The sequence below is a fragment of the Corvus kubaryi genome, unplaced genomic scaffold, assembly GCF_017639235.1.
Source record: "Corvus kubaryi isolate FWS band 111438036 unplaced genomic scaffold, C.kubaryi_AGA036_p1.0 split3-73, whole genome shotgun sequence".
Classification (NCBI taxonomy): Eukaryota; Metazoa; Chordata; class Aves; order Passeriformes; family Corvidae; genus Corvus; species Corvus kubaryi.
The window spans coordinates 19457650-19568653 of record NW_024582091.1 but is presented as its reverse complement, the minus strand read 5'-3'; the positions used below and the strand labels follow the sequence as shown (position 1 = coordinate 19568653).

At 38.7% G+C, this 111004-nt stretch overlaps 2 protein-coding genes and 1 long non-coding RNA gene across 4 annotated transcripts; 1 reads left to right on the top strand and 2 right to left on the bottom strand.

Moving 5' to 3' along the window:
• Positions 1–40613: 40613 nt before the first annotated feature.
• Positions 40614–67965, bottom strand: FHL5 (four and a half LIM domains 5). Of its 2 annotated transcripts, XM_042016224.1 has the most exons (7): positions 64607–67965; positions 52683–52749; positions 52426–52607; positions 50090–50264; positions 47697–47866; positions 44363–44549; positions 40614–43152 (listed from the first exon to the last, which is right to left on the bottom strand). In XM_042016224.1, the coding sequence occupies exons 3-7, from the start codon at positions 52582–52584 to the stop codon at positions 43001–43003; spliced, it is 843 nt and encodes a 280-aa protein (XP_041872158.1). In that variant the 5' UTR covers positions 52585–52607; positions 52683–52749; positions 64607–67965; the 3' UTR covers positions 40614–43000. The 2 variants fall into 2 exon arrangements, with proteins under 2 accessions (XP_041872158.1, XP_041872157.1); XM_042016223.1 differs by lacking the exon at positions 52683–52749.
• Positions 67966–69857: 1892 nt separating this feature from the next.
• Positions 69858–89286, bottom strand: UFL1 (UFM1 specific ligase 1). Its single transcript, XM_042016222.1, has 19 exons — positions 89169–89286; positions 88335–88480; positions 87430–87458; positions 86579–86676; positions 85640–85754; positions 85266–85396; positions 84560–84618; positions 81121–81267; positions 79869–80044; positions 79349–79528; positions 78871–78991; positions 76555–76677; positions 74718–74838; positions 73702–73865; positions 72470–72600; positions 72249–72329; positions 71400–71485; positions 70797–70977; positions 69858–70097 (listed from the first exon to the last, which is right to left on the bottom strand). The coding sequence occupies exons 1-19, from the start codon at positions 89243–89245 to the stop codon at positions 69885–69887; spliced, it is 2379 nt and encodes a 792-aa protein (XP_041872156.1). The 5' UTR covers positions 89246–89286; the 3' UTR covers positions 69858–69884.
• A 3070-nt stretch (positions 89287–92356) lies between these two features.
• On the top strand, positions 92357–99464 carry LOC121658845. The gene is made up of 3 exons (XR_006014067.1): positions 92357–94210; positions 95605–95758; positions 99060–99464. It is a non-coding gene; the product is annotated as an uncharacterized LOC121658845 (long non-coding RNA).
• The last annotated feature ends 11540 nt before the right edge of the window (positions 99465–111004 follow it).

Sequence of the window (111004 nt, the reverse complement as noted above, 5' to 3'; positions counted from 1 at the left end):
GGGTTTGGAATAAATAAGTTGCAGGAAGTCTGATAAATTAATTACAGTAAGTATAGCTTTCAGTCTTACGGAAGTAAAGATTTTGCCATGTTGCCACAGGTCAATTGTATATCCTGAATGATACTTACATTTTATAAGAACCTTGATAAAATTACTGGTTTTTAAAAATTTGATACTAGCACTACGTTAAAATTGGTGTTAGATTGACATAGAGCAGTTATTGTTTGTACTGGCTTCAGTACATTTTGTTACATCCCAAACTATAAGGAACAAAGATAAATATGAACAAAGAACAAAGAGAAATATGTAGTTAATGTGGGGGAAGGTGCATAAATATACATAATCTGTAAACTGGCAAATCAGAATTCCTTAGTTCTGCAGCTGCTGGAGTAATTATTCTCAAGAATAATTTGATGTGGACAATTTCAGGTTAAGTTTCTGCAGTAGGTCCTACTTTTCTGAACTTAGGCAGTCACCAGTATAAAAGGTATGACACTCTCCAGAGCAAAATCCTTTTTTGGGTGAGTGTACTTAGAGCATGGTGCTAACAAAACCGTGGTTGTGGGCTCAATCCCTGTATGAGCCATTTGCTTAAGAGTTAGACTTGATGATCCTTGGGGATCCCTTTCAAATCAGACTATTCTGTGATCTGTGATCATGTGTGTATGTGTACTTACGCATTGTTGTCATCAATGTCATCACTGTCATTTATGTTTACACACTTACCCACACTAAGCTCCAAAAAATGAATCCTATAATTTGGGATTGGTCTTCAAAGATAGATAGAACCACAGTGGAAAAGAGAAGGCTCTACTTCTACACATTTCTTACTGCATTTTGAATATGTAAAAATAATGAGATTACTATAGTCCTTTGTACTGGCCTTCTTCCCTGTTGGAGTGGAAAATGACAAAGCTTGGTGATGGAAAATGTATGTCTTGCCCAAGGAACATGGTACCGTTTTCAAATGACCTGGTTTGCAAACTCAAGTTATTTTGGGGTGGAAGATAAAGAGTCTTAATCATCATATCATATCAATCACTATCACATTATGTGGTACAGGCACTACGCTTTGAGCCACTAGAGCCAATCTTCTGATTGAGGGCTGCCCTAGACAGAGGAACTAAAAGCAAGCATGCTGAAAATATAAACCTGAGTAAATATTTCTGACATGGAAGTATAATGGCTCTTGTAGAGCAACAAACCCTGGTATTTGTAATGTATTTATATATATTGCTTTTCTTATCCAGACTTCATAAAAATTTCTTAGCAAACAATTCTCAAGGAATCAAAATTTGACTTTTTTTCCCAATAAATTTATCCAGACAGTGGTATTTTAACTTAACTTATTTCCAGTCAGGGATATTTAATTGTAGTCTTCCATATGAGCTGTGCCTCAAACAGTAAAATACCCTGCCGAGCTCAGAGCTCAATAGAAAACTTTGGTTTACTTGACTCAAAACAAGTGTGTGCATGTGCATAGTAAAATCTGTATTTTTGTTGCTATTCTGACCCTGTCATTCAATACTAGTAATGCAGCTATTCATGGCAGATGCAGAGGAAGTCCAAATATGGCTTAGGCACTAATGTGCTTAAATTTCCGGAAAAATAAACTTTTTTCTAGATATGCTTGTCAGAATGTGCTGTTGCCCAGAGATCCCTGCTGTTCCCTGATATTGCCCTGCATCTGAAGAATTAGTTTAAATATGTTTGCCAGAAATTGGGATTATTCTCTTTCAAGGGAATATTAAAAATAACAAATGCATGACTTTTTACGTCTCTGATCTGTCCTTGCCACCAGGACTAGTATAGCACAAGGACTGTGGCAGTCTCTCGGTGCCAGTTCACTCCTGTCCCAAGAAAAGAGTTGCACGTGAAATGAAACCTCTTCCAGCTGAAGAAATAATTGAAGACATACATTCTGTGAAATATTCTAGTGTGAAACTAAAACAGAGGATGCTTCATTTTGAGAATAAGGGCCTATTACTTCCAGTTTCTATATATTGTATGCTGAGATATTTTATTTAAAAAAGGCACTCTAGCTCCAGTAGGGGTTAGGAGCTGGGAAACATCCACCATTGTTAAACCTGCAGGGGGTATATATCCAGTTCTACCTCTTTGAAGCATTCCTTTGACAAGGCAGTGAATTGAACTTGGACTTTTTTTTTTATTTCAGTCAATATAGGTGGGTGGGTTTTAAAGGAGACAGGCTGGATGTTTCTTAAAGTTCTTGGTGCCAGTGTCTTGGATCAGCAGGATTTTGTGCTGGTTTTTTATGTCTTACAGTGAAATGCACATTGCTTTAACAGGTTTGTATTTGAAAGGTGATAATGGGACTCATTATGGTTTCCTGAACATCACTTTGTGTCTCCTTTCTATAATAGCAATGTGAGAAATAAAAGAAACAGTAAAATGTTACTTTTTTACTGCATTTACCTACTCGGTCCATGTCTTTTAATGGCATTTGCTTTGAATTCTTTCAAGAATAAGCTGTGACTATTTATTAGCTTTGAAAGGCAATGTAAGTCCAGCAGAGTGAGGCAAATTCATGGATCTTCTTTTGTATTTTTTTTTTTTTAATTTCTGGGTTCTGGGAAATATCAGTTATTGTATTAAGGATTAATTTTACCTAACTTTCAGCACTTAAAAATTAGGCATCTAGTCTAAACTACTCCCATGTGCTCTCTAGGTATCTCCAGGTGGTGAATCAGCCTTTCTATCCAAGAAACTTATTTTAGGGGGATGAGTCATTATTCAGAAATGCCCACCTGCTTCCAGTGCCTCTTGGGGAGGGTAAGCTTAAGATGTGGGGTTAACTTTTGCATCTCTAAAGTGTGGAAGGATGCAGTTGAGAGTTTGCTTCTCTTTTCATCTGTGACTTATTTATTACCATGGTTGTGTTTGTTTCAAAAAGAGAGAAGCACAGAATTACACCGTGATTATCCCATGGTACTTATTTAGTAGTTTTACTGAATCAAGTCCTATGTGAGCAGGCAAATGGGGTACCTGATATGGCATTCCCTCTGTCTTTTGAATATGTACAAGGGTCCCCTCTAGTCAGAGGTATAGAGAGGCAGTAGATCGCTTTAGTTCAAATTTTGACTGGCCAGTGTTGTCTCATCTTGGTTTTCTCTTGCTTCTGTGTCAGCAGCAGAAATAATGAGCACCTTGTTTTTCTCCTGTAAGATGTTACTTAAAGCTTGCAAATGACCCTTCAAGTTTTTAGGTGAGAGTTCTCAGACTCTCCAGTGTGATGCTTATGACAAGCCCTGCAGGCACTCACCCTCACCCTTTTTTCAGGTCTCATCACATTTCAGTTTCTTACATAACTCAATACATAAATTTTACCTGTAGCTAACTCACTGTGTCTTTGCATCATCACCTTAAGATTTTGACTTTCACTTGCTAAAAAAATAAGTCAAATATTTTGTTATGGCAAATATTCCAGCATAGTAATAATTACACAGAGATGTTGCTACCATCACATTCTGTATCTAATACCTGTATTGTTAGTGACATTTAGTTGGACTGTTTTATACCACTCCCTGTTACGGTACAGGTATATGATGTTATTTTAAATATTTTTTTAAATTATTAATATAAGATATGGCACAGAGGAAAACTTGTCTAAACATTTCTCTCTTAGCTCCAAGCTGTGTCCAGCAGCATTTTTGTCTTTCATCCACCCTCTCTGATGATACTTTTCATACCTTCAGCAAATCAGTCTTTCAATTCCACCTATAGAGAATTGTCCTCACAATGTGGGACCTAAATATAGCCACAACACAGCTTGTGATGTACTGTGGCACAAGAGTACTGTAATAGTTACTGTAATGTACCCTGGGATTGTGGTGCACAGGCCAGGTTGTTTTAACCTAGTGCTCTCTTAAATAGGAAGAAGAAAGCCTGTCCAATGTCACAGCAGATAGTGTTACTCCCAGTGAGCATGTGGGGTAAGCAAGATGGGCTTCCAAGAACTCTTTCTAATCTTTAACAAGCTGACATCGACACGTTTGCAGACTCATCAGAAGGGTTTTCTGGAAGGTCTGTCCAGGGCAGTGAATAGTTCTTCATCTGTTGTTTAGAGATCAAAATGGGGGTCAGTAACTAGGCAGGAACTTCTTCCTTGCTAGAGATGCTAAAGGGCTAACTGGTTTTAGCCCTTGCAAGAACTGGTACATTTATTTGAAAACTGTGGGAGCTGAAAAAAATCAATTTTTGGAAAGCTACTTGTGTATGAGGAGGCCGTTTCTGATGTGTCAATGTAGCTTTACTGTCTGAGCAAAGGTAAAGGTGAAAATGGACAGAAATATAGGTTATATTATGGTTACACTGCTCTATGGGAGAATCATAATAGAATAGGATAATCGATATTTCTGTGGGCACAATCCTATTAGTGAACATCAGCCATGGGAATGTGTAGGCAAACCCATTTGGCAGATATTGCTGCATGACTCCCACTAAAGCCAACAAAGTCACACAGCTGAATTCATACCCCCACTGCAAGAACGCAGTGAGGAAAGTTTCTAAATTCCAGACATTGCCATTTTAAGCTCACTTGTTACACTGTGTCATGGCATACATTTTCATTGGTCATAGTTTCATCAGGAAATGGTGAATGTGCTTCTAATGCTCAGGCTGAAGAGAGTTTAATAAAATTTTAATGAATTGGATTGGATATGTTCCGTGGTTTCAAAGTAGATTTCTGAAGCTATCAAGTAACAGGTGGTCCTTCCAAACTTAACATCAATTTATTTTTAATATTCATTTCATATATAGCTTCTGTAGCCAAGTAGAAAGTACACCAGTGAACTTGAGTTCCACTTATTTTCTACAAACACAATAATTTTATTTTTTAACATTTAGAAATGCCATTGCCTTTGAGAGAGCTTGAAAGTTGCAGTAATGAAACAAAACTTTAATTAGGATTATAGATTTGAACCCATATGAATAATTTAGATTAGAGGCATCAAAGACCAAGATTAGGGGGACTTTCAGCAACCACTAGTGTTCTCAGAAATTGATTGTAAATTCCAACTACTCTTACGAGAAAAATCCTAAAATGGAATTTTCATAGGGTTTTTCCCAGACCTTGATATGGGCAACAGGATCAACTCATTCTGTTTCCACCCTTTAATATTTTTCTATTAAGAAACATACTTATCACAGGCTTTTGCTGGAGAGTGAGAATGATGACAGATTCTTTAGCCATACTTTAAGGTCTATCAAATTTATTTCACTTGTGGTGTCCACTGAGCAGGAGAGTGCAGAGTCTTCATATGCTTATGAAGCTGAGACACAGGGTTGATTGATTTGAAGATTGTTGTAACCTTAACCCTCTGTAGCTTTGTTCCAGGCAGGGTGAAACTGGATGTTTGAAGAAAAACATGCAAAACTTCCTATAATATCCAACAGATACCTTATTTTCTAATTAGAGAACCTGATATTAGAGAAAGAATGTTGTTTGGAGGTCTTTTTCTACATATTCAATAGACTGTGGCATTATATGATGTTTTTCTAAAATATGATACCTTAAAGCAGATTGCTCAGCAGTTAAACAGTGGTCAGTGTTTACAGTGATCTGCCAAACAATGACTTAAACACTATTGTAGATAAGGAGCATTATTTTTTCCAGAAGTAGTAGGTAGGTCTCTAGGGACATTTTTTTCAGAAGAAATATTAGGTAGGGCTCCAAGGAGATTTTCTGAGAGCTGCCAAACAGGAAACAAATTTTATTCTATATTAAACCTGAATACATTACTGTCAAAGTAGTTATTACTGGTTTACCTCAGTGTACTACTGAGTAGAAATTGGCACTATAGATTCTGTCTGGGTGGGTGCTAAAGATGAACAGATGGATGCTTTTGGCCACATTTTATCTTAAAAAATGAATGGAATGGTAATGACGTATTTGAGTACGACAATTTCTATAACTGGAAGTCTCAGAAGCAAAAAATGTTAAATTGGTGCATATGTCTTCCTAATTTAAAAGCTATTCTGGTTTGCCTCATGATGACTGAACTTTTCTGCTTTACATGCTAGTCTAAATTTACTTGTTATTAATATCCCCACCTAGGTTAGACTTGGAAAGCAATAATTATTCCTCTGCTTGAAACCACAGGCAGTGTTTGGCATTATGCTGGAGTGATTTATCTCCCTTAGATTAAACTGATTATTTTCGGTGAACACTGGATTGTCCGAACCAAATAAGAAGCAGTCATGTTGTCCTGACATATGGTGGGGGGTTTGTGTTGTTTTTGTTTGTTTAGTTGGTTGGTTGATTTTTCATTGTTTGTTTGTTGGGTTTTTTTAAATAGCAAGTGAGAGTTCAGAACTTCCCAATGCAGGAATAAGAAATACAAATGCTGCTTTGATAGGGAAACATTAAGTAAAATTTGCAGGATGGCTGTGCAACTTTAAAGTTGAAGAAACTTTTCTCTGTTAAGATGAAGATGAGGCATAAAATATTTCCCAATGCCTCATTGTCTTATTTAATTTTAAAGTTGTATTTTAATAAAGCAAATTAATGACAAAATAAAACCATGCAAATTTACAGTCTGTTATAGTTTTTCCTTAAAACTGAGTTAATTATCAAGTATGGCTGCTATCAGTTTCTAAAGATGTCTATTAATATAATCTTTTACAGTAATATTAATGGAATAACCTTTAGTAGTTGTTGTCCTGGGTTGCCAGTAAAGGCTGTGTGTCACTATGTGTCAAAGTGTCAGGCAGATGATATAGATGATGCAAATTGTGCAAAAAATGGTGAAGTTACTAAATTAACTAACCTCTGCTTTTGATATTTTTATCTCCCTTGTGTTGCTATTTTCAAAGAGGTTATTAGTTTTGTTGGAATTGGAAATGACAGAGGGTGACACCATCACTGAAATAGAGGTGGTGAAATATATCTCCTTATTTTAGCTATCTGACTGTGTGCGGTTTTTTCTTGAGGTCCATCTGCTAGCACTGGCTCAGAAATCTGATTTAGATGCATCACAATGCCCTTCCACTCCAGAAACTGCATAAATGCAGTACTGAATCACAGTCTTAAATCTAAGTGGGTGGAAAGCGCATTTCATTACACTACAGCTTAAATTCTTCAATTTCCTTTCTCTTGCTTCTGGGAAGCCTGAATGCTTTGCTATTCTAGCAGTGGAATTAGACATAAACCTTAAAAAGCCTTTTTTCCTTGAAGGGAGCACTACAGGTTGCCTGGCTTTTCCTCTGGTCTCCAATTGCTTTAGACACTGCCATTTATCTCCAGCTTGCTTCAGCAGAGTGCAAAGCTTGGCAGAAGTAAATCCCATCTCACTGTTTCATGGACTTTTCATGTCTCCCCAGCATTGGTTTCTCCAGCTACACTTCTTCCTCAGCTTGTCTGCATCACCTCTCCAGCATCACTTGTTACCAGCTCTGCCTACTTTTTACTGGAAAGGGTTCAAGGGTTGCAGAGTTCTCTCATCTTTGACTCACTGTTCAAGGGGCTGGCACCCATCTTCAATGGAAAAAGGCTATGCCTAACTTGGCACATCTGTTCAAACTTCGAGCAGCCTGCCCTTGTTGTCTGGAGCTCAGTGTCTATCCGCTCAGGGCAAGGGAGAGAGTTGTTCAGGGTTTTTGTAGAGGACCAAGAGCCACAGACCAATCTCCTCCAGTGGATGCCTCAGTTATGCAAGCAGGAGCATCAGGATCAGCTTGCTTATGAGCACTAACATCCCTTGGCCAAAAATAAGAGTGCCATCTTTGCAGATTCACTGCCAGACTCACGACCTCTTCCTTCTAGTGGAGTAACACCAATAAAGCCAGGCTATCATCTTGTGATGTGGCAAATGACACATACTACTCTGTCCTTTTTCCCTGGTTTCCTGTTGTAACAATAGGTGCTCTCCATGTTCTCTGTCTGGGTAGAACATGCATTTGGATGCTTACCTGACATTTGATGGAATTTTCTAAATGTCCCAGATTCCTGGATGGCCTGAACATTACACTGAACACCACAGAACGAGCACCTATGGGGTCACTATCCCATGAGTGCCCATTGTCTGTATCACCCAAGGGCAAGGTGAAGGCAAGAATCTTGTCCTTGCCTCCAGAATCAATAGTGACTGTTATCACTGCCAGTGTTATCCTGGGGCAGAGCCAGCCTTTTCACTTCTTTGCTCCCTGACTCCCACATATACCCACAAAAATGTCCTTTCAGGACGTATAGTTTGGGCCACAGCAGAAGTCCATCTTTGCAGGAGGCTGGTGGAAACAAGCACCTAAATACCTGTTGCTGTTATCTTTTATCAGTTTCAGGTCTTTCCGGTCTGGTTAGGAGCGGGAGATTTGGTGGTGTCCAGAAGGGCTACAGTGACTAATAATTGCCTCTATAGTTAAAATTTTACAGGGATCTTTAAAAAAACCCCTCAGCATAAGCCAGCACTGTGAGCTTGCAGCCCAGAAAGTCAACAGAATCCTGGGCTGTACCCAAAGCAGTGTGGCCAGCAGCTCGAGGGAGGTGATTCTCCCCCTCCACTCTGCTCTCATGAGATCCCACCTGGAGTTCTGTGGACAGTTCTGGTGTCCTCAGTACGAGAAGGACATGGAGCAAGGCCAGAGGGAGGCCATGAAGTTGACAAGAGGACTGGAGCACCTTCCCTAAAAAGACTAGCTGAGCAAGTTGGGGCTGTTCAGCCTGGCGAAGCGAAAGTTGCGTGGAGACCTCATGGCAACCTTCCAGTATCTGAAGGGGCCTACTGGGAAGCTGGAGAGGGACTTTTCACTCAAAACTGTAGGGATAGGACAAGGAGTAATGGGTACAAACTGAAAGAGGAGAAATTTAGGTTAGATATTAGGAAGAAATTTTTGAGGGTGGAACAGGTTGCTTGAGGAGGTTGTGGATGTCCCGTACCTGGCAGTGTTCAAGGCCAGGGTAAGACCTTGAGCAACCTGTTCTAGTGGAGGTTGGAACAAGGTGACCTTTAATGTCCCTTCCAATCCTTAACATTCTATGATCTTGTAGCATTGATAAGCAGATTTCCTATCAGACTTCACAAGTGGTTTCACTGGGAGAGTAAGATACAGTTTCCAAACTCAGAATGGAAAATCTAATCCTAGCTCTTGAGATAGGAGCTATTGGTTTCTTACAACTTAAATCTCCTTTGTCACTCTGTCCTGGTGTGCCCTACTTCAGTGTTTCCAAGATGTAACTTCATACATCTTTCCAGACACTTTCTGAGAAAAAAATTGTTCTTGACAGGTTTCTTCTTGGCAGCTGGTATGGTACTGGAAAAGAAATGGCTCTCCCCAAGTAGCAGGGAGCTGAGACCAAGCATGTGTGGAACTCTGAAGCTTGCTGGAGCCAGCTCAAGCTATTTGGATGCTGAAGCCTCCCCTTAGGATAGGGTCTAAATGACAGCCAGAACCGACCTTGACTAACCTAGAGAATGTATGTGCTGTTCGGGCAGGTGGTTACTGGCTGCTACCAGCCCATAAAACACAGCACATCTGACCTCATTCTCTTTTCAGTGGGGTCCTTTTTTTTTCTGGGTTTCTCTCTAGCATATCTCATTGCATTGCAATATTTCCAAGTCTAATTTGAGTGCTTCTTCCTAAAAAACCTCCAGCAGTGAATGTAATCTGACAGGTCATGTAACAGAATTTCTGAAACAAAATGCTGATGCTGACTAAAGCAGCCTAATACTTCCCAGTGCAAGTATTATTAACAAGGTTTACCCCAAACAAATGGTGCTTGCCCAGTTGATTTTTCAGTCCAGGCAAATTAACTGGTTTTGTTAGAAACCAAAGAATCTCAATAACAAAAGAACACTGGCAGCTTAAAGACTGTATCTTCCCCAAACCATTTAGAAACACTGAAATAACACCTTTGTGATTGGAAATAAAAACTAACATTTCTTCTTCATAGAAGAAGTCTGATAGATAGATGACCTGTCTAAAGGATTAGTGACTTAAACTTTGAAAGCAATTGGAAAAACCTTTTAAATATGTGCCTCAGTTCATCTAGCTTCTCAGAGAGCAGAAGACAGTGATTGTGACAAAAGGCCACCAGTGTAGTTATATGCATTCCCCCCGGGTGCTCCTGAAAGTTGGAGACACGTTCCCATGGCCTCCTTCAACTTACCTCCAGCCCTGTCTTTTACATGTTTTTCTGCTCCTTGTCTTCCTGCAAAATGAGAACAGGTGAAATTACAGATGCTGTACAGTAAACCCAAAGATAAAATGAGAATTACCTTCTGTTATAAGTCTGATTCTGGCTGCTTCACCTTCATACAATCACCAAATGCTTGCCCCTTTTCTTGTTGTTCTTTTTTTAAAGTATTTTCCATCTAAAAATGCCAGGTAGAGTGGAGCTGTAGCCAGAGGTACATTTTTTCTGGGAAAGTTTCAACATAATTGGACAATGCCTATTTTGAAGAGAAGGGCCAATAAAAAAAATGTAGGTGTTTCATTTTTTGAAATTCCTTGTGATATATTCTGTAAAAATCTTATCTCAGAACCAGCTTGACCTAGAAATGACAGTATACTGGAGATCCTTACTAGTGTGTATTTTGGCAGTCCAGAGTGTCTCAGCAGGCTATAACAACATTGCCAAAAGTCCTGCAGAGAAAATTAGTCTCTAGCAGAGCCAAGTTGCTTTGGAAAATAAGCCAGGGGTTTAGCTGATTTGCCATTGTGAAGCTTCTTCAATATGAATGATCTGCCTTGCTCCCCTCTCATGCCTTTCTGGCTGTGCACTTGACTCAAAATTATTTCTCATGTCTGGAAACCCATGGCACCATCACCTCCCTTGTATGGTTGAGTGGGTGCCAGGACGTAAGACCATGACAAATTTTGGTAAAACAGAACAAATGTCACTAGAGAAATGTCACAAAATTGGGCAGAGAGTTTTTGTCATTTTGTTACCTTGCTACATCAAAAGTGAAAAGAAGAAATCGAGATCTCATTTGACATTTTCAAACCACAACAGCATCACTGGGCTTGGGGGGGAAGGTTGAGCAAGTCAGTAGTAAATAAATGGATTATGTGGCAAGACAACAGGTGGCTGTATCAGCAAGAATATACCTGACCTTCTGTTGTTCCCCCAAGTTTCTGTTTCACAGAAAGCTCTAGTCATTTTGGGTAAATAGAGCTGTAAGCTATAGATAGACAAAAAGACATAAGAAGGAAATAATTCAGCAGGCAGAGAAAACAAGCCTGTTCTCTTCAGGTTTTTTCCATCTGTTGGTGTCCATTAAGAAACTAAAAACGCAGCTGCTGGGGACTCCTGATCTTCTGGCAATCCAAACTGGTTATCTGATTTGCTTTCTCACTGTTGCAGTGCTGAATCTGTGTTCCACCAGGAGATGGGTTTATTATTTCAAGGCTTTTTTAGCCTTCATGGCCATTGGTTTTATCCTAAGGCTTTAGCTTCCAAAATATGCTGTAATCTAACATAATGTAAATCTAAAGACTATCCAAGTACAGATAGCTTTAAACTTTGATGGGGGAGGAGAATGATATAGTCATATTCAGTTTGTGCTAGTTTTTTGTACCTTTGAGTTGCAGAAATAACAACAGTGTTTAAAGGAGTCAGCAAGGGGCTATATCAAGAAAAATGCCTTTCCTGGCTGTGAACACGCTGTCTATGTACAGTTGTGTGTGATTCATTCAAATTCACCATGTGACGCATTTTTTTTCTTATTACGTTTGTTACAGTTTGCAACTGTTCTTTCTGTCAGAGAAATCCACACATTTACTTTCCTGAGGCCCTCATTTCTGTGGACCTCTAATACTAAATTGAAATAGATCAAGCTGATCTGACTGATGTTTATTTTCTCTGCTCATTTAATGAACTTTCTCTGCTCATTTCTTACTGTGTAGTAGTTAAAGCACAACCCCATCTCACACACCAAACAAAGATACATTTAAAGAGAACCACTTGGAAGAAAAATGTTGCCTTTCTCTCCAAATGACATCTTATCTCCTGGATCCATACTTTTAAAAATAAAAGAGTATAAGCATATAGTGGCCTCATTTTCACTTATAATATGAGCAGACTTTGGCCTCTTCAGGGATCTGCTTGATAGAGTATGGGACAAAGCCCTGGAAGAAGAAGGGCCCAAGAAAGCTGGTCAGTATTCAATGGTCACCTCCTCCAAGCTCAGGATTGATGCATCCCAAAGAGGAGAGCAAGGAGCTTCTAGACAAACCCAAATACTAAAAGGAAGCCCACAGGGGATGGAAGCATGGACAGGCAGCTTGGGAGGAATATAGAGAAATTGTCTGAGCAGGCAGGGATCAGGTCAGGAAAGCTAAAACTGTAATAGAATTAATTCTGGCCAGGGCTGTCAAGGGCAACCAGAAAAGCTTCTATAGGTGTGTCAGTGATAAAAGGTAGACTAGGGGAAACTTGAGCCCTCTCTGTAAGGAAAGAGGAGAACTGGTTACCCAGGACATAGAGAAGGTTGAGGTACTCAACAATATTTTTGCCTCAGTCTTCACCAAAGTGCTCCAGCCACACCACCTAAGTTGCAGAGGGCAAAGCCAGGGACTGTGAGAAGGAAGAACTGCCTGTTGTAGGAGAAGATCAGATCTGAGATCATCTAAGGAACCTGGAGATGCAGAAGTCCATGGGACTGATGAGATGCAGCCAACAGGTCCTGAGGGAACCACCAGATGAAGGGGCTAACACAGTATCCATCATATTTGAGAAGCTGTGGCAGTCCAGTGACTGGCAAAGGGGAAACAAAAGCCCCATTTCTGAAAAGGGGAAAAAAAAAAAAGACCTGGGGAACTACAGGCCAGTCTCACCTCTGTACCTGGCACAATCATGGAGCAGATCCTCCTGGAAGATATGCTAAGGCACATGGAAAATAAGGAGGTCATTTGTTACAGCCAATATGGCTTCATTAAAGACAAATTTGGTGTCCTGCTGTGGCAGGGTTACATCATGTATGAGTGACGTCAGAGCAATTGATGTCATCTCCTTGGAAGTGTGCAAAGCATTTGGCACTGTCCTGCATGACGTCCTTGTCTCTAAACTGGAGAAACATGGATTTGATGGGTGAACCACTTGATGGGATAAGAAATTGCTGGGTAGTAAAAGTGTTGTTTCTTGTCAACAGCTTGATGTCCAAGCGGGCAGTAGTGACAAGTGGTGTTCCTCAGGAGTCAGTATTGGAACCGGCACTGTTCAGCCTTGTTGGTGACATGGATAGTGTCCCTCAGCATGCTGCAGGTGACACCAAACTGTGTGGTACAGTCGGCACACTGGAAAGGGAGGCTGTCCAGAGGGACCTTGACAGGCTTGAGAAGTAGGCCCAGAGGAACCTCATGAAGTTCAACAAGGCCAAGTGCAAGGTCCTGCACCTGGGTTGGGGCAAGCACAAATACAGGCTGGGCAGAGAAGGGATTGAGAACAGCCTTGACTAGAAGGACTTGAGGGTGCTGGTGGATAAGGAGTTGGATATGAGCTAACAATGTGCACTTGTAACCCAGAGAGCCAAATGTATCCTGGACTGCAGCAAAAGCAGCGTGGCCTGCAAGGTGAGGGAGAGGATTTCTCCCCTGTATTTCACTCTGAGACCCTAGCTGGAGTGATGTGACCAGCTCTGCTGCCCCTAATTTAAGAAGGACATGAAAATGCTGGAGCAAGTCCAGAGGGGGGCCACAAAGGTGATCAGAGGTCTGAAGCACCCCTCCTATGAAGACAGGATTAGAGAGTTGGAACTGTTCAGCCTGAAGAAGAGAAGGCTCTGGGGAGACCTTATAGCACATTCCAGTACTTAAGGGGGCTTACAGGAAGGCTGGAGAGAGACTTTTTACAAGGGCATGTAGTGATAGGACAAGGCATAATGGGTTTAAAATGAAAGAGGATGAGTTTAGATTAGTTATGTGAAGAAATTCCTTTCTGTGAGAGTGCTGAGGCACTGGAACATGTTGCCCAGGGAAGCTGTGGACACCTCATGCTTGGAAGTGTTCAAGGCCAGGCTGGATGGGGCTATGAGCAAGCTGAGCTTGTGGAAGGTGTCTCTGTCCATGGCAGAAGGGTTTCTTCCACCTGGAAAGGATTTCATGGGAGTCCACCATGATGGTGATGATAGGGTTGTGTGCTTATGATTAAGAATCAAGGAGGGGACCAAAAGCGCAGATACCATGGTTGGGGTCTGTTAGAGACTACCTAAACAGGATGTAGACATAGACAAAATATTCTATATGCCTCTGGCAGAAGTCTCAAAATTCCTAGCCTTGTTCTTGTGGGGAACTTCAGTTTACCAAATGTCTGTTGGAAATACAGCACAGCAGAGAGGAAGCAGTCTAGGACATTCCTGGAGTGTGTGGAAGATAATCTCCTAACACAACTGGTGAGGGAGTCAACTAGGGAAGGCTCCCTGCTAGCCCTGCTGTTCATGAACAGAGAAGGACTGGTGGGTGATGCTGGGCACAGTGATGACAAAATAATAGTTTTCAATTCTCAGAGAAGTAAGAAGGGGTTCCAGCTGAACTGCAAGCTTGGACTTCTGTGGGCCAGGCACAGCCTCCTTAGGAACCTGGCTGACAGGTTCAGTCTGAAGTCAGAAGTCAGAAGATAGTCCTGAGAGGCAAAGGAGTTCAGGAAGACCGGACATTCTTCAGAAAGGATATCTTAAAAGCACAGGAGCAGGACATTCACATGTGCTGAAAGATGAGCCAGCAGGGGAGACCAGCTTGGCTGAACAGAGCTTTGTCTGGAGCTTAGGGAAAAAACAAGATTTTATGACCTTTGGAAGATGGGCAGCAGCTCAGGAGGTCTAAAAAGATGATGTGAGGTTATGCAGGGAGAAAAGCCAAACTAGAATTTAATCTGGTTACTGCTGTAAAACACAGTAAGAAATGTTTCTAGAAATAAATCAGCAACACATTGAGGGTTAAGGAGACCCTCCATCCTTTATTGGGTGTGGGGGGAAATATAGAGTCAAAGGCTGATGAAGAGACTGAGGTACTTAACATTTTCTTTGCCTCAGTCTTTAACAGCAAGACCAGTTGTTCTCTGGATATCCAGCCCCCACTGAGCTGGGAGACGGCACCTTGAATGCTGTGTTCAGTTTTGGACCCCTCACTACAAGAAAGACATTGAGGTGCTGGAGCGTATCCAGAGAAGGACAACAAAGCTGGTGAAGGGTCTGGAACAAAAGTCTTTTGAGGAGCAGCTGAGGGGAAAAAGGAGGCTCAGGAGAGACCTTATTGTTCAAGTAACAAGCAAAAAGACAGGAGGAAACAGTCTCAAGTTGCTCCAGGCTAGGTGTAGATTGGATATTAGGTAAAATTTCATCACAAAAGGGGGTTTTCAAGCACTGCAACAGGCTGCCCAGAGAAATGGTTAAGTCACCACCCCTGGAGATACTTAAAAGACTGTGGATGTGGCACTTTGGGACATTGTTTAGTGGTGGATATGGCAGTGCTGGGTTAATATTAGGTTCAATAATCTAAGATGTTTCTTCAAACCTAAAAAATTAGGTGATTTTATCAATGGATGGTTAAGAATCAAGGGGTCAGAAATGTTTTTGTTTTCATGTTTGAAACAGGAAAATATTTGAAATTCTCCATCCCTATCTGAATTACAAAGTTCAGCAATATTTGACAATCATCTAAGAAATCCAGGATGAAAATACATGACATATTTCAGTTATGGAGAGTAAAACTGAGAAAAATGATGGATGGCTCTTATGTCAAGATCTGGGATAAAAAGAGGGAACAGGAACAGAGACTAGCTCCTGGCAGTACTGACAGTAGCAATCTCTTGACTCATAATACCTGAACGGGAGCCTTGCGTTGTGTGGTGGGCTTTGTACATGTTCACTCTTCACATATGCAGTCTTCATCAGCTGAACTCCAGTTGTGTGTTGAGATGCTAATCTGGGACTTAGGAAATCACAGGCAGCTGGCTTGAGATAACCATTTGAAGTGGCCAAAGGCTTCTCATGAAGGGCAGGCCTTGCTGAATTTTGCTGTTCCCATGGCCAAAGACTTAATAAATTGTTGCTGTCTGACTGTGCAGTGAAGACTTTTCGTAAAAAGGGAATTGTTTTTCTTAATGATGCCAGATATGCAGGTGATGTGGCCAGGACCCTTGAGAACAGCCTGTGCCTAAACCCAGCATCGAGAAGCCCAAATTAGAAGCTTAATCACACAGCCTGCCAATTTAATCAGTGTAGAGAGAAAGACACCTCCAGAGAATGGTATAAATCTTAGTGCAAGCACATCCTAAAAATAGGTGTGAAGAATCCACACCTGAGCCTGCTGTATGTAAGACTGTCTTTTCTGAACTGGACAAAAGGAAATGTAGTGAGGAATTAAAAAACATGAGAAATTAAAATGACAAAAAGTTACTCCATATTCTGGGAGCAAAGTAATTGCATATTCAGAACATCCCCCCTCCATTTTTATCTCTTAAATAAATCCACAGATGCATAATATTTGGGGAATTTAAATTTAAAAAGTTAATGATAAATGCAGAGTGGTATACTACATTCATATATAATAAATGTAAACAAATAAACAAGTATTCAACCAGAACCAAACAATAACAATTTACTCTACTTTCAATTTAAGAAGTAATGAAGAATGAGAACTGTACTAGAAGTGGGGGAACACCAGAGAATAACTAGGATTTATATACACCAATGATGATAAGTTTCTGTGTGAGCATTTATTTGTGTGTATGCACAATCCTGCCTTTCTTCCTCACAAGATAACAAAGCAATGAGGTAACTTTGAATACCAAACATATCTAGAGGAAGGCAGAATATAACTGTACATGTGGCTGCAGAACCTTGTTATCTTATGGACATATTTCAGATACCTTATCTAGGAGAAGTGATTCTTTGCAGTCATATGCGTTTGAGTTTCAAGAGGAAGTTTGGATGGATTTTTTTTACGTAAAGCCCTTAGAATTTAGCACGTTTTTCTTCTTCTATTACGTATACAAGAATATTTTTATGTGCTAGTAGGGGTGGTAAGGCACTTAAAAGGGAATGACAGCAAGGTGCAATGATCCTCCAGAAATCAGTGGTTTCATGTATACAATTTTTGTGTTCTTGCAACATTTGTGTTTCATTTCCAGTCTTGGATTTCTTTTGTGTTATGCCAGTTAATAAGCTGTTCTCAACCCATTACCTGTGCGCAGCCTTGGAAAGTAATGTTTTAAATTAGGATAGGGAAGGAGGGAAAGTACAAATGGCATCTGGTACCAAAAATCTCCTGCTAATACTGAGAATCTTTTCAACTACAGCGAGCACACTGCTTTGATATTTTTATTCTGAGTGAGGTGTCAAGTCTGTGGCTGACAATAATACAGGAAGTTTCCTAAGACTTATGTGGGCTTCATAGTATTCAGGGAGTTAAGAGAGAGGAAGAAAAAATGCCATGTCATTAATGATGCATCTGACATTTGTTTATGCATTCCTATGTCCAGTTTGCATGCAGCAAAGCTTAATATTCATTAAATAGCTCTTCATCTGTTTAGTTCATTCAATTTTAATGAAATATACATAGATAGATATTTTTATTGTACATAAGGAAATTATATAAACTTCTCTTATATGTTTTATAAATTCTTGAAATTTTAACACCTATAGTAATTGAATAAAGCTGGCATAAACTGCTCTATTTATCCTGAGTGTTTGTGTTTTCCTCCTGAACTTCAGCAGGGTTGCAAAAGCTCTTGAGGTCCCAAGATAAGCAAGGAAACCTTGGGGAGTCAGAAAGAAAGATGCCACCTTGTTTTCTGCCAAAATTAAGATTTTACAGCTTTTTATTGTAATACCAGTCTTCAAAGTGGAAAATGACACTAACCAGGAGCTAATGAATTGCACCTGGACATTATTTCTACATCAGGAAGATGAGGGTGAGGCAGAACAAATACCATTGCCCTGGAAAAGCACTTTCAGGGCTTATAAAATGAGGAAAATCTGAAGCCAGGTGGCATTAGGGTGAGAGCACAGTGGGGGAAACCCAGCTATTGTTTGGAGATGTGGTGAGCCTGGCCAAGCCCCAGTACAGCCTTGCCCATTGGTACACAGCCTGGCACCTTGGTTTTGTTCAACGTCCCTCCTGTTAAAGGTTCAGCCTGCTGTCAAAGGAACTGGCTGTTGTTAGGTCCTCATAAAAAGAACCCAGTCAGTGGATTCCTTGGCCAGGCACCTGTGACCCCCAAGGACACAGGAAGGCTTTCCTCCAACACAAAAATGGCTCAAGAAAAGGAGGGAGCAAAGGTGCGGCCAAGCTTTCATGATCCTGAATGGTGTTTCCCTTCTTTATTGGCAATGTGCTGGGTAGAGTCATTTGTATCCTCTCTCAGTTGTGTCCTTTCAACCAAATTATTCTAATTTAGTCAGTATTTCCTTGTCAGGAATCTATTCCAAAGCTCTTAGGAAACTATTTCCTATCTTCCATCGCTTCTGTCATCCTTTCCTCTACCCTTGCCTGTTATCTTCAAGACGAAGTGACAAAAACTACATGCAGTGTTCGGGAGGAATGTACTAGATTTTCCTTCTTTTCTTCTCAATTATTTCTGCAATAGTTCCCCATTTTCTGTTTTTCAGATGTTGTGTTGTTTGAGGAACATATCTCAAATGATTGATAGATTTCCCTGATTAGCAATAGTAACTTATTAGAATTTGTCATGGTATGTTTGTAATTACAGCTACAGGGAAACCATCCCAGTCTGCATGAACTTCTGTCAACTCCTCTGGCATTCTTGGGTATCCCCCCAGACGTTCTTCTTTACTGTTTAAACCAATCTTCTTTACATGGTTTAAGACATGGATTAAAATAGCTGATGAATATTATCTTTGGACAGATACATTTATTCTGTAGTAAGGTTGTAAGACAGGTTCAATAGAATGCCAATACTCCTTTGGTACTCTGAGGTAATTCTACAGAAAAAGGAAAATGAATTTCCCAGTCCTCTTAAAAACAGTCTGGATTTTCTTAATGCATAGAAACAATATCTATATGTCAGACTCTCATTTTCTAATACAGAAAAAAAGTGACACAGTTATTAGACAGGATTTTGCAATAGGCGTCCACATGGGCTAAGCTGGATACTTAGATTTGTGTGCCAAATACAAGTCCTGCAATTTAACAGCTCAGCACAATGGAGAGTATTTTAAGCTGCCTTGGTAGCTGTCTAGATGTAATTAATTGAACACCTGGTGTCTTTATCTTTTATTTAGAGAGGTTCAGTCTGGATATGAAAAACTCAGTGATCTGTAATTTGCAAGTCATGACCATTGTCAAATGATATGTGCTTTTTTTTTTTTTTTTTTTGAGAAAGGAGTTGTTTTTCTCTTTATAGAACTTACCTGGGGTTTACTTTGGCTTTATCCAGAGCTCCTTTTCATGTGGTGGTATCACCTTTAAAACAAGAACTGAGCATTGGTTTGAACAGGGGCTTGTGTCTTGCCTTAGATTTCATGATGACGTCCAAAATTTTTAAAGTGAAGTGAAGTCCAGGCTATGGAATCAAATGAAGAAATTTTTACAGTGAGCTCATGAGGCTTGCTTGGAAGATTTTCTTGATACAACCCCCTGGGGAATATTGGACTGTCATTATTGCAGGTGCATCGTGAGCAGATACTAACTGCTGTTCTGTTCCCCTCCAGATGGGAAGAGGAGCAGGGCATCCATCTGGCACCTCAGGACAAGTCTTACAGGCACTTATGCGGCAATAGGTGCAGACAGCCATCTGCCACGATGCTTAGGAGGAGTCAGGCACTTAACACCTTGATTTAAAAATACAGACTTGGGCATATCTGAAAAACTCAGTAGGTGCCTAAATCTACATCTTCAAACCTTTAAAACCCAGCCCTTGGTTGGTGTGTTTCACCCATATCTGTGCAGTGGGGTGGTAACACCTCCCCACCTCACAAGAGGGGCTGAAGAGGCCTTTTCAGTCTTTAAACTGGACAGACAGTGGAGCATGACATTGCAATACAAGATCAGTTCTCACTCGTCTGACTACAGCAGGTTTTTGTCAATGCCTGTTCCCTTCCCTGAGATTTGTGAGCAATCACTGACACTTAAACTGAAATTATTAACTTGGTGAAGTTTTTCACATAAAATATAACATTTTCCTTTGTATTTTATGTAAATATATCCACACCTCTTCTGGCAGCTAAGCACCAGAATTTTGTAATTCCCCTTACAAAAATATTTTTTACATAGGAACATGCACTATTCTTCTTCTCACTAGATGGAGGTCCAGTGCCATTTTAACCACAGCTTTCTTGATTCTTACTGTTCTTGGTGAGATTGAAATAATTCCTGCCATGATCTAGACAAAGCTTTACAGTGTATCTGTGTTCTCAATAGAGGACATAGATAAAGGAATGCATATTTACAAATATCTTAAAGCCTAGAATATGTTTTGGTAATAAAACATTTGGAAAAGAGAATGTGAAAAATGCCATAAAGTTGTGAAGATTTAGATGCAGACATTTAGATGCAATGAAGATTTTATAAAATCCAGTTGTACTAAATTAAATCCTTTTGGCAAAAGCAGAACTATTTAATAGATCACATCTGCTCGGCTGCTGCTGCATTAATTGTGACAGTAAATTGCTGTAACTAAACTGTTTTAATTAGGGAAAGTAAGGGCTGCCATTTATTTTGTTTTTCAATTCTTTTACCAATCATTCTGTAGTACCAGTGCATTTAACACTCATCAGTTCTGGTGCTAAAGCTAAAGGAAGTAAGACCTTTCTTGAGTGGTACTTCCCAATTGCACAAATGTCTCCTATTTAACCTCCTCCAATCTTCTTTTCAAGCTTTGCCTTTCACTTCCCAGAAAGTCTGTGTCCCTTTTGTTCTCTTTAAACCTCTTTAATATCATGTTAGACTTCTCTGAGAATCATTTACAAGACAGAAAATATAAAATCAAAATAAAGAATCAAACAAGTCGGGTTGGATTGGTATTGTTACAATATTGTTTTTCAGGCTAATGTGCTGTAAGGTTGGATGGGCCAGTGCTTTAGGTGATGGGAGAGAGAGGTCCAATTTCTTCCTTTCCTTCAGACATTCTTTATGACAAATCAAATCGTTTTGGTTCAAGTATACAGATCTTTCTTAGCCTGTCAGTGACAGCAAAGTCTTACAAAATTCTTCATGTCTACAGCTCTCAGTGTGGGCAGTATCTTCCTGGTGAACACTAGGTGAATTCATGCCCAAACCCTGAAAAAATTCACACATTTGGAGTCCTTCAGTACTTTTCTAATGCTGCTGCCTATTCTGGGCTTAATTTTTAAAGAGATGTTTCAATCTCATCTATGCAGAGAGTCCTGGTCCTTGTGAATTCTGCCATCTATGGTGGGAATTAGATACATAAACATAGGTGCCAAGTGCCAGTGGAGAAGCCCTTGGTTACCAAGTCATCAATGTGGAGCAGACAGATACAGCACAGTAGGTTTGGAGGTGTGTGTCTTCCTGAAGTGGCATCTGGAGACAAGGTGGGGTACCCTAACACATTTAAATGAAGAGTGCACCAGTATGGACACTCTTAGTTGCTCAGCTTTGCAGAACAAAGAGGTCAAGGACCTGATGAAGAATCTCTGTAAGAACCTGGCATCTGAAATTTTACTTCAACAGTGCTAAATAGTTTTTCAGGCATCCCCCTTGGTGGAGGTAACTTTAGTGAGTATCTTATGTGTAAACTAGAAGCCTCTGTACTTCACAGAGATTAAAATAAATAACTTGCAGTTTATGAGGTGCTGAACTACCAAAGAAATGTTGGCTGAGTAAATACTGTCATTAGAACAACCTAGGTAGGCAGCTCCACATTTCTATCCAAGATGTTTCAAACCCACTGAGGGTGGGCTTGTAACAGACCCAGCGCTCACTGCAAGTCAGGGCTCAAGTTGTGAGCAGTGAAAAACTTGTTTACTTTAGAAATTAATCAACATTTCATTTTTCTGCATTAGGGATGGGTAAAAAACCAATAATAATAAAACAGAGCATGGATGCTTCAACTTAGAATACTTTTAGACCTGAATTCCTAAAAAAAAATAAAATAATGACTGTTATATAATTTCCACATTGATCCATTTGCCAGGTCTCTTCCCCCTGTTATTTTCGATGTTGGATAGTTTTAACCAGCTTTGAAAAACTGTAGAGTACTCAAAGTTGTTTCCCTACTAGTCTAATGGAAACAAATATCAGGATTAAGGAGAAATTTATGACTCCTCTGAGGAAGGCACAGCTCAGTCATTGTATTCCTCTTTCACAGCAACCTCCTGGCTAATAAGGCATGCATGTAGCAGGTTGACCTATCCACACGGACCCTGCTCCAGATCAGTCATATTAACTGATATCTGTTTCCCAGAGCATGTGGATGAGCTGGGTGAGAAGCAGGAGAGAGGTAAGAGACAATACAGATTGATGTTTCCAGGCCTCTTCTGTCTCTCTGTTCCTGTCGCATTGTCTTTTGTTATCGCTTCAGCAATTACTATCATGTTTGCTCATAAATTTTCTCTCTCTCTGATTACACTGTATTTACTTATAAACAGTGAATGTTTTCAATGATTTAAAATGTAAATCTACTCTAAAAATGCAGATGATGCAGCAACTACTTGATTATAAAGGCAAGCTCGGAGTTTTTCTAAGTAATACCACAGTTATCCTTAGTGCTATATGAATTAGTTTTACCTGACATATGCCACACATATAAAAGAGAAAAGCTTTTTACAAATAGTCAAGGTATATTAGTTTTAATGACCCATTTCCAGTTGCTAAGGTTTTTTTTAAAATTTTCCTGAACCCATTATGTCCTTTTTCCAGATTTATACTTTAGCCAATGAATATGAATTATAACATTGTTTTCATTAAATAAATTAGTCATATCTTGCCAGCCATTAATTAAAAAGAATCAAAATTTATGCAAATCAAAGCCTTGATTGTGTTTGACTCAACGAATCTCTCAAATATGAGAACTATTAAGCGGGTAACACATTATTAGGATTAATGTTAAAAGGACCACTTCAAATAAAAGTGAAAAAAATTCTGTGCAGTGGAGCAAATGCTGATTACTCCAAATACGAGATTACAAGATTATTAGTTTTAAAGATAATTTTTCAAAATCTCTTTAGAATATGCACCTAATCTGAGCTGTCTAAAAATTATTAGAACTATCTGAAAACTCAGATAAAATGCATGATTAAAAAAGGGAATTATTTCATCAAAGGCCATCTGAGATAAATACACCCACCTCCATGAAACATAATCTATATATAGAGTTAATAACAGCAACCTTAAAAGGTTTTTGTTTTACAGAAGAGGAAGTCATTGCAGAGTACACATGTGGAACTTACATCACCATCTTCTACTGAGATCTAAAGGCCAACAGAAAAAAACAAGGATGTAGCTCATATTGCTGGAAAGCGAATGAATTTTCTTTCTGGCTTTTTTATGGCAAACTTCAGCAGAGTGTTATGAAGCTAGAGGGAATTGCCAGAACAGTGAGTGGAATCCAGTCCTGAAACCCACACATTAATAATGGAGAAAAGGGAGATATTTCTCTTCAGAGAGATAGCACTATTTTATGGCATAATCTTTGTCGCATAAAGGGGTAATCTGGAGTCTGGTGCCTGCTTGCAGGTAGTTTTGGAATCCTGGTATTGGAGTACACTTCAGCACACTCTTTGACAGACTAAATTCTCTTCATTGAACATTGTACATTTAAATGGATAAAAGAATGAAAGAAGAAAAATTTTAACATATAAAAATTGTTATGCAGTCAAGTAAAACTCCATATCCTGTGCTCCTTCAAACACCTACCAGAGAAATACTAAAGCTGTAAAACAAGAAAAATTCAGCATTCAGATCTCCCTCATGTCTCTTAAAGTGTGATGAGGGTTACAGTTAAATACTCTGAAACACTTCATTAAAAGAAAAGAAGCTATATGATTTACATTCAAAGAATATTTTCATTATACATTCTGTCATACTGCTTCCTACTCTTCTTCAGTTCATCTAAGGCCAGAAAGGTTTAATTTTCTCTATTGACACAGAAAGAGAGCTAGCCTGTCAATGAATGTGCAAGGTGAATCTCCAGGGAAGCAAATGCAATCATGCTGAGTAACAGTGATTTACTTTATTTGTAATAAATATGAGGTTTATAATGCCAAAGGACTGCGTTGCAGTTGTGTAAAGACTGAGTATGAATGATAAAAGAAGTAGAAAGTATAGCTGAGTTATATTCTGAGCCTCTGTTTTTCCCCAGTTGCTATAGTAATATTTAGCACCTTTGTTAGTTATTCCAGCATGCTATGTCCCTGTGAGATTTGTCAGTTCAGGAAGACTGAGAATGATGAGTCTGCCTTGGATCTGGAGATAGATCTCATTAGTTCTGAGGATTAGACACAATACCTAACGCTGGCGCAGGTAGTCAGCACACAAACATGGGGAGGAATCCCAGGATGCTTTTAATGAGGCCACGCAGCCTGGATATTGGATTGCTCTTGGCACTCTAAAGACAGGTGGTTGTGAGGCTTGTGGGTGACTGCTGAAGCTGCCACCCTAATAATAGCTGTTCATTTGTAAGCCCAGACAAACCAGCTCAAAGCCTCCTACAACTCAGGGGGAGTTGCCTTGATACTCAGAGGACAACAGAAAACATAAGTACCAAAAGGTTGCACTTTGGTACCAAATCAAGTCTTTGGGCTATTTTTGCTCTCACAAGTGTGACTTACAGAGGAATTAAAAAGGAGAAGCCCTTTGCAACTGTTGGTCCTTTCCTTTTGTCTTTTCATTGTCAACTAAACTGTCAGTGTTTCCATGCCCTTCTGGGAGGGAGGAGAGAAATGGCAAACAGCACTGCCGCAATTCTCCATTTTCCTACCTGGATTGTGGTGTATTTTTTTTCCTTAATAACCAATTTTTTTATTGATTCAATGAGAATATCAGATATTTTACTAAAAATAAGACACATTCAGTTTCTCTGTGCTATAGACAAGTGTCATCCCAACTGGAATCAAACTACTGGGGACTGAAAGCTGAGTAGTAAGAAAAGCCACAGTAGTAACAAAAAGATCTTTTAGTTCTTCCTGTTGTTTTTAACTCTTTAATCTCATGAGTGAGGTCTTACACTTTTGGACTCTATGGCATTGACCATACTTCACAGATTTATATTCTTTTAAGTTCCTTGGCAAATTACAGGATGATCGGTGAGGGCAAAGGCATTTTGAAACCTCTGTTGTCAGAGCTGCTGCAGTTCACTCCTTTCCCCAAAAATTTTAATCCTCTTTTAAAATTACTTGTGTGTGTACACAAACCTGCCTGGAGTCCTAGTAAATTTCTTGAGAAAAGCTGAAGTGTGGGGAAGTAGAACTCTGTAATCAGACACAGTTATTAAGCACTCAGTCACTCGCAACACTGAACTTGAAAAGCAATGTACCTTTACAAACCAACTTCCAAAATGTGATTTCTGGTTGCACAGCCCATTTAAAAGAGAAACCCAGTTTGGCAACTGAATGCTTCACATGTGTTGGATTCAGCTCATTCTGAAGTTTCTTAACACCCTTTTGGAAGCTGGGTTCTACATGGCTTGGAGAGCACTGCAAGATGCAGGAGGAATGACGGATGGTTGGTTATGGAAAGATACAGGAAGCTTAAGAACACCTGGGAGCAATTCAGCTGAGGCTGGAGGAAGACAGAGGAGGAGGGACAGAGAACTTCTGTGGATAATCAGAGCTGTCAAGGCTTTAGGATGAAAGTATTCAGTGTAGTCTGTTGCATTTAGTATAATTGAACTGTATTGCTCTTCAATTTGTCTGAATGTTTTAGGAAGCCCATATATTCTGGAAGGGTGTGCATTTGTTCAGTAGAGCTGAATAAGTTACAGAATATCTTGTTTGACTGAAATAAGATTTTATGTTCTACTTAGACCTCTCCCTAGAAAAAGTGGTGACAACAAAGGGCTCATTTTTTTCCCAAATTGTGTTTGGAAATGGGTTGTAACAGTATTGTCCCCACTCCAGAATTAGAATCCAGTTAAGAAACTTGGAAACACTTACTCATAGGAACAAATGTTCTCATTTAGAAAAGAACAGGAAGAATTATTTTTCTTTTTATTTCAGGTGTATTTGAAATATATTTTTATTATGGCATTTTGTTGCATCTTTTATTAGTAAGTTTATAATAGAATCCTTTATTAAATTAGGAGATATGTCATTGTAGGTTAAAAGGTACAATTCTTTGATTAAGTGGCTTGAAAATTATTTTCATTAATTTTAATTTGAACTGAACATCAATTGCTTCTGCAAGTCTTGCCTGATGTTTGGTTATTCTTGTCTTACATATTTTCTCCTTGATTGTATTAAACTTACTTTACAATTTCCAGACCATAGTCACTGTTTTTCAATCATTATTATTTTCTTATTCTAACAATTATCTGATATTTTGTTTACTTTTTTTATTGTTTCTCTGCATGCTGGAAAAGACCTAATTACATGAGACTTTGAAGGGGAAAAACATAGATCTCAGATATTAAGATAAATATACTACTGCATTGCAACAGGTTTTTTTCTTTATTCTTTCTTCTTCTTGATGAGAATGCCAGATTTCTAGATACCAAATTTTGGGATGGTTGTATTGGGTCTAGAAAAGGCCTTTTCCACTGTATTAGCAATAAACTGACATCTTTCAGCTAGAGCACAGTCGATGGCCTGCTTTAGAGCTTTTCTGCTTTTTTTCAAGATATTTGGGCTATTGGTTTAATGAGAGAGACACTGGACTTAACTCTCCTAGCAAACACAGGATTAACCACAGGACCCATATTTTGGTGATGATGTAGTCAACTTCCCTTTAGTGAGTACTCAGGTTCAACGAGAATCCATTTTTCTCACCCACTTTTCCGGTATATTGTGTTCTCTTGGCTATGTATAGGTACTTCTTAGTGTTAGTTCCACCATCCACCAGGCCTCAGATGTTTATTTCTCTGCAGTTTTACATGGGATATAGCAATGGCTCAAGGCTGTGGTTTAAGCAGTAGGATCCAGCCAGACAATGGGAATTTTCTTTTGCTTTAGTAAATATATGGGTTTGTTTACAGATTACCACATAAGCTGCATCCAAGCAAAACTTAATTAGATGCTCAGCCAGGAAAAAACTATGACAAGAGAGGAATGGAGAACAGCTGTTTTTGTCATCTGCTTCAGTCCGCAGACCTACAAAGGTACGAGAAGTGTGACTGGCTTATTTCCACCAAGAAAGTAAATAAGTGAACAAGCATGCATCTTTCACTCAGGTTATCTTACCTAGTAAAACAAGAAGGAAGACAAGCCTATTTGCTGGTAAGCCAAATTGAAGCTCATGTGCTGGATCTAAATCCCTTGCAATGTTATTTTATCAACAGATTTCTTACCACAGAATTTCTCCTATGTCTAGGACATTTATTCTTAAAATAAAATGTCTTAACACAAATATATTTGCTAAATACGTTTTTTATTGTTTGGGGTGTTGTTGCCATTGTTGTTCTTGTTCATACAGACCTAAAATGCATTGTATTCTGGGGTGCTCATTTCTTGCTACTTCTACTTTACATATTTTTACTACATTTAGATCTTGATGACTATTTAAAAAAGCTGTTTATGTTTCAAACCTCCCTTTCCTCTTCCCCAAAACTTACAGTGGCAGCTGCCACTCTGACTTGCTTTTTCTGTGGGTACACAGGGTCACTGCCACCCCCTGCATGGATATCTGTCATTTGGTTCTTGGTATGTCGTACTGATCAGGTTTGTGATGTGGTGTGAGCCAGAGGATCACCAGCTGAGAGCCAGCTGGGATTTGTCTCAAAGGCAATTTTTCACCTGTCAAATACTACAGCTTTCTGTCCCATTCTAATTTACCATTACCTCACACGTGAGTATTCTTTGTCACCCAAAGGAAGACATTGTATGCTGAGTTTGCTTCAGCCAGTTCCTCCACCACAGTAGAAAGAAAATGGCTAAATTGAGGAGAAGCCATATGAAGAGCAGCTGAGGTCACTTGGTCTGTTCAGCCTGGAGGAGAGGAGACTGAGGGGAGATCTCACTACAGTTTTCAAAATCCTCATATCAGGAAGAGGAGGGGCAGACACTGATCTCTTCTCCAGTGTGACCAGTGACAGGATCCAAGGGAATGGCCTGAAGTTCTGTCAGGGGAGGTTTAAGTTGGTATCAGGAAAAGCTTCTTCACCCAGAGGATGGTTGGGCACTGGAACAGGCTCCCCAGGAAAGTGCTCACAGCACCAAGCCTGACAGAGTTCAAGAAACATTTGGACAATGCTCTCAGGCACATGGTGAGATTCTTGTCCTGCTCAGGGCCAAGAGCTGGACTTTGATAAACCGTGTAAGTCCCATCCAATTCAGGATATTCTGTGATTCTATGATTCTATGAACTATTTTCTCCTTTAAAAATTTTTTTTATTACTCCAGAATTAGCATTAGTGAGTGCTGTTCAGCAGTGAGAAAACAAGTGGTTAAAACTCCATAATTTCTGGTGCAATGATGTGAGTGCAGTATTGACATTCTGGGCTGGTGCAGAAGATCAGCCTCCAAGGCTGGCAGAGCTGCAAAGCAAACATCTCGTATTGACAGACTGGCTACAACTGAGATTACCCCAAGGATGGCAGCTGAGAACATCCAATGTAAACATGGTACAGTGGACAAAAATTATTTATTTTGTAGCTTGCCCCATTCTTCAGTCAATCCTATTGTACTTCCATCCCATTTTGGTTGTCACAAGCAGCCTCTTGACTGAAGTTTAAGCCTTTGGTAATGAATTGATTTCTCCCATGTGTTTGTACAACTGACTCACTCTACAGTGAGGCTTTATATTATTCTGCAACGTGACAAATATGTTAATGTATGCAGAACAGTGATTCTGGTTCTGGCAGACATTTGCTGTGCTCACACAGTCAATAAAGAAAAATGTTTTTCCTGCTATAAAGTACTCTGATATGACTATAATGCTATGGCTCACTGAACTTGCTTTAAATTGACTCTCAGCCTACCGATCAGATTATCAAAACGCAAAGAACTGCTCCCTTTGCTTTCCTGTAGCAGTAATTTAAGAAGGCAAAATACCATTAAGTTCAATGAGGCATGATTAATACTCAAACACACAGAAGTGAGAAGTCCATAAAAATGTGATCTTGCACTTAGTTATTATGTCTCACAGGTATTTAGGTGGTTTGGAGAAAATTATTTGTGAGGCAGAAACTGGACATCTTTCAGTTTTTCTAAAAAAATCTCTAGCTGGTATTCTATTTGGTAGCTGAAGACTGTATTCACATATAGTGGTAATAGAATAGTTGCTGCGATTTTCTATTTATGGCCATATATGTTTATCATGCTAAGCATAATTTATATCCTTGACTTTTGCATATTTAAGACAAAATCAAGTTGACAAAGCCAATGGAAAAAAACCTCAATCAAATTGTGTTTCTATGTTGGTAGAATAGCCCTCGAGGAGACAGAATGTTCCCAGAAGATGCTAAAACAAACATGCAAACAGAACTCTAAAATAGGACCAAGGCAAGAGTTCAAGTGCTTTATTTTCTTTCTGAGACAGGCAGCTTAACTGTTTGCTCCAAAGATACAGATCAAATAAATCCAGAAAGTTAGATGCTGAATCACTGTCTGAAAGGTTATTTTAAAGATCTTGGAACACAAGCTCAAGGTCGCATTCAGCATATGGTTTTCAGTGTGTGGATGAATGGCAAGGATAACCCTTATGCATCAGTAGAATTAACCAGAAAAATTTAACCATGGAAGAAAGGAATGTCCATATTAATGGGCACCAAATGTCATCGCTTCAGCTTCATCAATGGTGTTAAGGAAATTTTTATCATAAAAGGGTGAAAATAGGGTGCTAGATGATGTTGGCTGATTTAGCTTTGCAGCAGTGGCTCTTGAAAACACAGGAACTCTGCACTGTGCATATACGTATATATATGTGCATTAAAGTATTTTGTAGATGAGAGACTGTGGATTATGTTCAGCACAGAAGCAGTTTTCATGGCCTTGTTTAGAGGTCACAGATGTACAAGAAATTTTAACCCTGTGAATTTCAAGGTATGTCTGTACCAAATGGCACCTGACAAGCTTCACCAACATCTATGGGAGCAATATATTTAAAAAAATACGGGAATGTAATGCATCAGCCTGTGAGGTCTAATATCATGTGCCAAAGAGGGTCATCAGACAGCTGCTGCACATTCACACTTGCTGTGTATGACCACATGCACATGTACAATGATTAATCTGGGTCAGAGTCAGGCTGTCTGGCAGCAAACTGAATGCAGCAGGGCTGACCACACAGAAGCCATTTCTCTAAACCTGGGCCTTGTTCTCATCTTGTTGAGGGCCATGTACTGCTCCTGCTTCTCTCAGTGGATTCTCATGAAAGATTCAGCCCCAAACTGACCTAATTAGATGTCAACGGTGGGAGGCTGCTGCCTCTGACATGTATCTGGAATGCGCTACTGAAGGAAAAGACTAATAATGTCTGTAAGCAGAATGTTGTGTGACAGTCATTGGTTTGTCAAAGCTTTCCTTTAGAAACTTGAGTTGAGACACAGCAGAGGACATAAAGGGAAGGTTCTGGAGACCATTGGTTAAAACTACATTTTATTCTATACTTTCTCCCTTAGACTATTAATTCCATTATGTGACATAGTAAGTTTTTTCTTTATGCAGAGGGATGGAATTGAAGGAATTTTTCCATGCTGTTTCAAGTGTCCTAGTTTCTAGTGTCTATTTCAGGAATAAGAATGGGATAGAGACACATTCATTCCAGATTAGCGTGGTCTTTCTTGTACTGGGAAGCCCAAAACTGGGCACAGGGCTGTGGATGCAGCATCACCAGGGCTGAAGCGAGGGCAAACACCGCATGGTTTGACATGCTAGCAGTAGTCTTCCTAATGCAGGCCAAGATGTGCTTGGCCTCCTATTCTGCAAGCGTATATTGATGGCTCATGTTCAGCTTGATATTTACCAGGCCCCCAGATCTTTTTCTACAAACCACAGTTTGGATTCCAGCCTGTACTGGTACGTGGGGTTGTTCTGGTCTACTCTACAGGCCCATTATTTAATTTCATAAGGTTCCTGTTGGCCCACATCCCCAGCTCCTATAGGCTCTCTGAATCTCAATCCAGCCCTCTAGCATGGGAATTACTCCCTACAACTGGATGTGGTCCAGGGTTTCCTGGGCTGCTTTCTCTCCTGTTACTTGGGTCATTAGCAAAGTTAAGCAATACCAGTTCTAGTTAGTGTCTCAAAATGTGTCTACATGGTTAAATGAACTGTATTTTTATGTGTTGCTTTATTGCCACTGTGCTTCTAAAGGTTTTGGTTTTGTTTATCTTGCTTGCTGAGGTTTTTATGAAGGTGAGACTTCTGTTCACCACAGAATAAAGAATGGCAGTTATGTGCCCATTTTCCCCTGCTTCCCAACTGCCCATGACTATAAATACATCAATCATTTTATTTAGCTGCTATTCTGTACTTTTAAAATGTGGTTAATGTTTCTAAAGCACTGTGAACTGCTGTAGTGAAAAACTGCCAAATATCATTAAATAAAGATTTGTGCTTCTGGAATTTAAAAATAGAAGCCTAATGTTTCAGATATGAAAAAAAGGAAAATCAGAGTCAAATAATTTTATGAGTGTAGCTCCAATTATAAATGCCTCAATGTCAGAAAAGCCTCCATCTTCTCTCTTATGATGGTCTTAATAAATCATTTTCTCTCCTATCCTGGGTGTTTAACTGATTGCTCCTGATGATCTTCAAAAACAATCCCAGACCAGCTAGCCAATACTGACAGGCCTGATGTAGAAATTCTCTTGATCTGGAGTAGTTCTCATCACATGGCCACAAATCTGTAGCTTTTGAAGACAGTCTCGAACTGTATTTTTTCCTTTACAAGTAGAACACACAACTAGATCTTGACAGACCGTCAGTGAGGGTTCATCCTTGAAGAGATGTACTCCTAGTCAGTATTAACGAGACTTTACCGCCAGGCAAATCCAGAGCTCCTGACTCAGGATAGATTTATCTTTGATTTTGTCATTAGAGATGGCGAATGTTACTCACCGAGTATTACTGATACCTGTGATGAACTACTGGCTTGATTGACAACTGGTACGGAAGTGAAAAATACTGTAGTTTTTCTCCTTCACAAAATGTCATGCAGTAAACCTGTCATGGCATTGTACTGACTAATTACAGATGGTCTCAGTGTGATGGACTTTCTCTGACAGGCTTTTTGCCAAGGAACATGTAGCAACACTAAGCAACTACGTTTCACAAGAGGTGACTTTCAACCAAATGTAGAAATGGCAAAAGTATGTCACATCAAACTTCTTGTTTCCAAGGAAGTGGAGTGTGTTTTGTAGTGAACTTAATGATGAACTTAGTGAGAGTTTCTTGCAGTTGTCTGGGTTTAAATGGTGGGCTCTATGAAGAGCCCTTTGTAAGAAGTGCCATAGCTGACCTGACTGACACATGAATGACAGATTCCTGTGGTGGGAAAGAAATGTACTGCACTGCAGGTGATATTTAACCAATTCTGATAGACCATCCTTTCAACAGCTTTCTAAAGAAAGTTTTGCATTTGTAAAGGATAATGGCAAATGAGCTGCATTTCTGCTTCTTCATGCTGAAAGTTGAGTTTCCGGTCATTTTACAGAGGGCTGAGTGTAAAAGGCTTTTGCTCTGGTTTTTCATTAAACCTGTCAGAACTGCCACCTCTCTTTCATGACCTGACAGCACAGGCTTTTGAGTTCACTGGAGAATGCACTCTGGAAGGCTTGTTCAGCGCCAGTCTGATGTGCAGAACAGTGGGGGACTGCTGTGTGAGCTTCATCTGACCAGGTCAGGGTGGGTGTGCTTATCTCTGAGCCATCTCGCGTAGCTGGCACATGCTGTGTGACAGACTATATCTGTCACTGCAGTGGTAAATAATTTATCATAAACTCATTTGAACACAGTAGAGGAAGGATTGCAAAGGTGGATTAGAAGTAGCCTTTTTTAGCTGTTCTACTAGCTTTCATGCTTCTCTGTGTGTTGTGTAACAACAGAGAAGCTGTGCAAGCTGCTTGTGTCCTGACAAGTCTTTCTTATTGCAGTGAGGTAAGGCAGGCTTGCTGCTATCTGACTGAGATCTTCCATATGGGAATGAAGAAAACAGCTCTTCTAAATTGTGTGAGTGCAAAACCAACTTTTCTGATGTTTTCCACATCACATAGCACTGAGTTTGTAACTGTGAGTGTGGCCATAAGATAGGGTAGCCAACTGTCTTTAAAATTTTATCCTATTTGTGCTGGACAGGACTAAAAACAATTGAAGAACTTGCCTTTCATAGATTCACTTGAACAAAAAAAACTTCCTTCTTTGTTTATGAAGGCTATGGAACAAGTAAGAAATAAATATGCACACACATTTACCTGTTTCTCCAGTTAACAAGATAAGGAAATCTGTGTGGTAACACAAAATGTTTTCATCAAGTGAAAATAATCTCAGGTAGCATGGATTATAGTAATAGGCTTTTACACAGACTCTACTGTATGTGGCCTAAGTGATGGAAATACTAAGTTGCTGAAAATATATAAATTATTTATAAGGAGTAATGCATTTAAAATTGTCATGGCTCTTTGTTAACTTTTCACTCAGGTGGGGACTGTTGTGATGACAATACAATAGACTTTGTGGTTTTTTTTATTTTTTGGTTTGTTTGGTTTTTTTGCTAGAGATTACTGATTCATGTGGAAAGTCTCTAGATTTGACATCATCTTTCCATGACTAAATTGCTACATAATTTTAAAATAAGAAAGTTCTGCTGTCAATACTGATTGATGCATTATTAGTATTTTCCTATATTTCATTTGCTTCCTTTCACTTTTCTGTTACTATGCTTGTCACTCTTAGAACATGTTCTGCATGTTTAATATTTAATATTTAGAGGAATTGCACACATGCTTTTGGTTCAGTACCTAAAACATTATTCTCATAAATAAACCTGTAGCTAGCTGCAACAATTTATGTATTTATTTTCTGTCTCATTCTGATAGCTATTGCTGCAATTATTTGTTCATTAATACACCCTTCTTTTGCTGCTTACACCACATCCTTGTATTTGGGAAGTTTTAATCCAGCTATTACTAGTTCTATCCCCTTTAGTATCCATCAGGGACTTTATTAAAGACAGTCTCTTCTATCCAATCATTCAACAGAGTAAAAATAATTCTTTTTAACCCATCAATTCCTCCTGGAACAGACCAATTGAGAGTTATTCTTGACAATTTTCATTCTATATAATTTTAAAATTCCCATCCGGCCACATAGAACAAGAAGCAGAAAGTTTGAAAGGTTTCACAGTTGCCTGATAAAATGTATGATTCTCCATCTCCAGAGTGCACATGGGAACTTGGTCTGAAAGGAGCTCTCAGATCCTTTAGTCACAGGTAGATCATGACACTTCCACCCCTCACAAGGGACACACCACCCCTTGTCTCCTCATTGTCCCAGCCTCTGGGAGTCCAGCAGCATCTCTGCAAACCCACTTCTCTGCTGCTGCTCAGGAGAGAGACAGTTCCCATCAGGACCAGTATTTGAAATCATTGATAGTTATGTGTGTTATTGATAGTAGCTACGAATGAGCTAAATTTCTTGCTTCCTGTGTTTACTGTTCTGAGAAAATAAAGTTAATTGCTCAGAGTATTACAGAAAATAATACTGGATAACCATGTCTGTGTGCCACCATGCTGAAACTGCTTCTATGTTCTTTTTGGAGAGGATTTCTCAGCTAAATCCATACCATGATGTCCATAGTGCAGCCTTGAGAGGAGAGAAGCTAAAAATGCCCTCACCCTGTTGTATGAACGTCTGCAGAAGCAACCTTTCCTCTGGAAAACTGCATCCCAACTAATCCATGTCTGATTCTTGAGGCTAGTAGATAGAGTCACAGAGACTTGTCATCTGCTGCAGCTGGAATTGGATACCCCAGATTTCCCAGCTGAGCAACATGATTATGTATGGCAGAGGTCTTCTCACATGTTTGGACCAATGGATGTTTAATTAATCTATGCAATATGAAATTTTCTTCAGCAAGAAATGTGGTGCTTGTCTTGATTCCAGAAAGCACAAATAACCAGTGCTCAAGACAGGACAGTTTCTTGAGGAAGTTCAAATCCTTAATTCAAATTGGACAAAGAAGAGAGTTTTCACATTCCTGGTGACCACGCTCGCTGTGACTCTCAGCACTGCATCCTGTGTGGCTGCATGCTGAAGACTATTTTAATGACAGAACTGGGAGCTCAGCTTAGAGGTTGACTTCATCCTATTGGTCACCAGAGGCCTGCTGTGGCAGTGCTTTAGATGGATCACTTCTCACAGTTGTCTAACTAGATTTCTTCAAGATGGGAACTGAGACATGTACCCAACATAAAATGCTTGCAAGTGACTGTCGCTGAACACATAGTAACTGGCCCACATATTTGCCCTGTGGAAAATGGGCAAATGCAGTTCCTTAATCCAGAAGAGATCTAATTGGGACAACTGGATTTTTTGGCAGGAGACATCTCAGTGAAAGAAATTTTTCTTTTATGTCCTCAATTAGATTCCTGAGCCAAAATCAGGTGAAGCACCTGAACTTTTCAAAGAAAAGGTTCAGGGTTCTTTAGTATAGGGCAAACACTACATTTTTCCTTGTTTTGTTTTGTGAAAGGTAAAGTGATTTTGACTGAAATGTTCTGAGAAAGAAAAGGAAAAATATGAAGAAAGCAGGGACTGACCTAAGAAAGTCTGGCACAGGGCTCAGCACAAAGTGTTTAACTTTGGCAGAGTTTTATGGGCAAATGAAAAGATACCCTGAATCAAAGATCCTGGTAACCAATAACAGACATTGCACCCCAGTCAGTCAGAGGGGGTTTCAGGGAGTTAAGAGTTAAGATTACAATAAGAATTCTGTAGCAATTAAAAAAGAATCAAGCTAACAGGGAATAAGATGGCTATTGTGAGAAATTCTTCATATTAGTAGCCTTTTACAGTCATCTGCATTCATAGCCATAAATTTCTACTCAGATTGCTCTCCTTCCAATGAAAATGTTTGACTAAGAGCTTGATGTGCCTTTTTATATGTAAAGAGCTTGTTCTCAAGAAATAAGTACTCCCTTTTTTTTTCCTTTGGGAAGCAAGAACAACAAAAAATGTTACTCAGCAGAACTGGATAAACTGCATTACTTTACACTGTATTTTTATTTTTCGTGATCTAGGAAAGATGGGCTTGGATGGAAGAGATTTTATTTATTTATTTGATACTTAGTCTAGCAAAAGCTATTCCAAAATGCAAGGTGAAAACAGAGATGTTTCATCCAGGAACAATGTGGATACACCTACCTGAAGTATGTCTTTGCTATAAAAGTACTCTAAGCTGAGTGCTGGGGTTTAAATATGAGCAATTATCTAAGGCTGGTGGGATTTATGTTACCTCCAGCTGGGCCTATCTTCTATTGAATAAGTCACCCAGGAGATTCCTGAGGTTGAGTCATTGTGCCAGACTGAGATCCTTTTGTAGTGGTCTGTTGTCCTCATCACAAGTGGGAATTACGAGAATGCCCTTGAGGACAGTTAGGATGTGAGGTATTGGGTGTGAGCCTAGTAAGTGACATGAGAGAGCGCTGAGATACTGGAGTGAAACATCTCAACCCCCGAACACTTGCTCAGTTGTTTCTTGATTTTGATAGGTAATTTTCTGCCTAAAATTTCCTGCAACATCTGAGGCCATGCTTCTTTGCTTGCTCTATAAGTGATCTTATCTGAGTGTTTTGGTACCTTTGTATCTGTGCCCAGGCTACAGAATGGAGCTGAGTGGTTTTTTGTTGTTCTAATGTGATTTGTTCTCAAAGCCTCACACACACTATGCATGAAAGGAATTAATGGCTCCTGCTTGTCAGGGATGTGGTGGTAGTGCAGCTTCTTGTATTCAATAACTCACAATTCAGTTGGTGCTATGAAAAATCTGCAGTGAATCAGTTGAGTGCCTACAGTCTTGAATATTTTACTGGAGAAGACAGTAAAAAATGTACAGCAGAGGCTCAAGTTAATAAAACCAGATATTAAATTATGTTCAAGACAGAGATAAGGTTTATTAGCTTGGATATCATGTTGTGCTATGGTTCTTCTGACATGGAATAAGTTTTCACTGAGAAAATCTAGGTTCTTATGGGCATTGTGCAGGTCTGTGTGACTGTGCTTGTGTCTGGCCTCATCTTCAAGAAGCCCCAGTAAGGATTTGGGTGAAAAATACAGGATGAAAGCCTACAAAAATGTTTTAACTGGAGTCTATCAGACAAATGTTCTTGGTAACAAACTAAGAGAGGCCTAATGATTCAGGGCAAAGCTGACATCTCTAGATCCTCCACTGCAGCTATGTATGCATGTAACACACCTGTGTTATGTCCCTGAGTGCAACCATGTCTGTCCTCCAAACCACTTAGCTCTTGTATTGAGCTACTTGTACCTGGTACTTCTGATTAAGACATTGGTACTTTTGTATACGATGAACTGAAATTTTGTGGTTACAGTAGTCTATAACCATGCTAGGTGTTTTTTACTTTGGTTTAAATTGCCAAGTTTCCCATGACTCAGTCCATTAAAGCTTTGGCAGTTCCAGGGTGAACAAACATGCATGCATATACACGTTTTCTTTGAGATATTATTAACAAGAATGTAGAGGATTTATTGCAGCTTTCCTGCTTGATTGGTGAACAAGTTTGTTCTGGCTATATACATTTGGATTCCATCCAACGTTTTTTGTTTACAGAAATGGTCTCTCCGCTTCCATTTATGCAGTCATTTAACATTACTTTCATTCACCTATTGCTATCTGTCCTTGTATAAAAATCACTGAGTTTCTACTTGTCTTCCTAAAACAAAATACAGTGCTGTACACCCATTCTGTGGAATCAAGGGAGATTCATAAAACCTTGGAGCAGGTGCTGAAATGGCTGATCAATTCACTGAGGTGTGGACATGTACACATATGCATGTACCCTGTCAGCCCTTCTTGTGACAGGCCTGGCCCAGGAAATGTTCGAAACCGCAAGTTCAGAATGCCTTGCAAAACCTTATCATCCCTTTCATAAAGCTCCTCTGGTAGCATTGAGCCATGGTCAGCATGAAGAAAGCCTCATACCTGTCCACTGGTTGAGTACAAGAACCACCTGAACTTGCACGTGCTGGAAAAACTATGGTGTGACATCCACTTCACTGACATGGCCAGGCTGTGCCCTAGCTCTTCCCCAGTCTAGGCTCCCAGATTCTCTCTCTGGAGAACTAGGGCACAAGGACAGAGAATGAAAAATGTCTGGGTTTCATAGACATAAAACATGATTCTGGAGTGCATACCTTTTCTTGTGAAATGCAGAAGTGGTTCTGGGTTCCAACATTACTACTGCTCTGTGTTGCCGCTACAACATCTACCAAAAACTTGCCTGGATTTTAAAAGTAATTTTCAAGGAAAAGCCTGATACCTTGCTCTCAGAATATGACTTTGCCTCAGAGTAAAAAATGTGACATTCAGAAATATGGATAGAGAAGGGTCACTAGATAACGATACCTCAGGGCTTGTCTTTGTATTTTAAGCATGTTTGTCTCTGGGAGTTCTCTGACAATTAGGCAATGGCTGAGGAACTTAAATCTTAGTCTGAAATACTGAGGGAAGTAATAGGGCATCTATTCACTCTTAGTTAGTCCCAAAGGTCAGCCTCCCTCCTGGTCCCCTGGGATAACTATGAGTACAACAGAGATGTGACCAGGGCATTAGAGACATCACTTGACCTCAGGGCAATTTAGCTTGATTGTAACAAAAGCAATGTGATTATCTTAGACCTGGGCTGTTACATACAAAGGGAAGAACTAGATATATTTTAAAATTAAACAGTACAATGTTAAAGAAAAACACATGACATTAAAAAATTTACTTAAAAATAATTCTCTCAAATTTTCTATCCTCTGAAGTTTATTAAAGAAAAATTGAATTGTGCTGGAGTCCGTATCCTGGTCATTCTGCAGCAAATCCAATGTTAGCAACACAGACTGAAGCTGATCATCAGGTTAATATTTTCCCATTGTTTTTCTTTACCAGTCAATCATGTTCTATATGACAATTAATGCACAGATCAGGCATCACTTTAAAAGTGCTCACATGGCTGTTTCCCTCTGTTCTGGGAAGAGGCTCTCCTGGAGCAGCACTGCTCAGCAGCAGCTGTCGCCTTCTGATCTCCGGTTTCCAGTGCTGAGGAGTTTAGTTGCCTTTGTTCTTAGACCAAATGTAGTCTCTTTGCTTACAGTAGCCATGTATCCCCTTCATGATCTACAGTCCTCCCCAGAGACACACTCCTCCTGCCACCCTTCTCTGCACCTATTCAAGTTGGTTTCATCTACAAAAAGAATAGAGGATCCAAACTGTGTAGAGTTCCCTTCGGTTTGTGATTTGGTAGCAAGGGGCTCCAGGAGGGCCTTCTGTGAGAAGCTGCCAGAAGCTTCCCCTGTGTCTGACAGAGCCAATGCCAGCTGGCTCCAGGACGGACCCACTGCTGGCCAGAGCTGAGCCTACCAGCAATGGTGGTAGAGCCTCTGTGATAACAGATTTGAGAAGGGTGGGTAGGGGAGGAAGGAGAATGGCTGTGGAAACAGCAGCCAAAGAGGAGTGAGAACATGTGAGAGAAACAGCTCTGCAGACACCAAGGTTAATGAAGATGGAAGGGGAGGAGGTGTTCCAGGGCCAGAGCAGATTCCCCTTGCGACACATGGAGGTTCATGGTGGAGCTGATATCTCCTGTCTGCCCCTGTAGAACCTCCTGCCAGAGACATGATGCCCAAGGGAGACTGTGACCCTGTGGAGAGCATGTGCTGGAGCAGGCTCCCGGCAGGACTTGTAAACGTGTGGAGAGAGGAGCCCACACTGGAGCAGGTTTGCTGGCAGCACTTGCAGCCCAGTGGGGGGACCCACTGGAGCAGCTTCTTCCTGAAGGTATGCACTCCATGTAAGGGATCCCAGACAGGAGCAGTTTTTGAAAAATTATAGCCTGTGGGAGGCACTCAAATTGGAGAAGTTCATGGAGGACTGCCTCCTGTGGGAGGGACCTCATGCTGGAGCAGGGGAAGAGTGTGAGGAGTCCTCCTGCTGAGGAGGAAGGAACAACAGAGACAATGTGTGATGAACTGACCACAGCCCCCATTTCCTGTCCTCCTACACCACTGTGGGGGAAGCAGGTAGAGAATTCAGGAGTAAAGTTTAGCCCAAGAAGGAAGAATGGGTGGGGAAAACACGCTTTTAAAATTTTTTTTATTTCTCATTATTCACTCTGATTTGATTGGTAATAAATTATTTTTCCCTAAGTCAAGACTGTTTTCCCTGTCACAGTAATTGCTGAGTGATGTCTCTCTCCCCTTATCTACACCCACAAGCCTTTTGAAGTGTCCCCTGTCCTGCAGAGGGGAGTGATAGAGGTGCTTTTGTGGGCAGCTAGTGTCCAGCCAGGGTCAGCCCACCACAGGAGTGTCGCTGTACTTATGTTCAGGCATTGGTAGCTGGTGACAGAGACTAGGAAATAGCAATTTGATATCTAATACAACTTTTATTCAGACAATTTGTAGAAATCACATATATTTCTTACAATTATTCTGAAATGAAAATGCACAGTTTCAGGTTTGACTCTAGTGTATTTACTGCAGAAGAAATAAATAATTCAGCTGGTATTTCTAAAAATATAATTAGTTGATGAGTCAGAGAAGAATTTCATTTTCATAAATGTTAAGGCTGGAAGACTGGGAATATAATGATCAGTGTGTCTTGACCTGTGACTCTGTCATGTCTTAGGAGGCGGTCTGGTAATTCCTGCGTCAATTTGTAATTAAGCTGGAAGATTCTTCAGAGGAGACTGAATAAAGGGCCCAAACCACATTCTTGCAATGTGTTTGTTTGCTTGCGTGAAATGTTATTTCACACAAACAAGCAAAAGATACACCCCACAGGCAAGCTTGAGTATGGTGATTCATCATTTTAATAAAAAAATTTAAGAGCATTAACATTTACTAATTTCTGATAGCTCAGTGCAAATTTTTAAAACATCGTACATAACTGTGAACCACTATGTCTGTGTGTTTATATATATATATATTTATACATTTATACGTATAAGACAATGAAATATATTTCTATTTATGGGAATCTAAGCTTTATCAAGAACCTGTCTCAGCCATGGGAGATGTGTAAATAGAAAAGAAAGCAGCTGGGATAAAATGAAAAACATAAACTAATCAAACTCTAGACTGCAATAAAAGCTACCATGAAAGAAGAAAATGAAAACCAAAAATTAACACCACATAGAGCAAAAGATCAATATTTTATTGACTGGACAACAGACTTCTATGTACTCATTGGTCAGTCATTATCCGTATTGATTTTACGCCACTGCACTTTTGCCCTGGCTTAGCCATGCACACATATTCTTTTTTTTTTTTTTGCTTTCCTGCCTAAAGTAATGGCTGTCTTCAGTATGAATAAAGGCTACTCAAGACAGCCAAATAACTCTATACACTCAAGGTCAGAGTCTAAAGAATGACTTAAAGACATGCAAGATGAGGACTCAAACTCTGTTGAACAGAGCAGAACCTGCCATTCCTAACATCACTGCTCCATCCACAATGGCCCAGTACATGAACCAGGCCACTGTAAGACACAGTGTGGAAGAAGGAAGAAGATAGATGTTTGTAACTCAGCTCTAGATGACGTTTAATAGTAGACATTTAGGTGCTGGAGGTCAGCAAGCAGATATAAATGCCGGCTACCTAGAAACTAAGAGCTTGTACTGCAAGCAGAAGCTGCCTAGATTGCAATGACAACATTACTAATTCTTGACATACTGTTAAAAAACCCGTGTGGCTAATGGTGAAATGAATCAGGAATTGGTTCTGGTGAGTTTACAGCCTACAGTCCACAAGCAGGAATTTACAAGCAGAGGGATGATCTGTGAATCAAAGACCAAGCAGGTGAGGCCCTTAACAGGGCTTCAATTGCTGGCAAAGCGGTTTTCAATGGAGGAAAGTACAAGGTTAAAGGGACCAGTATGAGTTGGCTCTTGCATCAAATATTAAAAAATATATTTTAGGCCTGTATTTGAAGGTATAGCAAAGACAATGGAAACAGTCTTAAGGCATATTAGTTATGGGAAAATGTACATCAGCACTATTCAATCTTGGGCAATCCTTACGTCTTGCAGTAGCTGAAAATATGGGTTTATTTATGTTCTACAGCAGCTATACCTAAAAAATTAAGTACAGTTAGCCAGTTTTGGGAAAGAACCTGTGCCATAGTATTTTGGATGACTTCTTTGGGTAGCAATCCCAGTAAGGAGAGGAAAGTGACCTTTTTCCCTTTAATTGGCCCTTGGAATGGGGCTCTCTGTCTCCGTGCTCCTCAGTGTGAAAGCACCTCCTACTCACAATTTCTACCTGTTTTTTCAGCATCTTTTTTTTGCCTGAAGTATGGAAGAATATAATATTTACAAGGTGTTCTTGAATGTTATGATCCAATAGAAAAATGCTTCTGCTCAGCTTTCCATGCCAAGGTGAATCAGTGCTAATGCCTCATCATTATTCATATGCCAAACAGACTTTTCACAATCCTCCTTGGTTCAGAGATGATAAAAGATGAATTTTTAAGATTCTAACTGCAGAGTGCAGTGTGTTACAAGGAAAACATTTTGGGGTTAGACTTAAAATACATACAAACCTTTTCTGCATCATTTTATTAACCAGAATGGGGCAGTTGTTTAATTTTTGCTTATAAACAGCTGAGAACTATGACAGAGTTAAACTGCCGAAGGAAAGTTACTTGGATGACTAAAAAACTGTAATATCTTTTATATGGTTTTCTTACAGCAGAGCAGTGAACTACATAGTTACAGAGTGAGAATAAAGCAGCTGCACAGCTTTCCTCGAAACTATGAAGCAGAGCCACATTCGTAGCAAAGGATGTCATCCTGCCGAGTGAGGAATTCCTGGCCCACCAGGGAGACAAAACATTTTGCACAGTTAAAGCATTCCCCATGCCACTGACGTTCCTCAAATGAGATGTATTTGGCACCTCCGAGAGCTGAAAGAGAGTGTGAAAAAAAAAGAAGATCTGAATCCAGTATTTCTGGACATTGTTCAGTAATGCAACAGATGACTTTTTGGTGTGTGATCAGGTCATCATTCATACAGCAAACAAACAAATGAACAAAAATCCATATTTGGATTCGGAAATATTCTTTGTTGGCTGAATTGAAAAATAACTTTAAAATTAATGCAGTGAGAAATATTTCAAGCAAAGACACAAGTCGCTTGCTCGCATATCCCATTGAGATCTGAACACAGTGAGTTTATCAGAATGTCCATTCAGGTTTACTGATCTTCCCAAGAAACTGTCATGAAATTTATTTGCAATATGTTGAAACATATAGTTTCTATACAACACAGAATGAAATTTAATAATTTCCACCTAAGTTTCTTCAAATGGATTCTTTTGGAAATTACTAGATCATGGGATTCCTAGCAGAAGAATCTGAAATAAAATCTTGAGGTTTGGGGGGATTTGGATAGTTTTGGTGTTGTTTTTTTTTTGTTGTTTGTAGTTTGTTTTTTTTTAAATCATGTGCATGTGATTGGGTATTCATCAATTTCTTTGTCCACTGATATATGCAGCATGGACCTGTAAGAATCAGGCAGTACTTTTCAACAGTTGACTCCACACATAATAGGATTAAAATGCAGAACACCAACAAATGCTCTCAGAAAACTTCAACTATCATAGATCAGTGACATACATGTCTAATTAGAAGTCACATATAAGTATACAAGGATGCATTCAATAGAGCTATGTTGCATTTGGCAAGCTTTTTAATTTGACAGGTGTGCCTTACCAGCAGGCAGTTAATCTATGTTCAGTTTGATCACATTTGCATTTAAAAAAACCCTGACGATATCACAGAGGGACTTGTGTTTACTGTCATGGGAAGAACAAAAAAATGCCATTTTTTATATTCTTAAGGAGGAATTTTACTACAGAAAGGTCTAAATCCAACAATGGAGGAACTCCTTCGGGCACATAAAACAACTCCTCATCTGTTAGAAGCATGTATGATCAGTATGTTCTAGCAACATACAGGACAAGTGACACACAGAGAGTCTCTTTGGTAGTTAAGTCCTTAAGTCTTTCATTCTGATTGGAGTATTTGAAAAGCTTTTTTCTAAAGTGAAAATCTTCTCTGAGAGAAGAATGATGATTCATTGCTGTCTGGCCCTCTCTAGAAGATGAGACTCACCTGTAATAGGTTTCTTGCAAGTAGCACACTTCTTAGCATAAAATCTGCTGAAACAGTCTACACAGTATGGATACTCATCTTTGGAAATGAATCTTTGTCCGGACAGCTGGGTTTTACACCCAGCACACACAAAGCACTCTTTGTGCCAAGACTGGTCATGGTAGATCACTCCTCCAGAAGTTATAACCTAATGTATTGACAAACAAGGACAGAGCAAAAGAACAAAGGTGTGAATCACGAAGGATTGTCCAATCCTTCATAAGTACCTCCACTTGCTTTCTCTCTTCCCATGTGCACAAGAGAAGAGAGTGTGGTCACATCAACTTTTTTTCATCTGGATTATCCATTTAACTACCTGGAGTTGGGTCCAACATGCTGTTGGTTTGTTATTCTCAATTTTCTATCACAGTAAAACCTTATAATTTGTAATAAACATGTTATCTTTTAATGAAATTTTTGTATTATATGGTAGATAAATGTTTAGAATCAGGTATGGTCTCAGAAGAGAAATTCTCAGTGATAAGCAGTGAGTGAGAGAACTGATGTTGAGATAAAAGTTAATCTCCAACCAGTATTTTGCTGTCTCTCAACAGCAACAGTATTTTAAATAGGAAAAAAGGCAATAAAGAAACAGAAGTAAAACAGAAAGGAGATCTCCATGGTCAGAAGAAGAAAAAAAAATCCTGTTTATCAGTGTCATCAACTTCTCCTTGCCAGCAATACACTCACAGCTCTGCATTGGTTATTTCTGAAAAGGGAAATTTCCAGTTTTTCTATGGCTCTCTTATGTGTGGTAGAGAGCTGGTTTCACAGAAGTTGTATGAGACTGTACAGAGAAATTTCTACAAAGATGAGCTGTAAGATAGTGTTTCTACTATCAAGTCACATGCATGACAGAATGAATGAACGAATGAATGAATGAACTAATGCTGTCAGAACAGCAGGAGAAAAAGTTGGACAAACTTAAGTAAAAATAGTGGTATCATCAAATTTCCCCAGGGAATACAGTTTCAGGAAAATAAAGAATAGTACCGGGTCATGTCAAGCAATAAAGAGATTTAAATAATTCCTGATCCCTGTAACTTTCCAGTTTTGGACTACTTTGTAGTTATGTTTGCTTTTCCATTAAAATCTCAAAATCGCTGGCACAAAACTCAAGATTCAGTTTGCCAATTTAATCACTTTGAGCTCAATTCTCATGTATGGGAATTGATGCAAGTTTCAGAAATAAAAAGGTTTTAGCTATAATATAGAGGGACTCTGCATTCCTAGAATTTTTAAGAAGCAAATCCTGATTATTTCACGTAGGTGCTGCTAACATCAATGCCTCTGTCATGGTTTAGTGTAGTCTGGGTTTTTAGTAAAGAGGGCTCCATCAGCCACGGAAGTGATTCTCTTGCAAAGAGGTGCTTACAGATTCCTCTATGACCTAACAGAACCTATCACCTGGCTAGTTTGAATATTGGCAACTTTTTAAGCCCCTTAAGAAGCTTGACACACCTCTGTGATCCACATTTAAGAACTAACAGAGCCTGGGAAAGCCCCCTTGCCTTCCGGATTTTGGACAGGTAACTGGGGGGGGCCTGCAGGCAGCCCAGCAGGGCTGGGCCAGGCCTTGCTCAACCCGGCCGGGTCGGCCATGGCTCAGCCCTGTTCCATCCGCAGCCTCCCCGCCTCGCCTGGGGCCGCTGACCTGCTGCCCGGCAAAGTATCTGTGCTGAAATAAGCAAATGACAGCAGCTATAATTTGATGAGGACCCTTGCTCCCAGGGAAGGAGAAGACCTCTGTTCCTAGAGATGAAAGTGATGAGGACTCTTACTCCCAGGGGAGGAGGAGGGCCTCTATTCCTAGAGATGAAGATGCTCCCAGAGACAGGTGAAGAGAACCTTTGCTTCTGAAGAGCGCATCCTTAAAATGGTACCCCATTAGCTCAAGATTGGACCCTCAAAAGCAGTTGTGGGGAAAGCTGTAGGTCGGGGGAAAGGACTCTCACATGATGAGAGCAGAGAACCAACCCGAGCGGCTGTCTCACTGTGACATTGAAGCCATGAGAGAACTTCTTGTGGAGATGTCTCCATAGCATGAGCAAGAGAGACTCCTCTCCCTAAGTGAACTGAAAAAAAGTTATTATGGAAGTGGTAAACTGACTGAACATCTCAAGGGTTGTCTTTTTACCCTGTCAGTGGGAGAAGGGAGAAAGGTGGGGGGAGATAAAATGTTATGAAGGTTTAGTCTGACTTTTTTTCTTCTAGGTCTGTTAATAAAATTCTTTATATTATTTTAAGTTTTGTGCCTGCTTTGCTTTCTCCTAATTCTTATTTCACAAAAGGGAAATAAGTAAGTAATGGATATTTTGAACCAAACCACTACAGCCTCTAATAACCATTGAGCATAATTACTATAATTGCCGTGTGCTCATTTAATACAAATAAAAGGCTAGATGTAGAGATATGGGAATATATAAAAGTACTTTCTAAAGTTTAACTACTGAAGAACAAAATAGGCAACATCTTTTCCTTAAATTAAAACTTTTTGCTAGAGGTAGAGGTTTACAGGTAAACATTAAATAACTACAGAAGATTATAAGTTATTTGATGAAGAGAAAAAGAAAAACTCCTTTCAGAATGATGCAGGTATTAAACAAAAAGTAAAATTCTGCCATAAAAAACAGCTTAAAACATTTCCCTAGAGTACAGTATCACACTAGAATAGTATGATGCTTTGTGCATTTTCATCAACCAGAGGCAATTTTAGAACATGAGAAATCAAGGGACGGAAGAACTGATTTATCTGTACTTGGGGGAAAAAAGAAATCAAACCAAGCTTTCTAGTACGATCATGTATTGAAGCAGTGGGACTCTTGACTAGTGTTATCACAATTGAATGTTAATTAATCTACCAAGTGCCTGATACATTTCAAAAAAAATTAGCCAAGATTGTGGATTATTTGCTCAGTTTAGGCGGCTAATTATGCATATGAATGTATCTGAAAAATTATGGAAAAAGAGCCGTGTCTACCAAGGCAAAATCAGAGATTTTCAGGAAAGAAGGGTTTTACATAACTTTCCATTTAACCTTTGCTAAAAAACACAATCAATAACTAAAGAAGCCCAAAGCACTTGTTTTGGTAAATAAGTGTATTTTGGATATAATCAGTCTTAGATTAATATTAACTAGAGTGGACAGCAGACACTGTTGCAGCTTGCTTTCAGCGCCTAATGTCAAAAGGAAGACTCTGCTCTTACTCTGGCAGACATTTCACATGATCCAGGCCTTTCCCTCATGAGCAATATTGTCTCATTAGGGCAATTTTTGCATTGTATGTTTAATTACCTTTTTGCAAGCATAGCAATGGTGAGCAAATTGCTTCTCAAAACAGGGCACACAGTAATTCTCATTGTCTTTGGTGATTAATGGTTTTGTTCCCAATGGTTGTCGACAATACTGGCAAACGAAACAGGATTCATGCCAGGAACTTCCCTTAAATTCCATTTTACGTGAACCTGAAAAAAACCAAAGTGAACAATCCCCTCAGATATGGTGCTGTAATGTAAGTTTTAAATGCTGGGAATGCTCTTGTTTTGAACCTTCTATCTCAGTATTAGATTACCCAAGAAAACACTTATCTTCAATTTAATAGAGCTTCTAAGGATGCACTTGAAATTTCAAGAACACATTCAGTGCCATATAACCATCTGGCAAAAGATGTGCTGAATTGCCTAAGCTGTGATTTTTAGAGTCTGCTCTTATATGAATCTTTTCGGGTTTCTTCTTTGTGGTTATGCTCCAGTTGCTCAGTTTCTCTCCAGCCAGCCAACTCAGTGATAATGTTCAGGTACACAGCACTTTTATAAATTAGAGATTCATTTGTTGGAGGTTTAGTACATTTATTATTGTTCTGTCTTCTGTCTTCCTTAAACTAAGGCTCCTTCACTTATAAATGCATTATTTATCTTAATCAGCTTAAATTGGCAACTTTCTAAACGTTTTTTCTGTGATACAGCACATTACACTGCCTTTCTCTTATAGCTCATCATTTCTGACCTAGATCAACAATTCTTTTTATCATGTTTAACTAGATGCTTTTGATACAGCACAAGGACAGAAAGTTTCTCAGTTAAATGTTTGTCAGAGGAGTTTCAGAGCTTTTGTCTCTGTGTACAGGTGTTCTATCTTGATGTAGAAGCAAAAGTCTAAGATATGCACATATGTCTGAGAACAATTTTTCCAGTGGATCTCCATCATAACTTCTTACCTGTAGGTAGCATCAGACTGCACAGAGAGGTGCAAGGTGCTTTACCATCCTTTCCACATGAAGAAGAGGGTGGCTGCTACAACCAATTAATCCCACTGTACCTGTTTCCTGAACTGTGGGGCCAGTGGAGAAACTACTGGCTGTATTTAGACATGAAAAGTTTGCAGCTTCTTCCCAGTGATCAGAAGGCTAGCTTCACTGTCTTTCACAACTGGGTCTTGTCAACACAGAGCTAGCAAGCTGATGAGAAGGAAGTTAATGATACAGAGACTGGCTGGCATTCCCATGCCACTGTTGCACTGTTTCTCACACCTTCAGGCACTTGATGCAAGGATTTAGACTCTGTCACAAAACATGCAGCATGGATATACACCAGAAGGTAATAATGCAAACCTGAGTGTATTCTGGTACTTTCTTGATCACATCTGGTAAGGTGTGCCTATTTGACAACTTTTAAGCAGTTTATAATCCTTAAAATGAACACAACTATATTTTTACAATATTTTTTTCCACTAATGCAGATTTTACTTGTAATGAAAAGGAAACAAACTGTAAAAATACAAATCAGTGTTACAGGTTGAATGCAATATGAGTAATCTAGTATCAATAGTAAGACAATAATTTTGCACAGCCTGGACCTTACTGTTTGGCATTAAGATATACTGAAAAATAAATTCCAATGTTACTGCTGAATTTACTGATATTCTCTGTTCCAAAAGTTAGGGACCTACTTTCCTAAGCGAGCAGCTTCCTTTTGCCACAAGTGGTGCTGTGGCTTCTCTCAGATGCCTATGAAGAGGCAGCTTTTGGGTAATCACTCTGCTGTATGAGCTTCACTGATGTGGTGGCAATGGAAAGTCTAGAGCATGTCCTGAACAGCTGAGAAGCAGTTTAGTGGAAAGCGCAGAATTATAAAGGTTGCTAAAGGCAGGAGGTAAGCCTATTGTAAACATGGAAAAGATTGTAAAATGGACTTTTATTCATTTTAGTAAAAATGCTGCTAACGATTTGAAGGCAAATTGTCATGTTTTGTAAATTTAAATAAGAAATATTTCTGAGTGAAAGCAATACTATAAAGAACACAAGCACTGGGTCTGGTCAGTGTGGAAGTCATGCAGATGACTTGTCTAATCTGGCACTCCTGCTCACAATAGCTCAGTTTGTCTACCTATGCTCACAGCGGGATATGCTTCCTAAGAACTGCAACAGAATCAAGGACGTCACATGAACACACTTTACCATGCATTGAACTCTTAATATTTTTATAAGGATTCATAAGACCTGTCAGTGATGACAGATCAGAAGTGTGCCTGCCCTCTCCTTACTGCTGGGAGAGTGCTACACACTAACAAAGAGTAGTCACCTCAAAGATGTTCTGAAAGTCAAGGACCTTGTAGCTTGGTTATTCTAGGAGCTGGTCATAATTAAAAATGTAGTTCCATTTTTCACCAAAGGATCCCTGTTGTCTTACCTGGCATAATGGTCCTCTGGCAGTGAAAACACTTGGATGAATACTCATCAGAGTAGCATTCAGTACACAGCAAGACCTCATCCTTGGCAGCAAATGGTTTCTCCACAAGTGAGCGATTGCACTTGGCACACCTGAAGCACCCCTCATGCCAGTGGCGGCCTTTGTAGGCCAGATCCTTGAAGAAAGAAGGATCATGTTAAGGTTAACATTTCTTTATGGTGTTTTAATCCTTCAGGTCCTTCGAGAACTAAAATGAAAAATGGAGAGCATTGCAGTGGTGGGTCCAACCAGAGGTGTGCTCAGGAAAGGTGTAGGTACTCAATGTCACACTGTTGTGTAGATCTCTTCCAGAGGCCTTTAGGAGGTGCTTCGGCAGATACAGTGGGCCTTCCTTATGTAACATAGAGGTATGTTTTCATTGGAAGAATCATGTCATATATTACAGTTGTCTTTCGAGGGGAAAGAAGGGATCAATGTTTTTAATGTGCGCAGACCACTGTAGAGGAAGCCCTTACTCTATAGAATTTGAAGTGAACCTTATGTATTTTCAATGTTACTACTTCTTCTTCCAGCTGGCATGACATAATGCTAAGTTATTGCAGAAAACAAGCAATTAAAATCTCATTGAGGACAAAATTATTATTAGGAAGATTAAAAAAATAATTGCTTTTGTTTACATCTGATATCAATCCCCCCGAAAACTTGGTAGAAATAATGTTTGTTTAAGACTCAGCGGGCTTAGGGGATGAAAGAACTAACAGTATGTGTATGAGATCCTGGCTAAGAATTCAAAAATGACCAAAGAGCAGATTTAATTTTTCCACAGTTAAAAAAGCAAGGGAAAAATGCACCTCCAAAAAACCGTCCCACCTTAAAAAAATCAACCAGAGCCTTCCAGGTCTCTTTTATAAGAAGCACAAAAGGGCACAAATACAATTGCATTGTTCTCCTTTTTCAAGTCTCCACCTTTTAAAGTGCTAAAAAACAAAGAAAGACCATGCTTCATTTTGAGAGCTGCTGAGCACTTACCATTTTAATTTCCATTGGTTGGCATTCTGAACCTTGCAGGAACCAGGCTGTCAGCCCACAGCAGCCTGAAGCAAAGATTGGGTGAGGAGGAGAGGAAGAAAACCAAGCTCTAGCCCCTGGCAGAGGTGAGACAATCAGCTGTAGATCTCTGTGTGCCGCTTTTCTAGATGTGTCTATCTGGGTCCACTCCTTTCTTATCACCTCTGCTTTTTTCTCCCATTTCTTCCTTCCACTCAGTCCAAAGACATGGCTTTTTGTTTACAATCTTCAACAATGGTAATCCTGTCACTTACTTAATTTTTGATTTTAAAAGTGAAATGAAGTGAACTCAAAGCATTTGTTCTCCTGGTGAATCTGACTGGTGGTACATGTTCAATGTTGCTGTGAGTAAAATGCTAATGAGAGTTTGAGGAGTGTCTTCATCCAAATCAGCGTTTTCCTTGGATGATTCCTGTACTCAGACAATGTGCTTTGAAGTGCTGGGCTGGGGAAGCCTTCCAAGAGGTTTATTTTAATAACTTCCTGTCCTTTTATTTCTAAGGAACATAGGCAAAGGGAGCATGGGGAGAAGGTGAGCACTGCACACTGAGCTTGGCAAAACAAATGCTTTTTGATGGGTTTCAACTGAACTTAAAATTCAAAGTCAAGTGTATGTGCTCTAAATTGAAGTATGGGGTATTAGCAACTCTGTCAGACCACAGAGGAATTTGAATTATTAATTAATATTGTAAAAAATGGAGAGGTGAAAGGAAAGACAAGGTTAGAAAAACTGCCACTAATATGCCATCTCTGAGATGAGCAAGGTAAGCATGGCATTAAGTAGGAATTAAAAAATACTTCATTTCCAAAAGAGAGAATATGCAAATAATAAACATGTTGTCTTCTCAGCTTGACATCTGTGTGTCATTTTTCGATGAACATCTCTCAGAAATTCCAAGGTGTCATCCAACCTGATACACTGAATTACACCAGCCATCCTATCACCCCTCCAACATTGTGCAGCCTCTACAGCCAGTGAGTGACTGGAGGTGAAGGATGGAGCCTAGCTGATGTCCACACACCACAGCCTTGCTGTATGCTTGGGGTATATGCATGTGCAGATTTCCTCATCTTTGGTCCCAGAGCTTTCCTATTCTGGGAAAATAGCACTGTTTCACTCTGCTGTACGTGTGGATGTACAACAGCCGTGCTTAGGTCTCTTCAGCAATACAGGGATACACAGAGGGGTGGATATGGAATCTGCCATTAAAGAAATTGGATTTGTGTATAATTTAACAAAGAACAAAAAGTGCAAGCTGTATCTTTACCTTGGAGTTACACTCAATGGGTTGCTTGCACTCTTCACAGGGGTTGGCATACAGGCTGTCATAACACGGAACACAGTAAGCATTTTCTTCTCTTAGTGCGTATTTCCTGCCACGGAGAGACTGAAGGCAGAAATGACAGTCTGTGTGACTGCTGGTCATCCTGCTGGGGCCCTCCAGGTGATCTGCAAAGATGGAAAAATCAGGTAATTCAGTGCATGACCATTTGCTTGCTCAAATAATAAGTAATGCTGCATTACCTGTGAAAGTTAGACAGGCATTTCCTGGTCATTTGCAGTGCCCTGGATTTCTCAATGCTGGGTTGTTCTACAATAAAAGGGTGGCCTTTAACAACATATACTGAGTACTGTATTACCTACATGATGGGGAGCAAGAGGGCTGCTTCAGCTTATTCTAACACCGTTTCAAGTCAGACACCTGAAAATGAGGACATCTTCACATTCTCTATGCACAACTGCTGGCATTATGAGCATTATGTACTGGATTCTGAGACATGGATCACCCAGTAATAACGTAATGGAGATAGAAGCAATAATTCAAAAATGAAACCAACTGCAGAGTTAAAAGGCCAAAGAGAAGAGGCAGACACTTTATGGCGTGTTCCTGGCTTTCTCTTGATACTCCTGTCTTTCTGCTTTTTCCTTTCTTTTCAAAATACCCCCACATCTACCTGAACAAACAGAAGGAAGACAAGGGACTCCAGGATATATGACTGGTTTTTACATTATCCCAACTGTGGTGCTAGTATTTGGTGGCAATGTAAGGTCACACAAATACCCCTGGATAGCAAAAGAGTAAAGTATAAAGAAAAATAAACAAAATCATAAGTCAAACAAAATCATAACTCAAAGAAAGTTTCCCTTGTTGTTATTGGAAAAGATTGTTTATTCTTACATATTTCTTTATTGCCAGATTCCATGTTGGCAGTACCAAAATAATGTGAGATAGTTTATATTTCCGTGCCAGACAAGTGCAGGAAATACCACAAATCTATTGAGAGCCAGTTGTATGAATTTCCCATCCTTCAGTTTTTCAGGCTAAAGACGCTTGGACAAGCATCCAAACCTCAGCTGCTTATAGATCTGCAATACTGAATGTTTTAAGGATTTTGGAGATGAAGACTCATTTCAGTCTTCTTGTTGCTGATTGGATCATCACCACTTTGCTAAAATTGGGTCTTGATTCTTGGAAATGAAGGAAGCAGAAACCAGAAAGTTCAGTGAAGCAACCCCAAAAACATCTGCTGGACTCATTGGATTGCACTCTTCATTGAACTCAGAGGAGTTGAAAACAACCGGGGAAGGTCTCCTAAAATATTTACATGTCAGTGACTTTGGGCAGCTGAAATTTTTTCACTTTGAATAACAGTGCAAATTAGTTATCTTAACCAATGCAGTGCCTGAGAGTAAGGAAGAGCATACAGACGACAAGATTCGAGGGAGTGCTTACCCATGACGAGTTTTATGTGATACCTTTGGAAAAATAATGTAACAGGGCTTAAGCCTGGACTTCCATTTCCTTAAGATCTAACAGAGATTTGAAGGTGTAACAAATAAACCCACTTATATGAGAAAATTACATCCATCAGCTTGCACATTTACAGAACATGACATATAAATACCAGGCAGAGCTCAGTGCATTTACTGCACAATCACAGTCACGACCAAAGTCAAGGTTAAGTTTTGCGCATTTTGTTCTATATCAGGGAAGAAGTAAAAACTGGTGTCTAAGGACACAATCAAGGAGTGTTTGTGGTTAACTGTGCTCTATATTCAAGGTCACAGGACAGGCTTGAAACTGGCTTTCAGAGGAATTTTCTTTTCTTTTTTTTCAGTGGGAATTAAAGGTGTGAACTGCCTCGGAGGATAACCCTGAGTGAACCACCTTTCTAATCTCCTCCTTGCTGGATCAGTACTCCTGCTTCCTGAAAGAGTTTCATCTCAGCCTAAAAGTGGCAACAGCAAAATCCAAACAGGACATGCATGTAGAGTTTTGTTACTTACAGTGCTTTTTTGTTGCACAAAGCTCACCAACAAATAGCTTCCTATACCAGCAGAAACATCTCTGATTTTTCGTTCTAATGAATGTCAATCAAGTTTTTAGTTTATCAAAAACTCTGCATACCAAGTAATTTTCTTTAAAATGTGGTTCTCTTGATTATTGCTTTTTTCCCCTAGGAAGTCAGTCTGTTCCAGGAAGCCCAGGTTGTGTGCACAAACAAGACTCACTACTGTAATAGTTCAGAACTTCTGAATTTGCAATGTAATTATACTCCTGAAGCCTTATATGGATATGGGAGTGAAGTGCTATTAATCCTGTTCTACAGATGAGAGTTGTTGCTTGAGAACTTTAAAAAAGCGGCCCCAAGAACAGAGTCAAAGCCTGAGGGTGTCTTTGGGCTGCTCCTCTAGTAAAATGCTCAAGTTGCCCAAGGGTTTTCTTCAGAAATTCTTCAGAGCTTGACCATGAATCATCATTAAGGACCATGTTTGGGAATGAAGCAGCAATGGTATGCAAAATAATGAAGATTTTTGCAAATCTTTAGGCAAAGGTCTGGGTAACCTTTGAGAACTACTTTTACAATTAGAAAATGCAACAAAAAAGGTGAATCTGATCTCTCCCATCACCACTTATCCTTGCTCCAATAAATAAGTAGTGGTACGAGCACCACACAGTTAAGTAGAATGTTTTTCTTGTGCTTTGATCCTAATCTCTAGAGAAATATGTTTACTTTAAGTTTGCTGGAAGCGAGACTTTGTGTTTTGAAGGTCAGTTAAGAAATCTCTGGAGATCTGGTGTTATTCACTCTCATGTAATGAAACGCTGACTCGAGCATTCCAGCTGCTAACTTGAGTCCTAGGCACAGGGAAAGACTGCCATTCCTTGGGAAAAGAAGATTTTACTATTTAAATTGGAACATTTTAAATTGGAAGCTAAATACTGTTGATTTTTATGTACCTAGTAGGCAGGGATACGTGGTATCATTTGTAGCGTTAAGAATATTCCAAGGAGGTGCAGAGAGATGTTGCCAAGGATGTGAGAACATTGTAACTGGAGTCCCTGGGGTCAGATTTGAGAATGCAGCAATTTCATGGACTTGTTTTCTCTCTGGAGCTAAAAAGCACAGCCACAAGGTTAATATATCTAAATTATTTATCTTGATGTTTTCTATAAATATATGTTAATCTCCCTCACATAATATAAGAATAAAAAGCCCAGAAACATTCATACTACTCAGAAAGGAATTAATATATACATACGGATGCAGATATGTGCATACAGGTAAAAATATTCTATCTTTCACTTCATGGCAATTCTAATGGACTATTTCCCAATCTAAACATACCTGCCTTTGAACTTCATAATCTTTTTCTTTAAGAACATACAGTTATTGGAACAAGGCTCTTTCTCAGAGAGACATAAAGAAAGAAAAATGGTGGGAAAAAAATTCCTTGGAACAACACTGAAGGATAAGAAAAACAATTTGATCTATTATGAGTAGGACACCCCTGCAAGCTTCCCTAGCCTCTTGTTCATTTTCAAGTAAGTATATGTTTTTACCTTCTAATGTGATTTGGCATATTTGCATGAATTTGCTGACTTCATTTTCCCTATTTCTATTTTTGTCTCATGCATTTACATATATTAAGGGTTCTGTTTGCTTTTTTAAAAATGGCTAGAGAAGCAATAGGAACTAGGGGTATATATTACAGACCAAGTCAAACCAAGTACCTACAGAAAAGAAGACACAGATGTTAACTTTGAGCTGTCTAATCTCTGTGGCACAGTACAGCAACACAGCATCAGGTCCTGGAAGCACCTGAGTGAATGCAGAGCTCTCATTGATGAAATTCTCCTTTCAGCAGCCAGGATGGATGCCAGCTGGGACACAGCTGTAACAATCCGACTATCCTGCTCCATGGTACACAAGTCATACTGTTGAGGTGTCATGGCAAAGCAGGTATTTTAGAGGTTGATCTGGTAATTCATACTGAATTGTACTGTGTTCACACACCCCATGACTACAAGCAAAAAGGACAAGAGTTGTGGCTTAACTAGGGGAGAAAGCATCTCAGGAATTCTGTAATTTTTTCCTTAATTGGTATTACTGTCTGCTTTGTTTACACCATGCAAATTCAAATGGTGTAGTCATCTAAATTCTTCCCTTTTTTTTTTTTTTAAATAATTCTTACCCACATTTTTTACAAGTTTTCACATAGTCTGGTAGAGCCAGAGTTTCCTCCTGTGTCATTATGGAGCTCATTCCTTTCTGACTACTGCCAAATGTATGGAATAAAATGAAGTGATGAAATAATTCAGCTGTGCATTTTTGTAACTTTTAATGTAAAATCCTGTCAGTATTCTTAGTTGTACTTCCCAAACTGAACCATAAGACAGGTTTGAGGATTGCATCTGTTACAAAAGGCTCATATGATGAAGAATACTGAAATTGACTGGTGAGTTAGATGGGTCAGAGTGGCACCCACAGCAAACTGGCAGATGACACCACACCAGCCGGAGAGGATGATACACCACATGGGTGTGCTGTTATCCAGAGGGACCTCACTGGAACTGGAGAAGTGGGGTGAGAGGGGGCTCATGAGGTTCAGCAAGGGGAGTTGCAAGGTGATTCTTTGATGGACCACAGAAAAGTTTATCACTGCTGAAAGACAAAAGAGGGAGGGTAAAAGTCTCCACAAAACCTCAGTATTCTCTTACGGGTGTTAGAACAGGAGTGGGGCCGTTCTCATAACAACAACACAGGTCTCCTGTAGATGCCTTGTTGTGAGACCCCATCAAAGCTGGACATGCACTTAGTCTAAACATGTGAGTAATGCAATTGCTGTCAGCTGAAATATTCACATTCTTGAAGCTGAAGGTGTGCTCTAGAGCTTTGCTATCCATAACTTTGGAGCACAGAATTTGAAAGATACTTTCAAAGATAATATAAAAGTGTGATTTTTAAAAGTATAGAACTGATCACAGTCACAGCAGTGAATGCAAAGTCTTCTCCATTATTCTTTACACCTATTTTGTACAGTCCACTTTCCTGCCTCCACACTCATCTACAATCCATGATTAAGGAATCATGAATGATACTTCAAAAAGCATTTAAATAAACAGAAAATGGAAGTTACAAATGAAGACATGCGCTGAAGTCCTGATCTGACACTTCCACCAGTGAGCTCATCCCTACTGTGCAAATCATAGAGTCATAGAATTCTAAGGATTGGAAGGGACCTTAAAGATCATCTGGTTCCGACTCCAATGCCATGGGCAGGGACATGTCCCACTAGACCAGGTTGCTCAATGCCCCATCCAATCTGGCTGTGAAAACTTCCAGATATGGGGCATCCATAATTTCTCTCTTCAACCTATTCCAGTACCTCACCACCCTCACAGTTAGGAATTTCTTCCTAATGTCTAACATGAATTTCCCATCTTTCAGTTGGTACCCATTACTCCTTGTCCTATCACTACAGTACATAATGAAGAGTCCCTCTTCAGCTTCCCAGTCGGCCCCTTCAGATGCTGGTAGGGAGCAGCATCAGAGGATGCTTTGGAACCATCTCTGCTAGAACAGCATCTGCACAAAATGCCTGCACAGCCGGGCAGAAGTCCCCCAAGGAAACAGCAGCATCTCAGCCATTCACTGACACCACCGGGCAGGGACACACCTCCCTGAAAGTGACACAAGCCTGCCTTTGGGACTGAAAGCTTTCCCGGGAAAAACAGCAGCGATAAGAAATGATACCTGTGAGTGAAGTGCTAACAGGTCATAAAACAAACCATCTTGCCACTAACAGGAAGTAACAGAACTTCAATAGGGAATGCTGATGCTGACTGTAAGGTTTTAATGAAAAAATACGCAATTTCTTGTTTTTGCAGATGCTTCAGCTGTAGAGACGAGATTTCCCTGTCCTTACATTTTATTTCAGGAACAGCAAGGTGGATGAAGAGTACTCTGTTGTGTGAGAATGAGTGCATCACATGAATTACAATCCTTTTTTAAAAAAAACCCAAAAAACTACAAGTGACTGTACAGCACAACTTTTTCTAGATGGGTTATTGTAAAGCCTGTGACCTAATTAGAACTGCTTTAAGAAACAAAATGAGCAAAAATAAAAAGATCATCATCAGCAGCATTGTTAGCAACAAGCTAAAATTGGAAAGAATTTTCATTACCCTATTTAAAAAAAAAACAAACTTGTTCCCCTCAAACCCAAACGTAAACCCCCCAAGTGATAATAAAGCATCTGCTGCAGTGGCTTTTCCTCTTCTCTCCAGCTGTGCTATGCCAACGTGACCTAGTTTTCTGAGGAAAAATATAAACCGAACCACAGCACTCTTTTAATAAAAGTATGACACCTTATCAAAATGAACCAAACCTAAAATTTTCTATCTCAGCCTTGTTAAGAGGTTGTGATGAGTCAGATGGCATCACAGCTTAATAAAAGCAAAGGCTACTGTCAGTAGTACCTGTATGTAAGATCCCTACTTCAATTATCATTGTTCCCAGGTATTTTGATTTGTAGGCCAACTGTTCTGTGGGCCAGTTTTGCTGCTTGCAGTGCTCCATCAGGCTTGACTGCCACCTTCTTATCAAGCTCATGTCTGAAAACAGGGATGATGTGGCTCTGCAGACAGGCCCGGGGCTGCTCATTGCACCAACAGGAATCATTGTTTGTAAAGCCACTGCTGTACAGTCTAAGAAATGCTGCCCACTGCAAATGTAGCGCTGCAAATGTCTTTGCCTTATGTGTGAGATATTTGGAGTAACCACTGCTGTGTCAGTCTCCAATCCTTCCCAAGGGAAAACAGATTTCAAGGTGGGCAATTCCAAGAGGCAGGATCAAGTATGGTTTGGGTTGGAATGGTTTGGGTTGGACGGGACTTTAAAGATCATCTACTTCCAACCCCCCTGCCATGGACAGGGACACCTCCCACTAGACCAGGCTGCTCAGAGCCCCATCCAGCCTGGCCTTAAGCACTTTCAGGGATGGAACATCCACAAGTTCTCTGGGCAACAAGGAGAGAAGAAGTCAGCAGAAACATTGAGCAGAGCTAGAAACAGCTTGATCTCTACCGATGGACTCTGGATTTTTGATTACAATTAACACAGTAGGTATGGGTATGATATTTAGGATTAATGATCCTCTGCAGTTGCACTGTTTTTGGAACACAGAGATACAATTATAACAACAGAAGCATATTAAAATACATATTCATATATTGCATCTGCTAGGTAGACAGACCATGAAGCATCTAATCTGGTGAAGAAAATCTGAAAGAAGTTTCACTCTTAGTATTCTATCATTTTTACAGTAATTAACTGGTTATATGATATAACTGAGACAGGTGGCATTTAGAAAGGTTTCTAGGAGAGCTCACAACAAAAAAGCAACATGAAAATATACTGTGGGTATTCTTCAACAGATTTATTTGACTTCCTTCTACTTCCCTCTAAGTGTTACCTGGCCACCTGCTATGTCTTCTCTTAGAACAGATCACTTAGAACACTGGTATCTGTATTCAAATTCATGTAGCTGAATAATTGCTCTCAATTCAAGGATGTCAAATTAGGTGATTTAATATTTTCTGGATTAGGGTTTAATTCTGGATTTTAGGGTTGGTGTGCTCTTACCTATTGGGGAGTGCTATGCACAATTTGCTTATGAAGTCCCAGCATCTGCACCAAGGCTGCAGTTACAAAACAGTACAATTCGGCCGTGTATGCATATCACCAATGCTATGGAATTATAGCAGGGGTTTTCTTGCTTTTATTTTCTGCCCTGGGTGCTTTAAACAGATTGTGGACAGGAAAACCTTATTAGTTTAACTACATAGGTGCATTAAGGACAGGCTTCTGGCTTTTGGGCTGGAGGAAAAAAACCCCAAACATTCAGATATACACATTCTTTTATATCATGTCCTATATTCACTGTTGATAGTTATCCAGCACATATTGTTCTAGCCCAGCCAAAGGACATATGAACTCACAGTGTGAAAACAGTTTTAGAAGAGATCTCATGAAAGGAATTTTGAAGGCAGTGAACCTTTTTAAGAGAACCCTTTTAGCAGTGGGGCTGGTAGAAAGAGCAGGGAGTGGAGGTCTTTGGCTCTTTGTCCTTTACCAGGGAGGAAAAATAACAGTGTCACTAGGACAAATATAGAAAAAAAATGCTGGTGGTTTTCCTTTTTTTGCTGTTTACTTTAAATATGTGGCTTTGTGCATCATCCATTAAGCAGGCAAAAAATGTTAATTAAAGACCTCTTGAGTCTTGAGCAGTTGAGTAGATAATGTGCTGTCAAACAAGATAGGGGATAACATGGCATTGACTCAGTTTTAACTTGAATCCTCACATCCTGTGGCAGCAACATTGACCAGTCCTTACAGAAATTCAGCCCTGGGTTCCTGCCAGTGACATTTGCCACCTACTTGAAGTCTTCATGACTCTTACATTACCTGTTCTGCCTACTTGGGAGATGAAATCTGTGGAATAATTATGTGACTGGGTATCCTAACATTTCCCTTAAGCCCGAAAGTCTCTGCACCACACATTAAACATTTTCTTTCTATTTAAAATAGTCTAAAAGTGGTCATGATTTAAAATCAGCAGACCATGGTATTCTGTCTTTCTTTATTGTGATGTGAGGTTACTGACCCTTCAGTAACTGCCCTTCTGGGATTTTTGTAATGCTGTGATATGAAAAAGTCTCTTTCTTTTTTTTTTTTTTTTTTTGGCACTATGACTTTGAGAATGAATTTATTTCTATGATTATAAATACACAATATCTGAAAATTGGTTCCAGTGTAGGGTTGACCTTTTCTGATTGATGAAAAATTAAGGCTGAAGTTTATCTGAACACCCAAGACAGTCAATATTTGATTCAGACAAATAAAACTCATCACTGAATCTTAGAATGCTGGATGAAATTTGGTAAGAATGAAGAAATTCCTTTCTAACATTTAAGAACATTTTAGGAGCATGTAATTTAACTCAAGGATATTGTGGAACAATGAGTCCACTGATACCAGTAAAGTCTGGTGACGTGGATTTATTCAAGTGATGATGTGAAGATTGTAGCAACAACCATCTTTGCAAACCTAGAATGGAACTGACTGGTTTTGGTAGAGGATGGTGCTCAGAGACCATAACTCTGACCAGCTGTGGTGAAAAAGGTTGGTCTAAGGAGGGGGAGAGTGGAACACAGCAGCAGAAGCTGCACCAAGGAACAAATACAATCCAAGGCTTTCTTGCTAATTTATGTAAAATTTATTAAAAGTTTTCAGTAAAAAGTCCAAGCAAGTAATTAAACAAATTAAGAATTCTGCTATTGTATTTTAAAAAATCCAACAAACCCAAACTGTTTTGAGCTTTTAATTTGAAATGTTTCTCAATGCTCTTCAATTTTGAAGCATCAAACTAAACATTGACAATTAGAAGACCAGCATGAAATAGTTTTTACTCTAAATACTTTTCCCCACGCAAATTAGACTTTTAGAAATCTAATTATGCCACAGTTTTGCATGTTTTAATACACAAATGAATCATGATATGGCTGAATTTGAAACTTGAAGAGCTCTCTTGAACAAGACTGAGCTCAATAAGCATGTTTAAGCCTAATACTATTACGGGCTTCTGATAGATAGAACGAAAACCTAAATCTCTGAGGTATTTTACAGCCTTCCTTTCAAAGGTTCCAGAATGCTTTTCTAACAACAGTAATAAAGTAATGCTAAAACACATTTGTGAGATACTTGTCAACAGAAAAAATCAATACTTGTCAAAGGAAAGTAACTGACTTCCTCAAGGTCCATTCGATGGGTCTTCTCATCAGGCTGTATCCACAGCACTGGCCCAGGCTTGTTAAAAGCACTGTACCAACGTTGCCAACTGGTCAACTCCCAGTGCTAGAGGTGGAAAGCACTTCCAAATTTAGCCAAAGTAATAAAATGTTCCAGTTGCTTACTTTGCAGTTGTCCTTTATGACTCTGAAGTTATGATGAATATTCTTAAGCAAAATGTTCTGTCCACAACTATACCATGCTCTAGCACTTGGGCATTCTTGCTATCAATTCTGCTACCTATGTACAAAGACACATTACAGGAAGATTAGTATTTTTCTGACTGATAAAGTCTCTTAAGTGTGAGGCCAGCAACCAGCTAGGACAGCCTGTTCAGATCCATTACCCACACTGTGCTGTGTAAGAATTAACCAGTCCTTTTACATGGACCTTGAACAAATTCAGATTCAAAGGCAGCCATAGCTGGGAAGAAAAGTAGCATACTAGCATGGATGAAGTAGAATCAAAGAAAACTCTTTGTCTAAGAAAGGGGAACAATAAAGGACGATTGTACCACATGGCAACAGAGAATGGGAATACTCAGAGAAATTAACCTAAACCTGCTCAGGCTAATGAGCAAGGCACTTTTTTTGCTAAAGAACAGATATAAATTCCTCTCCAGGGTGATCTAGCAGAAATCAAATTTAGCCATCATTATGAAGGAACTAAGGCAGCATAGCTTCCCTTTGCAAATCTTGTCCTTCACTTTATCTCTGCTACGGAATTTTATGTCAGGGGGTTTTATAAACTTGTTTTCTTGGAGTCATGTTTGCATGTTTCCACAAAACTGTCCTTATTTGATCCCTCTGCCATTTTACAGGAAAACACAAATGTATGAAACAAGGAGCTCACAGCCTCCTTTCTCATAAGAGCTACATGCCTCGTTCCCAGAAGCCCAAGTGGAGCATCAGCAGCATTTCACTGCACCAACTTCCAAACTTAGGGCTCTAGAGATTTTAATAGAGCAGTTGAACTAGAAATGATTAATTTATGAGCATCATTTTATCCTAAATTGGCAGGGAAGTGTGCAGAAAAACTCAGCTCAGATTTACTCCCCAGGCAATCTAAAAGCCTTGATGGCACCTAGAGCTTGAGTCAGCAGGAGGGCTGCTCCTTCCAACAGGTTTGGAATTTCACCCTCTGATTTTGGGCTTGATGGTTGGAAGCATGCTGGTTAAAATATTTATTTCTGTCTGTCCATGGTTAGGCAATACTAAAAGTTTTTAACTGCTCTTTCGAGAAAAAACTCCAGTAGGGAAAATAAATGAAGAAAGCTGGGATTACTGGTACAGAACTGACGGAACATATGTCTTACCATGTCAGCCCAAAAATATGTGCTTTATAAATTATGACTGCTTGCAAATAACTTGGAGACACCATACATCAGAATCTATTTCAAGCAGCTTTTGAATTCATTTTTCTCTTACCCTGCAAGTTAGTTAGTAACATCTCAAGTTTCTACCAAAGAAACACCTTTGAGTCAAAGTGACTCCTGATCCTGCAGTAAAATTACATGGGAAAATTACATCAGCAATCCGATATAATGTTAATATAATAAATACATGACAGTTTCTTCTGTTACTGTAGAAATAACAAGTTGTTGCACAAAGAGAAGAAAAAAATTAACACAAATTAAAAAAAGGCATCTGAAACTTGATTTCTAAATGTAAATTCTAAACAAAATTATGATCCTAAAAATATGATAGCTGAAAGATAACACAAAGTGTCTTATGGAGGGAGAATTGGGAGATGATATTTGTTGTTTACAGCAATATTTTGACTTTTCATAAAAATCAGCTTGGAAACTGGTTTTACTTCCAAAATCAAGAATAATCCACATTAGCTGTTAAAATTACTTACGCTACAAACAAGTGACTTTACAGAAAAGGTACTATCTAGAAATTCTTCTTGCAAAAGCAAATAGCTATGAAAGCTTGCTAGGAGATAAAAATGTCATGGGAAACAGCATATGCATATTTTGTTGGATGGTTCTTTGGAGTAAACAAAACTCATCCTCATCTCTTTACAAAGGAAACCTCAAACAATCTTTCTGCAAATTAGTAGGTGAGCCAATTCAATGAAAAGAATGAATAAAAAAATATTTTAAATTATTAAGTGTGGTATCTCTTTAGGAACAAAAAATTATAAAAGTATTATATATTTGGAATTCTGCATCTAATTTATTTAGCAGTTTTGTGTGCGAGGAAAAACTTCCTGCATACTTGCTCAAAATATTAAATTAAGTACCTTCTATACTAACACGTTTAAAGATTATCAGATAAAGGAATAACAGAAAAGAGCCTCAATACTCACATTTGGTTTTAAGCTGCTTCTCTTGGTAACTTGTGCAGCAAAATAAAAGAAGAAATAATTATGCGTCTTCACAGAAACAAGCAGTCATGAAGTCCAAAAGAAACAGAACACTTTGCCAGAGCTATTTGAGGGTCCCATCAGAATCTGCCTGGATCAGGGAAGGCTGAGGGTCAGTTTGTTTCCCTTAGACCTCATGACATGCAAATATCTGGCTGCCTCACCACTGAATCAAATCATTCTTTGACATACTGTGTTTACAAATTGCAAATACATACAATGTAGGAGGTTGTTAAAGGAACATATTTCTGAGAGTTTTCAAAAGGAAAAAGGCATTTCTGTTAAAAAACAAAACTGTTCAGTGCAAAGTAAAAAAGAAAGTAAGATGGAACACTTTTCATCCTCAGATACATACTGGCTCATGCATAATGAATTCAAAAGACCTCATATGGGCTTGTAGGTCAGAAAAGAAAAAGAAGAATTGCAACTACTAAAAGTCTGATTATTGTGTACAGGAAATGGGAGGGCAGGGAAAAACCTCCTCCAGTTTAATGAAAGATGTTCAGGGATACAGCAGAACTCAGAAGTTCTGATGCTTCTTAAGCAGTTTCTGGGCTGTGACAATTTGCTGCTCTTCCAGCAGGTGGGAAGGTGTTCTCACAGGATTACCATCATCAGAGTGGCAGCAATGGACTCCTCTAGGCTCTCTCTCAGTATTTCCCTGTTCCAGCCTTTGAAACACAGCCACCTCTACCTTCTGCTTGGACCCAGCTGGGGCCAGCTTTCACAGACAGGCTCCTGTATGCACAACACATTCAGAAGTCCTTACACTTTGCATAAGACTCTATGCAGACCCTTAATAAAATGCAGCTGAAAGTAAGGATTTTGTGTTCATTTAAAAAAGCAGACTGCAGCTAGGCAGAGTGGAGAAAGGATGGCTGCTTGTGGTATGAACCACGACTGACCTCCAGGCAGATTTTTCCACAACCAAGAGCCAATAGATCTGAATCACTAGGTTTATAACGTCACGTGGGGGGGAGCTGTTTTGTATCACAGATAGACGAAAGAAGGAAATGTCTGAATGGTTTAAATATGTATTACGTTATCTGAGTACTTTGGTAAAATTGCCAAATCTGGACATGTGCTGGAGGTTATCTGTGTCTAGATAGCGTCTCACAGTTAAGACAGAGCCTCTGACTACTACTGCCAAGAACTGATTATCTCTGCTTGTGGTCTTGTAAAACTTCTCCAGACACTTAATCATTACTTAAACAAGATTGATCTTTTCCCTATTTTTATTTGTGTTATAAGCTTTATTTATACCAAGCACCTTTCATTTCAAGCCTGTGATTTTAGCAGATTGAGGAGAGAGAGTATGAGTTAGGTGTGAATTTGAGTCTAGAATGAGAATGGGGAATTGTCTTTACTTCCAGAAAGAAAAAACTGATAGCATAGTTCTTAACCAAGTACATTTTCAAGTTCATAAATCAGATCAAGACAGAAGTATTTCCCAAGCAGATCTGTTGAAAGAGCTAATGACACTTAGAAATACTTCTAATACAATATGTTCTTTCCATGAAGGATGAGAAGTTCAGACACGTCCTACAGCACATCACTTTCCTTATGCTTCAAAGACTCAAATTTGTCTCAGCAGGGATAATTCTGCATCAGCAGAAGAGAGGCCCAGAGAAACATATAGAACAGAATCAGGGTTTCTCCCAACAAGTACAAATTAAGTACAAATGAGGAGGTCAACAAAAGTTCTGTTGTTTCTTCAGACAATCAGTTTGATGATTTATCTTGCAGCTCTCGCATTTCTTCCAGAACTTCCTGAAACATAAAGCAGGAAGCTTTATTTTAGCTGTCCCCCGATACGACCTGTCTTGACCTACCTTCCTCTTCATGTTGAGGGTTTGGGAAATTCATCAAGCAAATGGTGGTTCTCTTTAAACTACTCAAGTTACTCTTTCCAATTTAGAATATTCATTTTTCAAAAAACAAAACCTCAAAGAGATGGCACTCCTTAGCAATTCCTAAAGAAAGAACTTGTTTTCCTGACAAAATACATTTGGCATTTACTGAATATGTTCTGTTACTTGGGCTAGCGGAGAGTATCTATAATAAAGTACAATTGTTGTTCAAAAAGTTTGGGCAGCGTGGATTTGGAGGCTCAGAAAGCACTCAAAGGAGAAATACTACATGCCTTGTTCTTATATTCCTCTCTAAGCGTCCACTTTTGGCCTCTGCTGGAGACACAATACTGGGCTACACTGACCTTCAGTCTGACCCACTACAGTCACTCTTCTGTCATCTCCAAGGGTACTAAACTTCCTCTTAAACAAGAAACCCCAATCTACCCAGATTTGTAGAATTTTCCATTTTCTTGGCCTACTGTTACTTACTAGGAAAAACATTCAAGGAACAAACCCCTGCTTGAGTAGCCTTACTCGTGAGCCTACAGAGAGAACAGAACTACTGCAGTTTTATCTGAACAAGCTCTTGGATTCATGCAGACAACAAAACCCAGTGATATTATTTAGAAACCTGTGCCAAATTTTTCTAAGCAGCTGTGAAACAAGAGTTCAAAGTTCTAACAGAGCAACAATTTGCTTATTTCCAGCAGATCTGCAAATAACCAACTACAAAAGTCATCTTTTGCCACTTAAAATGAAGGGAAGGCAAGGCTGTTGCTGAGACAGGTATTACTCTACCTATGGCTAATGCACCCATTCCCATCTGAGAGCAGCAGCAAACAAGGTTATGAAAAGAACATTTGTCAGTGCTCGTGTATAGGTACATACATGCATCTATACAAGTCAGTTTATGAGTCTAAATAGAATGGGGGTGTTTAGACACTGTAAGTGAAGGCCATGAGAGGCTAACAATTAACACTTGAAACCAGAGTAAAACAGTTCATTTGTACACTTTGTAGTGCCTTTCATTTCCCTAGATATTCCAAAGGGCATTTTTGATTTGTGAACTGCACCTCTGATTTGTAAGACAAGATTACGCTTCCTCCCACATACATTCCTCCTAGGGAAAGGAAAAAACCTGTCAATTAGCAAAATTCCTTTTCTTTCTCTTTTGAAAGATACACTTCTGTATCATAAACCAAACACTGAATTTCCAAATCAACAAAAAATACCTGGGAGAGTTTTTCCAACCACATCTCCTTGAATTCTGTTAGTAGTCAGAAGATACCTCTGAACTGCAGTGCTTCCACTATCTACTTCAAGGAATCTATTTTTTTAATCCTTCTTATAAAATAGGCTGTAATATAGCAAGCTGAACACATGATAAATTCTGTAGTAAGTTCATAATTATACCACCATAAAACTGTATCAAACAAAAATACAGGGACACTCAGAATGGTGTGTTCTAACAGTGCGTATTACCAATTGCTGTTTGAAAGCTGCAAGTTGCAAGATGATCAAACACTGGTGAAGTCAACAGAATGCTCTTTAAATACTTCATCACTTAATGTTATTAAAATAATTTCTTATTTGCATAAAGAATTTCATACGGCATATTATTTACAAAATAGCTCAATGTCATATAAAATTGTTTACATTCATTATAGGAACTTATTAATTATTCTGGCCAAATAACACAAAATCAACCCTATTCCCTGGATACGAACTATTTCTTCAACAAAGTTCAACAACCTGAATATTTTCCATCTTTTATTCCTCACTGCCTTTTACTGTCAGCTGTTATAACCTCCAGCCAAGGAAAGAGAAACAACTACCTTTGCTTCTGCCTTGCAACTCCGAATTGTTTCGCCTTATGGCTGATAAAAGATCAGCATTGGCATTATTGCCTTTTAAATGTGTGTAAAATTCTATTGTTTACATCACCAAAATTACCTTAACATTTGTTACTCCGTTACTGGGGTTCCATACCTGGCCTCTTCAACTTTCACTTGTTGCAATTTCAGGCTTGGGTACGTTTATGATTAAGCTCACAGGATATGTGAATTGTTGCAAAACAGAAATATTTGAATGGAGCAGAATTTGCACAGAATTTGCTCTCTTTCAGCATCAATTTTGGCAAGAATGGGTGAATGACATTTTTCGTGAAAAGAACACTGTTTCAACTTTTATTACTCAACCTTGATGTTATGCAAACCCCTGAAATTACACATGTGAAATCAATGGGTATTACTGAAGTAATAGAATGTACATACTTCCAGTTTGAAAATTACCTTCTCTTAAAAATAAGTAAGTAGTATATTTGCCATACAAGAATTATGCCATTAATAGTGGCCAAATTCCATTTTTCACATTTTTGCACTTTCCTGAAGACATATAGTACTGCTCATGTAAAAATAACGCTGGCAAAAAACTTGAGGGAAGCAACATTTCTGTCTATGAAGTTTATGTAGAGAGATCATGAACTAAATTCTTTTCAAGAAACTCAGGATAAAGAACACTGTAAATTCTCTCAAGAGCTGACAGAGTGTAAACAAATGCTTCTACCTGCTATGGGAACTGGACTAAGCACTCAAGAAGTCTGCTGAATGAACACCTGGCATGTACAATATGGCAAGTGTAACAGTATTTATCTGCTCCCAAAATGCCAATGCAGAAATGTCACCTCCTCTGTCTGAATTACAAGTTTTAAACGGACAGCTATTTCAGACATTAGCAGAATCCATCAGTAGTATGAGTGTGCTGATGTTCATGAACCTTCAGTACATTTTGAAACTCACATTAGTAGTTGGTCACTTCCCTTAAAGTGTATCAACATCCACCTGTACTCAAAATGTGTGAGTCCAGTGAACAGAAACTGAAAACCAGAGTAAAGATGGCCTTTGCTGGTATGCTATTAGCAATCAGAGTATGTTTAAAAATCAGTATTTGAAATTAAGATAGACAGGCTTATAGACACTTATACGCAATCCTTACCTCACTACAAATCCAAATCAGGGAAGTAGAACTATCAGCCTCTGTGTGTGTGGAACAAAATACACTGTTATTTGAAGAGTAATTTCTTGAGGCCTCATATGAAGATGCCAATTAAAAACCACTGATTTCATAACCAAAGTGTCCACAACTGTGTTCTGCCACATCTACATTAATGCGTGTTAAAAGTACACTGTAGTAGTAACAAACTCCATCTGCCACCATCACCCAGCAACTGTGTTCCCTGGCTGTGATTTGCAAATTACTACAAGCCAAATTTTAAAGTTTGTCAAGCACTTTCTGCAGTCTCTTTTTTTCAGCATAAAAGAAAATAAAATCTGACTCTATCATGGAGTTGGATGCGCTGAAGAATAGTTTTATTCCTCTGTTCCAGAAAACTTTCTAGGTCTGAGAACAAGATCTTTGATAGAGGTAGTGATTTCCTGGAGCTCTTTTCGAATGCTTTCTGCTCCTTCCTCCTCTTCCATGTTATCTTTTGTGTCACTGTCTCCGTGTTCAGTTTTCTTAGTCTGGCTCATCAACTGTTTCACCACTAATCCGTGGTATTTGACTAACAGCAAATGCTGATCCTGAGAGCAAAAAATGGGAACAAAACCAGGCAATGTCAATGTTACAGAGAAGGTAGACAGACCTATAATTAAAGATTTAATTTTTTAAAAAGCATTCTCCCATTCTTGGATAAAGAGAGTTAGTGATACAGGAATATATTTCCAACAAAGTATTTGACAACCTAAATTCTGAGAGATCGTCCAAGCAGCAGAAAACTGAATGTGCATCCATGCTGAAAAACAGGACAATTAACCACTGAAGCATAAAAACAATGCAGTTAGTAAACTGCACTAGTTCTGGCAGTATAAAATACAGAATTTCAGTATTTGCTCTTGAAGAGGTACATCTTTCTTTAAAGCTGCATTAGAAAAGTTTAAAAAGAAACGATGCTCTGGCTCAGAGGAAAGAGATTGTAAAAACGTTCAGTTGTAAGAATTGTAACATCGCCCAAAACAGGGCTGTCTCCATGGATAAAGGCAAAGGACTAGTAACAGATTCATTTTTAATTTTCTAAAAGAAATTTTGGTGACAGATCCCTGAAATGATAGATCTGACATACAATACAGATCAGAGGAATTGTATGTTCTGTACATAAAGTAATATTTAGATATGAAACCCAACAGTGTCAGGTTTATGCAGCAGAAATAGTGTAAGGCAAAACTTTCATGTTCTGTCATAGAAAAAAGGTAATTTCCCCTTAAAAAGCTAGAAAAGGATACCTCTGGGATCTTGCCACTTAGGAAATTAATGATCTGTGGTACTGATCTTCCTGGTGCATGAAGCATACAGTGAGTTGAAAACTGAAATAACAATACTGATGTCAGGTGCAGAACAAGAGCTGGATCTTCTGTGACTTTGAGCTGTTCAATCAGAGCTTGTCTATGCTGAAACAGGACTTGCCTAAGCAACAAGAAGATATTAAACAAAAATATGATTCTATGATATAGTAGTTGACCACAGATGCTAAAAACTTACCTAACATCAATTAATTTTAATTTTCTCCTCTAATAGACCATTTATTTATATGAAATTCAAGAATAATTAAAAAGTGCTATCACTGGCATAGTTCAGATTTTGAAAGACCCCTAGAGAATTTATACACTATACTGCAGACAGTAGTGAGTCAAGAAAATTAGCTAAATGTGAATTCTCCTCTCTTCCTTCTCCCATGGATTCAGGACTGCTTGACTTACTATTTTTCAGTTAAGGAGTTCGGAAGCAGGACTGCCTCTTACTTACACAGTCAGTGTGACTGCTCCCATACTAACCATTCAGATTTAGCAATATAGCTACATTTCATGGGATAAATAAAATTAAAGTACCTTTCCTTCTTTTTGTCTCCTTTTTTCACCATAATACCACAAATATCCACTGCAGAATCAAGGCACAAAAGAAAATCTTCTATACTCTATTAAAAACAATATAAATATTTAACCTGTGTTAGCAGATTATAAAAAAGTTTAACTACTGTTCACAATTAATCACACAAAAGATGACTGTGAATACTCTTGAAATAAACTATAGAAAAAAGAGAAAGTAACATGTATTTAGTAGAAATTACCTTTGTTCATCTTACAACGGTTCATATACTTAAATAATAACTCAAATTGCAATTCATTTGTCTTGGAAATGAAATTAAAAAATGAATACATGTTCTAGAATTATTTACAGATACATATTTTATTAAGAAACACCTCACTATGGCTTTTTGCATAAAAGAATTAATAAATAACTCTCCTTGTGTCTACACTGCCATAATCTGAACGTTTAGTTTTTTTTCAAAATATCCGTAATTTTACTAGTTAAAAAATACATGGGAGAACAATCAAGAACTGTGGGAAAAAAATACAAGAAACATCAACCACTTTACACTGGAGGTTCTCCCTCAGTTTGCACTCTTCTCACCTGCCCATGAAAGGCACACTGGATTCCATCAGGCAGCAAAGAGCCAGAGGTGACTATCAGTATCAAAATGCAAGATCAGCTTTTCATCTCTGAAAATTCACAGACATGAAAACACACTCTCTCTCACTGCCTTACATGAATTCAAAAGATTCTTTTACCTTCATTCTTCATGGCGGCAGCAGCAGTTATGTACTACACTGTGTGTGCCAGCTATTTATTAGAATTGTATCAGCAGAACAGAAAATCTGAACTTGGATTCACTTTACCTTGCCATTCAGAGAAGTATGCAGTTTAGTTAAAGGACCTTTGGTATCTTCTGGCAGTTTACCTAAAATCTTGATTCTGCCCTGTATGGGACAAGAATAGAAATAATCTGTAATATTAATTATCTTTTTAGATTAGGCATATTTCAACTGAAGCAATTACTTATTGCACAAACATTACTGATCTACTTGAGACTGTTAGAAAGGAACTGTTATAGCTGTACCTCACTTGTGATCGTAGAGTAATTTTCTGTTGTCATCATTGACTCAGATGCCAGGAAGTTGAAAACCAGATTTGTAATGTCTGTACACAGGGTCTTCAACAAGTGTTTGGCAAGGTTAGTCTGAGTATCATCTGTTAAAAGAAGTAAGTGATTAAAGCCACTTATTACAGGTATCTGATTCCTATGATATTATCATAGCACTTTCTAAACTGGAGACTCCATTAACCATGAGTAGTATGAGAAAGTTATCTGGATACTTGAAGTTAACATTCCTTGTTTGCTGTAACATTCTTGTGGAACATTCTTCAGTGAAAAATGTAAGCTTTCCATTCTGTAAGAACATTTTAATGAGTTGCTAGTATTTCAAGGGTGTATCTGTATAAGCAGTAAACTAACTAGCCCTTGCACAGTCAATCCTCCTGAACCACTGCTATTGATCAAGTCAAAAGCATGCAAAGGAAAATTCTCCAGGACAAGGAGTTAAACAGAAGAACAGGCATGTGACTTTAAGACTGAAATACTGGAATTTAAAAAAAAAAAAGAAGCTACAGAATACATGTCCAAGAACAAAGGCTAATGGGAAATAATTCCATAGATTCCAAAATACAGGAGTATCAGGCTGTTTTGCTAGCGTTTCCTTCTGCTAGAAGTTTTACACAGGGAAAATTCTAAAAGAAAGCTGAATACAGCAGAGAATCTTGGAAATGTCTACAGTATTTTCCTAATGCTAACTTTTCTGTCATGCCTTGCAAAGTATCCCCCTGCAAAACTAATCTACCACTTTCTCACAGACTCTCCTCAAGCAGCAGCTATGTTCAGTATCAAACCCATGAGATTTAAACAGCAGTTTCTTAGAAACAAGTGGTATTCAATTCTTTCATTAGTGGCACAGCTGACAGAATAAAGTGATCTTACTAATTTTTTCTTTTTTTTTTACCTAGACAGTGAAAAATTGGAAGGAATGCAAATAGTTGGGAAAGAAAGACAAGAACAGAGTTATCTTGACATAAGATAGAATATGGATATGAAATAATGCGAATGTATTTCAATAACTGTGCAAAGTAATGGACTTCAGCATAAGGGCAGTGTTAGGCATAGTAAACACATCACAAGTTTTTTTTTAGATTTTCCTTTTTAAACTCTTGCTCCTGTCTAATCTTTAATGTAGATTCTGGAATAAATTTAACACCCTTGAAGGAGCATATTCATTTTTCAAAGTATATATTTTGTACCTGTGAAATGCTTTGTTCCCTTTTCAAATAACCGAATGTTGTTGTACAAATTTGAGAATTCCTCCTGCAAGTCCTTCATAGCCTGTCTTCTGTTAGCTCCAGAGGAAGATGTTGAAGACGTAAAAACAGAACGCACAACTTCCTGGTAAGTTTTTGTCAAAGGTCTTAGAACAGGAAAGTAGAAGGGAGAAAACATTGAGCAAAGTGTGAAACTCAACAAGGTTTTTCCAAAGATATCAACAATAGAGAAAACTACCTCATTATGTAGTAAATGACTGGGACATGAATGTTATAGAATGGCAAGATAAACAAAAAGCAAATAATGGGAATCAGAAAAAAAAAACCCACAAGGAAATTAAAATTTACTTAATGGCAGATGTACTAATGTTACAGTACGTGTATAACATCCTCAGTGGGAACAAGGTGAAAGACAAAGGATTTTCAGAAGCAATACTATTCACAAACTTTCAGGGGTCTCTGAACAAATTTCTAAAGATGCAGTTACTATTGCACTCCAAGTTTATTCGAGCTTGGCTATTGCAGTCTTATTATGTTCCTGTTGCTCTGAACATACATATTCACATCCTCTCTGGTATGGAACATCTTTTAAAAGAAGTTACTCATCTTTGCATAGCTCAGTTTGCTGACATAACTTACTACCCAGTTCTCATGGGTACCAGCGGAGACACAGACACCAGGAAACATGAACATATACCAAAGACTGTCTAGAAGATGAGACTGGTGAAACCCCAGCATGGATCAGTGTAAGGGAGTGAAATACACCCATGAAGCTGAAAATAAGCTTTCAGGACCATAGTAAACAGAAGCACATTACTGTGCCAGCACAGCTTTCTAATATGTAAGACAGGTGTAACATGGAGCTGTACAGAAAAAGAATATTGTGGTTCAGTTCTATCAACAAAGCACTTTTTTCTAATCAAGAAAACAGACTGAAGCATAGGTTCAACTGAAGTGAATCACAGATTTTCTAACTCCAGCTGAATTACTGAAATTACCTTCTTAGATGTTCAGCAATTTCTGTAATAAGCTCTTCAGGGCAATCCTGCATGCGGGTCTTTAAAACATCCTCAATTTCCTCTTGTGACATGAAAGGGAACTCCAGCTTCTTACTCCTACCTGTAGCGGCCATGAACAACACTCACTGAGAAAACATTCCATTAAGTATTGCTGCAATTACTCTGTGGCATGAGACACTGGAAAATGTCAAAGTCCGAACACCACAGAAGAAATGCATTATCAACAGTGGAAAAAAAGGGATGATTACACATGACAGTTGAATTTTACACATATGAAAAACTGACAAAATTTCCCTTTTGATCACTTAGTAGTTTCTGTAATAGACAACTTAAGTAGTGTATGAGGATATGCATTTTTGGTGAGAGTTTTCTTCAGACTGCTTGGCCCAGTAGTTCAGGAAACATAATGTCACTAAGACCAAATAGATTTTAAAACTGAATAGTGTTCCTACTTGAACGATTTCACAAGGTTGGTGCTTTTATTTTTTTAAACTCCATTTAGTAAGGCACACAATCATGTAACACAATATCCTAAACTTGAGGTTACAGTATAAAATCTGAAACATGATAAATTAAACCAGACAAGGTGTTCCAGTAATAAAATCAACTTATATGCATATGATTTAGTGCATCTGTATTTCGGTTTTGCACAAAACATGAAGTTTTCCCGGGTGCTGTAGAATTCAGTTTTTACATATAAGTATGAGATCAGAATGATGACAGAGAAGCAGAAAAGGACATGTTCCAGATGCACCTTAAAACAGGCTTATTCTGCACATAAAGTAACTGAATGTACGGACACCAATGATGTTCCTCGTTGTGCCACAGTAGTAATGAACATACAAGGTTATTATAAACAAGTGAAAAGTGAGGTCAAATCAGGTTTTAAAAAGGATCTTATTTACATTTGAATGCTTTCATCTGATTTTACCTTCAGATTGTGGTTATAGCTATTTATTATAATACAGCAATACAAGCAGCAATAAGGGTAAAACAGAAAGCCTACATGAAAAAAAAAGTGATTGAACACTGTTTTACTCAGTAACTGAGCAGTGCTGAAAAATAATTCCATTTATATGTGAATTATAGTACTCTGAGAGCAGTATCAAACACAATTACTATACTGTACTTCACACTTCAAATATCATGTTTAAAAGTATTGTTCAGTCAGTATTGAAAGTCTGGACACTATGTATAAATGGAAGCACACATCTCTGGTTCTCCATCGAATGAAAGAACACAATGGCTTCATTCGCAACTACTGTTTGCTCTAAATCTAACAACGTTGGCTTTTCTTCTTAGCAAGCCATTCATGCTCCTTGTAATAGTGAAGGTAGAGAAAATAGGGACCAATAAGAAGTGATATTAAAACTATCAAAACATTAGTTTTGACTGTATATTTTATCCCTATGAAGAAAAACTGCTTGATTGCTACGATTTGTTAATTTAGACCATTCATTTATCATACGCTATGCAGCAGGTGTTACAAAATCAAGTGTAACATTCACCCCGAAGTCTAAGGCATTTCCAACATAAAATAAAAGAATAAATATAAAATAGTATTATTTCCTTGACTTATATTTCTTTTTTAAAGACTAAGCTATACTTTTCAGTGAACATGTAATGTCCATTTAATTTAAATAGCAACATCATATCCATTGACACAATTTTAACTAAACAGTATTCCTATCTTGTTTGACATTTTACCTGATTTTACCTAAACAGTGGGGGAAGAACAGACGTGTAGAAAAAAAGCAATTAGTAAAACCATGTTGAATAGATATGAATAGATAGTTCCTAAAATAAAATGACAAACCTGTGGCAGTCCCTTGTGACTCTTCATCGCTGTCAGCATCCTTTCTGCCTTTCTTCTTGGTTTTCTTAATCTTTATTTCTCTGGCATTCCCACCGCCTCCTCCTCTCACGCTTCCACTGCCCTCTGGTGGGGAATTACTTGCTTAGTACACAGGAAAGCTGTAGCACTTAAAAAGTTTACAATACCATGGTAATTTATCTGTGTTACTTGTTAATGCTGGATTGAAAACCACAACCTGATTCTAAATACAACCTAGAAAACATATTCCAGAATCTTAGGGCTTTAAGTTTCATTCTTAAGAAAAAAAAGCAACTGAGGCAAAGCTTTGTTTAAGCTAATGTCATTAATAAACATGGCCACTAATATCAAATGCACATGTAATTAAAAAAAAAAAAAAAAAAGAAGACCAGCGTCTTTCTTCAGCTAAAAACAGATGATGTATCGGGGGATTTTCTGTTGGTTGAAAATAGCATCTTAGTAAGCACTTAGCATTTTTATTCAATGATGCTAAATAACTGAGCTTGTCAAAAATATTTTAGACAATGTAACTTTGTTAATTTTCAGAGAAAGAATCCTACACTATAAGCATTTATCCAAAATATTCTTGGAAGCACGCATTCAATTAACTAGAGCATGCAATCTTTTTTGACTTTTCCTAGATGACTACAGAGCAACGGGATGCTCCAGTTCTGACACACACATAACAAATTACTTTGTTCAGAAGTCCTGCAATCAATGTATTCAACTGCAGACAGAACCTCAATTTGCTATACAGTCCCTCTCCACAAGGCAAGCTGTTCTGGTCATTGTTCCCTTTTTCATAGCCTCTTCTGTTATTTTTTCACTTGGAAGAAATTTAAACACCACGGTGCCTTACATGCACTATGCCTTAAGAAAGTAGGCATTTTTCCATTTAAATATGGTCCAAGATTTCAAGTAACTACATTATGTAACTACTATTGTTTAAGAAAAGGAAATACAAAGACAAGATGCTACTACTTATAAAGCTAACTGCAAAATTGGGGCTTTTCACAAGCTTATTTGAAATGTGACTGCACTACAGTTACATAAACCTGTTATGTTGGGGTGTTTTTAGGTAATGTACATTTACAGTCCATAATAAAACATTTCAGGGTAGTGCTTCCTGATGGTGTTAGCATGTTACCTGTGGACAGGAATTTGTCTAGACACGTAGTACAGGCTCAGTAGAGTCTCACTCCTCAGAGGGCTGGAAACCGAAGTCATTCTGACAGTTCAATTGAAGTTCAAGTTTCTCTACCTCAGCTATGGCCTAGAAAAATCTGCCATCTCTTCTGGCAAGAATAAATTTAATTTCCATGTCAACTCAGGTCTACTCATACTTTTTTTTTAAGAGTAGAATGTTCTATTTTGCAGATGAGTATACTGAATTAAGTCAGATGCATCTGTGCTCTAATTCTCTTACTTTCAGTAGCACAGTAACACGCTGCACGTGAGTTCAACAGATTTCTCAGCTGTGTTGTAGAAACACAAGAGCAACATAAAGTTTTTGGGACTCAAAATGCAGTCTTCAGACTGAATACTGTTTTAAAAGTCAGAAGAATTTCAAAGGGTTAAACCCCCACATTTTTATTCTTCCTTCAATTGAAATCTATTCCAAACAGTCACCATACAAATGGAGTAAGGTTTGAGATTAATTTAATCCAGGATATACCTCAAAGTAAACTGTTGTTTTGGGGTGACTTAATCTCCAAGTAACTGTTACACGTGCAAACAACAGAAAATTCTATGGCATGGTTTTCCCAGAAAAGATGTCAAGTATTCTTCAAAAAAAACCTCAAAAAATCATTCCCAATTTAGACAAAGTTATTTTGGACTCAACATCTCAAGACTAATAATAAGAAATATATTAATTTTCCTGGATCCCTGAAAATTGGAGACTAAAAGTGTTATCTATACTGTGTAATAAAACATGGCACAGAGGTCCCTGAGGTAATACTGGTTTTATTCAGTCTTATGTGATCACACTGTATAAAATAATAAATGGACACAGGATTCCTTGCTTCTAAAAAGTTACCTTGTGTTGAACTAACTCAAGAGACCTTTATGGTACTACCTCTGCATTTCTAAGTCTGAAATTAGTTCTCATGGGCATAGCTGAGATGTATCCACACCCACAGTATAAAGGTAAGTGGTTGGATTATTTCTTAAATATCTTAAGCAATGGACTGGAAGCATTTGATAGATTACAAAATATACTAACTTTATATTGAGTATGTCCAAGACAAAACAAGTTTGTTGTTTGTTTTTTGCTTAAGCTATATATTGATGTTTTACCTGTTGCTTTCTTTCTTCGTTCATCCTTTTTGTCTTTTTTATTAGCATATGAGTTCTCTAAACAAGAAGCCTGTTTTAAATCTTCTTCAGTGATTAAATTAACAGGGTTGTTTTTGATTTCCTAAAATGAAGAACATGCACTTCATAGCAAAAAGACACACATAGCAATGGAAGAAACATACAGAAACATTTTAAGCCATTTGCCATTTTCAAGCGCACTAATCAATCAACATGTTTTCCAAGTGCAACACATGAAGAGAAAAACTGTTAGTGTGACTGTGCTTCCTGAGTGCACCAGAATGTACATTAAATCACACCCATTAAATATAGAAACCTGTTGTTAATTTGTTTTGCTTTTTCTCCAGTTGAATTTCAGATGAGATGTACAGAAGTGGTAACAGCGACTAGAAAGTCACATCAGCTTTACCCCAACACTCAACGTGAACTGCATCTTGACCAATAAAAAAACCTACTGTACCTTTTCAGCTTTCTGTTGCATCAGATCAGAAAAGAGGTCAGCACAGGTGCTTAGAAATTTCTCACTGACTGCAATGGTGTCACTGAAGACTAAACCTGAAGAGCTTTTTTTTAAAGATCTCATCACTTGCTGAAGCAAAATCCCAACATCTTCCACTGACAATGAGCTGGGCAGAAGAGTCTAGGGTAAAGAAAATCAACGTACAATAATCTTGTATGTGGATAAACAGAATACAGATGTGCCATTTGACACCTGATAACTATTTAGAAAACACTGCATTTTTCAAATAAAGGTAGTAATTTAAGAGTACACACTGTTTTAAATATTCTAGCATCACAAATCAACATTGCTCTAGAAATATGTATTACCTCTGGGCAAATGCATGGCAACTTCTTCAAACTGAAGCTCAACAGCTACAGACCAAACACATTATACATATGTGTAGTTTCAATAAAGTATCATTTGACACAAAAATAAGAAAAAATAAATAAATCCAGCAACAACTGAAAGGATTGCTTACTGCTACATCTATCCAGTTTCCAGAGCTGATGGCTTCCTCCACAGAGGCTTCAACTTGATCCACAATTTCTTGACCAACACAAGCTGCTCGCAGAAATAAGAGTTGTGCGGACTTGTATCTTTTTTTAATGTAGCCTGCTGGGTCAGGGATGCCAAGTCTATACAATGCATCAAATTCTATAAAATAGTTAGATGTCTGTTAAAATTTAGTTCCTTCATATACAGACAAGATCTTATGTGATGACTTTATGTTGAAAGCAGGAAATGAAGAGTTACACATAGTTTTTATACAAGTAAATGCAGCCTTAAGCTAATGCTGACCTAAAACTTAGCTCAGTACAAGCTACATCTAAATGTTGTTAATAGAAGTATGAAAATTAAATCATGGACATGACTTTGGTCTGAATTTAGAAAACCGTTTTTTTTCAGATTCTTATACCATTAAGTTTATATTTGCAGTCATACCTTTCCAAAGTATTCTAATATAGCACAAACAATATTTACAATACATGCAGTGTCCAAGTGCTTTGTTTTCAACTATTTAGCCGTTCTAGTGTGGAAAACATTCAACGACTGACACATACTCCATCAGTCAAGCAGTATTACAGGAACACTTAATACTATCACTGTAAGTTATGGCAAACCTTTCCAATCTCCAAGAGCAACTGCTACTTAGGGACTGACCCCTTGGGACCATAAGGGTACATTCCTTTCTTTATTCAGATCCACATTTTCCCACTTTAAAACACCATCATCCAGCATCAGCTTGAAGTTAGATAGAATTGTTTGGATTCAAATCAGGACACTAGTGCTACTCACTCCAGTTCTACAAACACCATTGTGGAAAAAAATTCTTCCTGAGTACTGCACGTTTGGACTATTAGCAGCCAAAGTCTGGTTGTAATCAGGACATCCAGCCTGAAACTCCATCCACGATGATCTGAAAACTCTACAATGAGCAGGCTAATAAGTGTTTTCAGAGCAGTAATAGAAGTAGCATTTGTAACCCGTTTTCGAGGAGTAGCAACTGTTTAGCAGTACAGCTCCCTCTGCTGAGATACAGCTCATTGTGATACAGTAACACACATCATTATGATCAAGATGGTCTTTTAGCAAAGGACTATCAGCCACTGTATTGATTTCCACTTATCCTTATGAGGCTTCACTCTAAGCACTAACTAGATTAAGATAAGACCAATTACCTAAACTAGTTTTAGAAAGCTATTTTATCTGTAAGAATATAGATTAATTACCTAAGTAACCATTCTGCTTGAAAAAGGAATCCACCCAGTTGTTCTGTGTCCTGGAATAGATGTCTGGAACAAACACAGCCTTATCCTGTCTCCCACCAACCACGGTGCCTTTCAGACGACCAGCGTTAACAAGTTCTTCTAGCAAAGCTACAAGAGGAAAATACATGAAGAGACATTTCCTAAGTCAGTATATCCATTAATCAAAAGATAGTAATTATTTTCCCTGGTTTGTTTCTTCTTTCTTCCCACCAATTCGTGCTTCTAGTGAAAGAATGCTGAGCTCTATCAATTATTTTTAACATTTACGAGAATTTCTTCAGGAAAGCTCTGGAAATCAAACAATGTTTCCAAAGAGTGAGCCGAAAGGGCAGGATCAAAATGTTTTTTATTGAACATATATCTGGCCAGTTTTAGCTTGTAATTTAAAAATGCAGACATAGAAGAATCTTTCTCTAGCCAGAAGAGTAGAATATATTAGCATTTTATTAAAAATTTTCTCTTTGAATTCACCTCTTGCATGTCAACCAAGATGGAAAAAAGAGAGATCTGAACATACTAAAATTACATGAAAAGTCATTATCTAAATTGCGTAACACATTTGTCAATAATAACCTTTGAGAAGGTACAAATACTGCTGACAAAGAACATATTGGTAACTGGTAGTACCAAAGTACTAAGCACTTCTCAGTGCTAAATAAGATTTTTAAAATCCATTAAAGTTGCACAGGAATATCTGATTTGCCTCCTATGTTCTGCTTCTGCCTTTTTGTCATACAAGAGATGTATTTAAAAAAATCAATGACATCAACTGCCAACTCTGCTGAATTCTAGAGCTTTGCCAGATGGCTATTTTTACACTCAGTTTATGTTCTTTTCTATTTCATTAAAAGACAGATTTTACTCTGGAACAAAACATTAAATGGTATCACATAGCAAGTCCTCTTCCTCATTAAATATGAGCAGCAGCCAACACTACAACATGCTTAGTACAACACACAGAGGTTTAGCTCACTTATGCAGGAAAGTTTACCTGAAAACCCCGTTCCAGAAGAAACAGTGCATATTAAATCATGATAGTTTTTGTCAGATATGCCCATAGTGAAGATGAGCCTCTATAAGCTAGCAGCTATTGAACACAACTGCCACTAGCAAAGCTGAACAATACTTACACTGAAAAAATGCAGAAGAAAGAGAAACTGATTTAAACAAGATAGATCTTTATGAAATTTAAGACAAGAGCCAGAAATCATTTTCTGCCATGGTTCAGTTACACTGAATAAAATGGAGCTTATAAGACCAATTCTGGAAATAAAATTAGATTTTTATACTTCCTAATATTTTAGTTACCATAGAAAATAGAGTCAGTGTGCCTATTCCTCTTAAGCAATTGTCATAAAATATAGATTGGTTCTCTGTTAAAATTTAAACTTGTTTTATTCAAAGTTTTTAGGAAAAAGAATTAGACTTCACTACAGCTCCACAAAATTGGCTGAAAATCTATTAATGGACCAAAGTCTTTAGGGAATGAAGATGTCAGAAGAAAAGAAGTAAAATGAAGGTATCAATTAAATTCTGTATTTAGCAAGTGTCAGTTCTAAAACTCCAGGGCAAAGGAGTACTCTCAGAGATTTCACAGACCCTGCTACAATTATATCTGGACAGTATTTTGTTTTAAAACAACAGGACCTCTGTAGAACGACCATAAAGTCACACTTATTTTTAAAGGTGACCAAGTAGTCTGTAGTGTCCTATTAGGTCTCTGTCACAGTCTGGCAAAGACGGTAAGTGTCCCTCTATGTCTGTCCCACACCAGTAACATAATGCTTAGAAATGAAGAACATCTGTGATTTCATTATGCTTTGTAATGAGTGTTTTAAGTGAAAGAGTTTCTCATTTCTAAAACTACTTTTTATCATGACTTTATGCAAGCTTAAGATAAATAGCAGCACATCTATGAGACAAAACCAAAGAATAATGTTTATCCTGTCTAAACCCAAGTGTTGATTAAATAATTAGCTGTTTGTAAATGATACAAATATTACACTGAACTTAGATTTTTTTTCTGGAAGAGACAGAAAACTGACAAAGACCACTTTTAAACACATTGCTAATAGTGACAAACATAAAAAGCAAAAACGTAACATCATTAAAAGGCACTTTTCAAGTTTCCATAATTTCTGAAATTGAAATGGCATCTCAGCAAATGGACACAATAATATCAAATGTGGTCTGGCAGTAAACAAAAAGATAAAAAGCTCTTTGAAACTTAAGAAACTGCAGAGGTAATAAGAAACAGTAAGAAAAACTAAAGAAAAAGATGAACAAACTCACTAAAGACCCCCATGAAAGTACTAGAAATACATATTGTGATGATCACTGGTGTTAGGAAAACAGCTGAACTTCAATTCACATTAATACAGTACACGATCAAAGCATGATGATGTACTTGAAGGACTTATCTGAAACAGACTGTCACCAAATACTGAAATTTGCTGGGTATTGAGACATTACTATAATGCAATTGAACAGACTTTCCCTTTAATCTATGAATACCTGGATGGCATATTAAAAAAATAAATAAGTGGAATTTTAAATTTATTACGTGGAAGCAGAATGTTTATATGATTTTATTTAAGTACTAAGATTTTGATTTTTAGAATAAGCTTGTGGCAGAGAACCAGAGTAAGCAGAGAGATACCTCAGTGGAGCTAAAGTGAGCAATGCCCTAAAGGCAAAAAGACCCAATCAAACAAGAGAAGCATTAAGGTTCATGAGTAGACATAGAAAACTATTAAAGGATTTTAAAGACCAGCAGCACTTGGTCAGCCAGCATAGAAGACTAACGATGCTTGAAGCAGCATTTTAGAGAGATAGGAGAGGGCACACAAAGCGACAAACAAGTAGTGCTTAAAGATTGCAGCAGCTGAATAGGGAATCTTTATGCATTTCTATTTAGAAAAGGAACTGTGGAAAATAAAAACAAAGAGTTTAAGGATATGTTTTATCCCTCAGCATATGAAGTCATTTAACTAAGAGTATAACAAAAGCTTTGCCTCCATTATCACAGAAAAAGTCAGTAAATAAAATCCTGAGCAGTTAATGCCATTTGGCTACATAAAATCTGTTCCCTTTTGTGTGCTTCACTGATAAAACTGCTAGTAGCTAAAGGCAAATAATGAAAGAGATGAATAAATAAGTACTGTACTTCTTGCATCATTCTGCCCCCAGAGGCATCTTGTCAACAAATGTTTTCATTGCTTTGGATGGAGAGAACATCCCTTCAGACAAAGGGTTTAATACTTTCTACGCTAAAGAAAAACACACTGTTCTGTATTTCAGAATTAAGGCTACATACCAAAACCCTTCTCTGAAAGCATACTTCTAGCAATGAAGAATGGATTTCCTAACAAACACACGAAATATTCTGAATGAAACTCACAGTAAAGTAAGTGCTCTTGAAATCCATACCGAGTGATCAAGCTACTTACAGGTGTAGGCCTTGGAAAAAAAGAAAAAACAAAACAATATAAATTAATGACATGAAAGTGATGTGGAGAATCCAGAAATAAGAGAGGTTACTCTAGATTAACAAAATTATGTAGCATCTTAGCCTCAAGGTGCTACACTAATGTTTAAAATAGCTTACAAAGTTTTAATTTTGAATTACTGTGAAGTTGTAAGACAAAGCTATGATAAATAATTGTAAGAAAACTTCTGCTCTGCTAAGTTTTTCTACAAGGTGACACAGAAATTTACTGATTTAATAAGAAAAACTTGTCTATATTCACATGTAGCAACCTCATCAATAAGTAACCGACTAGGGAGCAGTGGAACGACAAGAGGATAGATATTCTACAAGTGAAAGAACTACAGATTGTCATTTTCTTCAGCCAAAACACTAAAGTACTTTGCATACTGTATATTGTTATACGTCCCTCGTTCTCATTTCAAAAGGGGGTCCCCATTTCTAACAAGTGAGTCTAACACTCACTTAACTGAGTGTTGGTCCCAGGAACTGAACTACAGTTAGGGGAATATACCCATAGGTTTTTATTTTCTTTTCTTTTTCCATCACAAGTGAATCTGGCCCATAAAGACCTATAGCAAAAATACTTTAATGTGTGGTTGCAGCCATTGCAATTTACCGAGTAATTGCAGTGAAGAGCCCACGAATGCGTGCTCGATGGCGGGACACAAAGGCTTCTGTAAAAATCACCCCACGGTTTTCCTGGTCTAGTTGTCCATGAATAATTCTGCCCAAACGCCTGGATAATGCCTGTAAATAGACGAATTGAGCTTTTCTAAGCATGCCTTCTTCCATAACATATATGGGTATCTAACAACAGAGAACTTGGCAGAAAACAGAAGTATAGTTTTCATTGTGCATCTGCAAACCAAGATATAACATTAGCACTGATTTTGTACAAAACAGTGACTTACAGCCATGGATGCTGCAAAGATAAAGAAAGAAGGTGGTCACAACCAATTCTGCATTTGCCAGGTTGGTGGCTTTCATCACCTGTAACAGGAAGTCTCCTGGAAGGTCGTATGCCTTGCAGAGTTCCGATATTGTCACCTGCCCAGATTCCTGTAGTTTATCATTTATTTCTTCTGCTAATTGATCCAGATAACTCCTTTCGTAAAAACAAGAAAAAGACAAGACAGCACATTAAGTGTGACATTCAAAGTCAACCTCAAGATCACATACTGAATAACTGATCTATTTTAATATACATCTTTCTGTTGCATCTTTGCAAAAATAAACTGAAAGTTATTTTAAATGAATAAAGGAGAACAGTGTAAGTGAAAATGGGTGTTGTTTTTTTTAAAAAAGCCTGTGAACCAGGTAGCTAGTACTAAGATGGGCCATTTATCTACTTGTATGAAAATTTTAAGAAAGAGAAAACACCATGCCAATGAAAATTAGAAAATGGCTTGAGCAAGCAAGACAGGTCTTAAGAATTTCAAGAGAGCCAGGAAATTCATGTTCTTTGACAAGACCAGATCCTGAAGCTTGATCAATCAAAAGGACAACCCCATAAGAGTATTACTCCAGTGGTTGTTAGTGTGCTGAAAGCCATGAGATAACTAGCTCAAACATCTTAGGCTTGTGAGGTAAAACAAGAGGTGAAAAGGTTTGTCAGTGGCTGAGGCAGACAGCAAAGCCAGAGAGCAAAGGAGATCTGGCTGCTGTACACAAAGACACTGGGTAAGAAATGAAGGCCCTTGAATGTAGGACAGTGAACACAAATGTTCAGTAAGGCCTTTACACCATGGATTCACTGGATGCTTTGCTGAGATAGGCTTCACTTGCCTAAAGTAGCTCTGATCACCACCAAATCAGCCAAGAAAAAAGTATTTCACTTCAGAAGCAACAAAGGTTGGACACTACATTTAGTCTGCATTTTAAAAAATAAATACAGCATGAATTATACATATTGCTCCTGAAGGTACTCACTCGTTTATAAGCTGTCCCAGAACAAGCTGAATACCTTTTTCAGATTTGACTATGTCATTAGCTCTGTTTTCAATGTGTAGAAGGTCCACATTTATTACCTAAAAAAAACACCTCTTATCAGAACTTTAAATTGAAAATCATTCTCAAACATTGACATGTTACTTACACATTCCTATACCTTGAGGAAAGATGCTTTTACTTTTTTCTACTATTGCATACACACACACTTATCTGTGTTTTGGAATAAAGCAGCAATGCTTTAGGGAAAAAAACTCTCTTTGCAACTGTGGCAAGGTTAAAAGAAATCTATATAATAAAAAAAAAATCAGAAAGTGATAAAAAAATACCAGAAAATAGAAAACTGCTTTTCATGAAGGTTTTCTGTTTCCAAGTAATTTTGCTCAAGCCTGAAGGGAAAATTAGCTGCAAAGGAATACTACTGGAGGACAAAGACTAGTGGAGACAAGAGAATAATGAAGGAAGAGGGAAGATCCAAAGAGGCATGCAAAGCTAATTATGCATGCTCCTGCAGCTTTAAATTTAAATGGGCAACATATTTCTTTTCTGTCTGCCCTCCTTAGTTTACAAAGAAAGAGTTCATAAACAAAAACTGTATATATCAATGGCGATTTCAGAAGTCCTAGATTATCACTAAGCAGAGAGTTTTCAACAAAGCAATAAATTGATGCATTAAGTAATCTGCAGTACCCTGACATGAGCTACCAGCTCTTCATAAAATTTGTTCTGTTTTAAAAAAATAACTTAGCTGGAATATAACTAATGAACTGCATACTCACAATACAAATGGTGAAGAAAATAGAGAAGTATAAAGTTTTTATTACTAAAGTTACCTGTTGTAAGTCGACAATGTTAACTCGACCTTCAAGAAAAGTTAAAATACACTTTTAGTACATGAAACATATTTGAACAGATTTAGAATATAGTACAGCTCATTGTGCACACAATATTTAATTACTTTTTCTGTAGACGAATTAAACTAGTCCATGAGTACCCAGAGATTGTTAAAACTTTCTACCTTTGCATGATGCTACTAACAAAAAACCCAGAAAATTTTAATTTAGTTCAAGCTGTCCCACAGGTATGAAACACAATGGCATAACATGAACTGAGGCATACCTGTGGTAACAGAGAGAAAATGGCTAATCTGTATGAACATAATAAGAAGTTAATTTTTCTAAACTTATGATATTGTGAAACTCATCCTTAAGTATAACTCAAAGTACAATACACTGCCTGCTCATTAAAGCCATCAACAAAAAGCTGTCTGAAGAGTACTTGCTTCCTTATATATCTAAGTCACATCTTCCAATACAGGTGGCTCTTTACATGGGTAAAATAAAACACCTGTCAACGATAATTTGCAAATATTATTATTACTAGTGGTGTGAAAGGAAAATGACCTTGAAATTCCAAGACAAGCCCAAACATCTGGGCCAGGTACTTAACTATATTAAAATGCCAAATTTCTTTAATAAGGATTTTTATACAAATTTTATGTCAGAAATTCTGCATGTGTGAAAATAAACCAAGTAACATATCTTGATATGCTTACCTAAAAGCTTGACACAGATCTGAAGTGAAAATAAAATAGCAGTAGATGAATTATTGTGTAGATGAAGCAAATGGAAGCAAGCTTTTTCTGAAAGATTAAGGGTACTGAAAACTTTCAATTTCTTTCTGTAGCCTTTAAAATTAACTTCCAAATACAAACAAAGAAGGAAAATGCCACACTTACCACCACAAACATGAAGCTCATCGTGGATCTCCTTAGTAATCTGTGCTGGAGTGACATACTCCTTGCCATCGAGTGTGTGCACTACTTCCAGCTGCTTTTCTGCTATCAGCTTTGTGACAATTTCTATACAGTTCCGTTCTGACAATCTATCAACAGCAGAAGGAGCCAGCAGTTATTCTAAGGAAGTACGTGCTAAAATTACCTTTAAATTGATGTTTCAAATATGCTAAACATAGGAAGTACAATGAAGATTACTTGCGGTTCTTTGCGAATATACTTTTTCAGACAAAGAAACTAATGTCTGTATCCTGCTTATCACCCACCAAATCATCCATATGGCTTCACTTAGGTGAGTCATCTCTCCAAAACTTTTACTCTCCTCCTGAGCAGTTGTCAGCCCTGTCAGTCGTAAGAACGCACCTGCTGGGGATTTTAGGAACGCCTGTACTTACAGAATCCGTGTCTTTGATACTTCTGTGCGTTTTTATTTTACTTTTGCGCATTTCGGATTTATTTTTAACAACAGCAAATTCTGGGCAACTACCTCAACTGGTCAAGCAGACATAAAGGAAGAAACCGAGCTCTGGTGCCGTGACGATTTGAGCAACTCGAACTTAGGTGTGACTACACACTCAGTCGGTTCCGTGGGCCTGTCCGCGCTCTGGGGTCCCAGATGGGCCCGCGGGGTTCCCGGCACTGACACAGGGACCTGCGGAGGGGCCGTACCTGGCTGGGCCCCGCGGGGGGCCCGGGCCGGGGCCGCGGGGGGAGGCCGGAGCGGGGAAGGGGAGCGGCAGGCAGGCTCGGTGGCGGGGCCGGCGCCGCCCTGCTCACCTGTGGGCCACCTCGGCGAACTGCGCCCGCTGGAAATCGGCCGCCAGCCGCCGGATCTCCTCCCAGGCCGCCGCCATCGCGCCGCGACACGTCAGCCCCGGGAGGGCGGCGGCGGGCAGAGAGCGGGGCCGGCCTCCGCCCGCAGCGCCGCCCCGCGGCACGGAGGCGCCGCTGCGCGGGCTCGGTCACTGAAAACAAACAAACGGAACAAAAGCCAACTACGGAAAAAGGAACAAAAAGCGGTTTCCGCACTCGGGCCTGGCTCCAGCAGCTGGATCCCGGCGGGGCGGGCACGGGAGCAGCTCTCCTGTGCTGTCAGCGGAGGCGCGGCTGGGCGGGGGCGGGTGCCCCGCGCCCCAGGATGCGGCAGCGCCGGCCCGAGAGCGGCTGCTCCGGGGCTGTGGCAGCTGGGCCTGGGGTGAGCCTTGCTTTGAGCGTGAGCCGCGCTAAGAGCTGCCGCTACCGAAACCTGAAATGACATTTAGAGTACGAGTAGGGTGTGAGACCAATAGTGCTGCCATATAATGGGACCGCTATTACGCAGTGAGGGGCAAGCTGAATTTATTTAGTTGTCCAGTGGTGAGCTGCACAGATTTAAAGGCCTTTTTGGCACTTACCTGAAGCTGACTCGTCCGTGGCAATGGCAGAGAGCAGTGCACAGGGAGTGCTCCCGCCCCGGGGCGAGCAGCGGGAGCCTCAGCCACCAGTGCACCTTGCAGGCGGGACAGCAGCACGGCGCTGCGAGCTGCCCAGCACCGCGAGGGTGGTCCGTGCTGCTGAGGCTCTCTCCTTGTCCTGCCAGATTTCTTGCTCCTTCCTGCACAGCCGGTGTTTTCACTGACCCTGACTGTCACTCTGTGACTCTGCCCTCCAAAAGTCCCAGGAAAATGTCTCTGGCACGATTGGTGTCGTGCTGGGTGCACTTTAAACAGCGTGAACAAAAGTTGTAACAGCATTTATAGTTTTAGTTTTACTGGTCGTTCTCTTCGAGATGAGAAATTAGGGGCAGGATTTATTTTGCTTGGGCATCTGAGGTGCGCTGTTGAGGTCTGGTCTTGGAGCCTTTGTAGGGAGCGAGACAGGCTCCTCAAGGAGCAGCTCTTCCTAAAACACAGATGTAAACCAAGCTCTAAACTAATTACAGCAGGACTCCTCTGCCGCCAAAGAGGACAGCAAGGGAGATTCTTAGCCAGATCCTTGATTTAGGCATACTTCTATGTAATGAATAGTGTAGTGGAAGAATAGAGGGGAAAAAAAAATGTGATAGTAGTTTTGGGGGCAGTTTTAATGAAGATTATATAGAAATAGCCTACCAGAGGGAACATCTGGAAAAAGAACTGGGGTCTTAGAACTGGATTCCTCCTACCTAACCCGAAGTGGATTTGTAGTCCTTCAATTATGTGTGTACTCTACCAGGCTGTAGAGAATCCCTTTCAACTAAAATTTGAATCACCGGACTGGTCAAATGGGGCATTGTAGTTAAGATCTAAAAGTGATGTATAATGGCTTGGACCTTCACTTGTGTGTGTATGACTTGAATTCAAGTCACAGTTTCCAGATTTTTGGAAATACTAATCTGTAAGTAGAGCTGAGTTATTGGGCTTTGGGGTTTTTTTAAACTTAGACTTATGTTCTACCCGTGTGCAAAGAAGGAGCAGATGAATCATATTAATACACAATAGTTATAAGCATTTGATATTTCCAAATTGCAGGTTCTGAGTCCACAATCAAAGACATTTTGTAAGAACTCATTTCTTTGGAGATGTATGCACAACAGATGCATTAATATTTTCTATACCTTATTGCTATTCTAGTAACAATTCAGATTATTTTTTCAGCAGAAATCAATTTTCTTTATACAGCTTATAAATTATGTTAAATCTGGTTTTAAAAATAGAGTAACTGATTTATTTTACTATACTTGCACAAACCTCTTGCTGTTAACTGACCTCTAATGTTATTAGCATCTATTTTATGCAAGAGGTGTGATGCTGAAAAATGAAGTTGATACCATTTATTTTACTACAGTTTTTCTGAGTTCACTGATTCCAGAGCTATCACAGTAGTAGAAATGTTTTTGTTTCATTGTTGCAGGTGTATAAAATAAGTGCGAAGGTTTTTGTAGCTTTAATGATAGTAAAAGTTTAAATAAACTTTTACATAATTATTATAATATGGATTGATGGCTATACTCCATTGACACAAAGCAAAGGAAATAATTTCTTATGAAAGCCATGCACAGTATTGCATTGATTCACTCTGGGAATATCAATTACCCTGTCTTAATTGGGGACAACGAAAGCAAATGATGAGGTTATTAATCCTGTCAAAATGAATCAATGCTGTCTGTATGACATAAAGTACATTGTGAAAGTTTGTATTCTAGTATTCATGTAACAATATAATAGTAATGTAGTGGGTGGTTTTTTTGACTACATAAAGTATTTTTAGTATATAGAAAATTCATAGAAAGAATGAATAATGCAAAACAGAGAAGAACAAAGTTTCTAAGAGGTTTGGTTCATCACAGAACTTTTGGCTTGGTATAAAAAATGAATTGGGGGAATTCTGATATGCACAGTATATTTTCCTTTCCCTCAGAAAGAGCAGTGCCACACCTTGTTCATCTAGGGATGGAATCTTACCTGATATTTACAGGGCGGTTGGATTGTGTGCAGACTATATGTTTTTGATCTAAGGAATTTATTAAGATAAAGACAGGAAATAGCAGTGTAACCACTTTTTGGATGAAAAATTAGAAATTATGCAGGTGGAAATGAATAAATAATTGTATAATAGGATGTCTGAAAACAATTTGTAAACTGAACGAGATGGAGTATAAATTAGAAAATTTTAAATGGTTCTTTCATTCTGCATATGTCATGATATTCTCTTCATAACTTGCTGGATATCTATTCCTACTAAACAGGTAAGCTTGTAAATTTGAATGCTTTAGCTGTCAGGTTTTGCTCATTAATGTGTTTACTTTGATTTTAGCAGTCAAAAAGGTTACCTCTCATCTCATTTGTTTTTTACTGTGCTGGTATACAAAATATTAGTAACAATTTTGATGTGGTAACTCATCGGGATTACTCTGATGAAGGAGCAGGTGCCTAATGACCCCTTCCTTTATCAGAGAGAGCTGGCAGGATAAAGCACAAGCTTTTTTTAAATGGTAACTGGCTGTTGGATTTACATTAGAAGAAGGGTTTTCACTCTGGCTGTTTGTGCCATGGGTAGCTTTGGCTTTTTTCATTGTCACAGTCCCTTTTTAGTGCACAGTTATAAATAGCATAATGTTTTGCTTTTCACTGTACTCTTTTCCTGTCATTTGCACTGTGGCTGTGCTAATGGGAGGGTACTTAGCTTAACCTCAGGCAGCCTTTTCTGCATAATTGGTTCGGTTAGGAAACAACACGCTTTCAATTAATTAGTGTGATTACCTACCTAACAGGAGGTAGGGGAAATATGGTACTCATTTGGTCTTTCTTTGCAGTGAATATTCATGTCAATAATAAAGTCTTCCCTGAGTAAAATGAATCTTGACATGCAGGGCATTAAACAGCACATGTATGTATGTGGAAAATCTCATGAGTACTAAATGCATCAGCAGCTGCCTCATTCATACACTTTGTTAATGTGGTTCAGACATCTACTCATAAAATTATATTCACATAAGTACCCTTTTTTTTACTATTTTAAGTAGCTCTTTATGCTAATATATGTATAGTGCTAACAAAGTTTTCTAAGCTTTGAAGTACTGAGTTCAATTTATATCCTTGTTTGGAAAGGTAGTTTTCTCTGTTTGGATTAGAAAACTAAATGTACTGAAGTGTTCAAATGAGCAAATTCCCACATTGTGTTTGACAAAACTGCCTTTGATCTTTTCTGAGGAATGGTTAAACATAATATGCAAAATTTAGAGTAACCATTTGTTTGACCTGATCTGTGAACATAATTCGAGGGAAGAGATGTATTCCTGCAGTTTTCAGCCATATGCCCAGTTAAAAATTAAATGTTTGTAGAAAAAATGGAAAAGAACAAAAGCCACTGTAAATGCCCATGTTTTGTCATTCAGCTGAATATTTTGATTAATGCTAACTAGAGGATCAATTTTTCAGTAATAGCATAGCATGTCATAGTGAGACATTGCAAACATTAAATATATCTTCCTTTAATATACTGAACTATCATGGAACAGAGCACTGAAATAGTATATAAAATTTTTATTCACATTGTGCTAGAAGCCCTTGTGATATATTGCAAACAATACAAAATATATGTTGCTGCATAAATAAACACGCATTTATACTACCAAAGGCAACAGAGAAACTTTTAAGGGGTTTGTCAACAGAAGCTCTCAAAATCCAATGGCAAACAAACACTTAAGTAGCACTTAAGACCAGAGAATGAAAATAAAAGCCCTTAAAGATAGAAGGGAAGTACAGATTTATTGTTAATATAATTTAAAAATGCAATGTGGACAAATATGCAAATAAGAAGAAAACCAGACATTTTTTATTCCCAGAGTGCTTTTTCCCCCAGTGGTATATTTTCAAATACCTTTATAAGCTGCTTTCTTTGTATGAGGATTATGTTGTAGCTGAGCTGATCTCATCCTAAACCATGGAACTGAGATTTTGCATATTCTTGACAGGCTCTGAAACATCAGCAGAGGTGCCAGCTCAGAGCACAGCGTAGGTTCAGGTACTAAAGGTGCTGGAATTCCATTGCCGTAAAATGGGAGAGAACTTCGTAAAAGCATAGCATTCAGTATTTCACACAGGAGGGGGAATTTTAGTGGAAAGGAAGGAACCAGGTTTCAAGCCTCCCTGTCTGTCATCTCGTGACCTCTGAAATTGCCCCTTTGAACCATGTGTTTTCCATCACTTTACAGGAGAGAAGGCTTTTGACTGCAGTTTCTCTGGCTCTCCCATCTTCCTTGGGCTGCTTTCAGCCCTGAATGAGAATAGAAACTTCAGATCACTGCTTTGCCTTCACTCATGTCACTTCACAGGAGACCACATGTTCCTCATTTCAAAGTACGAGTAGTAACTGTGTTCTTCCCTCATGCTCTCTTCCATCTGGAAAACTGTTTTGGAATCAGTCTGTCTAGATGATTTAATCCAATTTCCAGATTGACTTAATGAGCATTAGTGTTTGTGTCACTATAGCACTTTAGTTGAATTAGTCCACAGAATCAGTGTGACCTAAAAATGTATAATATTTGTGAGAAGGATTAATATGATGCAAGGATGCTTGAGGTCAGATATCTCTGGTAAAGATGGGAGTGTTAATGCCATGTTGAACGACAATGCTTATCAGAATCATGTACAATTCTAACTGTCCAAGTTAAAAGGAAAGAAAACCCTTTAAGATCTGTAGGTACAGTTTATGAGGACAAGGGAGTGGAGGGTCTATTTTACAAGAAGGATCTATCTTTGCATTTAAGAAGTCTGAAATATGATTGAGCTTTTAATCAGAAGGTAAAAAACTGACATATAGGGAAAAGCTATAATTAAGTAAGAGACAAATTTCTCTTAAAAACCCAGGACAATGAAGTTCTGTAACTACTTCAAGATTTGAGTTACAAGGCAAACAACTGAACTGTTTTTTGACTGGAGTTTTCCAAGGGAGATGAGACTCAGTTGCCTAAAATACCCAGGGTGTGGATCACTAACCTGCCAAGTTGCAGTAGCCCAAATGCTTCTGATTGTGTTCTTGCATACTGTTTGCTAATCCATTTCCTGACTGCTCTTACCAAAATTCATTTACATTTGTAAGTGAAATAAACAATCCTACACTTCAGCTCTTCTTTTGTGAACTGAAAAATAAAATTATTTGAAAAAGTTAATTTTAACATCTTTCTAGAAAACTAATTAAAAAGACTCGAAGAAGTAGAAATATTTTCAGAGAAAACCTTCAAAGAGTGAATTTTTTGTTTCTTTTCCTGTTTGTTTCAACTTAGAGCAGCACCAAACCTCTGAAATAATAGCCATGCTCAAGCAGAACAACTCTATTTTAGCTCAACATATTAATTAGTTCAGTTCTGTGTTGTTTTGTTTGAGGGTGCCTTTGTGTTGCACACACTGTAAATAGCACAGATGTGCTAGGATAAAAAAAATCCAGTATCTTTTAGATGGATCTTTATGAAATAACAATGCATGCTGGGAAGCAAATTCATCCTTCTACTGGAAACAACACAGGAAAAAAAAATTAAAATCTCTGCTAAATGTGCATCTGCAAGTATTAGGTTTGAGGGGGGGAAAAAGATCTTCCTGTGCACCTTCAGAAATTAAGTTTGAGTAAAAAAGTCTTCCTAAGTGCTCCGATGATAACCACTGAAACTAAGGAGTCAAATATTTAGGGGAAAAAAATATACCTTAGTTTTTGGCATTCTGCACAATGTATTTATTATTGCATTTCTTTTTTTCAGGACTGATGTAAACTTTAAATCTCAGAAAATTAGTTTGTAGAGATTTTCCTCTTCTGTTGTCTCCACATGACACATTGTCTCAACATTTTTTCCATACAGAGGTCACCATCTTTTAATGTCAGTCTAATGAAAGGACACAGAGAAATGGCTGCTGGTGAGTAGTAGGAGAATTAAAAGCCAAAAAGTATAAGGGGAGAAAAATCATAGAGTTCATGAATTCATCTTACTTATCCCTTTACTACGGATTGGGAAGTGATGTCAAGATTAGTGGATTTTCTTGTACAATTGAGATACAATCTACAATTAAAAAAAATAATCTGTTTAACTCTGTTTCTTAGATGGGATTTTAAAATTTACTTTCAAATAGTGAAAAAGCTTTTGTATCAGTTTGGCACATAGGAAGTTTTCATAGAGGTTTTGTTTTCTTACAGAATTTAACAGATTGCTGGTATGTAGAGAGCGCTTCACACGTAAAGACGTGTCATGGTTTCACTGTGCTTCCTCTATTGCAACGGGTCTCCATCTGCTATGTCTTGTCTTGTTATTAGATTGCAGGTTCCTAGGGCAGAAGTTTGCCCTTTTGTTGGTTACATATATATCACATAAAAAAATGGAGGCTCAGTTTGGGAAGAGTACCTAAACAGCTGTGATGGTACAAAGCTGTACCAATTGGTAGCAAACCAATGTTCCTCAGTTTTTAGGATGGATTTTAGAGATTTTAGTTTTTAGACTGTTGTCTAAGGAGGAGCCAGCAGTTACATTAATGTACGTTTGAAACTCTGTGCGTAACATTGGCTCCCATAATTTTGGTCTTACTAGTAATAGAATAGTCTTCTTGATTAATGCCCTCAACTGAAAGTTCCCGAGCATTTTATGCCTTTTTGTTTTTGCTTTTCTTTTTTTAATCTCTTCTAACAACCTTCTAGTTAACTTTAAATATAGATAAGAAATCTTGCTTGGGATTCAGTCTGAGATTAACGCTTGTCACCTGCGTGGATCTGATAAGTATAACAAAAGGCCTGAAAGAGTCCTTTGCATTTCTGAAAGTCGTATGGAAGACTTTAAACACCTCAAATGGTATTAGGTTCATATGCTTAGTCAACTAAAATGAACATCTAGTCAATATAGTCAGTGGAGCCCAGAGGAAGCTTCAGGTGACCAACTACGAGAGGTGGTTGTGCAGATATTGAGTGCTGTTTGAGATATTAAAGAGCTACTCTGCCGATCTTTAGCCACCACTCCAGAAGGACACTGGTCTTCCCCAAGTCCTCTGTCATGTTTGGGAGCCATGAGTCTTGAACACCTGATGACATCAGAAATAATACTAGGTGTCTACTGATGGGCAATGAAATCAAGCTGTCAATATCTACTCAGTAAGATGGTGCTTTTTAGTCTCCTTGGATTATGCTGGTTAGATCTTGATTAGTTGTAATGAGATCCTAAGGAAGCAGCATGATTGTAGGCGCACCTACCTTTGGGAAGGATTCAGCCTCATGTATGTAGATCTCTAGTGTCATTTATGTTTTGTAGGACATTTCTTCTGCTCTCTCACAACCCCTGTAGAAACATGTGTCTTCCTCAAGCATTGTGTCATGTTTACCAGCCCTATGCGGGTGTTTTGAATAGCTGAAAGCATTTTATATGCACTGGATGTCTGCACTTACTTTCCAGCTTTCTTAACCTCATGTGGAATCCCAGCCATTATCTTCATTTTAGAAAGAGAAGAAAAACATTTCCTAAGATAGCCCCAAAGTGCTGTGATCAGAGGTGAAATTTCCAGTTCCTGCAGAGGAAAAAAGACTGGGGGTGATCAACCTTTTAGCAGAAAGGCTAACACCAGTTAATTGACCATGAGAAGTTAACAACTTCAGTCTGAGGTATTCATGAGCCAACTCCCTCACTACTTCTGTAACACCTCTGTGCTTTTTTGTTTTGCTTATTCCCTCTCTTATGACGCATACTTACGGTATAAATACTTCTGGCATTTGCTGCATAAGAAAACGGGAGAATTACCATGTCTAATATTGTGTATGCAGAATTCCAAGCATGATGATACATTTTAAATAGTAAATCCACAAATAATTTGGGCTCTTTGAATTAAGTTTCTGCTTTGTTTAGTTTTGCTAACTACTGTAGCCTTGTCAACAGCTCCTCTCCTTGGAAATTTCAGTTTGTTCATTTCAGACAGGATATTTGAAAAGTTATTAGCAGAATTCTGAAAAGTCATGGATTTTTTTACTGAAGGCTCATATATAGTGCTACACTATATCATGTCTTTAGATATTAGTAACTGCAGGCTATGTAATGACTGTGTTTTAAGTTCTGAAAGATTTGCACTCAGAATCTGCCTGTCGTTATGAAGCCTGCTTTTCTAGGTGTTTCTGGACATATATTCCCAAAGAAAATGCCTATGTAGATATCTGATAATAGAGTTCAAATAATAGATGTTTTATGCAACCTTTATCCTATCTGACTTACAATCTTGGAAGCTGTTTAAGTTTAAACACTGAGTTTGGAGTCAGTGAAATGAATTGTCTGCAGGGAGTGATTCATCTTTTCTAAAACACCAGATTTAGGGTGAGATGAATTACCTTCTGGAGGTGCCTCATTCATTCTCTTCGTACATATAGGGCTTAAGGTTACTCATTTTGAAGTAGTCAACTTTGAGTTGACTGAAGTTGATGATACTAATCTTCCCTTTTGTAATTGGAATGTGGACTGCTGTGAATGTGCTAACAAGGTCTCGAGTTTTTATCAAAACTGCACTGACACTGAACACTCAGATTTAGCTTACAGATGGTAGATGTTTCTAGTGGTCTTTTGGTGTTGCCTCCAAAACAGTATCACAGGAAATTGTTCAAGTTTGCCCATTACTCAGCCATGAGAATCCATAACAAAGGTGCTTAGAACAGCTTAACTACATTTTAGACAAAGAAAATATGTGATGCATTTAGTTATTCAGCACTCACTGAGACTGTCACCCCAGGTAAAATTTAGAAATATCTATTTAATTGCTATCCAATATCTACTTATGATATTACTTTAGTTTACTGTGAGGTTGGCATGGGCAGGTCGAGCGTGTGGCAGTAATGGTGTTACACACAGCTATGTGAGCTGTGGCCATGAGGTTTGTGGGGGGCATGTTTAGTTTTTCAAGAAGGAACCTGCTGGGGGAAGGTCTTGCACAAGAGTGGGAGATGCCTGCGCCTGGCTCCTGTTTGCTTTTTAACTGGCATTTCAGGAGAGCAGTAACCTGGAGTGCTGCAAGCTGGAGCCACAGAGACTTGGCACTTAACTACCTTGGTAACTGGGTGAGCAATGGCTGTCCCTAATGCTCAGCAGAACCTGATCTTAACTCCGAAATGATGAGTTTTACTTTTCTGTCTATATTTTAAAATTTATTTTTTGTTAAAGGAATATTTTTTGAGTTCTCTATTTGCCTTCTTGTTTTACAGCTTTTTTGGTTCACTCCTTATATGTTCTCAGGAGCTATGAAGGTTGAAGCTATGGAGGTTGATATTCGTCAAGAATAAAAATTAAACTCATGGAATTAAAGTCTGAGTAATATGCTAGTTTTCATGGCAGTTCATAAAGGACTGTCTCTCATGGGAGGGACCCCATGCTGGAGCAGGGAAAGAGTGTGAGGAATTCTCCCTGGAGGAGGAAGGAGCAGCAGAGACAACCTGTGATGGACTGACCACAGCCCCTATTTCCTGTCCTACTAGCCACTGGGAGAGAGGAGAAAGAGGACTTGGGATTAAAGACCAGGAAAAAGGGGTGTGTAAGTGGAAGGTGTTTTACTATTTCTCTTTATTTCTCATTATCCTACTCTGATTTGTTTGGTAATAAATTAAACTAATTTCCCCAAGTCAACACTGTTTTGCCCATGATGGTAATTTCTGAGTGATCTCTCCCTGTCCTTATCTTGACCTATGAACCTTTTGTTAAATTACCCTGTCCACCTGCAGAGCAGGGTGACAGAGTTGCTCAGTGGGCACCCAGTATCCAGCCAGGGTCAATCCACCATAATATGGAGGCAAAAATCATCTTGTGGGAATGGAGTTTTAAAAAATGGAGAAAAAAGTGAAATGGATTTACAGAATCTTATTTGTGTAGTCAGAATCTGATATTTTAATCCAAGTGCCATATAATGAACTCAAATCTATTTGCTGCAGCTTTCCAATCTCCGAAATCAGCTGTGACTTTTTTAAACCTTTCATCTTCTCCTTGCAACAAATTTTATCTAATGAAAGCAGGGATCTAGACCTTTCTTAAGTCATTCTAGTTCCCTATAGTAAAAAAACTTGTGGTATGAAGTGTGAAATACCTAATGAAAGAAAATATGTGTGCCAATGGATTAAATATGCTTTTATAAACCTCTGTTTTTTCTGCAATGGGCTGTGAGTGTGTAGGTTTCATGACAAAAATGCAGCTTGCAGGTAGCTGGGGCAGTAACTGTTAAAAGACTGGAAAGCAGAGTGCATAGAAATCAAAGTTATGTTTATAACCATTGAGCTGATAACATCTTGGATGATTTACAAATAAGTTCCACTATTTTATTCTTGGATTTTGCACAGAAGAAATCTGTAAAATAAATGCCAATGAGTTTGAGTAGCTGAGCTTAACACTAAACACTTCCCAGCGGGACTGAATTGTTATGGATCATGCAATCTACCGTTAGCCAAGAGATGCTTGCATGCAAGGGCTTTTTGTTCCCTGTTTGGACTGCAGTCAGCAGTAGTAAAGCTGTAAGTGTTGAAGAGTCTCAGCTGACCTACAGCAGAAAGTTGGTCATCCTTTTTTATATACTTGAATTCTTGACAGAGTGCTTACTGGGAATTTTTTACTGATCATCTCAGTTCTCCTTATGGCAAGCCCAGAAGGCACTGACATTGTTCTCCTGTTCTTCAGCTCTCAGTTGAATAAAAAATCGAAACAGATATGAATATAAGGAAAGAATAAATGTGCTAAAATCTCATAGTGTTTGCAAGTAGCTGATATGTTAGGTAAAGAGCAATTAAAATGCTTTAATAAGGACATGCTAAGAAAACGGTCCTTTATGTTGTTTACGTGTGAACAGGTGTGTCCACATTAAGCACAGTCTTACAGGTGTCAACTTATTGAGGGCTAGTAAGGAAGGGATAATTATGGCTCAGGAAGCCCAGAATAGTATTTGCCTCTGCTTTTCTAGCCATTTGGGCAGTGGAGCCCTTCCTTTGTGGGTAGGGTGGAGGAGTGTATGCCCATGAAATGTCCTCACTATGTAACGTATTCATTGTCTTTTCAAAGAAAACACAGTAATGTTTTCATTTGTGTGCCTGCAGTCCTGCTGAGATTGCCTTCCAATCCCTTGAAAAATGCTCTCTGCCTCACTCTATTAGCTGAAAGTCAGATGTCTTTTAGCTTCATTGAATCACGGGTAGGTTGCAAAGGGTGACTGCTGAACAACCCCAGCCGTGCATCCAGCAAACACCCCACAGTGGCTGTTGGTTTAGTAGATTTCAGCTGCTGGTAAAAAATATGAGAGAGAACACTGGTGGCTTTTAACCACCTAGGGAATTACAGATCAAAACTGTTATCTAGAGCAGCACTAAAAATGATGTGCTGAAATAAATATGAGCCATCTGAGGTTCCAATGAACTTCATTATACTGCCACATGGAATACAGCAGCTCTGGCATTGCTCAGTGGAAGCAGACAAGGGTTACTGAGAACACAGAACTGATACTCTTTTCTCTGATCCTGTAAGATGAAGGGAAATTAATATTTCTTCCAATATACAGTCTTGGAAATACTTTCCATTTTTCTCTAAACAAGCAAACAAAAAACCTAAGCCCCTAAAGTCCTCCTAAACCCCTCACCTAAAACTTAAATGTATTCTAATTTAAAGCATTAATTCTTGTCTGTGTTGAGAAAAGAATTTATCACTGCTCATGAGTGCTGGCATTTAATTCTCCCAGGCAAGCTACCTTTTGGATTTTACATATTGATCCTATACCTGTCTGAATCCCATCATATTTGTACTTCCCTGTTTATTAGTTTTAACTCTGGAGAAAAGGACTGTTATAAGCAGTATTCCAATATAAATTAAAACCTTAGGAAATATGGGCTTGTGGGGCTCATGAGAGAATGAAAAGTGAATATGGGCTCCGCTGCCTCTCATTTTTCCCGGATGGTATAGCAGTGCTATTGAATGGAAGAATCACACAGACCACTTAAGGCATTCTTTTTCAATCTGCTGGTTGTCTGATTTGCCCTGAAGTAATTGGCCACACTACATATTAGATACTCAGTGTGGCTCCTGATCTGTGAGCTCTTGACATCCTTCTCCTGGAGGGTTTCCATAGGTGACCAGCAGGAAGCAGACAGGGGTTAGGAAGTTGGGCAGAATGGAGGATCTGCAGGTCAGGTTTCAATTTCAGACATAAGGGAAATACCTTCTGAAGGAAGTATCTTCAGTGACATTGTCTGGTCTAATAACCCTATATTTAACTAAGACTTGTTTTGCTTATGACCTTTGACAGTTGTGTCTAATGTACCTCTAACATCATGTGCTTTGTGATCCTGGAAAATGGCATCAAGGTGGGTGCTTTTTTTCAGTTTATACCTATAACTTTAAAATTTGTTTCCCCTATGGACTGATTTTCAGGATAAGTTAATCTCAGGTCACTGCCACTCATCCGGAATTTGTCTTCCCATTCTCTCATTAGCTGAAGTAATCAGATATGTCTGTAGGATATTGTCAGCTCCTTTCTGCCACACTTAATGATAGTTCCTCATGTGAGTCTGCTGTGAGGCTGTGGAATTGCTACCTGTGTTCCTCACTTTATCTCGTTCTTCTTTCCTCAGTTGGTTTTCCATTTCTCTATCTATACTCTAAACTCCAACTTGTATTCTACTTATTTTTTTCTGTACATTTCAAAGAATTAAATTCTATCAAATAAAGGATTAACAAGAAACTAGGTGATCAGTCCAGGCTAAGCAACTGCATATTTTTGTGCCGTTCTTGTATAAATGGGGTTTGACTTTAGCAGTGTCCTCAGTTCCATGGGTTGGTTATAGCTCTCCAGAACACTAATACTAAGAGGCACCAGATCTTCACTATGCTAAAGGATATAAATAAAACAGTAACTAGTGAATAGAAATGTGTGAATGGAATGAATGGGCAGAATTTGTCATATTTCCTTTTAAATTCATCTGGTCTGGAAGACTGTTTGCTTTCCCTCGCAGAAGAGAAAGTTGGCCTGAATAGTAAGGCAGATGCAACAAAATTGCCAATACATTGCCCCATTTGGCAAAATTATAAGTATTGCATTGCCTGTGAGTCATTTCCACACTGTTTGTGCCAGTGCACCAGCAGTGTATGCAAACGGGGTTTCCAGTACAGTGCAAACTGATGCAGACTGGTTCTGTAGGTTGGAATAAAATCTGAGCATGTGCAATCCATTGTCAGATCATAACATTAACAGGCCAGATGTCTATGTAATAGCAGACATCACAAACCACCACAATGATAGATAAGGAGAAAAGGTAGCTCTACACAGAAAGGAAAGATGGGGCAAGATTTACAAGGGCATGTAGTGGCAGGACAAGGGGGAATAGCTTCAAATTGAAAGAGAGTAGGTTTAGATTAGATCTTGGGAAAAATTCTTTACTGAGAGGGTGATGAAGCACTGGAACAGGTTGCCTAGGGAAGTTGTGGATGCCCCATCCCCAGAGGTGTTCAAGGCCGGGTTGAATGGGGTTCTGAGCAACCTGGTCTAGTTGAAGGTGTCCCTGCCCATGGCAGGGAGGTTGTAACTAGATGATATTCAAGGTCCCCTTTCAACCCAAACCAGTCTATGATTCTGTGATTCTATGATATTGTATGGGACTGAATGGATTTCCTGATGGCATGCTTGTAAAACACATTAGAACCTTACTCTCTTGCCTATTGTAAGTGATATTTTTTATTTCAGTAACAATGCCCTTAGAGGGAGCCAGGGAGAATAAGCTACTTTGTCTTGTTTTCACTTTTGCCATTCAGCGTTCTTATTTTTTCACAGGAGGATATGGGCACTTAAACCATAGTTAACAAACAGTCTTGAGTTCCTGCTTTTTGAGGACACAAGCCTATTCAAGTCCAGGGCCCAGATCCAAGTGAAGTCCAGCACTGTTAACTCTCTTTCTAGCATGATTTTAGCCCATATCAGGTAATAGTTTTTCCTGGACAGGACTTTAGGACTTAGTCTTCCAGGGCATAGTCTGGAGAGTAGACAGCACTTCCACTTCATGTTTGGTGGAAGGAAAATGTAGGTGCATGGTTGTAAGTTGTACTTAGTTACATGTCTCTATGACAGTAGTCTCTACTGTAGGCAACAGAGGTACGAATCTACTCATTAGAAGAGAACTGACCACAAACCACGTTGTAAACCCTTAATTTTACACAAAGGGGCCAAACCAGTCGTAGCTCTAGTGCTTCCTGGAGAAGAGAGAATCCTTGTGTGCATGGCTCTGCAGTAGGACTCTTTCAGATGCAGCCTGACAAAGCAGGTGTAAGTGAGGCTCACTCAACTATTGAGCAGGAGGTGTTGGGTGCTGGCTCTCTTTCAGCTGCCTCCAGCTGGGAGGATCGTGGGGCTCACTGAACAGACACTGTCTTCTCAAGCCTGCTCACCACCATGCAGCACAGACACAAGGTAAGGCAGTGCTGATTTAGTTCAGTCAAGCTGTACCCTTACCAACAGCATGGAGACTTTGGCTTAAGCCTTCTGGATCAGCAATCAAATATAGCAAAGATCTATTCACTGTCATTCACTAGCAGGCAGAAGAATTGCAGATCAGCCTGTTACTGGGAATATGACCATGTTCAGAGCTCAGTGGAACTAGAAACCATCAATTTGATAACAGGCCAGCAAAAAGAAAGGAAAGAAACATAACATGAACTTGAGAAAAAATGGTATTAGAGTGTGAAGGAGCAGTAACAATGTTGTGGAGGGGAGAAAGACACAAGAGACTTTTCCATCATAGTCCTATTTCTTGTCCCAGTTCTGCTTGCTAAAGTATGCATGACAAAGTATTGCTTTGTAATGATTGTTGCTTACTCCTAATTGAAATCTATAATCCCATTACAAATGCATCCAGACACATTTAATCAAACCATATCCTGTTGAGCAAATTGAGATCCAGGTTTGTAGCTCATTTCTAAACAAATTACACCCAGTGTGAGAGTCCAGGCATGGAATTAGGCATCTTGTAGCAAATGCTGCCAGGTCCTTCAGGTTAGCTGAGAAACTGGGTTGCTGCTATTTGCAATTTCTAAAGCATAGCAGGATAGCTCATTTTCCAGGCTGCCTTGGATTTCCAGTTAGGCTGCCTCATGGGGATATTTTGTCTTCTGCAATATTTTACTGATGGAGAGAGAGAGAAGCTTAGATATACTTTATGACTTTTTGAGAACTGGCAGGCTTTTTCATCAAAATTGAAGGCAAGGTTGCTCAACTAGAACATCTCTTATTCTGCTGACCATTATTTTTCAGACCTGGAAATTGAACTGGAAATAAACCTAGTTTTTAAGTATTCTGATAAATGGTCAGAATAGCAGCTCCAATTTGTTTTCCCATGCTAAGTTCCATCGTTCCACCTTTCAGTGTAAGATCTGATTTTGACCATTTCAGAAGGAAGCTACTTTCAAAATTCAAGATTGCCTTCTGCTTGCTTGACTATTCTTTCACCTTTTCCTGCTACATACTCTCCCAGAAACCAACACCCCCACCTCCACACAAATTGAATATTCCTGCCTGAAAGCTACTCTGTAATCCTTGTGTTCAGTGTCATAATGCTAGACTCTAGGTGGCAGCATCTGTGAGTGAATATTAGATGTTTTTGCTAAACTGCTGATTTCAAATATATCAGTTGATAACCATTGTAGAATAGTCTTCCTTAAAGCACTTATTTTTTTTTTTCTTCCTGCTCTTTATTACATTACTTAGTAATGTACTTAAGGTACAGGTGTTGAAAGAATTCATACCAGCATGTTATCAGAGCTTCCATGATAGTTCAGTTCTTTACTGTAGCTTGAAGCACAGATGGAGAGCAGCATGGGGTGCTGAGCCATTACAGTTTGAAACACAAAGGACAATGTTTGGGTAGAAAATGTGCATTTTTGCTGCTGCCATAGAAGGTAAGGTGTGCCTCTGTGTCTTGGCTCTTCATCAGCTGCTTATGCTGTAACAGATGATTCCTTATCAGGGTTATAAAAGCCCAGGCTGGGAGCATAGCTACTGGAGTATTTTTCACCACAAAAAATAATACTCAAGCTGGGAACAACAATGTGCAGAGGGACAGCATTCATTCCAACAGAAGCATAGGGATGGTGAATATTACTGCAGTCTAAGGATGATCTGAGATACACAAAGCAACCAGCAAAACCAAGTTAGCTGAGCACTAACATACTACAGCATAATTCAGGCAAGGAGCTTAACTGCATCTCCTGGACCAATGGGCATCGATGGAAGTCAAAGCAATTAAAATTTATTGATGTGCTGAGGACCATGACAATTAATTATCTAACTCCGACTGTTAGACTAGTAAAACTTTAAATGGAATAAAAATACATTCTTAGCTTCATTTATATGTTATGTTCCCTTTTGCTTGTAACAGGAGTTTAAGTATAACAGCATCTCTTTTAATCCAGCAGCTACAGCTCTAATTATAGCCCCACTGCCATAGGGCAAGTACATAGACAAGCCTGTGCCCTGATATAGTATGAGCTTGACCACTCTCACTACCTGGGCAAATCTCTTTTCAGCTGTTTCCTGTGACACTTCATAGTGATTAAATCATTTCTTTAGAGCATTTGTACAGATACCGCCTTAGGCCTGAACAATTGGATCCCTGAGTGCAATGAGCACAGTCCCAAAATAGTTTTATTTTGTAACGATCTGATGTTACAGTACAGCACAGCACTACTGTTACTCAGGGAAAAAAAGAACCAAAGATGAGTAGCTAGGTCACCTGTCCAAGCCCTTACCTATGTGTGTAAACACACAGACAGACACATAATTAAAACAGAGGATTAAATTAACTTGCTATGTGTTCCAGAATGGGCACTGAGAAGGGGGTGAGCTTGATATGTAAGCAAAATCAATTAACCTTTGCTTGCTCTCAGCTAACACTCCTCCTCACCTGTATCCACATCTATGTAAATAGAAAGTTACTCTCTATAACCTACAAAAGATGAAATATAGCAGCTGTTGAAATTCCTATTTATCCTTAAAAATGTCATTTGTCTCAGAAGGTATCTGTACTTCTCATTAACAGCAAACAGACAAGAACGTGAAAAAAATGGTGCAGATACTTTTTTTCCAGCTGTTAACATGTGTTTAGACTTTCCATTGTGATATTCTTGCTTCTGTGATTAGCACTTGGCTGGGTATGCATACATTTACAGACTAGAATCCTCAGAATTCCTGTGCAGTCAGAACAACAGAAGGTACCACTGATGCTGAAATGATTTTTGCTTTTATATTTTCTTTATATATATTTGTAGCTCTGTAGACTATTGTTGTATTGTTGTGTAGTTCCTAGCTAACTCCTGTACTTTTCCTCCCCTGATAGGCAGAAAGACAAAATACATTCTCCAGAGGCTCCAAGCCCTGGGGGTCTAAAGACTAAATTCTCTGGGAAGCAAGGATAGCCTACTCTCCCCAGACACTTTCTCATAAACAAAGTACAGCTAGTACCAAGGGGAGGGTTCCATAAAAGGGTTTAAGCAGAAGGGGGAATTCCCTCATGACCTGTGCTTCTAATTGTGAATTATTGTCAATTATACTAATTTGCTAAACTTATAAAACTTTACTCACCCTGTGTGGGGTGGTCATTCTTCCATACCTTCCCCTGGAGGAATTAAAGAGCATCTCCATTAAAGAGCAGCTTTTATATTACCTCCTATACTAATGTTGTCTCAAAAGTGTGTTGTTTTATTCCTAGATCTTTAAGGCATCACCATATATCTACATTTGCCTCAGTCTTATGCTCTAGACAACAAGAAAACAATCTGAAGAACTTTTCAGTATCATCTAGCTAAGTGCTGCTTTGTCTTCTTTTCTTATTCTGTAATAATTTCATTGTAATAATTAGTGATATGACCAGTGATACTGTGCAGTTCTATGGGACTTATTTTATACATGGAGTGCAGTGCATATATATTATGCTTTCCTTTGGATATATGCAGGACTGAATATAAGGATGTTAAGATTTTTGTATATGCATATATTTAAATAGTAATGAAAATAGGTTAAATGGGGAGACTCAAGAAAATATCACACAAAACAGCACTCATTTTGTATACAAGCTCCTATACTTTACTCAAAATATGGCCCTGAAATTCTAAAGATTGTACTGCAGAATGTGAAAGAGAATTTTGAGTAATGCCTGATGCAGAAGGCAAAACAGTGGCCTGAATTCTGACTTGATTAATGAATGCTCTGCTCATAAAGCAAAAACAACATAAATATAAACTGGGTCAGCTTCATGGAAAGCAGTCTAAAGAAGCAAACCAAATATGAGCTGTCACTGCAATACTGTTCGGATTATTCCCATAACCATTGCTGCCATAACCATTCTTATTTATGTCAGAGTTTTTCAGAGAGACTCCTTGTTTCACTTACGCTGATTTGCTCATACCTAGACAAGAAGGTGAGGTAGGTCTCAATCAGGTCCCGATATGGATGCAACAATATTTATGGTCGTATTTAGATGCTGGTCTCTCTTCCTCTTCGTGAACTAAACTGAAAAACAGAATCTGAGCTCCCTCAAGTTATGAAAATTAAATTCTGGTTCTTACTGCAGAGAGCCTAAGGCATAAGCATCTTCCTGAAAAAGAAGGGGTTTGTTACAAAAATCTCCTAAACAGGCATGTTCAGGCTAGCATTGTTCAGTCATCCACAATTTGTTTATGGAAAATTATCCATGCAGCCAGAAGCAACAGAAAAGTTATATTTATGTTCTCTCAAATATAAGCTATGTCATGTGTGCTAGATTTATATTGGATTTACATAAAGCTGTTGGTTTGATGCTTTGCTTTAACATATAGCAAACATAAACACGTAGATACAGTGATGCTGAGTGTAAGTGAAATAATACAATTAAATAATTATGTAGAATAATTCTATAGAATTTTTTTATTTCCTCAAAAGTCACTGAAAACAAATTCAGTCCCTTCTAACCACTACTCATGATTCTAAGGCCTTTAAACTGTTACAGACCTCGACAGAGGACTCTGGAGCAGACTTGTGTGTGAACATGCATGTAATGCGACATACTCAAGAAAACAGTATCATACAAAACAGGAACATGTAGGTTTTTCACTGTCAAAATAATGCTAACAAAATTAAGGTGTTTGTTGCTTTATGTTGGAAAATGGGGGAAAAAAAGGCCATCCCTTTACAAAGGACCTTGTAACTTTCTCACCACAATTTTTGCATTTAGCCTAAGTGAATATATGCCTACTCTGCAAGTCTGTGGTTAGCACAAGGAATCCTTACTCGTGGTACCTTGTAAAGGACATGAATCCACCATTACTCTGTTGGTTATTTAAGGAGAGTTAAAATGGAAATGTCTTACATGTTCAAACAAATTCCTCTGTCTCTTTCAACAAAATTCTACTGCAAGGGGAACCTCAGAAAAAAAGCATGCCAGCCCAGTCATGACAAAAATTTCCTCATGGGAGAATTTCAGGTTTTTTGGCTATCCATTACCAGCCCCCCTGCCAGTGCCAGTTCTGAAATTTCTTTCTTGCAGCTCTAGCCTTAGGCAATAACTGTAGTTTGACAGGGCTAATACTCCAACCAAAAAGAATCAATATTCCTAAAAAAAAATTTACGTGTAAGTCTTTACTTAACTGTAAAAGATATCTTCACAGTGTCATTTGATTATTTCTTTTTCTCACAATAGTAACCAAAGCCCTAACACCAAATCCTACATGTCATGTGAGTGGCACAAAAGACCAGATGGACTTTGTCTATACTGAAAACTGGCCAAAAGAATACTTTTTTTTGGAACTCACAATTCCCTCTGTCAGCCCTTTTCTGACTTAGTCTCCCTGAAGTCCTGGGCTAATTCTTCTCCTCAACAAACCTAACATTAACAGAGTTCCCTAAGCCTAGCCTGAGCATAGGAGAGGAAACTCTCTCCATTCCGATAAACAATTAGATAAATATGATGCAATTCTCCAGTTGTAGTATCAGCTCTTACTGAACAATGGAGGATACATTGCAGCCTCACTATAACTTCATTTCAGATTTCACTTTGTCTCTAAACCTCCTCTGGCACTAACATAAATGCTTGACTGATGCATAAACCAAAAACAGTGTTCCATGCAAAGATTCAGTGTTCTTCCAAGGAGAGTCTGCCCATGGGTTTCTTTGTCAGCTGCTGTCCAGATGGGACCAAACTTAGCTGTGGACTTTCAGTCAAAAATAACCCTAACCCAAACCCTGAAATGAGCGTCATAGAAAAAATGCAGTGAAGATGAAAAATTCCTAAGGAAACAATTATTTTTGCACCACTCACTTCCTTTTACAGCCCTAATGATTGAGAGGAAAAGCCTAGAGCTACAGCTTGAGTGGTGCAGAAGAAGGGCTGTCTGATAAAAAAAAAAAAACCCTGTAGGCTTGATTTCCCCTTGGAGTAAATTCTTTTCTGGGTAAAATGAAGAAAGAAACTGCCTAGATTTATTTTATGCTTGGGATTATATTTAGGAATAAAATTGCAATAAACTATTGGATAGCTGTGTTTAGGACACTGAAAAATCTTCCAAGAGAAGGAGCAGCTGAGACTTGAATTTTCCTCTAAAGAATCTGGAGCCTCTGATAGAAGCAGGAACTGAGGCTGGAACAGTCACCTTATCAATTGGGATTCTTAGGAGTCAAGAAAAATAACCACAGAAATCCAGTTGGAGAGCTTCAAACAGGCTGCCACAAGACAGATATAGGCTGCAGAAAGAAACCTACACCTTTCTGGGCAGCCCCTTTGCAATGCCACCCCACTTCCAGCTTTAGGTCTCTCTTCCTGACCCTAACTCTCTTCCTTAGCTGAGCTTTCTCCTTGGCTGAACCCCAGCTCAACACCCAGTGCCACAGCAGGGATGAGCATGTCTGGAGGGAACAATTCTTTTGACAGTCTTATTTTTTTTTCAGCCCCTTTGCAGCCTCCATCTAAGCACTTCTGTAGATTTTGTCCCTTTCCCAACCAATACCCTAACCCTTAATACTGGTCCTGGCCATAGCTGAACCTTTGTTTGAGACCCAGTGTCCTGGCCCAGATGAACAAGTTCTCAGGGGACAATTATTTTTACAACTTTGCCCTCACTTTTTCAGCCTGTTTGCAGCCACAGTCCGATGGGAGGTCTAGGTTTTCTC

Bases quoted from the DNA above. Each gene is read 5' to 3' on its own strand.
- FHL5 (XM_042016224.1), bottom strand. From the start codon at position 52,584: ATGACCAGCAGTCACACAGACTGTCATTTCTGCCTTCAGTCTCTCCGT. The intron at 50,265-52,425 runs GTAAAGATACAG...TCTTTCTTCAAG, and splicing joins CCATTGAGTGTAACTCCAAG to GATCTGGCCTACAAAGGCCG. The intron at 44,550-47,696 runs GTAATTAAACAT...TCAATACATTAG, and splicing joins ATTGCTATGCTTGCAAAAAG to GTTATAACTTCTGGAGGAGT.
- UFL1 (XM_042016222.1), bottom strand. From the start codon at position 89,245: ATGGCGGCGGCCTGGGAGGAGATCCGGCGGCTGGCGGCCGATTTCCAG. The intron at 88,481-89,168 runs GTGAGCAGGGCG...TGCTGTTGATAG, and splicing joins TTCGCCGAGGTGGCCCACAG to ATTGTCAGAACGGAACTGTA. The intron at 72,330-72,469 runs GTACAGCTATAA...TGTCCCATACAG, and splicing joins ACTCTACGATCACAAGTGAG to GGCAGAATCAAGATTTTAGG.